Here is a 144179-nt window from a genome sequence, read left to right as displayed (position 1 = left end):
GAGAAGTAGTGAAATACTAGAGGGAAATTTATGGCAAAGCTGATCTAAGAGATTACTATGGGCTCATTCTCAGGAATCCAGCACATTAGTTGATAGACAGATGCAAAAACAGTTGTGTCCAGTTTAGGCATAAAACATGCAACAACACAATAGATAAATTGGAACCCAGCCTCAGACTGGAGAGGTAACGTGCAATTCCAATTGGGAATGGCTTTTAAGTTCAGGACAAAGTAAAGGAACATTTTACATACAGGTATATGCCCATGTAGAAACGGAATATAGTCATAGTACAGTAGTTACTACATTATGTATTAACCTTAACATAAAATAGTTGAATAAAAAACCTACATGGCCCAAATGTCTTTTTCTATTTTTATAACAATGAAAAATTGTCCCTCAAACTGTCCAAACCAATATAATTAGACATCACTCTAGGTATCATTTATGATGTGAAGACTCAAAAGAAGAATTGAAATGCCATCCTGGATCGAGGAACATAAGTCTACAGCTACAGGCCATTACTGAAACAATGTGCATCCTGTTGGTTTGGAAAATGCATCCTGGTGTCAATATTTATGTCTACATGCCTGTTTTACCGTTTCTTTGTATATTCAAGGTTTCTTATATTATATCACTGAAGGAATGCAGATATTATGGAGCGTTGATCATGAAGGCCAATACAGGAACAGTGGGTTACTGTATTGTAACAAGATTCCGAGTAACGCTACTACAGTACTGCAGCCATGGTGCTATTCTGACCCCTGAAGGATGTTTGCATGAGAAAAGCCTCTTACTGTCGTACACAAGAAGCAACACATTGCAGATAGAAAGGAATTACATTATAAAGGGATGGCGGGAAGCCACAGAAAAATCAAGAGAGACAGATAGATAGATAGATAGATAGATAGATAGATATGGGATAGATAGATATGGGATAGATAGATAGATAGATAGATAGATAGATAGATAGATAGATAGATGATAGATATGGGATAGATAGATAGATAGATAGATAGATAGATAGATAGATAAATAGTCAGACAGATAGATTAGAGCACAAATGCATTTTTTATTCTTATAGGTTAATACATAACTTTAACCTTCTCATCTAGGGTCTTAGTCTTAGCCTAGACTGCTATAAACTCTGTCCATTACATACCAGCACATGGCAAAGCATTCCATCAAGGCGAAAGAGTTAATGTGAAATGTGTGGATACAGAGAACTAAATAGTAAAGTGCAGTAAAGTCTCCTCTATCTGTATGGTGTCAGAGTACAGATTGCATTTTCGCCAGCACGAAGACCTAACAGTAAAATTGCAACATTTAGAAGCTTGTTCCTCTCACTTACGACACAGAAGCTGCCATGCTTTGTTATGTGCGCTGGTAGCACAGGTTAGCAGTGAAATGATCTCTTTAGGAGGTCCCCAGAACAATACAATTGTGCATTCCACATGCTGAATGGTGATAACATACTATCACTTAAGGACTTGTGGACCTATTCTAAGAACTTGCTTTGCTGGTATTTCTGAAATCTTGGAAATGCAATTAATCATGTATGGTTATCACTTGTACAATGGAAAATGAGACAAATGGCTTTTCTAACACATCCATCTTCCTGGCCTCAACATAATGACACCATGCTGCAAAGGATGCTAAACAACTTAGATCCTGCCTCCCCTCTTCACCCATGGACCTGGTTGCTCTTGGGTGGCTTATCCGGTAGAGATTGCCTGCCTTACTACATCCACAAACATTGTATATCTAATATTTGTAAATGATCAGAGGGTGAACATAACTTCCAATAATCTCTTTGTACAAAAGTTTAATAAATGTAGATATTCTGCTATTTTTCCTAGTATTAGCCATTTTAAGCAAGCGTTACAAGATGATTTCACTGAGTGTCATTTGAGATATGCTCTGTGCTATTTGCATCACCCTTAATCCCTGCCGACTTGGAAAAATGTCAATCAGTGTAATATCCATGCTGATGTATGAATCTAAACAAGTCCCTACATTAAACCAAATGGTGTAATGGCTAATAGCAGTCAATGGCAATGGCTGTGCAGTTTTTCTATTAGATTGCTCCAAACTTGTTCGACTTTGTCGGAGATGTGCACATGCCTAGTGGCTCATTTAGCCATGGATGGAGAAACACACAAGAAAACGAGTTGTATTCCAGTCCCGTGCAGTTGTTGCTATTCACATCTCCTTTCAGGACCTCCCTAACCCCACTTCATTGTTAGCAAACATGGCATGAAAGCCCTGGCCTCCACATTGACCTTGACTTAGACGGCGGGCCGATCTTGTCAATGGGACCATTGTTAACTGGTACACTTGCTACATTCTGGAGTTGGGATTAAGGTGGGGTAGCAATCCTAGCAGCTTTGATTAGCCATCCACTGACCCATGGAATACATCTACTGTGGGAAAGCCGGTGCCAACTGCATGGCAGACAATTTTAGAATTGCAGCAAAATCTCATCTCAAGATCCTCTCCTTCCTCCTTACTCCCACTCTCCCTGTCAATTTGTCTCTAGGTGACAGGAGAAGTTAGAGCAAGCTATTTATATAATCCTTTTGGGTGGGGTATTCAGTATTCCTCCGCATACCCGGCTTATTCAAGGGATCCCCTTAACTTACCACATGACATATGCCATATCACCTTTTCTGCATTACAGAATATGATGCAACAAGAATCCGAGTTCCCAGCACACAGAACTTTAGAGCTATGTCTCGTTTCTATCCCTATCAGACCTCATTTTAGCAGGCAGATTGTCTCCAATATAGAGATTTTTGGGGATCCCCTTATGTCAAAACTTTTCTTTTTTTTTTTTTTTATTTCTGCTACTTAAGTGTCCAAACCCATGCTTCGTCCCGGCTATGGAGCATCTACCAGAGCATGTCAGAATGAGTTATCTCCTATGCACTGACCTCAGTGCTAGCTGCCTATAGTATAGGAATCCTTTTGATGGGATCTAAGTGTTTTAATTGACAGCAATGCTGTAGTGACTGTGACAGACCAGGGATTGTGCTGCTCTATTTTTCCTCCAACAGCTTGCAGCGATATTATTCTCCTGCAGAATCTGCAGAAATAATTGCGTACCAATCCATACCAATACACTTAATGTTATTTAACCTCCTGCTGAAAAGAAGAAGAAGAAGAAGAAAAAATGGCACAGAAGGAGCAGCGGTGGAATAGTAGATGTATATGTAGGTAACCATGCAGGGTGCTGCTGCAGCTTGTGAGATCAATGCACCAGACACTACTGTCCTTATTCTGTACATTGTGGGGAAATATGCTTTTATCTGTGCTAATATCTGCATTTAGGTTGCCATTGCTTCTCAGCCATGCTGCATTAACCCTTCACCTGGATCCGGTCTAATACAGATGCATATGACAAATGGCAGAACAAGGCAGGGTGCCCTAATGGCACAACACACCACCAGCATAACTGTGATCTGCAGTTATAGATTTCCCTCTCATACCCAATCTGCAGGAATAGTCTGCAGCAGCCATCAAGGGAGTCCCCCTCAATTCAGCAGCACCCAAGTTTCAATAGTTAGACCACTGCATGCTTTCTGGAAAGGAAAATCATCTTACCCAGCACGATCTTCCAAAATATTCTGCTGTCGGAATCAGTCAGCAAGGTGATAGCTGGTCATCACAATGCTTAGTCAGCAGATCCACCACCTTTTTTTAATTTCCTTGATATGTGGATAGAAATGTAAAGATGTATTTTTCTTCTGCTAGCAAGCAGCAGCAAAAGAATCCCCATTCACAAGTGCCAAGTTCCCCACCATACAGGATAATTCCATGTAGCAGACCTTTTGCTTGCTCCTCCAGCTCTCAAAGTAGCCAGTTATGTTCAGTGCACAAGATCCAATCCAGGTGTGATTCAAAAGGCTAAACAAAAATAAGAACTGAAATTAAAAAAGAACCATAGAAGTCTGTTATCAACAGGGAGAATAAAAAAAACCTTCTCTGTGCCTGCAGCCTTTTCAAAGCAAAGCCCCACTATACATGTAAGATCTCTCCATATTCAAGATGCAGCCAGGGGGTGAAAAGAAGAAGAAGAAGAAGAAGCAGTGTATGTATATTTCACAAGTATCCTGCAATAACAGATCCAATGGGGTTTTCCTTGCCCTGTACCGCTATGTGAAAGAACTCCTACTGCTGGAAAGGGTTTCTCCTGGGTCCTAGCACTCCAAAATGAGGATGAAGAAGGAGGTAAAAGGAATCAAAAATCAGTTGTCTGCGAGCTCCCGAATGATGCTAATCTCCAATAAAGATGAACACCATGGAATAATGCAACTTGATGAGCAGCCACCATCCAGAAAGAGAGGAAGCAGGGAGAAGAGAAGGCGACAAGGAGAGGGAGGCAATAGAGAGACAGAGATAGACAGAAAAAGGGGGAGAAACTGCAATGCATAAATGAATCCAGTGTTTCAATAAGATCTCCTCATTTGATTGAATGCATTCTCCAGCCTGCTGCAACTGCAAGTCACAAAAACGATACTGTTACTGCCACCCAATGGATGTTCCAGTCCTAGCCAATCCTCAGCTACTGCTTACCACCCTCCAGTTTAGAAGGCTGAATTAAAACAGGAAAGCCTTACATGGAATCAAGAAGAAAAAAAAAAGTCTAATGGATGAGCTAGTGCTGTCTGTGATAACAAGTGCTTTCATTGTGCTCCCTGACTGCTGCATACTCCATAGTGTGTGTATGATGCCAGCAGCTTCTGCACCAGCATCACCCTATGCAGCACTGGCAGTGGCAGAGGGAAGCGGCTTTATTACTTCATTTACTTGCTCACTTCCATACTATACCGTTGCTATGGGATCTCTTCTTTGTTCCAAGTGTCTGAACTGTGTGGGAACATTTTATCTTCCCTCAGTTCTCTTGCTAAATATTCTGGATCTGCTACAGATCAAACTAACTGTATCACCAGAAGACACTATGGCTTTGTCTTGTTGTCACCTGTGCAGGCACACGGAGCGGCTGCAATGTGCGTCTCATTACAATGTCCGATGAGTTGTGAAAAAAAAAAAATTCAATAATTTGTTCATATTTACTTGGTGTCGCAGAAAAACAGGTTTTTCCAAGGCAGCTAGAAATCAGCGTATCCATGCTTTAAGTTACATTCCCTCGATGAGCTTTCAGTGTGTCTTTGACGCTGTGTATTTTCGCCGTGTCAAAAACGCAGCATCATACAGATCCGGCAGAGTGTGGATGGGATTTATAGAAATGTCATTTCCACTGTGTTTCACTATTACTCAGCGTAAACTGACTTGCAGTCCGTGTTTCAAATTCGCAGCATGTCAATTTCTCTTGGGGGTACAATGAGTTTTCTGTGCGGCTTTTTCCCTCAGTAGTGCATTAAAAAGGGAAAAACTGTAGGTAATAACCGCGCATGTGTTTTTAATGTTTTTCCACGGTGGAAACGGATTAAAAACGCATATGATCCGCATCTGATTGTACCAAAAAAGTTTTTGGAAAAGCCATGAAGTATCAAGAACAAAGCAGCTTTATTTAAAGCAATGCATACCAACAAGAGACAAAAAGTGCAGTGTCAAAAATGTGATAAAAAAGCATGTAAAAAGATGTACGCAAAAATACAATGAAAAAACGCAAGTAACCTAATTAACATAAAGTCATGTTCACATGCTGAGGATTTGGTGAGTTTTTTACATCAGTATTTGTAAGCCAATGCCAGGAATGGGTGATAAATACAGAAATGGTGACGTGTTTCTATTATACTTTTTCTCTGATTGTTCCACTCCTGGTTTTGGATCATAAATACTGAGGCAAAATACTGACCAAATACTGAATGTGAGAACGTCACCTTACAGATTCATTAGAAATGCTCACACCTTGTAAAGCAGTAAGGCCAGGTGCACACAGTCAGTAATTGGCAGCCCTTCAGAAGCAGCACGTGTCCGATCCATCCAAAGCGCTGCCGGCTTTTGAACGCAGGTGATTCTGCATGTGTCCATTGAACTGTGCGGAATCACCCCGTCGAATACATTGTATGGGTGAGATTTGTCTTGCCGAGACTTGCGTCTTTGCAAGATAAATAGACATGCTGTGATCTGGAAAGACGTGCCACATGTCCATCTCCGTTAATAAATCATGGGCGTCAGTGAACGCATAGTGGACATGGGATTTCTTGAAATCCCATCCAATATGCAGTAACATCTGCACGCTGCGGGCTGGATGCTGCAAAAGTACGCAGCGTCCAACTGATTGAGGGAACATACCCTAATGGGTCAATAGTAGCGATGGGCGAGCACTAAAATTCTCGGTTGCTCATTGCAAATTGGAATGCTTGGGTGCTCAACCTGAGCAACGAGTTCAATGTAAGTCTAAGGGAAACTAGAGCATTGCTCTGGTGCCCCCCTGGCAGTCTGCAGAGGGATTAGAAGTTGCAGAAATTTCTGGGAACAGTGCTCAATAGTGTTGAGCGATACCTTCCGATATCGGGAGATATCGGATTGGATCGGACCGATACCCCAAAAATATCGGATATCGCCGATTCCGATTCCGGAAACCAATGCAAGTCAAAGGGACACAAATATCGGAATGAAAATAAAGCCTTACTTTCCTTGCAGGTTTATTCTGCATGAAGGAAAACAACTAAGAATAATGTAGAATATATTGGGGGAGGTGGAGGAGACATTAAAGGCATAGAGGTTTAGCCCAATCAAATGGAATAGCAGGAATTATTTTTTTTTTAAGACGTTCAGAGTTACAAAGATATTGACTATGTTAAGCTTTTTTATATTTTGTCAGATATTTATGTTTCACTACTTCCATGCTCTTCACTTCTTTTTTACTTCTCCCACACTTTCTCCTTCATCATCCTCTTCAGGGTCATCTTCTTGGTCTTCTTCGGGGTGGTCTTCAGGGTCGTCGTCTCCAGGGTCGTCGTTTTCGGGGTCGTCGTCTTCTTCAGGGTGGTCATCAGGGTCGTCGTCAGGGAGATCCAGAGTGATTACCAAAAACCATTTCAAAAAGCTTGAACTTGGAAATGTAGCAGAAGGTACAAGAAGGCTGAGGAACTGCTGAGAACCAGCTGACGGTACTGGAACCTGGATGGGTAGCCGAAGGTACAAGAGCCAATGGAACTACCGAGGACCAGCTGATGGTACTGGAACCCAGTTACTAAGCATGAGGTACCAGTGCCAGAAAGCACTACCAAGGACCAGCAGATGTTGGTGGAACTCGGATACCGAGAAAGAGGCACCAAAGCCAAAGGCTCTGCCTGGAACCAGCTGACATTACTGGAACCCAGGGGGACATATTCAAGATTGACTTCCAAAGAACCAGCTAATGGTACTGGAACTCAGATAGGCAGCAGAAGGTACACATGAAAAAAAAAGTTGCAAGGCCGCGAGCCGGCCGGAGTTACCGAAACCCACAGTCCTACAGGGGGAGCTTGTCTTATTGGCACTACGGAACCAGCCTTCATTGCCAGATCCCACAGTCCACATAGGTAGCACCTAAACTGCAGGCACCATAGAGTCGGCTAACCAAACCGCAACACGGCAGGACAACGTATTGGTGCCAAAGTGACATTGACACTTCCCAGAAACAGCTGGCGTGCTGGAATCAGGCTGGGCAGGAGGGAATACCCGTGCCAAAGACACTTCTGAGCAGCAACTGGTGGTGTTGGAGCCCAGGGATTACAGTAGAAACAGTGTAGCCAGAGGCCTAATTGGAGCAAGTTTAATATCTGTACTAGTGTGAATGTGGACAGAGCAGGAGAAATTGCCAGACATATAGCAAGGGATCAGCTGACGTTACTGAACCCCAATAACACTGGAGCATGTGTTGACTGTGCAGACGGCACTTCTGAGCAGCAACTGGCGGTGTTGGAGCCCAGGGATTACAGTTCAGGTGGTAGAAACATGAACACAACAGGAGACCTGGATACTGTGGCCAACCAATTATTTAATCTGGAAGAGGACTGGCAAATTCCTGTGAGATCCAGACCTTGTTCATTTTCAGAAAAGTGAGCCGGTCAACGTTATCGGAGGATAGTCGCATGCGACGGTCTGTTAGTACACCACCTGCGGCACTAAAGACGCGTTCCGATAATACACTAGCAGCAGGGCAAGCCAGCACCTCCAATGCATACTGGCTAAGCTCTTGCCATGTATCCAGCTTAGAGACCCAAAACTTGAAGGGGGAAGAGCTGTGTGGGAGAACACTGAGAGGGCAAGACATGTAGTCTGTCACCATCTGACGGAAACGTTGCCTCCTGCTGACTGGAGCCATCTGTGATGGTGTAGACATTTGTGGTGGGGACACAAAACTTTGCCACATTTGGGCCATACTGGTCTTGCCTTGTACTGAGGCGCTGCTTCTGCTCCCTCTTCGTGCAGAGCTTCCTCCACTGCCTCGGCGCACTGAGCTGCTGTGTAAAGCACTAGCAGCACTGCTCTCGGGTGGAATGGAGAACATTATGGAATGCACCAGTGTGTCTTGGTACTCCCGCATTTTACGCTCCCGGTTCAACGGTGTTATGTGGCTTTGTAAGTTGTCCCGGTAGCAAGGATCTAGGAGGGTGTACACCCAATAATCATCTGTGTTGATAATGTGGGCGATGCGGCGGTCATTTCTCAGGCACTGCAGCATGAAATCAACCATGTGCTGCAGACTCACAACTGGCCAAGAAACGCAGTCCCCTGCTTGAGGTGTCATCTCTGCCTGCTCTTCATCACCCACCCTCGCTCTACATACTGACTACTAGAGCATTGTGTACCTCCCTCCTCTGGACAGATGTCTTCCTCCTCCATTGACTCCTCCTCATCCTCCTCACAATGTGTCCCCTGCCTAGGCCTTTGTGAGGAACCACATTGCGCAGACTGTGCAGAAGCAGATGGCATTTGTGACTCCTCATCCTCCACCTCTTCCACAACCTCCTCCCTTAGTGCTTGCAGTGTTTTTTCAAGCAGGCAGATAAGGGTGATAGTCTTGCTGTCTAGTGCATCTTCTGCACTTGCCATAAGCGTGGAATCATCGAAGGCATGCAAAACGAGGCAGATGTCCTTCATAGAGGCCCACTCAGTGGTGGTGAAGTGTGAGCGGTGCGCAGTGCGACTTGTTTGCACCTGATGCAGCTGGTACTCCATTACTGCTGCCTGCTGCTCACACCACCTCTCCAACATATGTAACATTGAATTCCACCTGGTGGGTAGGTCACATATGATGCGATGTTCCGAAAGGCAGAATTGGTGCTGCAGAGCTGCAATGCGCGATCTTGCCATGCTGGAACGCCGCAAGTGAGCGCACTCTACATTATGCAGACCTTGTGCAGCCGTGCATCAAGATCCTGATAGTCCCTCTAAAAACTGCACGACCAAATTGAGCACATGTGTCAGACATGGGATGTGAGTGAGGTTGCCTAGGCCCAGAGCTGCCACCAGATTTCGGCCATTGTCACACACTACCATGCCTGGCTGGAGATTCGCTGGCACAAACCACACGTCGCTCTCCAGCTTGATGGCATTCCAGAGCTCCTGCGCTATATGTGACTTCAATTCCCCAAAGAAATTAATTTCAATATGGCCTGTTGACGTTTGGCCACGGCTGTGCTCATATCGGTTGTAACAGGTAAGCGTTCACGGGTCCATGTGGAGGTAGACTGTGACGGCTCCTGAAGCGCTGATTCAGAGGAAGACTGGATTCCTGCAATCCTTGGAGTTGGCAGAACACGTACAGTGCCACTCTCAAGATCTGTACCCGGCTTCACAACATTTACCCAATGGGCAGTGAGGGAAAGATATCGTCCCTGTCCATGGTTACTGGTTCATGCATTGGTGGTCAGGTGGACCTTGCTACTGACGGCGTTTAGTAGTGCATGTTTAATTTTTCCCTCCACATGCTTTTGCAGGGCAGGGATGGCTTGCCTGCTGAAATAAAAGCGGCTGGGCACGTTGTATTGTGGGACTGCCAATGCCATGAAGTTACGGAAGGTGTCAGTCTCCACCAGCCTGGATGAGAGCATGACAAGGGACAGTAGTTTTGCAATGCCAGCATTCAGAGCCTGTGCTCGGGGGTGGTTTGCCGAGTATGGGCACCTTTTCTCCCATGCCTGTGCTACCGATGGCTGTAGACTGGCCTGGGAGTGTGAGGATGACAGGGAACGTGGTGCTGTGGGTGGAATGACACTGTGTCTCTGTACAACAGTGCAAGAGGTTCTTCCATGGCGATCCTGTGAGGAAGCTGAACCAGCTGTGTGTGAGCTAGAGGAAGAGGCTACAACATGAGCTGAAGAGGTGGTAGGTGGTGCTGTAGGTTGGCCTAGGTCTTCAATGTGTCTTTGTAACTCCACCACATGCTTGGTCCGCACATGTTTCCACATATTTGTGGTATTGAGGTTGCTGACACTTTTCCCTCTTTTCACTTTCTGATTACACAGCTTGCATTTGACAAAGCAAATGTCATCTGCAACTGTGCCAAAAAAGGACCAGGCACTGCAAGTCTTGGGAGCGCCCGTTTTGGGTTTTGGAAGAGGCATGCTCCTAATGGGTGCCGAAGTGGAGGCTACAGGCAACCGAGTCTGCCCCCTCCCTCTTTTTTTGGCCGTTCGGGGAATCTCTTCTTCAGAGCTGCTCCCACCACCTTCCTGTACCTCACGCCATGATGGGTCAAGGACCTCATCATCTACACTACCCTCTTCAAACGACTGCTTCTCCTGGGTAGTCTCGACAGCACAGTACACACCAGAAAGTGGCACCTGAGTCTCATCATCAGATGCGTACTGAGGTGTGCTGACCATAGGCACTGGCCCACCCGCCTCTTCAGATTCAGAGAGACAAAGATGTTGTGCATCACTGCATACTACCTCTTCTTCAAATTCTCGAATGCTGCTTGGCTGGCCCCTTCTTTCCAAACCAACAGATTCAGAGAACAGAAGTAGAGATGGCTCCTGTCCAGGGCTCTCTGACTGCCTGGGCAATTTGGCAGGTGGTGAAAAGACAGATGGTGCTCTTCAGTGCTCTGGACCTGAGAGGATCTGGAACTAATTAAAGACGATGCGTTAGCTGCCACCCGTCCGACAACGGCTTCAATTTGTTCGTCCCGCAGCAGTGGGGTATGGCGAGCTCCTACAAAGCAGCGCATAAAGGATTGTTCCCTGGGAAAACTGGGGGATGCTGAGTCACTGGTGCCCCACAGCAGGCACAGAATCCCCATGTCCTCTCCCTGCAGAAACTCCACGCCCACGACCATGTGCCTTACTCCCTGCTTTCTTCATCTTGGTAGACTGATAAAGATAGGCAGAAAAGTACTAAGGGCTTACTGTGCTTATCCCTGAACAGCTGCTAACAGGTATAAGAAACACTAATTTTATAAAGTGTGGACTAGACTTTAATATGAGCTAATGTGGCCTACTCAACTGTAAAGTGGAGTGTTTGGTGAACTTTATTAACTTTTATTTTTCACAAAAAGACACTGGATGTGCCCAAAGATGTAAAACTGATAGTACCACAAACTTTTTGTAGCTATAACAATGCAGGAAGGTAACCTACAATGCAATAGATGAGGCTCCAAAAAATAGGCTAATACTAATCTGGCTGGGGCTGCAGGGCACAAGCCAGCAGAAAGGCTCCTCTATCTACTCCTATATAGTGTTTGCAAATATTCTAGCTGGATACGGTGGAACCACACTAATAGGAGAAATCTGGAAAAATGAGCAGCACTAATGCAAAAAAGGACAATGTATGAGGCAGTACTAATGGAAAAAATAGGGCGCACCAACTGTGTAAATAAACCAGTATATAATTGGAGGGTATAGGTGCCGCAACAGTGGGAAGGACAATGAACAAGAAAAAAGGAAAGGCACCACTGCACCAAGCGCACACTAAACCTAATAGAAATTAATTTTTATTGATGCAAAAGGTTATACATTAAAAACATAATAAAACATGGTGAGCATCCCACAATGTATATAAGTCAAATATGGCATATACAACATATCAGACCTGGTATAATAACCTATATACAATCCACATGCAATTCAACCCTGCTTATAATAACCACAACCACCACCCTATAGCTAGGCTCATGGAGACCAGAGGCCCTAATGTTGCACAGTAATCACATGCAATCAATCAATGCAACAAGCCCTGCATACTACCTGATAATACCTGTATGCCACAAGTGGCCACAAAACCAGGTGACCCAAATAACAACCAATACTCAGTATGCCCCATCAAACAGTCTCAGAACCGCTAAGGGAAAAAAGGAGGCTGCAATAAGAATATAAGAAGTGGGTGCTGACCCAGGACCATACCCCACGCGTATCGCCACAACCCCCTGACGAAGCCACAGGGATATGGAGAAGGGCCTCATAAAAAAATGTTCCCATTAGAAAGAAGCGGGCCTCCTATACATATAATGCCATGCACTAAGTGTATGGGTTGACAAACATTTACCCCTGGGGGGTATACATGAACATACTATATAACCTTTTTTAACGGGCATCATAAACACCCTTTAAAAAAATTATGTGGGTGTTGCTTCATGGACCACGGTCATCCTGGTGATAAGGTGGTGGAGGATGAGGATGAAGAGAAGGAGGAGGACAACAGCAAATAGCCATAATCAGGAAGCATATACCCATGTGGTTGTAAAGAGGTGCATAGGAATAGACCTCCCAAAAAAAGACACCGGATTTCAGTTTATGTTACGTTGCTATCATTCGGTGGTTTTGAGAAGTATGGCCCAATCCAGCCATTGTTCATTTTTTATAAGAGTCAGCCTGTCAGCATTTTCAGTTGACAGGCAGATGCACTTATCAGTTATAATTCCACCAGCAGCACTAAAAAAACGCTCTGACAAAACGCTAGCGGCAGGGCAGGCTAGGACCTTCAAGGTGTAGAGAGCCAGTTCATTCCACGTGTCCAGCTTGGAAACCCAGTAATTATAAGGTACAGAGGAATCACGGAGGACGTTGGTACGGTCAGCAAAGGTACTCCGTCAGCATTTTCCCAAACTTTGCACTCCTTGTGAGAGTACCCCATGCCTCAGGGCCTGTGCGAAGGAGGTTCTGAGAAAACTCTCCCAGAACATTGACAGTGTTCCCCTGCCTCTGCTGGATTGGAGTTGTGTTTCTCTTGCCTGAGCTCCTTGGTTGTCCAACAAACTGTGACCTCTGCCACCAGCATTTTCAGATGGGAATTTTTTAATAATTCCGCAACAATGGCCTTCTGGTACTGCCCCATTTTAGTAGACCTGTCCGCCTTAGGAATAAGAGATAGAAAGTTTTCCTTGAAGCATGGGTCTAGAAGTGTCACCAACCAATAATGACTGTCACCCAAAATTTTGATAATGTGAGGGTCACGGGAAAGGCAGTTTAAGATAAACTCATCCATGCATGCCAGACTGCTAACAGGCAAGTCTTCCGTGTCTTTACCAAGAGGATGACTGTCCATGCTCTCCTCCTCCTCCCTGTCCTCAGGCCATCCATGCTGAACAGACGGTATGACTAGAGTTGAGCGAAACAGGTCGAAAAATTTCAAAAGTCGCCGACTTTTGTCAAAGTCGGGTTTCATGAAACAAAACCCGACCCTAGGATGAGGTCGACCACGAGGTCGGCGACGTACGCGCCAAAGTCGCGTTTCAAAAGTTTGTTTTGCCCTCTTTTACAGCCAATCAGAATCCACGGACACTGTGGGCAACGTGATGACATAGGCAGGGGTCACCACCATCTTTCAGAAGGGCATGCAAGGGATTGGCTTGCTTTGGTGGGCGTCACAGGGGGTATAAAAGGGCGTGCACGCCGACCGCCATCTTACTTCTGCCGATCTTAGTATAGGGAGAGGTTGCTGCTGATTCTGTAGGGAGAGCGTTAGGCAGGGAAGAAGACAAAAAAACTGCTTCTGCTGCTAGCGATTTGGCCTGCACAACACACAAGTCACTGTGTGTGCAGTGCAAGGGGAGGCTATATTGTGGTGTATCAGTGGTGTTGGTTGTTGGGCTGCCTTTTAAGGCTTCCTGACAGGCTGGCATTGCTGTTTACCCACTGCTCCGCAAACTGCTTTTTTAAAAGCAATATCAATTTTTTTTTTTGTCCTGCTGAGAAGAAAAAAAAACTGCTTCTGCTGCTAGCAATTTGGCCTGCACAACACACCAGTCACTGTGTGTGCAGTGCAAGGGGAGGCTATATAGTGGTGTATCAGTGGTGTTGGTTGTTGGGCTGCCTTTTAAGGCTTCCTGACAGGCTGGCATTGCTGTTTACCCACTGCTCCGCAAACTGCTTTTTTAAAAGCAATACAATCTCCCTTATCCTGTAGTCACTTTGGTCACAGCTGTGCCATCGAGCCTGTCACATAGCACTCAGATATTCATTGGGCCTCACACAATCCACAAGTGTCCAGTGTCCAAAAGTGTGTGCAGAGATTCAAAATCTCCCTTATCCTCTCGTCACTTTGGTCACAGCTGTGCCATCGAGCCTGTCACATAGCGCTCAGTAGAGTTGAGCGAAACGGGTCGAAAAAATTCAAAAGTCGCCGACTTTTGGCAAAGTCGGGTTTCATGAAACGAAACCCGACCCTAGGATGAGGTCGGCCACAAGGTCGGCGACTTACGCGCCAAAGTCGCGTTTCAAAAGTTTGTTTTGCGCTCTTTTTCAGCCAATCAGGATCCACGGACACTGTGGGCAACGTGATGACATAGGCACGGGTCACCACCATCTTTCAGAAGGGCATGCAAGTGATTGGCTTGCTTTGGTGGGCATCACAGGGGGTATAAAAGGGCGTGCACGCCGACCGCCATCTTACTTCTGCCGATCTTAGTATAGGGAGAGGTTGCTGCTGATTCTGTAGGGAGAGTGTTAGGCAGGGAAGAAGACAAAAAAGCTGCTTCTGCTGCTAGCGATTTGGCCTGCACAACACACCAGTCACTGTGTGTGCAGTGCAAGGGGAGGCTATATTGTGGTGTATCAGTGGTGTTGGTTGTTGGGCTGCCTTTTAAGGCTTCCTGACAGGCTGGCATTGCTGTTTACCCACTGCTCCACAAACTGCTTTTTTAAAAGCAATCCCAATTTTTTTTTTTGTCCTGCTGAGAAGAAAAAAAAACTGCTTCTGCTGCTAGCAATTTGGCCTGCACAACACACCAGTCACTGTGTGTGCAGTGCAAGGGGAGGCTATATAGTGGTGTATCAGTGGTGTTGGTTGTTGGGCTGCCTTCTAAGGCTTCCTGACAGGCTGGCATTGCTGTTTACCCACTGCTTCGCAAACTGCTTTTTTAAAAGCAATCCAATCTCCCTTATCCTCTAGTCACTTTTGTCACAGCTGTGCCATCGAGCCTGTCACATAGCGCTCAGATATTCATTGGGCCTCACACAATCCAAAAGTGTCCAGTGTCCAAAAGTGTGTGCAGAGATTCAAAATCTCCCATATCCTCTAGTCACTTAGGTCACAGCTGTGCCATCGAGCCTGTCACATAGCGCTCAGATATCAGTGGGCCTCACACAATCCAAAAGTGTCCACTGTCCACAAGTGTGTGCAGAAATTCAAAATCTCCCTTATCCTCTAGTCACTTTTGTCACAGCAGTGCCATCGAGCCTGTCACATAGCGCTCAGATATCAGTGGGCCTCACACAATCCAAAAGTGTCCAGTGTCCAAAAGTGTGTGCAGATATTCAAAATCTCCCTTATCCTCTAGTCACTTTTGTCACTGCAGTGCCATCGAGCCTGTCACATAGCGCTCAGATATCAGTGGGCCTCACACAATCCAAAAGTGTCCAGTGTCCAAAAGTGTGTGCAGATATTCAAAATCTCCCTTATCCTCTAGTCACTATTGTCACAGCAGTGCCATCGAGCCTGTCACATAGCGCTCAGATATCAGTGGGCCTCACACAATCCAAAAGTGTCCAGTGTCCAAAAGTGTGTGCAAATATTCAAAATCTCCCTTATCCTCTAGTCACTTTTGTCACAGCAGTGCCATCGAGCCTGTCACATAGCGCTCAGATATCAGTGGGCCTCACACAATCCAAAAGTGTCCAGTGTCCAAAAGTGTGTGCAGATATTCAAAATCTCCCTTATCCTCTAGTCACTTTTGTCACAGCAGTGCCATCGAGCCTGTCACATAGCGCTCAGATATCAGTGGGCCTCACACAATCCAAAAGTGTCCACTGTCCACAAGTGTGTGCAGAAATTCAAAATCTCCCTTATCCTCTAGTCACTTTTGTCACAGCAGTGCCATCGAGCCTGTCACATAGCGCTCAGATATCAGTGGGCCTCACACAATCCAAAAGTGTCCACTGTCCACAAGTGTGTGCAGAAATTCAAAATCTCCCCTGTCCTATAGACACCTTGTACCTTGTTTTACATTACTATATAGTTTGTTGGATTTTGTCTACATTTCTACCAAAAATGAGGAAGGCTGGTGGAAGAGGCCATGGAATTGGGCGGGGGTTGGCAGCTGGTAATGATGGTGTTGGTGGTGGATCTGATGGTAGTGGCAAGAGCAAAATAGGACCGAATGCAGGAGATGCTGATCCTGCGTCATCGTCTGGCTACATAAGGCCTTGAACGCTTAGTTTTCTAGGAGTTGGCAAACCGCTTTTAAAGCCAGAGCATCAGGAAAATGTTTTGTCTTACATTGCTGACTCAGCCTCCAGCTCTATCGCCTCCTCTTCTTCAGTTGTAAAAAGTAAAAGCACTGAGTCGTCATTGGAGGCTCATGTTCATGAACCCCACCTTTCCTTGTGTCCTTCACCCCAACCAAGATTGAAGGATGACGCAGGCCATACTACTGATTACTCCATGGAGCTGTTTTCACATACCATGCCTGGATTATCAAGTCAAATGGTGAATTACCCAGGCCAAGATGAATCTGACATGGAGTGCACTGATGCACAGCCGCTGATGGATGATTCTGCTGGTACATTCACTCAGAGCACTACATTGTCCTCGCAGTGTACAGAGCCAGATTCTGACCCTGATGAGACTCAGGTGCCCCTTCCCGCACACTATACCACCATACACGGTGACACAGAGGAAGGTGCACATGACCTAGAAGAGGAGGTGATGGATGACCCAGTTGTTGACCCAGATTGGCATCCATTGGGGGAAGAGGGTGCTGCTTCCAATAGCTCAGATGAGGAGCATCCACAGCAGACATCGACATCGCAACAGCTGTTATCTGGCAGGCCCGGAGCACTCCAAAGACAGGTTCCAAACATCAAAAGAGTTGCTGGACAGCTTGTCCAGAGGGTCAAAAGATCACAGCGTGCTAGGCCGCAAAATGTCTGCCAAAGTAGGAAGAGTGCAGTGTGGCACTTTTTTGAACAAAATCCTCATGATCAGGCCAAGGTTATCTGTAAGAAGTGCGCAAAGACCTTTAGCCGAGGGAAAAATCTGAAAAATTTGAATACCAGTTGCATGCTTAGACATTTAACCAGCATGCACTTGCAAGCGTGGACACAACACCAAACGTCAAGTGCCACATGTGCAACTGATCACAACGAAGGTAGTCAGCAACGCTACATTGTTTCCCCCACTGTAAGCCCACCGGTTAGCACAGCAGCAAATGTTGAGGTGTCGTTGCAAGACCACAGCAGTCAGGGAATCCCACTGTTATATCAACGAAAGACTGATTCTAGGCCATCAGAAAGAACACCAACTCCATCACCATCATCAACCCTCTCTCAGTCCGCCCTGTCCACCGCTACTTCCACCATATGCAGCTCTCAAGTCCAGCTCACCCTCCCAGACACTATGAGTAGATCAAGAAAGTACTCAGTCTCTCATCCGCGTACACTGGGTTTGAACGCCCACATTGCCAAACTAATCTCGTTTGAGATGATGCCCTTTCGGTTGGTGGAAAGCACAGCTTTCCGCGAACTCATGGCCTATTCAGTACCACGCTATGACCTACCCAGTCGCCACTTCTTCTCTCGCAAAGCCATCCCAGCCCTCCACCATCATGTGAAAGACCGCATTGTCCATGCACTCAAGCAGTCAGTGAGCGGAAAGGTGCACCTCACAACTGATGCATGGTCCAGTCGGCATGGCCAGGGCCGTTACGTGTCCATCACTGCGCACTGGGTTAATGTGGTTGATGCAGGGTCCACAGGGGACAGCGGTGGTGGGACAGTGCTGCCTAGCCCACGGTATAGGAAACAGTTGGCTGTAGGCGTTCGACCCTCCTCCTCCTCCACCTCCTCCAGAAGCAAAAGCTCGTCCACAGAGCGCAGTCGTACGAGCACTCCATCTGCAGCTGCCACTGTTGCACACGATGTGTCCCCCTATCGAGCAGCTAGTGGAAAGCGTCAGCAGGCTGTGTTGCAGATGATGTGTTTGGGCGACAGACACACCGCCGAGGTGCTGGCCGAGTACTTGAAGCGACAAACTGAGTCATGGCTGGGCAGTTTACATCTTGAGGCAGGCAAGGCAGTTAGTGATAACGGCCGTAATTTTGTGGCAGCCATAGCCCTTTCAAAACTCAGCCACATACCTTGCTTGGCTCACACCTTGAACCTGGTGGTGCAGTGCTTCCTCAAAAATTATCCGGAGTTAACAGCCCTGCTCCAGAAGGTGCGAAGACTGTGCGCGCACATCCGCCGGTCGCCTGTACACGCCGTTCGTATGCAGAAGCTGCAGCGATTGCTCCACCTTCCCAACCAACGCCTCATTATCGACATTGCAACAAGGTGGAACTCCACCCTGCACATGGTGGAGCGGCTGTGCGAGCAGAGGCAGGCCATAATGCATTTGTGGGAGGATACACGGCCAGGCACTTTGAGAGCAGACATGGAGTTGACAGGTGTGCAGTGGTCGAAGCTGAAAGACCTTTGTAAAGTCCTTCAGTGTTTTGAGGAATGCACACGGCTGGTAAGCGCAGATGACGCCATCCTAAGCATGAGTATCCCACTTATGCGTCTGCTCATGCAAACTTTGACGCACCTTAAGGAGCAGGCGTCTGCAGCCAATGTTGATGAGGAGGAAAAGGAGGAGGGAATCCTTGATGACATTCAGCCATTGTCTGCTCAGGGACCTCTCCTGGACGAGGTGGAGGAAGAAGAGGAGGAGGAGGATGATGATGGGGATGATTACTTAGGGGAGGAGGATGCATCTCGTGGGGCAAGTGAAAATGTTGGCGTGGCAAGGTCTGGTACAGGGTTTGTGCGTGACTGGAGGGATGTGGATTTGCCAGAAAGTGCTCCTCCACCCAGCACTCGCAGTGCATCATTGACACCGGGAACATTGGCCAACATGTCAGATTATGCCTTGCGGATCCTAAAAAGGGACCCCCGCATTGCCAAAATGATGAACGATGATGACTACTGGTTGGCCAGCATCCTGGATCCACGCTATAAAGGCAAATTACAAAACATCATGCCACAGGAGAACCTTGACCTAATATTGGCTAATAAACAAGCAACTCTGCTAAATCGGTTGCTTGAGGCATTCCCAGCACACAGCAGCGGTGATGGTTCTCACACGAGCCGTACGGGCCGGGGGCAGCTTGGCAGAGGTGTTCGTGGTGCACACAGCAGAAGTGGCGTTGAAGACAGGGGTTTCATGACAATGTTGTGGACTGATTTTTCAAATACCGCTCACACAACTGGTAATACTGCATCGATGGAAAGTGACAGGAGACAGCAGTTGTCAACTATGGTAACAAACTACTTTTCCTCCCATATCGATGTTCTCCCACACAGGTCATTCCCCTTTGACTATTGGGCAGCTAAACTGGACACCTGGCCTGAATTGGCCCAATATGCCTTACAGGAGCTCGCTTGCCCAGCTGCAAGTGTGCTATCGGAAAGAGTCTTCAGTGCAGCTGGATCAATCCTGACAGAAAAAAGGACCCGTCTGTCAACCCAAAATGTGGATGATCTAACCTTCATTAAAATGAACCACGCATGGGTTTCCAAGGATTTTGTCCCACCTTCCCCTGATGACACATAGGGTGACAGAAAAATGGCTTGCTTTGGTCCACCTCTTCCTGGTACTTCACCTATTTCGCCTTTTGAATCAGCTGAATGTCCAACATCAACATATGCCACTTTCTAAAACTGCCTAACTGTGCTGCCTCCCCCACCATGGCCGGAGTCACCACCTAGCGCACGACATCGTGCGAGTGCCGTTGCCCTGGACAGGTGGGTAGGCCGACTCTTGGGCGCGGGCACTGGCACAGGGTCCCTCATAGTGCAATCAAGTGTCTCTGACGGTCGTGGTGCACACCCGCCGTCAGACACACCGCTGTACTATGAGGGGCCCAGTGCCAGTACCGACACCCACGAGTGGGCCCCCCTTGCTTGGGCAGGGCCCCAGCATTTGCAATCTTTACCTCTCCCTGCTCCTCCGCTGTGTAATCTGGGCCGTCAAATCCATACTGTGCCTGACACCGTCTGAGCCTGCCTCCTGCTGTATAGACATATATTTTGAATGTGTACGCTATCCATACATGTTATCCAGGGATACGGTACCCTTTCTAACCTTTGTGCAATCACGTGGAATCCATACTGGGCCTAACACCGTCTGAGCCTGCCTCATGCTGTATAGACATATATTTTGAATGTGTACGCTATCCATACATGTTATCCGGGGATACAGTACCCTTTCTAACCTTTGTGCAATCACGTGCAATCCATACTGGGCCTAACACCGTCTGAGCCTGCCTCCTGAGACATATATTTTGAATGTGTACGCTATCCATACATGTTATCCAGGGATACGGTACCCTTTCTAACCTTTGTGCAATCACGTGCAATCCATACTGGGCCTAACACCATCTGAGCCTGCCTCATGCTGTATAGACATATATTTTGAATGTGTACGCTATCCATACATGTTATCCAGGGATACAGTACCCTTTCTAACCTTTGTGCAATCACGTGCAATCCATACTGGGCCTAACACCGTCTAAGCCTGCCTCATGCTGTATAGACATATATTTTGAATGTGTACGCAATCCATACATGTTATCCAGGGATACGGTACCCTTTCTAACCTTTGTGCAATCACGTGTAATCCATACTGGGCGTGAGAACGGCTGGCGAGCTGTTAAGCAAGCTACAGCACCTGTCCAGGCAAGTACAGGGATTCCCTAGCGAGGAGACTTATTTGATTGTTTTCAATGTTGGGACAGCAATTTTTGGGGAGCACTATACTCTGGAGAATGATAGATGGGGCCCACCATACACTGGAACATTCCAAAGGTGGACATCAGACACTGGAGCAGCATTTACAGGGCCCATTATACACTAGAGCATTAGAAATGGGGCCCATTATGTTTGGAGCATTATTTGGGCCCATAAGACAGTGGAGCTTCATCCATGGGGACCAACATATACTGTAGCATTATGTGGAGCTCATCATATACTGTTTCAAACATTATATGGGACCAATGATTCTGTATGGAGAAATAGATGGGCCTCGTCATGAGATGTAAAAAGTGAGGTATTTTTCATTGTACTATACCGCTATTTCTCTGCCGTATCGGAGCATGATGAGTTGTGGTATGAATCATAGAATCATAGAATCATAGAATCATAGAATCGTAGAGTTGGAAGGGACCTCCTGGGCCATCTGGTCCAACCCCCTGCTCAAAGCAGGATTCACTAAATCATCCCAGTCAGATGTCTGTCCAGCCTCTGCTTGAAGACTTCCATTGAAGGAGAACTCACCACTTCTCGTGGCAGCCTGTTCCACTCATTGATCACTCTAACTGTCAAAAAGTTTTTTCTAATATCTAATCTGTGTCTCCTCCCATTCAGTTTCATCCCATTGCTTCTAGTCTTTCCTTGTGCAAATGAGAATAAAGTTGATCCTTCTACAATGTGACAGCCCTTTAGATATTTGTAGACAGCTATTAAGTCTCCTCTCAGTCTTCTCTTTTGCAAACTAAACATTCCCAAATCCTGCAACCTTTCCTCATAAGACAGGGTTTGCAGACCGGTCACCATTCTGGTCGCTCTTTTCTGAACTTGCTCCAGTTTGTTGATGTCTTTTTTAAAATGTGGTGCCCAAAACTGGACACAATATTCCAGATGAGGTCTGACCAAAGAGGAGTAGAGGGAAATAATGACTTCACGTGATCTAGACTGTATGCTTCTGTTAATACATCCTAGAATTGCATTTGCCTTTTTTGCTGCTGCATCACACTGTTGACTCATATTCAGTCTGTGATCTATTAGTATACCCAAGTCTTTTTCACATGTGCTGTCACTTAGCCCTATTCCTCCCATTCTATATATGCTTTTTCCATTTTTATTGCCCAGATGTAGTATTTTGCATTTCTCCCTGTTAAAAACCATTCTGTTAGTTGCTGCCCACTTCTCCAGTTTATTTAAATCTTTTTGAATCCTCTCTCTCTCTTCTCTAGTATGAGCTATCCCTCCTAGCTTTGTGTCATCAGCAAATTTAATCAGTTTACCCTCAATTCCTTCATCTAAATCGTTGATAAAGATGTTGAACAATACAGGGCCCAGGACAGAGCCCTGTGGTACCCCACTTGAGACATTCTTCCAACTGGATGTGCAGCCATTTACGACCACTCTTTGGGTCCGATCACTAAGCCAGTTATGAATCCACCTAACAGTTGCCTTGTCCATTCCATACTTAATCATTTTTTCAATAAGGATTGTATGAGAGACTTTGTCAAATGCTTTGCTGAAGTCAAGATATACTATATCTACAGAATTTCCTTGATCCACCCAATCAGTGATACCGTCATAGAAGGAAATTAAGTTAGTCTGACATGACTTATTAGTTACAAACCCATGCTGACTCTGTTTAATCACTTCATTCTTATCCAGGTATTGACATACATGTTGTTTAATAATTTGTTCAAAGATCTTTCCTGGTATAGAAGTCAGACTCACCGGCCTATAGTTGCCTGGGTCCACCTTCTTCCCCTTTTTGAAGATAGGAACAACATTTGCTCTTGTGTTAAAGGGGCGCTCTTTCGCCCAGTGCACATGAAAACCTGGAGCCAGCCCTCCCCCCCCACAGTTTGTAGCCAAATAACCCCCATTTTTCAGTGCGTAACTTGTATTATGAAGTTAATTAAGGTTGACAAGCTTAAGAAAGAAGAATTGATGCTTTTGGCATTCAAATGGGCACTGTAGGTGTGTTTCCTGTCCTCCTCTCACTGCCGACTTTTATTCCCCATTGACTTACATTGGGTTTCGTGTTTCGGGACGACCCCGACTTTTCCCTATAATCGGACGATCTTGCTCGACCCGACTTTTGGAAAAGTCGGGTTTCACGAAACGAAACGCGACCCTAAAAAACCAAAAGTCGCTCAACTCTAGCGCTCAGATATTCATTGGGCCTCACACAATCCACAAGTGTCCAGTGTCCAAAAGTGTGTGCAGAGATTCAAAATCTCCCTTATCCTCTCGTCACTTTGGTTACAGCTGTGCCATCGAGCCTGTCACATAGCGCTCAGATATTCATTGGGCCTCACACAATCCACAAGTGTCCAGTGTCCAAAAGTGTGTGCAGAGATTCAAATTCTCCCTTATCCTCTCGTCACTTTGGTCACAGCTGTGCCATCGAGCCTGTCACATAGCGCTCAGATATTCATTGGGCCTCACACAATCCACAAGTGTCCAGTGTCCAAAAGTGTGTGCAGAGATTCAAAATCTCCCTTATCCTCTCGTCACTTTGGTCACAGCTGTGCCATCGAGCCTGTCACATAGCGCTCAGATATTCGTTGGGCCTCACACAATCCACAAGTGTCCAGTGTCCAAAAGTGTGTGCAGAGATTCAAAATCTCCCTTATCCTCTCGTCACTTTGGTCACAGCTGTGCCATCGAGCCTGTCACATAGCGCTCAGATATTCATTGGGCCTCACACAATCCACAAGTGTCCAGTGTCCAAAAGTGTGCGCAGAGATTCAAAATCTCCCTTATCCTCTCGTCACTTTGGTCACAGCTGTGCTATCGAGCCTGTCACATAGCGCTCAGATATTCATTGGGCCTCACACAATCCACAAGTGTCCAGTGTCCAAAAGTGTGTGCAGAGATTCAAAATCTCCCTTATCCTCTCGTCACTTTGGTCACAGCTGTGCCATCGAGCCTGTCACATAGCGCTCAGATATTCATTGGGCCTCACACAATCCACAAGTGTCCAGTGTCCAAAAGTGTGTGCAGAGATTCAAAATCTCCCTTATCCTCTCGTCACTTTGGTCACAGCTGTGCCATCGAGCCTGTCACATAGCGCTCAGATATTCATTGGGCCTCACACAATCCACAAGTGTCCAGTGTCCAAAAGTGTGCGCAGAGATTCAAAATCTCCCTTATCCTCTCGTCACTTTGGTCACAGCTGTGCCATCGAGCCTGTCACATAGCGCTCAGATATTCATTGGGCCTCACACAATCCACAAGTGTCCAGTGTCCAAAAGTGTGTGCAGAGATTCAAAATCTCCCTTATCCTCTCGTCACTTTGGTCACAGCTGTGCCATCGAGCCTGTCACATAGCGCTCAGATATTCATTGGGCCTCACACAATCCACAAGTGTCCAGTGTCCAAAAGTGTGCGCAGAGATTCAAAATCTCCCTTATCCTCTCGTCACTTTGGTCACAGCTGTGCCATCGAGCCTGTCACATAGCGCTCAGATATTCATTGGGCCTCACACAATCCACAAGTGTCCAGTGTCCAAAAGTGTGCGCAGAGATTCAAAATCTCCCTTATCCTCTCGTCACTTTGGTCACAGCTGTGCCATCGAGCCTGTCACATAGCGCTCAGATATTCATTGAGCCTCACACAATCCACAAGTGTCCAGTGTCCAAAAGTGTGTGCAGAGATTCAAAATCTCCCTTATCCTCTCGTCACTTTGGTCACAGCTGTGCCATCGAGCCTGTCACATAGCGCTCAGATATTCATTGGGCCTCACACAATCCACAAGTGTCCAGTGTTCAAAAGTGTGTGCAGAGATTCAAAATCTCCCTTATCCTCTTGTCACTTTGGTCACAGCTGTGCCATCGAGCCTGTCACATAGCGCTCAGATATTCATTGGGCATCACACAATCCACAAGTGTCCAGTGTCCAAAAGTGTGTGCAGAGATTCAAAATCTCCCTTATCCTCTCGTCACTTTGGTCACAGCTGTGCCATCGAGCCTGTCACATAGCGCTCAGATATTCATTGGGCCTCACACAATCCACAAGTGTCCAGTGTCCAAAAGTGTGTGCAGAGATTCAAAATCTCCCTTATCCTCTCGTCACTTTAGTCACAGCTGTGCCATCGAGCCTGTCACATAGCGCTCAGATATTCATTGGGCCTCACACAATCCAAAAGTGTCCAGTGTCCACAAGTGTCTGCAGAAATTCAAAATCTCCCCTGTCCTATAGACACCTTGTACCTTGTTTTACATTACTATATAGTTTGTTGGATTTTGTCTACATTTCTACCAAAAATGAGGAAGGCTGGTGGAAGAGGCTGTGGAATTGGGCGGGGGTTGACAGCTGGTAATGATGGTGTTGGTGGTGGATCTGATGGTAGTGGCAAGAGCAAAATAGGACCGAATGCAGGAGGTGTTGAGCCTGCGTCATCGTCTGGCTATATAAGGCCTCGAACGCTTAGTTTTCTAGGAGTTGGCAAACCGCTTTTAAAGCCAGAGCATCAGGAAAAAGTTTTGTCTTACATTGCTGACTCAGCCTCCAGCTCTATCGCCTCCTCTTCTTCAGTTGTAAAAAGTAAAAGCACTGAGTCGTCATTGGAGGCTCATGTTCATGAACCACACCTTTCCTTGTGTCCTTCACCCCAACCAAGATTGAAGGATGACGCAGGCCATACTACTGATTACTCCATGGAGCTGTTTTCACATACCATGCCTGGATTATCAAGTCAAATGGTGAATTACCCAGGCCAAGATGAATCTGACATGGAGTGCACTGATGCACAGCCGCTGATGGATGATTCTGCTGGTACATTCACTCAGAGCACTACATTGTCCTCGCAGTGTACAGAGCCAGATTCTGACCCTGATGAGACTCAGGTGCCCCTTCCCGCACACTATACCACCATACACGGTGACACAGAGGAAGGTGCACATGACCTAGAAGAGGAGGTGATGGATGACCCAGTTGTTGACCCAGATTGGCATCCATTGGGGGAAGAGGGTGCTGCTTCCAATAGCTCAGATGAGGAGCATCCGCAGCAGACATCGACATCGCAACAGCTGTTATCTGGCAGGCCCGGAGCACTCCAAAGACAGGTTCCAAACATCAAAAGAGTTGCTGGACAGCTTGTCCAGAGGGTCAAAAGATCACAGCGTGCTAGGCCGCAAAATGTCTGCCAAAGTAGGAAGAGTGCAGTGTGGCACTTTTTTGAACAAAATCCTCATGATCAGGCCAAGGTTATCTGTAAGAAGTGCGCAAAGACCTTTAGCCGAGGGAAAAATCTGAAAAATTTGAATACCAGTTGCATGCTTAGACATTTAACCAGCATGCACTTGCAAGCATGGACACAACACCAAACGTCAAGTGCCACATGTGCAACTGATCACAACGAAGGTAGTCAGCAACGCTACATTGTTTCCCCCACTGTAAGCCCACCGGTTAGCACAGCAGCAAATGTTGAGGTGTCGTTGCAAGGCCACAGCAGTCAGGGAATCCCACTGTTATATCAACGAAAGACTGATTCTAGGCCATCAGAAAGAACACCAACTCCATCACCATCATCAACCCTCTCTCAGTCCGCCCTGTCCACCGCTACTTCCACCATATGCAGCTCTCAAGTCCAGCTCACCCTCCCAGACACTATGAGTAGGTCAAGAAAGTACTCAGTCTCTCATCCGCGTACACTGGGTTTGTACGCCCACATTGCCAAACTAATCTCGTTTGAGATGATGCCCTTTCGGTTGGTGGAAAGCGCAGCTTTCCGCAAACTCATGGCCTATGCAGTACCACGCTATGACCTACCCAGTCGCCACTTCTTCTCTCGCAAAGCCATCCCAGCCCTCCACCATCATGTGAAAGACCGCATTGTCCATGCACTCAAGCAGTCAGTGAGCGGAAAGGTGCACCTCACAACTGATGCATGGTCCAGTCGGCATGGCCAGGGCCGTTACGTGTCCATCACTGCGCACTGGGTTAATGTGGTGGATGCAGGGTCCACAGGGGACAGCGGTGGTGGGACAGTGCTGCCTAGCCCATGGTATAGGAAACAGTTGGCTGTAGGCGTTCGACCCTCCTCCTCCTCCTCCTCCTCCAGAAGCGAAAGCTCGTCCACAGAGCGCAGTCGTACGAGCACTCCATCTGCAGCTGCCATTGTTGCACACGATGTGTCCCCCTATCGAGCAGCAAGTGGAAAGCGTCAGCAGGCTGTGTTGCAGATGATGTGTTTGGGCGACAGACACACCGCCGAGGTGCTGGCCGAGTACTTGAAGCGACAAACTGAGTCATGGCTGGGCAGTGTACATCTTGAGGCAGGCAAGGTAGTTAGTGATAACGGCCATAATTTTGTGGCAGCCATAGCCCTTTCAAAACTCAGCCACATACCTTGCTTGGCTCACACCTTGAACCTGGTGGTGCAGTGCTTCCTCAAAAATTATCCGGAGTTAACAGCCCTGCTCCAGAAGGTGCAAAGACTGTGCGCGCACATCCGCCGGTCGCCTGTACACTCCGTTCGTATGCAGAAGCTGCAGCGATTGCTCCACCTTCCCAACCACCGCCTCATTATCGACATTGCAACAAGGTGGAACTCCACCCTGCACATGGTGGAGCGGCTGTGCGAGCAGAGGCAGGCCATAATGCATTTGTGGGAGGACACACGGCCAGGCACTTTGAGAGCAGACATGGAGTTGACAGGTGTGCAGTGGTTGAAGCTGAAAGACCTCTGTAAAGTCCTTCAGTGTTTTGAGGAATGCACACGGCTGGTAAGCGCAGACGACGCCATCCTAAGCATGAGCATCCCACTTATGCGTCTGCTCATGCAAACTTTGACGCACCTTAAGGAGCAGGCGTCTGCAGCCAATGTTGATGAGGAGGAAGAGGAGGAGGGAATCCTTGATGACATTCAGCCATTGTCTGCTCAGGGACCTCTCCTGGACGAGGTGGAGGAAGAAGAGGAGGAGGAGGATGATGATGGGGATGATTACTTAGGGGAGGAGGATGCATCTCGTGGGGCAAGTGAAAATGTTGGCGTGGCAAGGTCTGGTACAGGGTTTGTGCGTGACTGGAGGGATGTGGATTTGCCAGAAAGTGTTCCTCCACCCAGCACTCGCAGTGCATCATTGACACCGGGAACATTGGCCCACATGTCAGATTATGCCTTGCAGATCCTAAAAAGGGACCCCCGCATTGCCAAAATGATGAACGATGACGACTACTGGTTGGCCAGCATCCTGGATCCACGCTATAAAGGCAAATTACAAAACATCATGCCACAGGAGAACCTTGACCTATTATTGGCTAATAAACAAGCAACTCTGGTAAATCGGTTGCTTGAGGCATTCCCAGCACACAGCAGCGGTGATGGTTCTCACACGAGCCGTACGGGCCGGGGGCAGCTTGGCAGAGGTGTTCGTGGCGCACACAGCAGAAGTGGCGTTGGAGACAGGGGTTTCATGACAATGTTGTGGACTGATTTTTCAAATACCGCTCACACAACTGGTAATACTGCATCGATGGAAAGTGACAGGAGACAGCAGTTGTCAACTATGGTAACAAACTACTTTTCCTCCCATATCGATGTTCTCCCACACAGGTCATTCCCCTTTGACTATTGGGCCGCTAAACTGGACACCTGGCCTGAATTGGCCCAATATGCCTTACAGGAGCTCGCTTGCCCAGCTGCAAGTGTGCTATCGGAAAGAGTCTTCAGTGCAGCTGGATCAATCCTGACAGTAAAAAGGACCCGTCTGTCAACCCAAAATGTGGATGATCTAACCTTCATTAAAATGAACCATGCATGGGTTTCCAAGGATTTTGTCCCACCTTCCCCTGATGACACATAGGGTGACAGAAAAATGGCTTGCTTTGGTCCACCTCTTCCTGGGACTTCACCTATTTCGCCTTTTGCATCAGCTGAATGTCCAACATCAACATATGCCACTTTCTAAAACTCCCTAACTGTGCTGCCTCCCCCCCCATGGCCGGGGTCACCACCTAGCGCACGACATCGTGCGAGTGCCGTTGCCCTGGACAGGTGGGTAGGCCGACTCTTGGGCGCGGGCACTGGCACAGGGTCCCTCATAGTGCAATCAAGTGTCTCTGACGGTGGTGGTGCACACCCGCCGTCAGACACACCGCTGTACTATGAGGGGCCCAGTGCCAGTACCGACGCCCACGAGTGGGCCCCCCTTGCTTGGGCAGGGCCCCAGCATTTGCAATCTTTACCTCTCCCTGCTCCTCCGCTGTGTAATCTGGGCCGTCAAATCCATACTGTGCCTGACACCGTCTGAGCCTGCCTCCTGAGACATATATTTTGAATGTGTACGCTATCCATACATGTTATCCGGGGAAACGGTACCCTTTCAAACCTTTGTGCAATCACGTGCAATCCATACTGGGCCTGACATCGTCTGAGCCTGCCTCCTGAGACATATATTTTGAATGTGTACGCTATCCATACATGTTATCTGGGGATACGGTACCCTTTCTAACCTTTGTGCAATCACGTGCAATCCATACTGGGCCTAACACCGTCTGAGCCTGCCTCCTGAGACATATATTTTGAATGTGTACGCTATCCATACATGTTATCTGGGGATACGGTACCCTTTCTAACCTTTGTGCAATCACGTGCAATCCATACTGGGCCTAACACCGTCTGAGCCTGCCTCCTGAAACATATATTTTGAATGTGTACGCTATCCATACATGTTATCTGGGGATACGGTACCCTTTCTAACCTTTGTGCAATCACGTGCAATCCATACTGGGCCTAACACTGTCTGAGCCTGCCTCCTGAGACATATATTTTGAATGTGTACGCTATCCATACATGTTATCTGAGGATACGGTACCCTTTCTAACCTTTGTGCAATCACGTGCAATCCATACTGGGCCTAACACCGTCTGAGCCTGCCTCCTGAGACATATATTTTGAATGTGTACGCTATCCATACATGTTCTCTGGGGATACGGTACCCTTTCTAACCTTTGTGCAATCACGTGCAATCCATACTGGGCCTGACACCGTCTTAGCCTGCCTCCTGAGACATATATTTTGAATGTGTACGCTATCCATACATGTTATCTGGGGATACGGTACCCTTTCTAACCTTTGTGCAATCACGTGCAATCCATACTGGGCCTAAAACCGTCTGAGACTGCCTCCTGAGACATATATTTTGAATGTGTACGCTATCCATACATGTTATCTGGGGATACGGTACCCTTTCTAACCTTTGTGCAATCACGTGCAATCCATACTGGGCCTAACACCGTCTGAGCCTGCCTCCTGAGACATATATTTTGAATGTGTACGCTATCCATACATGTTATCTGGGGATACGGTACCCTTTCTAACCTTTGTGCAATCACGTGCAATCCATACTGGGCCTAACACCGTCTGAGCCTGCCTCCTGAGACATATATTTTGAATGTGTACGCTATCCATACATGTTATCTGGGGATACGGTACCCTTTCTAACCTTTGTGCAATCACTTGCAATCCATACTGGGCCTAACACCGTCTGAGCCTGCCTCCTGAGACATATATTTTGAATGTGTACGCTATCCATACATGTTATCCGGGGATACGGTACCCTTTCTCACCTTTGTGCAATCACGTGTAATCCATACTGGGCGTGAGAATGGCTGGCGAGCTGTTAAGCAAGCTATAGCACCTGTGGTTTGCACACGTAAGTTTTTAATTTTTTCAGGAATGACGGTAAGGCCTAATTCCGGAACTGCGGTTGACCTGCACTTACTGGGAAATCATCGTTCGCGGGTATTAATTGTAATCAGTGATCCCCATCACTAACGTTGTTCAGCGGGTTATCTGCACCCGTAAGCGACAAACGCTGGCCTTTTCAGTGTAGCGCACATGCAGCCACGGACATGTAAGGGCATGACACACCAGTTATTGGCCAATCTCATGTGCCAGAGCCTCACGTGTCCCTCTTGTAAGCCGGACTCGGACCGCGGGGCATGACGGAGTCTCGTTCGTTAACGGAATTAAGCTTGCAATGTGTGCATCTGTTCTGTAGCTGGCATGGTTGAGGTTTCCCAGGTGGAGTCGAATTTAACCGTAGGCTCCACTCCTGGTGGTGCCCTTCTGGACATTCCTTTAAGGTTCAGCTTTGCAACCATACTGCCCACGTAAAACAAACACTTTGCCTTCATGAACGCTGTTTGGAGGGTCATGACTCGTGGGAATAACGCCGCCCAATCAGTTAACCTGCTAGAGAGATCCTTTGTTGCTCCCAAGCATGACATCACACTCCCTAGGAAGAAGGTAATGCCACTGTGGCGACCGTACTCCTGGAGGCGACACAAGTGCACTGATGCCCAGCCACTGCTCGATGAATCTGCTGGTACATTGACCCAGACCACTACATTCCCCTCGCACGCTACACGACCTGAATCTGACCCTGATGAAACTCAGGTTACCCTTCCCATATACAGTTCCATCTTACACGGTGACAAAGAGGAAGCTGCAGATGAAAGTGCAGGTTCGGCCCACCCGCCATCAGACACACCACCGTACTATCATGGGCCCTGTGCCAGTGCCGTCGCCAATGAGTGGGCCCCCCCCTGCTTGCCCAGGATCACAGCACTTGCAAAGTTGAAATACTGTGCAGTGAGATGGAAGATGGGGACGACGAGGAATCCAGAGAAGTACAGGGATTCCCTAGCAAGGAGACTTATTTGATTGTTTTCAATGTTGGGACAGCAATTTTTGGGTAGCACTATACTCTGGAGAATGATAGATGGGGCCCACCATACACTGGAACATTCCAAAGGTGGACATCAGACACTGGTGCAGCATTTACAGGGCCCATTATACACTAGAGCATTAGAAATGGGGCCCATTTTGTTTGGAGCATTATTTGGGCCCATAAGACAGTGGAGCTTCATCCATGGGGACCAACATATACTGTAGCATTATGTGGAGCTCATCATATACTGTTTCAAACATTATATGGGACCAATGATTCTGTATGGAGAAATAGATGGGCCTCGTCATGAGATGTAAAAAGTGAGGTATTTTTCATTGTACTATACCGCTATTTCTCTGCCGTATCGAAGCATGATGAGTTGTGGTATGTGTTAAAGGGGCGCTCTTTCGCCCAGGGCACATGAAAACCTGCAGCCAGCCCTCCCCCCTCACAACTTTAGCCAAATAACCCCCATTTTTCAGTGCGTAACTTGTATTATGAAGTTAATTAAGGTTGACAAGCTTAAGTAAGAAGAATTGATGCTTTTGGCATTCAAATGGGCACTGTAGGTGTGTTTCCTGTCCTCCTCTCACTGCCGACTTTTATTCCCCATTGACTTACATTGGGTTTCCTGTTTCGGGACGACCCCGACTTTTCCCTATAATCGGACGATCTTGCTTGACCCGACTTTTAGAAAAGTCGGGTTTCACGAAACGAAATGCGACCCTAAAAAACCAAAAGTCGCTCAACTCTAGGTATGACAGTTGTGCAGGAAGTACCGTCTATAGCGGATGAAACTAGCTCCTGTTCTTCCTCCTTTTCCTCCTCCTCTCCCTCATTGTCACCCAATCCACTTTGTGATGAAATGAGGCTGGGATTTGTATAATCACACTGTATGGTTCCTTGCTCCATCTCATCGTGCTCTGCCTGCAATGCATCCTCTTTGACTGTGAGCAGAGAGCATTTCAGAACACAGAGAAGTGGGATGGTGGTGCTAATTATGGCATCATCGCCACTCACCATCTTGGTGGAGTCCTCAAAGTTTTGGAGGATGGTACAAACTGTATGTCTGACATCCATGTCCACTCCTGAGGTCTTATGTGCAGAGTCTGAACTGAATACTGATGGCCTTGTTGATGCTGGTAGTTAACAACTGCCCTCTTCTGCTCACAAATCATTTCCAATATCTGCAGTGTAGAGTGACAAAGCATGGGGACATCACACACCAGTCAGTGAGCCATAAGCTGAAAACACTGCTGAAGCATGGCAAGAGCGGCGGAAGCTGTAGCTGACTTTCTAAAATGATCACACAGGCGGCTTAATTTGACAAGCAAATCTGGCAGCTCTGGGTAGGTTTTGAGAAACCACTGAACTACGAGGTTAAGCACATGGGCCAGGCATGGTACCTGTGTGAGCTAGCCTCGCCTCAGAGCAGCCACCAGGTTCAAGTCATTGTCACACGCAACCATGCCTGGCTATAGGTTCAGCGGTGTCAGCCACAGATCTGCCTGCTCTTTCAGAGCTGTTTACAACTTTTCAACATTGTGCGGTTTGTCATCTAAGCATATTAGCTTCAAAACAGCCTATTTCCGCTTGGCTGAAGCAGTACTGCAGTTCTTGCAGCTTGTGACTGATGTGGTCGTTTTGGAGATGGAGGCTGAAGAGGAGGAGGAGGATGAGGCGCAGGAGCTGTAAACTGTGGGGACAACCCTAATTGACCTAGGGCCCACAATCCTCGGTGTCGGGAGGACATGTTTCATCATAAGGTCCAACTGGGTCCCAGATTCCACTATGTTAATCCAGTGTACCGTCCCTGCCCACAAGCACTTGTCCTCGTGTCTGTGGTTAGGTGAACTTTCCCAGTAACTGCACTGTTGAGGGCATGGCTAATGTTGTGGGACATGTGCTTTTGTAATGTGGGGATGGCACACTATGAGAAATAGTGGCTGCTGGGGACTGTGTACTGAGGGTCGGCCTCCGCCATCAGGTTGCACAAAGCTTCCGTCTCCACGAGCCTAAAAGGTAACAATTCAAGCACAAGCAGTTGTAAAATGTGGGAATTTAGTAGTGTAGCCTATGGGGTGTTCGTTGCGTATTTGCACTTGCATTCCAAGGACTGGGGAATGGACAGCTGAACGCTGCACTCAAGCAAGGACCTGCTTGCTGATGGTGCTAGTTGAGTGTGTGCAAGGTGCAGTGCAAGAGGCATCTTCTCATGCACCATGGACAGGGGATTGGCTTGCATGTACAACAGCGGAAGAAACAGTGGTGTCACCAGCAGAAACTGTTCCTGGACCCTGGGGTTCGACCCACAAAGTCAGGTGCTTTGCTGTCATGTGCCTGATCATGCAGGTGGTGGTCAGGCTGGTAGCTTTGCTACCCCTGCTGATGCTGGCCAGGCAGGTGGTGCAAATGGCTTTAAAAAAACAACCAGATTGGGGAAGACCTAAGAGTTGTACTGCCAACTTCCGTCATGTTGGTGTTACGAGTAATGGTTGCCGACCTTCTGTCTGTGGCCCCCACAATGCTTCTTCCTGCCTGTTGGGGTTCTACGCCTCCCTCTGTGTGCTGCTGTCCTTGCTCTGCATGTCCTCCTGCCAGGTTGGGTCCATTACTATATCATCCACCACTCCATCTTCCACTTCTGCACCCTGGTCCTCCTCTTCCAGACTTTCTGGCAATTGTGTCACATCATTGTCCATCTCATGTGACACTGTCCCTTTCATGTGACCGTGGCTGCTCAAATATTTGGGCATTGCTACATATGATCTCCTCTTGTCCCGCTTGAAGTGTACCAGGTGAGAGGCCCGAATCTATAAATGGAAAAGTGAACAGCTCTTTGGAGTGTCCAAGTTTGGGATCAGTTGTCTCCGGGCACTCGGCATGGTGGGAGGAAGGAGGATCAGCGTGAGGAATATGCGGTCCAAACACAAGGCTACTCAGACTTGACCGTGTGGAAGATAGGGTGGTGGTGGCAAAGTGACTGGAAGTATTATTCAATATCCAACCAAAAACCTTTTGACACTGCTCTGGGTTCAATAGTGTTGTGCTTCTGTGCCCTAGTATTTGGGACAGGAAGGTCGGACAAGAAGATGTGGATGTTTGTTGTGGCACAATTTCAGCTTGCCCACGGCCTTGGCCTCTGCCTCTGCATGCACCATCACCATCACGTCCAGTTCCCTGTCCCTTGCCACATGCCTTGCCCATTTTAAATGGAGGACAAAATTTTCCACGTTCACTACAAATGGCTGAATTTGGAGCAAACTTATATGTGATCTGTGTGACGGACAAACCCCAATTTTAAATAACTGGCCTATAGGTTACTAATTTTAACAGCAAACAGGTTTCAATAACTTCACTAACACACTACAACAAAATTTAAATGAAGGCCAGAAATGGCAGAATTGTGAATTGTGTGACGGACAATCCACAGTTTTAAATAGATGGATTTTTAGTGCTGTTATATGGAAAGGATCTGGCTGTATTCTGCAGTGCCAACAAGCAAATGGAGCAGAAAAACGGTGTTCTCTGGATTGCTTTTTATGCAAATAATTCGGTCTAAGATCCAAAAAAAATATTCCTGGCCCCTGATACCTGGGGCTATGTCTAGAAATAGCTGTAAAAGCAGCAGCAGCACACAGAACTGGAATGGACCCTCTTGCTACTTTATATGCACTGCAGTCTGCCACATACACTGCCTGCCTGCCTGCCTAGTACTGATATCTATGCAGCTGGATTGGTCCTCAGAAGGACTGTCAGTTGAGATGGATATGTGTAGAATATATTGCGGTATACCTACACTAAGAAAGAAGCAAATCTTATCCTAGCTCAGCAGCAACTCTCCCTACATTGCTTGACTCCGGAGTAGACTCTGACGAGCATAGCGGTGCCAGGACTGATATAGACCTGATGGTGCTGTGCAGCCATCCAGTCACTGTAATGCCACAACCAATATGGCTGCGACATTATAGTGTGTGGCAGACAATCCCTGCATGTTCATTGGCTCTCTAAAGAGCGCCAAACATGCAGGGCGGTGACCCCAGCTCCTGCCGAGCAGTGAGATGCTTTGGTGAGTACCGAGTAGTTGCAAGCATGCTCGCTCATCACTAGTCAATGGCAATAACTGTGTTTAGCTATGTTCTGACATATCTGCAGTATTTCCTTAAAACATTAACCCCTTAACGTCCAATGACAGACACAGTCCGTCATTGGAATTCTCCCCCCAATTTGATGAGGGCTCCGGCGGTGAGCCTGCATCAAAGCCAGGACATGTCAGCTGTTTTGAACAGCTGACATGTGCCCGCAATATGCACAGGTGGAATCGCGATCCACCTGCACTTTTTAACTAGTTAAATGCCGCTGTCAAACGCTGACAGCGGCATTTAACCAGCGCTTCCAGCGGCTATGGTTGTTGATGCCTGATTGCTATGAATGCCACCCGGTGGTCAGCGCTCATAGCAGTGCTGTATTTCTGCTACATATAGGCGATCTGAGCATTGCCTATATGTCGCAGAGCTGATCATGTTATGAAAGCTTCTATGAAGCATGCCAAAAGTAAAAAAAGTTTTAAAAATTATGAAAAAAATAAAAAAACCTAAAAGTTTAAAATCACCCGCCCTTTTACTACATTCAAAATAAAACAATAAAAAATAATCACATATACACATATTAGGTATCGCCGTGTTCAGAATCACCTGATCTATCAATAAAAAAAAGGATTAACCCTATCACTAAGGGAGCAAGAGAAAAATCAAAACGCCAGAGTTATGAAAAATGGAGACGCTACAGGTCTCAGAAGATGGAGCAAATTTTTTTTCTTTAACAAACTTTGGATTTTTTTTCAACACTTAGATAAAAGAGAACCTAGACATGTTTGGTGTCTATGAAATCGTAATGACCTGGAGAATCATAATAGTGGGATACTTTTAGCCTTTAGTGAACCTAGCGAAAAAGCCAAGCAAAAAAACAGTGTGGGATTGCACTTTTTTGGCAATTTCACCGCACTTGGAATTTTTTCCCGTTTTGTAGTACATGACATGGTAAAATCAATGGTGTTATTCAAAAGTACAACTCGTCCCGCAAAGAAGAAGCCCTCACATGGCCATATTGACAGAAAAATAAAAAAGTTATGGCTCTGGGAAGAAGGGGAGGGAAAAATGAAAATGCAAAACCAATAATACCCCTGGTCGTTAAGGCGTTAAATATGAGCAATTTTTTTGTAAACAGTGATGGATTCCTGTGCTTTTATATTACTAACTCTTTAACTCCCACTTAATTTTTTATTTTTGCTCTTCTGTTTTTTTCCCCTCCCCTTTTCCAAATGAAAGAATTTTTAAAATGTTTCTGCTACAAAGTCATATGACGGATTTGTTCTTTGTAGTTTTTAATAAGGTCGGCGTCACACTAGAGAGGAATACGGACTAGTGAGAGGCGATAAAAAAACGCATTGCCCACGGACAAAGGATTCTCTATGGGGTAGCTCCCATCAGCCATATTTTTCTCGCGTATTTTCTACGGTCCGTGTCAATCGAAGCATGCTGCGATTGTCAGTGTATTACGACCGTAGAACGCCAATGTAAGTCTATGGGTGCGCAAAAAATCGCATTACACACGGACCACCCGTGTGACTTGTGAGAAATACGCAAGACTTTTCCTGGTGACAGGAAATGGGCCAATCCATCACTAGGAAGCTTAGACATGCAAATGAGCTCAAATAGCGCTCCAGACATCCAGGAAGTACACCTCCACGGAGTCCAGCAGCGTCATATCTGGCCACATTAATGTGTTGGTGTCCTAATTGTGTTAGTACAGGAAAGGCCCGAACTTTGGGACCAACGGGATGTCCATTATTTTGACCGGGGTTGCAAAGAGGCGGCATGGAGGCGCATCTGTGTGCACATGTTCCCAGACTATGCCCAACGGCCACGTGAGGAGCAACAACACATTCGTACGTAAATGTCATTTTTACCAATCAGCTTAAAGGCCAGAAGTGAGCTTTTTTAAATGTAGCCCCTACAATGCTAGACTGTGTATCTCTGTTTGCTAAAGAAAAATTTACATAAAAACCACCCCCTTACTAGGCCACGTGACTATGTGAAATGTTAGGAATATTGCTTGGCACAATTCCCAAAGGTTACAGTCCCTTTTCACTTCACATTGCAGTTGAGGATGTGATGAGACGCTGGCGCAGCATCCGCGACCAGTACCGGTGGGAAAGACAGCAGAGGGCCAGGAGTGTGGCAGCAGCACCGACCAAGCGGAAATACATCTATTTTGACAGCTTGGCATTTTTGGCACCCAGAATGGATCTCAGACCGTAAGTACAGACATCACACCACAGACATGACACATATGTTTTCTAGGGTCAGAGCTACATTTCATTTTTTGTACATTTCCTAACAGAACTCAGTCCAACCTCACAGAGAAGGAGACAGGGTCGGATACTGAGCCCATTATAGACTCAGATGGGGAATGTGAAGAGGTGGCTGGCCCATCTTCTTACCAGAGCTTTTGCAACCCCAAGCTCCAACAGCATCAGGCCCAGCATCAGGTTCTGCACCTGGTCCAGACCCAGCAGAGACACTAGCAGCCAGCAACTTAGAAGACCCTGCCAACAGCAGCAGCCCTACTGGCTGTGTTGAGGGGTCCCCCCAGCCTGCAGCCATAGGCCACAATGGGAGACGGAGAAGGGACAGCACTGCCTCTGATACCCGGAGGCATGTAGACACAGGTGTCCTAAATTACCTGTCCAGGGCTGCCCAGAATGAGGGTGAAGAGGCATATTCCCAAAGCCTGGCCTGGTTCCTTCATCCCCTACCCCGTGAGGTGAGGCTACGTGTGCGCGGATCCATTCAGATCCTATTTGATGCATGCACACACCCCAATGACCCATATGAGTTGTTTGAGTATCTTGAGAGGTGGCAGCTCTCAACTCATAACCATCTCCGCCTTGTCCGACAACCAGCTGTGCATGCTCAATTAGGATCTGAGTGTCCGCCTGGACGGGTGCCTACACCTCCACCCATTCCCACCCCAAACCAACCTTGGCCACAACAGGGCCAAATGGCAGCCTATAACCAACCTGCCCAATATAGCCACTTGTACAGTCCTGTATTGGAGGCTGGCCCCAACCTGGGTTTGGATGACATTGTCATATTGGGGGTATGATGGACATGGCTACAATCAACCACAGGATTATAATCAACAGTATCCTTATGGTCTCTTTGGTGCACAGCTGCAGGAACATGGCCACATCTTCCCACAGGGCCAAGATCATCCACCCCAACCCCCAACAAAGAGATGAAAGCCTCCCGCCATCACCTCCGCCAAGCTACCATCAGTTATAAAATAGCTAATCGTTTTGTAAATTATTTTTGTTGGTATTTATAATTTCTTGTTACCTCCTTGTATTTCAAAAAATGACAATGTTATATACAGAAAAGGCTAAATGGCCTGGGCAATATCTGCCATATGACAAAAATATGGTACACCGTATTGTAAGCTATTTTTTGCATTTATAAAACATTTGAAAATGCATCTTTGGCCTTCTTCCTGAATTATTGTAGGCATTCGAATAAATAAGTCAACTTTATCACATATAAACAGACAACACAAATTAGAGAAGACCAAACAAAAAAAATGATAGACACACACATAAGAACATCACAACATAGATACAGCCTGATCTTGCCAGGTAGTAGAACCATGAGGTGAAACAAAATACTGGGTGAACACATCACATACATTGAGTCCTGAGAGAGGATGCCGTACAGGGAGCACATGTGGCGTAGGCCTAGCCCCATTGTCCACCACACCTTCAGTCACATCAGATGAGGAGCAATCATGCAGTCTAGTGAAGTTATGGAGGACCACACAAGCTTTGATGACTTCATTGACGTTGGCTTCACTCAGCTGAATGGCAGACTGGAGGTCACGCCATTTGGCACAAAGAATGCCGAAGGCACACTCCACCAGTCTTCGGGCACATGAAAGGCGCACATTAAAAATCCTGCGCTGGTGGTCAAGGTTTCTGCGCGGGTATGGCCTCATGACATGCCTGGTCAATTGGAAGGCTTCATCCCCCACTAGGACATAAGGCACCGCTTCTTGATTTGAGCCTGGCAGCTGACGTGGTGGTGGTAGGTCCAACAGGTTATTGCGCAGCTGCTGACCCATAATGGAAGAAATGAAGACTCTAGAGTCTCCAGTTCTTCCATAAGCCCCAATGTCTACAATTATAAGCCTGTAGTTTCTGTCAACCAGAGCCAACAAAACTACAGAAAAATATTATTTATAATTATAGAATTGGGACCCTGAGTTCGGCGGCTTAAGTACACGGATGTGCTTCCCATCCAGGGCTCCAAGACAATTGGGGAATTGGCAGTGCAACTCAAATCCCCTGGCAATCCTCAACCAGTCTACCATCTTGGGCTCTGGCATGACCAGATGATGAACTCTGGACCAGATTTCCGAACATGTAGCACAAACGAAGCCGGATATTGTTGATCGCCCAATCAAAAACTCCAGATGGAGTGCTGCATAAGAAAGGCCAGTTGAGAGGAACCTACAATTAAACAGATGTAGAAAATATATACATTAAAATACATGCTCAAGGATGCACACATTACATATAGATCACCAGAACAGTGTGTACGTAAGAAGCTAGGCGAACAATACATATACAAATGTCCCACGGCTATGTAATGTGGAATAACACATCAAAGTTTTCTAAGTTTCAGAGCATATATTTGGTACCAATACCTAATGTTTCTTGGCCAAAAAGTGGTTACTGAATAAGAGAATTAGTTGAGAAAATAATCATCTACATACATTCTGTAGCTGAGAAATACATACCACAAAGTAAGGAGAAGGCGCTGCTCCGCAGAGATACATTTGTGCATCCGGGTGTCCTGGAAGGTAATCCCTGGGCGCATTGTCTCCAACAAAGCATCAAAAGTAGAAACGGTTATCCGACAATAGAGGAAAAACTTGTCAGGATGTGTCCTCAGAGCTGCATAAAGCCTGTGAAAATGGCCTTTATTGAGGCGTTGTCTCAAATGCGGATGCACCCACATGCGTCTCATCCTCCTCGGATCCACAATCACTGGGTATGGCTGGCCAAAGCGCCTGGACAAAACCCAGTTGAAGAGAACACGGTCAGTTGGGGTGAACTGAAGTGTGTCAGACATGTTTGCTAACAAACAGCAAGACACCCACACAAGCACAGCACCAAAATGGGCAGATTGGAGGAGGCTGCCACCTGATGTTGAGGCAATAATTAGGGTTGGTGCTGATGATTTAAATTATGTGCAGGCCTCAAAACCGTTAAATGTCCATTTTGCAAGGTTGCGAGAAAAAAACGGTATACAGATGCCATACGGATTACATACGAATGCTTACATGAGAAAAATTCGTGGCCACACCCTGACAACGGATGACATACAGAGCACTATTTAGGGACCATTTATGCGTATTACGGGCATAAAATGCGGCTCGTATTTTTCTACCTTGTGTGTGACTCCAGCCTAACACCATTTATCTTACCACACAATGTTCTGGTAATGAGGAACAAAATTCAGAGTGCAGTTAATGGAAAAAATACATGAAGTAAAAATGACCAGGTAACTATGAGCCATCAGTATGACAGTCCATTTATTACGGATACATAAAAATTCTGTATCATGGGAAAATGTTAATGGTCCTGTAAAATTAATAGCTGCTGAGTAAAAAACAGATTTAACATGGATAACACAAGGATGACAAGTGAGGAAACAAATCATCCCTCTTTTCTAGGTGAGAATGGGACCAATTTTATATACGCTCATTGACCGCAACTTCACCCGTTCTGTGAAAAAAATCACAGGATGCTGCGATTTCACTCTGAAATCAGAGGAGTGTGAGAAACAAATTGGATACCATAAAGAGCCACAATCCAGCATCCAATTTTGCCAGATACATTACAATTCTGCAGCATAGCAAATTGTAAGTTGATGTGTTAATAATTAATAACTGCTGAATAAAAATAATGGATTGCGCACGGACTGCACACAGATTATAAAAATCGTCCGATTTTCTAGATGAAAATTGAATCAATTTTTATTATGCTCATGTCACCCTAGCATAATGGTGAAAAAGCGGTATGATTCTATTGATGCAGAGATCAGTTGGACCATGCAGAGCAATAAACAATACAACTGTATTGCAGTATGTAGATAAAATGTTCTTCTATGAAGCTCAGCCACAAGCTGGACTTCACATGGTGAGAAAAATGCCAGCCATGGGGGGCTTCAGAAGGTCCTTGGTTGCCATGGCAAGCCATCATCCACTCGCAATAGTATCTTGCGGGGGCCTATGGGATCCTTTGTATGTGTACACCAATGATGGCAAAATTTAAATGCCAATGTCAGTGATTGACAACGGTTGTTTAGTAGAATGGAACATAGCAAAAAACAGTCTGTCTGTAATCACGGCCATAGACTCTGATTTGTTGTATTTTGATAAATCATAAAAAATCCAATTTATATATTTAAAAGTGAACATATGTACAGTATGTATGTGTGTGTGTATCGCCAATCACAAAGCATCTTTCATTTCACCAGAGCTGTTTAAAAGAAGCTGAGCTGTGATTGGTTGCTATGAGCAACAGTTTTCCTTGCAACCAATCACTAAGCAAAGAAGCTGAGCTGTGATTGATTGCTATGAGCAGTAGTTTTCTCACTCCACGACAATACCTCAGCAGACAGTGACATGGTGGGAGAAATCTAGAATCCCTGGGAACATGAGCTCCCAGCCATTGTCTGCCCCCAGAAAGGAGCAGAGAGCACATGACAGAAATGAATTCCCCCTCCTTCCCATATACCCATCACACATCCTCCATCCCATAGGCACATTTTCCCTCTTAAAGGGATCATTGGTATAGAAGTCAGAGCAAATCCATCCAGTCCTTTGGTTTTGACCCCAGGCCTCTCTTAAAGGGAACCCCAGTATGGAAGTTAGGATGTGGGATATTAGGGGCAGTAGTCCAGTGGCTCTGGCTGATGGGATGATATGGGATATTAGGGGTAGTAGTCCGATGGCTCTGGCTGATGGGATGATGTGGAATATTAGTGGTAGTTGTCTGGTGGCTCTGGCTGACGGGATGATGTGGGATATTAGGGGTAGTAGTCCAGTTGCTCTGGCTGACGAGATGATGTGGGATATTAGGGGGAGCAGTCCGGTGGCTCTGGCTGATGGGATGATGTGGGATATTAGGAGTAGTAGTCCAGTGGCTCTGGCTGACAGGATGATGTGGGATATTAGGGGTAGTAGTCCGGTGGCTCTGGCTGACGGAACGCTGTGGGATATTATAGTGAGTGTGGCTTTGCAGAGTGGGCGGGGCTATACTCTCTGCTTTATATATATAGATATAATCATTATAATTTGTTATAACTAACTATAGTTAGTAACTATGCCCGGGCATCGCCGGGTTCTTCAGCTAGTATATTATATTTACCGACACCAAACATAGCAACCTTTATAGTGCTTGCCATATGAATAATAGATATTGCTGTATGTAGGAGCATGTTTGCCATTCAGGAGACGTGAAAAGCTGAGTGACATACTCTAATGGAAGCTACAGAAGTTTAGATGTTTTAATTTGCCTGAAAGGAATTAATTCATTGGCTTTTAATGGAAAGTTATGAAAATAAATGTAGATGTGGCTGTCTTCATATAATGTAAGTGATCGGTAATGTTCTAGTGAAGAGGGCTTATTTATGATGAATTGCGCAAAGTAAAAGAAGTGTTCCCATAGCAACCAATCAGATCAATGCTGCAGGATAAGAACCAACTCTATGCAAGAAATGTGCATATGTTAAAGACATTAGTAAAACTGTTTTTTTTCATATTTGTAATATTTTTGGTTTAGTTTTGGCTATGGGCAAGTCAATTAGTAGATTGGATACATCGCCAGATTTTTATGGCATGCACGTTCATAAGGTCTCCTATTGCTTTTCGGAAGAATTTTCAGGAGCACTTAGAACCACTACACCTCAAACCTTTGGGTTCAGAAACACTACATCATCCCACTAATGCTATTATGTGGACATCTATATTATGGGCTTTTTCTTCATGTTCCTCCGTATGAAATTTGAGGCATGCAGAGTTCCCATAGGAGACCATAACCATCTTGTAGCAGAAGTGCTTGTCTGTGTAAAGTAGTGGAAAGCTGCGGGCACCACTTCTGAAGATTTCTTGCAGAATTTATATATTGACCTGTTATTGTTTGTTTTATTCATATGGGCTGGTATGTTTGGTTGCTTAGAGGTTAACAACTGGGCCAATCCATATGGAGGAAGAGTTACAAGGCAGCTAAGGCTGGTTTCACATTAGCGCTTTTTAAGTGCACGCACGGCCGGGGGTAGCTCCGCCCCCGAGCCGGCTCTCTGCCCGGCGTGCCCGCCCCTTGCTTGTAGCGCCGCCTCCTAGCGCACAGCGGCGCCTGCGATCGGCGCACCCTATCTTTAGCATAGGGTGCGCAGATCGTGCGCAGGCCGTGCGCTAGTTGCGCTTTGACCTGCGCTGCGCACTTTTGACGGTGCGCCGAGCACGCCGAAATCCGAAAAGTTTGATTTTGTCGCGCACGGCGCACCGTCAAAAGTGCGCAGCGCAGGTCAAAGCGCAACTAGCGCACGGCCTGCGCACGATCTGCGCACCCTATGCTAAAGATAGGGTGCGCCGATCGCAGGCGCCGCTGTGCGCTAGGAGGCGGCGCTACAAGCAAGGGGCGGGCATGCCGGGCAGAGAGCCGGCTCGGGGCGGAGCTACCCCCGGCCGTGCGTGCGCTTAAAAAGCGCTAATGTAAAACCAGCCTTAGGGAGCAGTTTTTGGCTTTTAGTCAGTTGAGTTTTGGAAAGAGAAAAAATAGGATACTATCAGAGACACCAGCAATCTGGGTTTGCAGAAGAGCAGATCGTACACAGTAGGTTTCAAGCAGGGACAGACTGGGAGTGAAATTTAGCCCTGGCATTTGGAAGCACATAGGTCCATGTTGTTCCTTCCCCTTGATGCTCCATCTCAATTTCAACCTGAGGACACTGGTACTTTTAACAGCATAGCTGAAAATGCAGCCCACAACTGGTCCAGCCCATCTAGCATTTGCCAAAATTGCCATATGGCCAATTCGGACCTCGTTGCAAGTCAGTAACAGTGGCAGAAATTCTCCATAGCATACAAGTTTGAGGTGACTATATAAAGAGACATATAATAGAAGAAAGTCTAGTATTTGTCAGAGTTGTAGGGTCCTTAGTGATTAAATACGGGACCTAATAGCCCAGGACACTTCATAGGTAGTCAAATTGAAACATATTGACCTGTGTGACCTTTATATGCACAGGAAGAAAGAAACAATATGTATACTGCAAAAGATGAAGCCTCCCCAGGTATTTAGCAGTTCCTTTGTAACATTATACACAAAGTGTTGTGCCTCTGCATGAAACCACAAAGTTTGTGCCTCTGTTCCTGCTACTGATTGTATATCAATCTAGTAAGCAACAGTTTATCTCATTAAAGCACCTCTACAGTGTTTTTTTTTATTTCAGTGCTGGAGTGTTGCTTCTAATCTAAGGTCATTGACTCTAGTCTTATATTCTCCCACTGCCATCTTCACCTTCTATCACCGCATTTCAATTGGACTCTGGCAATTTGTGACCTGCCATATTGCTGCAGTGTTTCTTGGAGCGTGCTGGAGGTCACTCTTCACGCAAGTCTGTGGGAGACGCTTTCTGGCTCTTATATACTTGTATTGAGAACTTGTGTTGTAGCTTCTTCCTTTCGGTCACAAGATGGCCCCACAAGACCCGTGTGGCTATCTTAAATAAACAGCTTTCTCCACTGAAGGTTATGGGAGTTGCGAAATGTTAGTCTATTATTATATTATTTATAATCTGATATTGAGAGCTTCTTTGGCATATATTGTGTCTTCCTCTCCCGAATGTTGGTTGCTGGAAAAGAAGATCCTCATTCTTCTGATAGATGGAAGATTTGAAAGTCAAACCTGCACCCAGCAGACATGCTTACCATATATTTTTTAAATGGAATTACCCCTATAAGATTTTTGCAGTCTTGGAGTGTAGTCCAATATGACAAAGTGGTCCTTGTACAAGGTTTAACCCCTTTTCGACATTGGGCATAATAGTACATCCATGTCAGACACCCTCCCTTTGATGTGGGCTCCGGCAGTGAGCCCACATCTTTCCTGAGACAAGTCAGTTGTTTTGAACACCTGACATGTGCTCAGAATAGATATGGGTGGAATCGTGATCCACTCGCGGCTATTGACCCGTTAAATACTGCTGTCAAACTCTGACAGCAGCATTTAACACACGCTTCCGGCCATACAATAGATTAAAGGCCCCTTTACATTTAGCGATGCACCAGCGATCCCCACCACGATACGACCTGGTCAGGATCACTGGTGCATCACTATATGGTCGCTAGTCAGCTGCCACACAGGCAGATCTCACAGTGATGCAGCAGCGATACAGCGGTCGTTACTTACCTTTCAGATGCGGTGATCCTGACGTCCACGCGTCGCTCGTCGGCGCCAGCAGGAAGCGCCCGACGAGAAATGGAGCTGCGTGATCTCGCGCGATCAGACAGTGGGGGAGCCGGTCGGAGGTAAGTATCACACATAGCGATATTGCTAGCAATATCGCTGCTGCGTCACCAAATCGGTGATGCTTTAGCGATATTGCTAGCGATATCGCTATGTGTAAAACCCCCTTAAGTTAGCTGGCTAAAAAGTCCCTAATGTCCTATTATTTCCTTGCTATGATGTATAGTGTTAAGTGGGCAATAAGTTGCCGTTTACACACCCAATTATATCGTTACCATTACAAAGTTTGAACTCTTGTATGAACAATGCTGTAGCTTTTGGTACTGTTGGTACTCTTTGGTAGGACTGTGATGGTAGTGCTTTGTTTTGCCATGTTATAACTAGTGATGAGCGAGTGTACTCGTTGCCCAGGTTTTCGCGAGCATGCTCGGGTGATCTCCAAGTATTTTGGCATGCTAGGAGATTTAGTGTTTTTCAACGCAGCTGCATGATTTGCGGCTGCTACACAGGCTGAATACATGTGGGGTTTGCCTGTTTGTTAGGAATTCCACACATGTATTCAGGCTGTCTAGCAGCCGCAAATCATGCAGCTGTGTTGACAAACACTAAATCTAAGAGCACGACAAAATACTCGGAGATCACCCAAGCATGCTCAGGAAAACACGAGTAACGAGTATACTCACTCATCACCAGTTATAACTTTACAGTAATTGACACTAGAATATGCAAACTAACATTTTCATAAGTTTTTGAACATGACTCCACAGTCTTTGTAGTGTTATAGCAATCATTTGGAAGTAAACTAATATTTTTATAAGTTTTTGGACATGGCTCTACATTCTCAGTAGTGCGATAGCATTGGTCTGGAATGACTATTTGGCTGTCACTTTGTTGCTATTATTATTGCCTGGTTCTCATTATTCTATTTATACTCTTGGAACAAAACCTGCTGTTTAGGGAATCGTTGCAATATCATGGAACTGAGTGACACCACAGAGACTCTGGGTTTACATGATGTTTCAAATCTTGTTAAAGGGTAAGTTATTGACTTTTCGAATAGCTAGCTACAATAACTTGAACTAAAGTACAGTTTTGTCCTTTTTGGGTATAAATTATTTGCATTCTATCATTAATAACACTGTTTTGTTGATAAATGAAGTCTCCTATCATAAATTATTCCATTTTAGCCACATTGGTGGATTTGATATAAAAAACCTTTAAGGGATTTGAAATTGTGAGATTCATAAGGCTAATCTAAATAGAAAAATCTGTACCTACTATTTTTGCCTTATGCCACTTTGTAAGTTGTCCAATCTTTTTCTAATTTTTGGATTCAAAAGCAAAACCTTTAGAATAGGTTAGAAGATCCTGTAGCTCTTTGATATATTTATTTGGTGAGTTTATCTATAAATGGATTAAAGCTCCCATCACACACAGCGATCTCGCTAGCGAGATCGCTGCTGAGTCACAAGTTTTGTGACGCAACAGCGATCTCACCAGCGAGATCACTTTGTCTGACACTTATCAGTGACCGGCCCCCCTGCCGGGTATCGCTGATCGTCCTCAAATTGCCAGGACATTTTTTTGATCGCTGGTCCCCGCTGGCCAGCACGCATCGCTGCGTGTGGCAGGCGGGAGACCAGCGATCAGCGAGCTGGTAACCAAGGTAAACATTGGGTTTTTAAGCGCCGCGCTTAGAAAACTGATGTGTACCTTGGTTACCAGCTCCGCGCACCAGCGCGCTGGTAACTAAGGTACACAGTGGATAACTAAGCGACGTGCGTCGCTTGTTACCCCGTGTGTCGCTGTCCTGATCGCTGGTGAAGCTGCCTGTTTGGCAGCTCACCAGCGATCATGTAGCGACACACCAGTGATCCTGACAAGTTCATATCGTTGTTGGGATCACTGGTGAGTCGCTATGTGTGATGGGGCCCTAAGGCTGTATTTATACAGCCTAATTGTGAGGGTTTATTGGCCATTGATTGGCTAAATTAAAGCCAATTGCCGTCTTCTAAAGAGGACACCAGGTCAAAAGTGTCCTATTTTGGTACTTATTTCGTTCCTGCTGCTTTCCTGAGTTATCTGCTTTTTTCTGTAATATTGTTCCAGAGATATGGGCATCTTTATTCATTCAAACTTTTAGGGGTTACACCGAACAATGTACTGCTGAGAATGAAGATTTTTAGCCCCTTCATTTATATGGACATTACTTTAAGTTCAGTTTTGGGGTTTACTTAGTGTAGAGGGAGCTCAGGATCTTAGCTTTTCCCCCATGCAGTAGATGCCAGCTATGTTTTATAGTTGGAATTTGTTTTTAATTGCATCAGCAGGGGCTGAACCCCAAATTCTGCTGTTATCTATTTAGCTACTGCTCTAAATCTCTGATAGGAGTATTTAAATGAAAACATAGCTGGTGCACACATGTACTGGCTCCTACCATTCCCCACAGACATGACTGCAGGGCACCAATGGATTGCCATGGCATTTGAAGGCCCCTGTTGCTGCCATCTTGGCATTCTTGTGTAGTTCAGCCACAGCCAGACTTTCATAGGAGACTGACGCTTACACTATATACTACATTGCCATGGTATTGCAGTATATAGTGTTAGTGGTTGGACAATCTCAGGTTTAAATCCTTTAATGTGAGTGAAATAAAAGAATACAAAAATTGTTTTGAAAAAGAAAAAAGGGAAAACATATAAAAATTGAATCTCCCCCATATTTACTACATTTAAAATAAAGAAATAAAAAGTAAACATATCTGGAATTCAGGCTTCTGAATAAGCTCGCACTAACAAAATATAAAATTAATTAACTTGTGCAATAATTTCCATAAAATAAAACTACATGAAACACCAAAATTGTGCTATTTTAGACAACTCATCTCCTTAAAAATAAAAAAGCTGTCAAAATGTTGTATATGCTCTGAAATTATATCAACTTATTGTCAGCTTGATACATACCCGCCCCCCAAAAAACCTATTTGATATTGTCAGAATTACAGAGAAGGGAATAAATATTTGATCCTTTGCTGATTTTGTAAGTTTCCCCACTGACAAAGACATGAACAGTCTATAATTTTAAGGGTAAGTTAATTTTAACATTGAGAGATAGAATATCAAAAATAAAATCCAGAAAATCACTTTGTATAAATGCTATAAATGTATTTGCATTTTGCAGTGAGAGCTAAGTATTTTATCCCCTACCAACCATTAAAAGATCTGGCTCCTACAGACCAGTTAGACTCTCCTAATCAACTCATTACCTGCATTAAAGACAGCTGTCTAAGGGCCCTGTCACACATAGCGACTCACCAGCAATCCCGACATCGATATCAACTTGTCAGGATCGCTGGTGAGTTGCTACATGATCGCTGGTGAGCTGTCAAACAGACAGCATCACCAGCGATGCCAAGCGCGTGGTGTCGCTGTGTATGTTTGTTACCAGCGCACTGATGCAGGGAGCTGGTAACTAAGGTACACATTGGGTTTATAAACGGTGTGCGTCACTTAGAAACCCAATGTGTACCTTGGTTACCAGCTCCCTGCATCAGCGCGCTGGTAACCAAGGTACACATCAGGTTTCTAAGCGCCGCGCGGTGCTTAGAAACCCTGCGTTTACCTTAGTTACCTGCACGCTTATCGCTGGTCTCCCGCCTGTCACACGCAGCGATGCGTGCTGGCCAGCGGGGGACCAGCGATCAAAAAAATGTCCTGGCTATTCCAGGACGATCAACGATAACCGGCAGGGGGGCCGGTCGCTGGTCAGTGTCACACACAGCGATCTCACTGGTGAGATCGCTGTTGCGTCACAAAACTTTTGACTCAGCAGCGATCTCACTAGCGAGATTGCTATGTGTGACGGGGGCTTTACAAAGTCACTTTTATGAAAGACTCCTGCCCACTCAGTTACTCAGTCAGACTGTCAGGGACAAGATTATAGACCTGCACAAAGCTGGAATGTGCTACAAAACCATAAGTAAGATGCTGGTTGAGAAGGTGACAACTGTTGGTGCAATAGTAAGAAAATGGAAGATATGCAAAATGACTGTCAATCGACATTGATCTGGGGCACCATGCAAAATCTCACCTCAAGGGGTATCCTTGATCATGAGGAAGGTGAGAGATCAGCCTAAAACTACATGGGGAAACTTCTTAATGATCTCAAGGCATCTAGGACCACAGTCACCAAGAATACCATTGGTAACACAATATGCTGTAAAGGTATAAAATCCTGCAGTGCTCGAAAGGTCCCCCTGCTCAAGAAAACACATGTGCAAGCCCTTCTGAAGTTTGCCAAGGAACACCCGGATGATTCTGTAAGTGATTGGGGGGATGTGCTGTGGTCAGATGAGACAGAAATTGAACTCTTTGGCATTAACTCAACACGCCATGTTTGGAGGAAGAAAAATGCTGCCTATGACCCCAAGAACACTGCCCCCACCTACAAGCATGGAGGTGGAAACATTATGTTTTGGGGATGTTTCTGCTAAGGGCACAGGACTACTTCACCACATCAATGGGAAAATGGATGGAGCCATTTACCATAAAATCCTGGGTGACAACCTTCTTCCCTCCGCCAGGACATTAAAATGGGTCGTGGCTGGGTCTTCCAGCAAGACAATGACCCAAAACATACAACCAAGGAGACCAAGGAGTGGTTCAAAAAGAAGCACATTAAGGTCACAGAGTGGCATATCCAGTCTTTAGACCTTAATCCCATAGAAAACTGATGGAGGGAGTTGAAGCTCCTAGTTGTCAAGCAACAGCCTCAAACTCTTAATGATTTAGAGATCATCTGCAAAGAGGAGTGGACCAAAATTTCTCCTGACATGGGTGCAAACCTCATTATCAACTACAAATAGTCTGACTTCTGTTCTTGCCAACAATGGTTTTACCACCAAGTATTAAGTTTTGTTTGCCGGAGAGATCAAATACTTATTTCTCATTGCGAAATGCAAATAAATTCATATAATTTATACAATGTGTTTTTCTGGATTTTATGTTTGATATTCTATCTCTCATTGTTAAAATTAACTTACCCTTAAAATTATAGACTGTTTATGTCTTTGTCTGTGGGCAAACTTACAAAATCAACAAGGGATCAAATTCTTATTCCCCCGCTGTATGTTGACCTGGAAAATCATAATTCCAGAAAATTTTTCGAACACAAAGAACATTGTTCAAACAAAACCCAAAATACAATGGCAGAATTAATTTTTTTTCTTTACAATTTATTTCCAATTGGAATTGTGTTGTCTTTTTTCAGGACATTTTATGTCAAAATTAACTATGTCATTCGAAACTACATTTCATCCAGCAAAGAAACAACCACATTAAAAAGTTATGGCTCTTAGAAGAACAGAAGGAAAAAATGAAAAATGCCTGGCCTTAATGGGGTTAAGCAAGGTTAAAAATTATTTTCCGCAATAAAAAGGTGTTTTGCTTATTCGTTGGATGATTACCAGTGTGTCTATAGAGACCAAACATGCCTTCCTAGGAATGCACGTTTCCCGATTTTTGACAGTCATAAGAGGGACCTTATAGTCACTGAAGTTGATTTCTCTACATGAGATTATAGTTATAAGTAGAGTTGAGCGAAACAGGTCGGCCAGATTCATAAGTCGCCGACTTATGGCAAAGTCGGGTTTCGCCGACCAAAACACAACCACAGCGTGAAGTCGGCCATGTGGTCGGCAAAATGAGCGCCAAAGTCGGATTTCCCAGAATGCTTGCACGTGACTTTTTTCAGCTACTGAGCAAGGACGTACACTTTGGGCAACGAGATGACATGTGCAGCATCCGGGGAGAGAGAGAGAGAGATATTTCGCCGAAGTTAAAAAAAGCGGTCCGGCATGTAGGTGTGTTTTCTGTCCTCCACTCCCTGCCGACTTTGCTTCCCCATTGACTTGCATTGGTTTTCGTGTTTCAGTCAGACCTTCAACTATTCCCGATAGTCAGCCGATTTCGTTCGACTCGACTTTTGAGAAAGTCTGGTTTCATGAAACCCAGCTCGACCCTAAAAAAGGCAAAGGCTCATCTCTAGTTATAAGTATGGTTTATAGTTTTTAGTTTAATAACTTAGCAATGATTTTCCAATTCTCAATATGGGTTCTGCAAAGATTTTGATGACTAGTTTCTGCTCATGTAAAGGCTAAACATATGTGGTAAGGAATGGTAATATTGAAAATTATACATGCTCAATTAGAGTCAACAGATTATTATTATTTTTTAGTTTTTACATTTAATTAAGAAAAAAGGAAGACATGTAAAATACACTATAAAAAATCTCATCAATGAACTAAGCCATTTCTTCTCTCCTTCTTACTGCCCTCTGTGTGGCTGTAAGACATCTGTCTGCAGCAGATCTCTCTCTGCAATGCCATGCCATGCCTCTAGGTCACTAAGGAAGATGGAACTTCAGTCGGCCACCTGTCAAAAATCAGGTGATTAAAACCATTTTTCTTATCCTTGGTTTCTTTAAGACTAAACATTTTTACAATCATGCAAATGCTGCAGACTAGAAAACAGTGAGGTCAGCTATATTGCTTGCTTTATATTAACATACAGTATATTAACATACTTTTTCGATTTAGTGTGCCTTTAACTAAACTTCTTATTTTTCTAACGTTTTATTATATGGTCAGATATATGCTTTTTCAATAAAGATTCCTAAAACCCCTTCTTAATATACTCAGTCTGCTTTTATCAATGTAAAGGTTCTGAAGGGATTCACTTGAGGGTAATAGCGTCAATATTAATCTGTCTCCACTGCAGACCTACTAGAAATGACCATAGGCTACTGGAATTTTTACATTTATCAAAGCAGGCAATGGATTTTGAGCAGGGAATCTGGAACTGATAAAAGAAAAGTTGAACTTCGAATTCTATGACTATATTTAGTGTCCATAAGGGTTAAGCGCTCTAGCCATTTGTGGTAAGAAGAAAGAACAAGTGACTGATAAAAACCTGTGTTCCTTTCTAATGGATACTGTGTCTTCCATATTGTCAGAATTGATGTAATCAGTATGATCTAAAACAACTAACATGTCAGCCACTATTAGTACCAGAATACATTGAATTTATCAGAGTTGTCAGGCAGGGGAGACCGGAGGCATATCTCTCCTATAGCTGCAAAAGAACATATAACCAATTTTGGAAACATTTAGTGATGTCTTAATTGTGATATCACAGATTGGGAACATAGATTGCCTCACTAAATTGGATTCCCTCTTTGGACATTTCTATAATTGCTGAGACCTACTGTGCAGAGATTACTCATTGGGGGTCCTAATTTTAAAATTGAGCTAATTAATTTAAACCTAATTTTCATTGTTTCCATGGACGTTGCAGTGATGGATACCCTCTAATTTAACAATTTACCCTAAGAGAAACAATAGCTTTAAGAATAGTTTGAAGTGACATACGCCAATCTCTTGGAATCTCTGGCAGCATCACTGTAAATGCAATTGACATGAATGACAAAGGTAATGGATTTATCATTTCATGTGCATAATTCAATTGTCATTCAAAAGTAGAGCAGAGGTTATTTTCCATGATAAGAGTAGGTCAAAATTCAGTTTCTACCAAAATGTTTTATTCTTTAAATTTATATAGTGTACGTTTATTTTTAGGCCACTTTGAAAAGAATCTGTCTCCCGATTTCACAATAGAAACTGCCTAGATCACATTGGTGTAATTACTCTATAAATCCATGTCAGTCTTTATAATGCTTTGTTAATTTTTTTCTCTCCTGAAAGCAAAATAAGCAATTTATTCTAACTAGATCTAAATAAAATGCTTTTTTCAAGAGGGGTTTTGTTAGTTTCAATGTTTTTAAAATTGACGGTAGATCTAAGACCATCAAATTCAACCTATCACTAACATGTTACTGCATAGGAAGGCGAAAAACGCCATGAGGCAGATGCTGATTACCCCATATTAGGGAAAAATATCTATTCTGACTCCACAAAGAGACTAGTTCCCTGGGTCAACGTTCCAACACAGAATCCAGTACCTATAACTTGTAATATCATATTTTTTTAAGAAAGGCATTCAGACCATCCTTGAAGTTTTTTTTAGTGAATCAACTATTATACCTTATTGCGACAGTGAGTTTCATAATCTTATTGTTCTAAAGAATTGCTGTTTGTGATCATGATTGAACCTTCCATCCTCTTAAAAGTAGAGAATGCCACTTTGTCACTTTCACAGACAAAGAAAATTAGAAAGATCTCTGTACTGTCTCCTCATATATTCGTATATTGTAGTAAGATCACCACTAAGCCTTTGCTTTTCCAAACTGAATAACCCCACAGTTATTACCTGTCTTGGTACTGCAGTTCACTCATTCCCTTAATAAAAATGATCATTCTTCTCTTCACCCGTTCTAGTCCAGATATGTCCTTATACAATAAAATCCAAAATGAAACAGAATAATCTCCTGTAAGTGTTGTTGCAATTGTGACTTGTATAGAAGTAACGCCGTGCTCTTATCGTGAGCATATATGCTCTTTTAATACATCACATCATAATATTTACCTTGACAGTAGCTGCCTGGCTTTAGCCCAGTCTCTTTCAATGACAATTTTACCTATTGTTTTTCTATTTAGCACATAATTATACATTTCATTTCCTCTTGTATTTATCTGCAGTAAACTTTAATTGTCATTTCTCAACTCAAGCCTCCTGCTTAAATAAATCCATAACTAGATTTAAATTATCCTGCCCCATGTTAATTACCTTGCAGAGTTTAGTATGATCTACAAGTATTAAATTTATAATGTATGCCCTCTACAATGTCATTAATAAATGTGGTAAAAGAAGGCCCAATACTGACCCCTGTAGTAATCCTATGTTAACTGTGACTCAATTAGGGTGTGTTGCATTTATTAAACACCCTTTGTTTCCTACAATTGAGCCAGTTCTTAACTCAAATACACAAATTTTTCTTTAGTCTTGTTGATTTCAGTTTATGTCCCAACCGTTCATCTGTCACTGTATCAAACACCTTTGAAAATTCCAGTAAAGGCCCCGTCTCACTAAGCAATCTCGGTAACGAGATCGCTGCTGATTCACAACTTTTGTGACGTAACAGCGATCTCACCAGCGAGATTGCTGTGTGTGACAGCGATCAGCGAGCGGCCCCCCTGCCGGTATCGCTGATCGCTGGAAGAAACCTCTGGACATTTCTTTGGTCGCTGGTCTCCCGCTGGCCAGCACGCATCGCTGTGTGTGACAGCGGGAGACCAGCGATCAGGTGTAAAAAAATAATAAAAAAAAATAAAAAATAAAAAATATAGTTATTCTCACCTTCCGATGTCCTGTTCAGCCATTCTGCCTCTCTCCACGCTACAGTCCCAGTGATCCTTTGCATGAATGACCACAAGACTTTGTTATCCCGCGTGACATCTCGCGGTCATTCGTGCAAAGGATCACTGGGACCGGAGCGTGGAGAGAGGCAGGATGGCTGAACGGGACGTCGGAAGGTGAGAATAACTATATTTTTTATTTTGATACTATTTTCTACAGCGATAGCCAGCGATGCCGGGCACTCGGCGTCGCTGTGCTGATCGCTGGTGAAGCTGTCTGTGTGACAGCTCACCAGCGATCACATAGCGACTTACCAGCGATCCTGACACCTTCATATCGGTGTTGGGATCGCTGGTGAGTCGCTTAGTGAGACGGGGCCTTAAGAGGACATAAAGGAATTACCCTGACCAGTCTTGAGCTTACCTCCCAATAAAAGCTGATCAGATTACTTTGACAGGACCAATTACTCAAAAACCCATGTTGACGTTGGATAATTGGGCTATTTTTATTGGGATAGTCCAGGATATCATCTCTTTGAAAACCCTCAAGTATTTTACCTACAGTAAAGGTTAAATGAGTGATGACATATGATGTAAAATGTTCTTGTGCTAAATATATGACAGCTATGTTTTGAACCTCTATTTGCAGGTAGGTTATAGAAAGCTGGTGATAACTTGTTCTGTGCAATCCAATGTCTTAAGATAAATCCACATTTCTATTAATATGAAAATGAGCTGTTAAGAAGATCTATGGACTGGACAAATATCTTCCTAAGAATCTACTTACAGAATTTATTTTAAATAAAAGGCAGCTCTCCAGCGTGAGACATGTTAATCAGACTAGCAGACTGTGAGCCATTACATGTCTCAGACTGGTAAACCCCCTTTCATTTAAAATAAGATACAGAGAAATTCTCAGGAAGATATATGTCTGGCCCACAGATTTCAACAGTGTGTTTACATAATGACAAAAATATGGATTTACCTGCACTAAGACGTTGGATCACAAAAATCAACTTTCTATAACCTGCATGCCTACAGTATATAGTTAGCATAGAAGAGTTGATCTGACTGAGTGATTTCCTCAAAGGTGACAATTAATAGAAAATCTGTGCAATACCTTATCATGTTATCTGTCATAGGATTTTCTTGTGTAAATATTGTGGTGGAGAAAAAAGTATTTCCTACATTAGTTTTTCCTTCATCTTCCCCCACCATTTCACCTTGATTACTTTTGAGGGGGGCAACGCTAATCACTTTTGAGTTTACTACTGGTTTTATAGCTAAATAATATTTTTGTATTATTTTTATGTTATTTCGCAATTAAAATCTTTATTTAATTATTTTTTGCTGCTCTGATTTGTTTTTTTTCTTTTCAAAATGTTTTTTTTTTACAATTATTTAATACCCTCTTGATGTAATTCCCTAAATGCTTTCTTTTTGTTATTTATTGTAACCCTTCCAGCTTTATTTCGCCATATTGGTTTTCTCCTATTTCTTACTTATATATTTGTATAAGATATATATATATACACTCACTGGCCACTTTATTAGGTACACCATGCTAGTAAGGGGTTGGACCCCCTTTTGCCTTCAGAACTGCCTCAATTCTTCGTGGCAGAGATTCAACAAGGTGCTGGAAGCATTCCTCAGAGATTTTGGACCATATTGACATGATGGCATCACACAGTTGGCGCAGATTTGTCGGCTGCACATCCCTGATGCGAATCTCCCGTTCCACCACATCCCAAAGATGCTCTATTGGATTGAGATCTGGTGACTGAGGAGGCCATTTGAGTACAGTAAACTCATTGTCATGTTCAAGAAACCAATCTGAGATGATTCGAGCTTTATGACATGGCGCATTATCCTGCTGAAAGTAGCCATCAGATGTTGGGTACATTGTGGTCATAAAGGGATGGACATGGTCAGCAACAATACTCAGGTAGGCTGTGGCGTTGCAACGATGCTCAATTGGTACCAAGGGGCCCAAAGAGTGCCCAGAAAAAATTCCCCACACCATGACACCACCACCACCAGCCTGAACCGTTGATACAAGGCAGGATGGATCCATGCTTTCATGTTGTTTACGCCAAATTCTGACCCTACCATCCGAATGTCGCAGCAGAAATCGAGACTCATCAGACCAGGCAACGTTTTTCCAATCTTCTACTGTCCAATTTCGATGAGCTTGTGCAAATTGTAGCCTCAGTTTCCTGTTCTTAGCTGAGAGGAGTGGTACCCAGTGTGGTCTTCTGCTGCTGTAGCCCATCTGCCTCAAAGTTCGACGCACTGTGCGTTCAGAGATGCTCTTCTGCCTACCTTGGTTGTAACGGGTGGCAATTTGAGTCACTGTTGCCTTTCTATCAGCTCGAACCAGTCTGCCCATTCTCCTCTGACCTCTGGCATCAACATGGCATTTCCGGCCACAGAACTGCCGCTCACTGGATTTTTTTTCTTTTTCGGACCATTCTCTGTAAACCCTAGAGATGGTTGTGCGTGAAAATCCCAGTAGATCAGCAGTTTCTGAAATTCTCAGACCAGCCCTTCTGGCACCAACAATCATGCCACGTTCAAAGGCACTCAAATCACCTTTCTTCCCCATACTGATGCTCGGTTTGAACTGCAGGAGATTGTCTTGACCATGTCTACATGCCTAAATGCACTGAGTTGCCGCCATGTGATTGGCTGATTAGAAATTAAGTCTTAACACACAGTTGGACAGGTGTACCTAATAAAGTGGCCAGTGAGTGTATATATATATATATTATGCATAGGATCAATTCAGGTTGTTTCTAAAAGGTACTCATTTGTTTTCTGTACTTCTATGCTCAAGAACATTGTCCCAGTATATGGCACAAAGATCATCTCTTAGCTATCTGAAATTAGCCTTCCTGAAATTTAGTGTCTTTGAAGCACTTTTAGGCCGGGATCACTCGTGCGAGTGCAATGTGAGAAACTTGCGCAAATCTCTCACCTCAATACCCGACACTGCCTCCAGCATTCGGGACCGGAGTGTGCGGCTGCATGTCTTTCTATGCAGCTGAACACTCCGGTCTGAATCGCCAGCGGCAGTGCGGGGTATGGAGGCAAGAGACTCGAATGAGTTTCTCGCATAGCACTTGCAAGTGTGACACCAACCTAATTAAGCATCTTATTAAAGAATACATGAACATTTATTATTTTGTGATCACTGTCACCCGAGTGACCCGCAACCTGTACATTTGATTATCTGTCTTACTTATTAGATGAAAATAGGTCTGTAAGTGCACCCCCATGTCTTGTTGGGTCCTGCACCAGCTGTGAAAGGTAATTGTCTTTTATTATTGTCAAAAATATGTTTTGTTTTGTTGGACGTGTAGGCTTCTTCTCTCCAATTTATATCGGGGCAGTTGAAGTCAACCAATAGTTATTGCTTCTTCTTTATTTTCTGCCTAATCTGTTTTATGCCTGAGTAGATTTTCTATTATTCTTGCTACCATCTTTTCAGTTAGCCATTAAAAGGTATCAACCACTAAGGACTTACAATTCCAAATATTTTTCTATCTAGTGGCTAACATGGTACAAAGATTTATGTCTTTCCTCTATTATCCTTGGACACTTAAAACAAATACCTAACAGTATGTAATATATTTTTCTCTCTCTCCTCATCTTTACCCATGGGAAAGCTGTGTTTTAATTTGCTTCATATACATTATCATATTAGGTCCAGAAATATTTTGACAGTGACTGAATCTTCAGGAATTGGGCTCTGCATGCCACAATTTTGATTTAACTCCTTTTTGACATTTGTATTAATAATAATACCTTGTATTAAATGACATTTGTATGAATAATAATACATCCCTGTGTACTCGGCCTATCTTACCAGGGATGTATTATTACTGCATGGAGATCACCCGCGCACCTGCAAACCATAACAGTAAAATCTGGTGCTTGCCTTCTGAGCTTTGCATGTGCCTAAAAAATATTTCCCGATTACATGTAGGGTATTGGCGCAGTCAGGAAAAAATGGACTTCGGTTTGCTGTAAAAAAAAAATCCTATTAGCACTTAGAAAAATTAAAAACTTGGGCTAAAACATTCTCTTCAACCCATACTGCAGTATGCCTAAAAAGTAGTATTCCCCCACATAGATAAGATAAGAAAAATAACTTTAATTATTCTTACTCGGGGGGGGCGATCTTGTCCAATGGGTGTCGCAGGTCCGGGTCCAGAACCTCCCATCTTCTTGTGATGCCGCCTTCCTGCTTGCTTCCCTGGCTCCCTGGCATAATGCTTCTGTGCAGGCGTATTTATCTGTTGAAGGCAGAGCAAAGTACTGCAGTGTGCAGTCGCTGGGCCTCTCTGACCTTTCCCAGCACCTGAGCACTGCAGTATTTTTTTCTGCCATCAACACGGCAAATAAGTATGCTTTCACAGGAGTGCGATGCTGGGGAGCCATGAAGCAAGCAGGAAGGTGGCGATCATAAGAAGATGGGAGGTGCTGGACCCAGACCTGTGACATCAATCGGACCACCCCCCGGGTGAGTATAATAAAACTTATTTTTCTTATCTTTCAGGTCAGATTGGGGGCTTATCTCAGCATTATAGAATGCTGTAGATAAGCCCCAAAAGGCGGTGTGGCCGTATCTTATATTGGAAAATCTGCTGACAAGTTCACTTTAAGAATGGGAAATGCATGCACAATGGAGTTGAGATTTGGTTATTGCCATTGCAAAATATTATACTTCTTTGCCTTAGAAAGTCATGGGGTGCTTTCACAGTATGTTTTGCATCTTTGTGCATCTCTACTGTAAAGCGTCATCCAGTCAAACTTGTTGCATTTGGTTGAATGTGAGCAGAAAGTATAGCAATCTACACTTCAGAATTTATCTGGCTGCTTCTGTCTTCAGTCAAATCATCAATAAACACTGGTGACCAAGTGCATTGGAAGCCATACATGTCCATGCCATCAGACTGCCTCCAGCATGTTTTATAAAGGATGTAGTGTACTTAGGATTATGAACAGTTCCAAGCCTTCTCCATACTTTCTTCATTCCATAATTCTGGTAGAGATCTGAGTTTCATCTGTCCAATTAATTCTCCAGAACTGGGCTGACTTATTTAAAAAAATGTTTTGTAATCTTTAATCTGTCCTTCCTATTTTTAAGGCTGATTAATGGTTTGCATCTTGTAAGCCTTCTGTATTTGCTCTAATGGAGTCTTCTTTTTATGGTACACTTAAGATACTGAAACACCTACTTCCCGGAGAATGTTCTTCATTTGGGTGGATGTTTTGAAAGGGTTTTTATTCACCATGGAAGAATAGTTCGCAGTATAGGTTAAACTTCAAATTGTGGATATGAAAGAAATCATGTTCTCTTTATAAAACAAGCAGATTCAGGTTCTCTCAGGAAAGCTGGAACACAGTTCTTTTCCAGGAAATGTGTTCACTGAGCTGGGAGGCTCATCACAGCGTTTTCTATGGTAGATGGTTTGTGAAGAAATTAACAAACTAACTTTAAAACACATATCTTGACCAGTAGACAGCAGCAAAGTACAAATTACAATACACAGTTATGAATCTTCAGTGTAGGGACATGCAATGTATTACATCTCCTATCTCACAGTGCCCCAAATGGTTCTGACATACTGGATCAAATACACTGCCACACGACAACTGTTTCACTCAGCAGCAGTAGACCAGTTACTGGGATACCACAATTATCCATATGTGAATGAAAGTTGGTACTGATTCACATTTGACTCATTTAGAAAAATGTAAGCTTTCCCATGCTTGTAGAGTATAACCTAGTATGCTTGAGGGTGACAAAGTTACCCGCCACACTAAATATGCTATATGATTAGCAATAGAATTTACTATTATTTAGTGCATAAGTGGGGCTGCTACCCAAACTCAAATAATATGACAAATAAGGTGTCAAGCCCTACTGAAAAATTAAATTTCCATCTCCAAAAAGCTTGACGGTAGATGGAAGCATGGAGTGCTCTAAAATTTCCTGGTAGATGGCTATGCTGACCTGAATCTTGATAAAACACAGTGGACCTATACCAGCAGATGAAATGGCTCCCAAAACCATCATTGATTGTGGAAACTTCACACAAGACATCAAACAGCTTGGATTGTGTGCCTCTCCACTCTTCCTCCAGAATCTGGGACCTTGATTTCCAAGGTCTAGTGTAAAGTATCCACAATCTATGATGGTTTCGAGAGCCATGGTGCAGGTCCACTGTGTTTTATCAAGACCACAGTCAATGAAGCCATCTCCCAGGAAATTTTAGAGCACCTTAGAATTTCCTCTGCCGACAAGCTTTTTGGAGATGGAAATTTAATTCTCCAACAGGACATGGCACCTGTCCACACAGCAAAAAGTACCAATATCTGGTTTAAAAACAACAGTATCACTGTGCTTGATTGACCTGCAAATTTACCTGACCTTAACCCCATGGAGAATCTATGGGGTATTGTCAAGAGGAAGATGAGAGACACCAGACCAAACAGTGCAGACAAGCTGAGTGCTGCTATCAAAGCAACCTGGGCTTCCATAACACCTTAGCAGTGCCACAGGCTGATCACCTCCATGCCACGCTGCATTGATACAGTCATTTATGTCAAAGAGCACCAACCAAGTATTGAGTGCATGTACTGAATATACATTTCGGTAGGCTAACAATTCGCATTTTAAAATCATTTTTTCAAGCTGGTGTTATAAAGTATTCTAATTTGCTGAGCTAATGACTTTTAGGTTTTCAATGGCTGTAAGCCATAATCATCAACATTAACAGAAATACACACTTGAAATGCATCACTCTGTTTGTAATGATTATCTAATATATGAGTTTTACTTTTTGTATTGAAGAACTGAAATAAATTATCTTTTTGATGATATTCTAATTTTGTGAGATGCATCTGAATGTATTATCAAGCCAGCACCCTCCACCTCTGATTACATCATCCCCTCATTACCCCTATCTGGATCCCATGTTCAATTCATCACAGAATTAACATCATCGTCTTGGATTGCGTCATACCTAGCGTCATACCTTGCAGACCGGACATTCAGCGTCTCCCATTCGCACACCGCCTCCTCACCGCGCACCCTATCCGTCGGAGTTCCGCAAGGTTCAGTCCTAGGGCCACTGCTCTTCTCCGTTTACACCTTCGGCCTCGGACAGCTCATAGAATCTCCTGGCTTTCAGTATCATCTCTATGCTGATGACACACAGATCTACATCTCTGGACCAGATATCACCTCCCTACTAAACAGAATCCCTCAATATAAATCCTACAAAAAACACGGAGATATATTCCAAAAAGTATACTAAAATATACACTTTATTGTTACAAATACATGAATAATTGTACAAGATACAGACAAGTGACAAAAATGCTCATACAAGGCTCACATGTGGTAACCGCTAACAACACCCTATATAGCAGATTGGGTAATATACATATGAAGCAATGAATCTCAATGCTGCCAATACATTCATATCATAAAGATAATGTATATGCATAGTGCATAGGCCACCATGTAGAGAAAAACAGAGCTATCACACTCAAAAAGATTGATATGATAAAACACAGTGAAAAAAAGTTAATAACATACCCATAAAGTAACTGCAGGTGAGCGCGGCAGTAGAAGGAGCAGCCCCGACACGCGTTTCGCGTGGGCTTCCTCGGGGGGCTGTGTCTGTGTGTTGAACATATGGGCATTTTATGTAGGGGATCCAGGTGTACACAATCCTCAGTGCCATTATCGGCGCATGCGCAGTGTTAAGCAAGACGCCACGAATCAACGCCCACAGCTGCCCATGTGACCGGAAGGCAGAGAGAAATCCCTCATGACGTCAATAGCCTCCCATGTCACCGCTAGCCGCCGGAGAGTTGAGTCATAGGAGCCGCCACACTGTGCATGTGCTCACACTGAAGCCGCCATCTTTCATAGGGGCAAACGAAATGGCATAGATATCGCAATATCTCATGTTAGTAAAAACAATAATAGAATCTCCTGGCTTTCAGTATCATCTCTATGCTGATGACACACAGATCTACATCTCTGGACCAGATATCACCTCCCTACTAAACAGAATCCCTCAATGTCTGTCTGCTATTTCATCCCTCTTCTCCGCTAGATTTCTAAAACTTAATATGGACAAAACAGAATTAATCATCTTTCGCCCATCTCACGTGACCTCCCCCAACAGACCTATCCATTAAAGTAAATGGCTGCACACTCTCTCCAGTCCCACAAGCTCGCTGCCTCGGGGTTATCCTTGACACTGATCTCTCCTTCAAACCACATATCCAAGCCCTTTCCGCTTCCTGCCGACTTCAACTCAAAAATATTTCACGGATCCGTACATCCCTCAACCAAGAATCTTCAAAAACCCTAGTCCATGCCCTCATCATCTCCCGCCTTGACTACTGCAACCTCCTGCTCTGTGGCCTCCCCTCTAACACTCTCGCACCCCTCCAATCTATTCTTCACTCTGCTGCCCGACTAATCCACCTGTCCCCCTGCTATTCCCCTGCCTCTCCCCTCTGTCAATCCCTGCACTGGCTCCCCATTACCCAAAGACTCCAGTTCAAAACCCTAACCATGACATACAAAGCCATCCACAATCTGAGTCCTCCGTACATCTGTGACCTAGTCTCCCGGTACTTACCTGCACGAAACCTCCGATCCTCACAAGATCTCCTTCTGTACTCCCCTCTTATCTCCTCTTCCCACAATCTCATACAAGATTTCTCCCGCACATCCCCTCTACTCTGGAACTCTCTCCCACAACATATCAGACTCTCGCCTACCATGTAAAGCTTCAAAAAGAACTTGAAGACCTTCCTCTTCTGACAAGCCTACAACTTGCAGTAACCACCGATCCACCAAACCGCTGCACGGCCAACTCTACCCTCGCCTACTGTATCCTCACCCATCCCTTTGTAGATTGTGAGCCCTCGCGGGCAGGGTCCTCTCATCCTGTACCAGTCGTGACTTGTATTGTTTAAGATTACTGTACTTGTATTTATTATGTATACCCCTACTCACATGTAAAGTGCCATGGAATAAATGGCGCTATAATAATAATAAATAATAATAATAATAATAATAATAATAATGGTTATCACTGATATGGCTGACACTGTGTGAGAAATGTGCTAGGCTCGCCCCCCCACACCAGATTCCCAACTAAAGGTTTGTGCTGATTATGAATGATATTATCATAGCCTTACCACCATTGCTACCACAGCTTACATAGATAGTAACTCAGCAAAGTATTTGAATCATGTTCCCCATCTCCTTTGGGTCTGTGACATTTAAGTACATAGGTTAAATATTCATCTCATACAGTAATACAACTGAAAAAAGTTGTTCTTGTCAAGTATATTCCTTAGCCCCCAGAATGTTGTAGGTTATGGGATTAGGGCGAAGAACAGACACAGGTGTAATTGACAGAATAGAAATTCCACTCTATACAACATTGGACACACACACATAAGTATAACATTTACAAAATCATTTACCACACTTATGCTACCCTGGAAAAGTATGGATTCATCCAGAAATTCTAGGTAGGGTACATGTGACAGCCTAAAATGCTAATGCAATAACAGCTTGCCTATAGTGTTGATGTGACATATACATGTACAATTTCACAACTTAAATAGGTGTGCTAAAATAGATCTGTACTGTTAAATGTCTCAACTTGTTAGTGTCTTGCAAGATGTTTGGGTTAAGCAGATTATTTAGTCCAAATACTTTTTACTCTTATATATATAATATTCTCCCCTAACCATTAAAAGTTATATTGTTACACTCATATATAAATGGTGTTGCAGTAATAGTCAGTAGTATTGTTGTTTTGTGTATGAATGTTAAATTAGACTAGAATAAAGTTGTGCACACTATTATGTTTTTAAGTTTTTGTTATATATATTTTTTTTAAACTCTCTCTCCTGTGACTTAAAATTATAACCTTGAAAAGCTACATTGCCAGAAGGAGCATACATAAAAATTATGGGGCCCCATATTAGAAAACCTAATTTCTCCTCCCTCCACCCAAAAATTAAGTGGGTCATGGCGCTAGTTCTAGACATAGTCATAGAAGTGTGTATCTCTCAACATTTAAGGACAGAGAGAGGGACAGATATTGCAGCATTTGGAAAGTTATTTTTACCTATAGATGCCCCTTAGTATTCTCACTCACTAGGGTAACCCTTTCATTATCCGCATAAATTATGATGCCAGCAATAATGCCCCAAAATGCCCAAATATACCCCTAGCTCCACAGTATTTCCTCCACAGCTATCCCTCCACAACCTCAGTATGAAGCCCCAACAGTACCTTCAATGTAAAGTATGATGGTCCCATAGAACACCACCTCACACAAAGCCAAACTAAGTAAGATACCTCCACAGTGCCCCAGCACAGTGATGTCCCAACACTTCCCCCACAAAATTTATCTTGCCCCAAGTGAAGTCAACACAATATTATGACCCTCACAGTCTCACAAAACAATATCATGTCAACCCTGGCCCCCAAAAGTATACAACACAGTATAATGGCCCACATAGTCCTGCAACTCAGTATAATGGCCACCATGATACCACAAAACAGTGTGATGGCCTCACAGTCCTACAACACAGTATATTGACTCACAGAGCCCTTAGCCCGGTATGGTGATCCACACAATCTTCCACTTAATATAATGACCACCACAGTATTATGGTCCCCACAAAAACAGCTACTCACCTCTCCCTATTCACTTGCAGCTCCAGTATCTAGAGTGTATGTTCTGAAGTTCTGAACAGCTGCTCTTAGTCTCACAACACTCAGAACACACATAAACAGAGTGAATGATGTAATAGGAAACTGATGGATTTTTGTTTCATCATTGTATTCAACTGTATCTGCACTCAGGATGCTGATATCATTGAAGGTGTGATGCCGGTGGCATGCTGATAGCACTGGCATTGGGCACCCCCAACTTATTGTACCCCATTGCAGCCTCACGGTCAGTTGCTATAGGGGAGATGCAACTGTTTGCTATGTAAGTACTAGTGTTGAGAATTCCGATACTGCAAATATTGGGTATCGGCCGATATTCGCGGTATCGGAATTCCGATACTGAGTTCCGATACTTTTAGCATATCGAATACCGGAATCGGAAGTTCCCAAAATGCTATGAGCCAGTTTGATTTGATTCAGCCAATGAGGAATCCTAAGAAGTGTGGGCACATCATGTTAGGCATGTAGGCATGTTAACTAATGGCATGGCTCTGATTGGCTGCTGAAATTATGTCATGATGCACTATAAAAGCCGCCGCCGCCATTTTGGGTTCACTCTGCTATGAATTCAGTTAGGGACAGGACGCTGCTCTTCTGACTCTGAGGGACAGTTAGAGATAGTGATTTGCTATATTGTGCTTTACCCAGGCTACATTAGCAACCCCTGTGTGAAGCTTTCTTTTGCCTTGCAGCGCTGTTCACAGCTGTCTGCAAGGTCTGTGTGTGTGAGTGCAGCTCACGGTGTAGTGTGTTCTGCAGCCACCTCTGGTTGTAGGCCGCTCAGCGTGCGTCACTGCCTCATACATATTTTTTTTTTATTGCTGCTCATCTTTACTGATTCTCCTATTAGTGTGCATCCATCCGTATCCATCTACATTGGTTGCAAACACTATATAGGAGTAGATAGTGGAGCCTTTCTGCAGCTTTTCAGTGCTAGTGCACAGTTCTCTGGACTGTTCACAGCTGTCTGTGAGGTCTCTGTGTGTGAGTGCAGCTCACACTGTAGTGTGTTCTGCAGCCACCTCTGGTTGTAGTCCGCTCAGCATGCGTCACTGCCTCATACATTGTCCTTTTTTGCTGTAGTGCTGCTTATTTTTCCTGAATTTCTCCTATTAGTGTGCTTCCATCCGTATCCAGCTAGATTGGTTGCAAACACTATATAGGAGTAGATAGAGGAGCCTTTTTGCTGGCTTGTGCCCTGCTGCCCCAGCCAGATTAGTATTAGCCTATTTTTTGGAGCCTCATCTATTGCATTGTAGGTTACCTTCCTGCATTGTAATAGCTCCAAAAAGTTTGTGATACTATCACTTTTGCATCTTTGGTCACATCCTTTTTGTTTTTTTTTTAAAAAAAACACGTAAATAAAGTTCACCAAACACTCCACTTTACAGTTGTGTAGGCCACATTAGCTCATATTAAAGTGTAGTCCACACATTTTATACAATTAGTGTTTCTTATACCTGTTAGCAGCTTAGTACTTTTCTGCCTCTCTTTATCAGTCTACCAAGATGAAGAAGGCAGGGAGAAAGGCACATGGTCGTGGAGTTTCAGCAGGGAGAGGACATGGGGATTCTGTGCCTGCTGCGGCACCAGTGACTCAGCATCCCCCAGTTTTAACAGGGAACAGTTCTTTATGCGCAGCTTTGTAGGAGCTCGCCGTACCCCACTGCTGCGGGAGGAACAAATTGAAGCCGTTGTTGGATGGATGGCAGCTAACGCATCGACTTCAATTACTTCCACATCCTCTCAGATCCAGAGCACTGAAGAGCAACCATCTGTCTCTTCGCCACCTGCCAAATTGCCCAGGCAGTCAGAGAGCCCTGGACAGGAGCCATCTCAGTCTCTACTTCTGTTCTCTGAATCTCTTGGCTTGGAAACAGGGGGCCAGCCAAGCAGTATTCTAGAATGTGAAGAAGAGGGAGTATGCAGTGATGCGCAACTGCTTTGTCTCTCAGCACACCTCAGTACGCATCTGATGATGAGACTCAGGTGCCACTTTCTGGTGCGTACTGTGCTGGTGAGACTACCCAGGAGAAGCAGGTGTTTGAAGAGGGTAGTGTAGATGATGAGGTCCTTGACCCATCATGGTGTGAGGAACAGGAAAGTGGTGGGAGCAGCTCTGAGGAATTGATTCCCCGAATGGCCAAGACAGGAGGGAGAGGGAGGGGGCAGACTTGGTTGCCTGTAGCCTCCACTTTGGCACCCATTAGGAGCATTCCTCTTCCAAAACCCATGTAAATACTTATGTCCCCCCCAAAAATTGAGAAAAGTATTCAAGATGTGATGCCTTTATTGGCTAACCAGAGAAATTATATTTGCAAGCAAGCTTTCAGGGCTCAAAAGGCCCCTTCATCAGGCTAGATTACAAGTGAATTACTGAGAAAAGATGGCAACATTTAAATAAGAATTACAACAGGACATGAGATGATGCTAGCTATGGACAGGCCAAGGAAATCAAATTAAGGTTTTTGTTACACATGCAGATGAGGACAAAGTGTTCTATTAGAGATCGGAAGACCTTCTTGTGGAGGTGTGAAATGTGTTCATGTAATGAGTCATGAACCCAGGTGTCAAATTCAGTCCTATTGTTAGCGATTGGAACATATTTATAAATTTAAACTCCCAAATCTTCCAAAACCCAAAACGGGCACTCCCAGAACTTGCAGTGCGTGGTCCACCAGGTGGAATTCAACGTTACATATGTTGGAGCGGTTGTGTGAGTAGCAGGCAGCAGCAATGGAGTACCAGCTGCATCAGGCGCAAACAAGTCGCACTGCTCGCCGTTCACACTTCACCACCACTGAGTGGGCCTCTATGAAGGACATCTGCCACGTTTTGTGTGCCTTCGATGATTCCATGCGGATGGCGAGTGCAGATGATGCACTAGTCAGCATGACTGTCCCCCTTATCTGCCTGCTTTAAAAAACACTGCAAGCACTAAGGGAGGAGGTTTGGGAAGAAGTGGAGGATGAGGAGTCACAAATGCCATCTGCTTCTGGACAGTCTGCGCAACGCGGTTCCTCACAATTGCCTAGGCAGGGGACACTTTGTGAGGAGGATGAGGAGGAGTCAATGGAGGAGAAAGACATCTCTTCAGAGGAGAGAGGTACACAATGCTCTAGTATTCAGTATGTAGAGCGAGGGTGGGGTGATGCAGAGCAGGCAGAGATGACGCCTCAAGCAGGGGACAGCGTTTCTTGGCCAGTTGGGAGTCTGCAGCACATGGTTCATTTCATGCTCCAGTGCCTGAGAAACAACCGCCGCATCGCCCACATTCTCCACACGGCTGATTATTGGGTGTACAGCCTCCTAGATCCTCGATACCGGGAAAACTTACAAAGCCTCATAACACCGTTGAACCGGGAGCGTAAAATGCGGGAGTACCAAGAGACACTGGTGCAGTCCATCATGTTCTCCATTCCACCCGAGAGCAGTGCTGCTAGTGCTTTACAAAGCAGCTCAGTGCGTTGAGGCAGTGGAGGAAGCTCTGCACAAAGAGAGAGCAGAGGCAGCGCCTCCGGACAAGGCAAGGCCAGTATGGCCCAAATGTGGCAAAGTTTTGTGTGCCCGCCACAAATGTCTACACCATCACAGACGGCTTCAGTCAGCAGGAGGCAACGTTTCCGTCAAATGGTGACAGACTACATGTCTTGCCCTGTTAGTGTACTCCCAGATGGCTCTTCTACCCTCAAGTTTTGGGTCACTAAGCTGGATACATGGCCAGAGTTTAGCCAGTATACATTGGAGGTGCTGGCTTGCCCTGCTGCTAGTGTATTATCGGAATGCGTCTTTAGTGCTGCAGGTGTTGTACTAACAGACCGTCGCATGTGACTATCCTCCGATAACGTTGACCGGCTTGCTTTTCTGAAAATGGACAAGGCCTGGATCTCGCCGGAATTTGCCAGTCCTCTTCCAGATTAAATAATTGGTTGGCAACAGTATCCAGGTCTCCTGTTGTGTTCATGTTTCTACCACCTGAACTGTCATCCCTGGGCTCCAACACCGCCAGTTGCTGCTCAGAAGTGCCGTCTGCACAGAGAATAACACTAGCTCCTGTGTTAGTGGGGTTCAGTAACATCAGCTGCTCCCCTGCTGTGTGTCTGGCAATATCTCCTGCTCCCTCCACATTCATCCCAACATCAGATATTAAACTTGCTCCAATTAGGCCTTAGCCTACACCATGATTGACCCTGTGCTACAACACCGCCAGTTGCTGCTCAGAAGTGCCGTCTGCACAGAGAAAAACACTAGCAACTGTGTTAGTGGGGTTCAGTAACGTCAGCTGCTCCCCTGCTGTGTGTCCGGCAATATCTCCTGCTCCCTCCACATTCATCCCAACATCAGATATTAAACCTGCTCCAATTATGCCTTAGCCTACTCCATGATTGACCCTGGGCTCCAACACCGCCAGTTGCTGCTCAGAAGTGCCGTCTGCACAGAGAAAAACACTAGCTCCTGTGTTAGTGGGGTTCAGTAATGTCAGCTGCTCCCCTGCTGTGTGTCTGGCAATATCTCCTGCTCCCTCCACATTCATCCCAACATCAGATATTAAACTTGCTCCAAATAGGCCTTAGCCTAGTCCATGATTGACTCTGGGCTCCAACACCGCCAGTTGCTGCTCAGAAGTGCCGTCTGGTATGAATGGGTAACCGAAGAGGAGAAACAAAGCAAGCTAAGTCCCAGAAAAAACAGAGAGGTTGGTAACTATGCAGATTGCAGATCCCTGATCCTAACCACACAACTAGCAGCAGCCGTAGAGTGTTCCTACGATGATCCTAGAAAACTCGTCACACTGCCGCCGGAGGACTAAATAAGCCTAAAGCAGGAAAGGGGAAAACTAACTGCCCCAGAGCAGACCCCAAAGGAAAGACAGCCCCCACACATGTATTGACGGTGAAACAAGATGAAAACACAAACACAGGCAGGAAAATAGGCTGAGCAAACGATGGGGCCCAAACTAACTAGAAAGGAGAGGAAAGGAAAGACACCGTCGGCAATCTGCCAAAAACCCTACAAAAATAATCTCCAACACTTCTGATAACAAAATTAACCCTGAAGTCACTAGACTTCTCCCACTATATCAGCACTCTGAAATATTCTCAGACAGAGCACAAAGAGGCCAATCTAATAGGGGACAAAAAGCAAATTGGCAAATACAGATAAATAAGAGTGGAAATTCAGCACAGCCCCAGCCGGGGCTGGCTGACCACACAAAAAACTGAATAGACCAACAAAATCAAGTGTGAACATTAGCAGAAAAACTTAGCTTGAAGTGACTGTAACAGAGCTGAACACTAAGAGCTGAAAAGCCAGAAGGAATCATCAGCACCAGAATAGGGTGTCGGCTGACTTTAATCCAGTCTGAAATTCCTGAGGTCCAATCGTCATCCTCATTATCAGGTGGCAGATCTCTACTGATTAAATCAGCCGCACTACCTCCTGTTACCTCCAGAGGGAGCCTGGAAGGAGAACTCACAACTAGTAGACCAGAAAATCAACTCACAACAGTACCCCCCACACCACCAGGCTGATCAGGATGGGCCAGGTGAAAAGCACGAACCAATCTATTGGCATGAATATCAGAGGCAGAGACCCACAAAAAAAACCCCAGCACCTAAAGGTGACGAGGATGGTCTAATATGACCCTTCTCCAATGACTCCTTAATATAGGAACACATAGCATCATGTTCGGGTACTGATAAGTTGAAAAGCCGACCCTTGGGAAATTTACACCCAGGCATCAACTCAATTGCACAGTCATAACTCCTATGAGGAGGCAAAGATGCAGACTTACTCTCACTAAATACATCAGAAAAATCAGTCAGATAATCAGGAATATCATGAGACTGAGGAGAGGTGGAGAAAACAGGAGCATCCCTAAGAACACACTGACAACCCCAACTCACCACAGACCCAGGTTTCCAATCAAAAACTGGATTATGAGTTTGCAACCAAGGAAAACCCAGAACAATAGTATCATGCAAATTATGCAGCACCAAAAATTTACAATTTTCTTGGTGGTCTGGGGTAACTCGCATTATCACCTGGGTCCAAAACAGGGGTTTATTCTCCGCCAAAGGAGTAGCATCAATACTCCTCAAAGGAATAGGCATCCGCAGAGGCGTCATGGAAAAACCACAATGTTTAGCAAAGTCCAAATCCGTCAGATTCAACGCTGCTCCTGAATCAACAAAAGCCTTAGTGGAAAACTTGGATAAGGAGCAGATCAGAGTGATTGCCAAAAGGAACTTAGGTTGTACACCGCCCACAGCAAATGTGTGTGCAAAACGTTTCTCTCGTTTAGGGCAGACAGAAATAATATGAGAGATGTCTCCACAGAAAAACACAGCTTATTACGCCTTCTAAACTCCTGATGTTGCGCCCTAGACAAAACCCCATCACATTGCATAGGTTCAGATGTTTGTTCAAAAGGTGGCAGCGCCTCCCGTGTAGTTTTACGTTCACGTAAGCGCCGATCAACTTGAATGGCTAATGACATAGAATCATCCAGACCAGAAGGAACAGGAAATCCCACCATAACATTTTTTACGGTCTCTGATAAACCCTTCCGAAAGAGAGCTGCCATTCCATGTAGTAAGGACCGCCCACTTTTGGAATTTTTGACAGTATAACTCTGCAGAATCCTGACCCTGGTTTAATGCCAACAGGGTTCTCTCAGCTTTATCAACAGCATTAGGGTCATCATACAACAACCCCAAGGCTTGAAAAAATGCATCCACATTACACTGCGTTCCAAATTATTATGCAAATTGGATTTAAGTGTCATAAAGATGTAATTTTTTGTTTTTCAAATAAACTCATAGATGGTATTGTGTATCAGGGCTCTTTGGATCACTGAAATCAATCTCAAATTCCTGTGATAATTAGTTTACCAGGTGAGCCCAATTAAAGGAAAACTACTTAAAAATGATGTTCCACATTATTAAGCAGGGCACAGGTTTCAAGGAATTTAGGAAAGAAAAAGGACCTCTCTGCTGCTGAAAAGCATCAAATAGTGCAATGCCTTGGTCAAGAGATGAAAACATTAGATATTTCCCAAAAATTTAAACGTGACCATCGTACTGTTAAGAGATTTGTGGTTGATTCTGAGCACAGACATGTTTGTGCTGATAAAGGCAGAATGAGGAAGGTTTCTGCCAGGCAAGTTCATCGGATTAAGAGAGCAGCTGCTAAAAAGCCATTACAAACCAGCAAACAGATATTTAAAGCTGCTGGTGCCTCTGGAGTCCCTCGAACCTCATGGTGTAGGATCCTTCAAAGGCTTGCTGTGGTGCATAAACCTACTATTCGGCCACCCCTAAAAGGTTTTCACAAGCAGAAATTGTAGCAGTGGGTCCAGACATACATGAAGACAATTTTTCATACAGTCTTGTTTACTGATGAGTGTCGAGCAACCCTGGATGGTCCAGATGGATGGTTGGTGGATGGCCACTATGTCCCAACAAGGCTGCGACTTCAGCATGGAGGAGGAGGAGTCATGTTTTGGGCTGGAATCATGGGGAAACAGCTGGTAGGGCTCTTTAAGGTTCCTGAAGGTGTGAAAATGACCTCTGCAAAGTACTGTATATAGAGTTTCTGACTGACAGCTGTCTTCCATGGTATAAAAAGCAGAAATGTGCCTTCAGGAGCAAAATACTCTTCATGCATGACAATGCACCATCTCATGCTGCAAAGAATACCTCTGAGTAGAGTTGAGCGACTTTTGGTTTTTTAGGGTCGCGTTTCGTTTCGTGAAACCCGACTTTTCCAAAAGTCGGGTCGAGCAAGATCGTCCGATTATAGGGAAAAGTCGGGGTCGTCCCGAAACACGAAACCCAATGTAAGTCAATGGGGAATAAAAGTCGGCAGTGAGAGGAGGACAGGAAACACACCTACAGTGCCCATTTGAATGCCAAAAGCATCAATTCTTCTTTCTTAAGCTTGTCAACCTTAATTAACTTCATAATACAAGTTACGCACTGAAAAATGGGGGTTATTTGGCTACAAACTGTGGGGGGGGGAGGGCTGGCTCCAGGTTTTCATGTGCCCTGGGCGAAAGAGCGCCCCTTTAACACATACCACAACTCATCATGCTCCGATACGGCAGAGAAATAGCGGTATAGTACAATGAAAAATACCTCACTTTTTACATCTCATGACGAGGCCCATCTATTTCTCCATACAGAATCATTGGTCCCATATAATGTTTGAAACAGTATATGATGAGCTCCACATAATGCTACAGTATATGTTGGTCCCCATGGATGAAGCTCCACTGTCTTATGGGCCCAAATAATGCTCCAAACATAATGGGCCCCATTTCTAATGCTCTAGTGTATAATGGGCCCTGTAAATGCTGCTCCAGTGTCTGATGTCCACCTTTGGAATGTTCCAGTGTATGGTGGGCCCCATCTATCATTCTCCAGAGTATAGTGCTCCCCAAAAATTGCTGTCCCAACATTGAAAACAATCAAATAAGTCTCCTCGCTAGGGAATCCCTGTACTTGTCTGGACAGGTGCTGTAGCTTGCTTAACAGCTCGCCAGCCGTTCTCATGCCCAGTATGGATTACACGTGATTGCACAAAGGTGAGAAAGGGTACCGTATCCCCAGATAACATGTATGGATAGCGTACACATTCAAAATATATGTCTCAGGAGGCAGGCTCAGACGGTGTTAGGCCCAGTATGGAATGCACGTGATTGCACAAAGGTTAGAAAGGGTACCGTATCCCCGGATAACATGTATGGATAGCGTACACATTCAAAATATATGTCTATACAGCATGAGGCAGGCTCAGACGGTGTTAGGCCCAGTATGGATTGCACGTGATTGCACAAAGGTTAGAAAGGGTACCGTATCCCTGGATAACATGTATGGATAGCGTACACATTCAAAATATATGTCTATACAGCATGAGGCAGGCTCAGACGGTGTTAGGCCCAGTATGGATTGCACGTGATTGCACAAAGGTTAGAAAGGGTACCGTATCCCTGGATAACATGTATGGATAGCGTACACATTCAAAATATATGTCTCAGGAGGCAGGCTCAGACGGTGTTAGGCCCAGTATGGATTGCACGTGATTGCACAAAGGTTAGAAAGGGTACCGTATCCCTGGATAACATGTATGGATAGCGTACACATTCAAAATATATGTCTCAGGAGGCAGGCTCAGACGGTGTTAGGCCCAGTATGGATTGCACGTGATTGCACAAAGGTTAGAAAGGGTACCGTATCCCCAGATAACATGTATGGATAGCGTACACATTCAAAATATATGTCTCAGGAGGCAGGCTCAGACGGTGTTAGGCCCAGTATGGATTGCACGTGATTGCACAAAGGTTAGAAAGGGTACCGTATCCCCGGATAACATGTATGGATAGCGTACACATTCAAAATATATGTCTATACAGCATGAGGCAGGCTCAGACGGTGTTAGGCCCAGTATGGATTGCACGTGATTGCACAAAGGTTAGAAAGGGTACCGTATCCCTGGATAACATGTATGGATAGAGTACACATTCAAAATATATGTCTATACAGCATGAGGCAGGCTCAGACGGTGTTAGGCCCAGTATGGATTGCACGTGATTGCACAAAGGTTAGAAAGGGTACCGTATCCCTGGATAACATGTATGGATAGCGTACACATTCAAAATATATGTCTCAGGAGGCAGGCTCAGATGGTGTTAGGCCCAGTATGGATTGCACGTGATTGCACAAAGGTTAGAAAGGGTACCGTATCCCCGGATAACATGTATGGATAGCGTACACATTCAAAATATATGTCTATACAGCATGAGGCAGGCTCAGACGGTGTTAGGCCCAGTATGGATGGCACGTGATTTCACAAAGGTTAGAAAGGGTACCGTATCCCTGGATAACATGTATGGATAGCGTACACATTCAAAATATATGTCTATACAGCATGAGGCAGGCTCAGACGGTGTTAGGCCCAGTATGGATTGCACGTGATTGCACAAAGGTTAGAAAGGGTACCGTATCCCTGGATAACATGTATGGATAGCGTACACATTCAAAATATATGTCTCAGGAGGCAGGCTCAGACGGTGTTAGGCCCAGTATGGATTGCACGTGATTGCACAAAGGTTAGAAAGGGTACCGTATCCCCGGATAACATGTATGGATAGCGTACACATTCAAAATATATGTCTCAGGAGGCAGGCTCAGACGGTGTTAGGCCCAGTATGGATTGCACGTGATTGCACAAAGGTTAGAAAGGGTACCGTATCCCTGGATAACATGTATGGATAGCGTACACATTCAAAATATATGTCTCAGGAGGCAGGCTCAGACGGTGGCAGGCACAGTATGGATTTGACGGCCCAGATTACACAGCGGAGGAGCAGGGAGAGGTAAAGATTGCAAATGCTGGGGACCTGCCCAAGCAAGGGGGGCCCACTCGTGGGCGTCGGTACTGGCACTGGGCCCCTCATAGTACAGCGGTGTGTCTGACGGCGGGTGTGCACCACCACCGTCAGAGACACTTGATTGCACTATGAGGGACCCTGTGCCAGTGCCCGCGCCCAAGAGTCGGCCTACCCACCTGTCCAGGGCAACGGCACTCGCACGGTGTCATGCGGTAGGTGGTGACCCCGGCCATGGGGGGGGAGGCAGCACAGTTAGGGAGTTTTAGAAAGTGGCATATGTTGATGTTGGACATTCAGCTGATGCAAAAGGCGAAATAGGTGAAGTACCAGGAAGAGGTGGACCAAAGCAAGCCATTTTTCTGTCACCCTATGTGTCATCAGGGGAAGGTGGGACAAAATCCTTGGAAAACCATGCGTGGTTCATTTTAATGAAGGTTAGATCATCCACATTTTGGGTTGACAGACGGGTCCTTTTTTCTGTCAGGATTGATCCAGCTGCACTGAAGACTCTTTCCGATAGCACACTTGCAGCTGGGCAAGCGAGCTCCTGTAAGGCATATTGGGCCAATTCAGGCCAGGTGTCCAGTTTAGCGGCCCAATAGTCAAAGGGGAATGACCTGTGTGGGAGAACATCGATATGGGAGGAAAAGTAATTTGTTACCATAGTTGACAACTGCTGTCTCCTGTCACTTTCCATCGATGCAGTATTACCAGTTGTGTGAGCGGTATTTGCAAAATCAGTCCACAACATTGTCATGAAACCCCTGTCTCCAACGCCACTTCTGCTGTGTGCACCACGAACACCTCTGTCAAGCTGCCCCCGGCCCGTACGGCTCGTGTGAGAACCATCACCGCTGCTGTGTGCTGGGAATGCCTCAAGCAACCGATTTACCAGAGTTGCTTGTTTATTAGCCAATATTAGGTCAAGGTTCTCCTGTGGCATGATGTCTTGTAATTTGCCTTTATAGCGTGGATCCAGGATGCTGGCCAACCAGTAGTTGTCATCGTTCATCATTTTGGCAATGCGGGGGTCCCTTTTTAGGATCCGCAAGGCATAATCTGACATGTGGGCCAATGTTCCCGGTGTCAATGATGCACTGCGAGTGCTGGGTGGAGGAGCACTTTCTGGCAAATCCACATCCCTCCAGTCACGCACAAACCCTGTACCAGACCTTGCCATGCCAACATTTTCATTTGCCCCACGAGATGCATCCTCCTCCCCTAAGTAATCATCCCCATCATCCTCCTCCTCCTCCTCTTCTTCCTCCACCTCGTCCAGGAGAGGTCCCTGAGCAGACAATGGCTGAATGTCATCAAGGATTCCCTCCTCCTCTTCCTCCTCATCAACATTGGCTGCAGACGCCTGCTCCTTAAGGTGCGTCAAAGTTTGCATGAGCAGACGCATAAGTGGGATGCTCATGCTTAGGATGGCGTCGTCTGCGCTTACCAGCCGTGTGCATTCCTCAAAACACTGAAGGACTTTAGAAAGGTCTTTCAGCTTCGACCACTGCACACCTGTCAACTCCATGTCTGCTCTCAAAGTGCCTGGCCGTGTATCCTCCCACAAATGCATTATGGCCTGCCTCTGCTCGCACAGCCGCTCCACCATGTGCAGGGTGGAGTTCCACCTTGTTGCAATGTCGATAATGAGGCGGTGGTTGGGAAGGTGGAGCAATCGCTACAGCTTCCGCATATGAACGGAGTGTACAGGCGACCGGCGGATGTGCGCGCACAGTCTTCGCACCTTCTGGAGCAGAGCTGTTAACTCCGGATAATTTTTGAGGAAGCACTGCACCACCAGGTTCAAGGTGTGAGCCAAGCAAGGTATGTGGCTGAGTTTTGAAAGGGCTATGGCTGCCACAAAATTACAGCCGTTATCACTAACTACCTTGCCTGCCTCAAGATGTACACTGCCCAGCCATGACTCAGTTTGTCGCTTCAAGTACTCGGCCAGCACCTCGGCGGTGTGTCTGTCGCCCAAACACATCATCTGCAACACAGCCTGCTGACGCTTTCCACTAGCTGCTCGATAGGGGGACACATCGTGTGCAACAGTGGCAGCTGCAGATGGAGTGCTCGTACGACTGCGCTCTGTGGACGAGCTTTCGCTTCTGGAGGAGGTGGAGGAGGAGGATGGTCGAACGCCTACAGCCAACTGTTTCCTATACCGTGGGCTAGGCAGCACTGTCCCACCACCGCTGTCCCCTGTGGACCCTGCATCCACCACATTAACCCAGTGCGCAGTGATGGACACGTAACGGCCCTGGCCATGTCGACTGGACCATGCATCAGTTGTGAGGTGCACCTTTCCGCTCACTGACTGCTTGAGTGCATTGACAATGCGGTCTTTCACATGATGGTGGAGGGCTGGGATGGCTTTGCGAGAGAAGAAGTGGCGACTGGGTAGGTCATAGCGTGGTACTGCATAGGCCATGAGTTCGCGGAAAGCTGTGCTTTCCACCAACCGAAAGGGCATCATCTCAAACGAGATTAGTTTGGCAATGTGGGCGTTCAAACCCAGTGTACGCGGATGAGAGACTGAGTACTTTCTTGACCTACTCATAGTGTCTGGGAGGGTGAGCTGGACTTGAGAGCTGCATATGGTGGAAGTAGCGGTGGACAGGGCGGACTGAGAGAGGGTTGATGATGGTGATGGAGTTGGTGTTCTTTTTGATGGCTTAGAATCAGTATTTCATTGATATAACAGTGGGATTCCCTGACTGCTGTGGTCTTGCAACGACACCTCAACATTTGCTGCTGTGCTAACCGGTGGGCTTACAGTGGGGGAAACAATGTAGCGTTGCTGACTACCTTCGTTGTGATCAGTTGCACATGTGGCACTTGAGGTTTGGTGTTGTGTCCACGCTTGCAAGTGCATGCTGGTTAAATGTCTAAGCATGCAACTGGTATTCAAATTTTTCAGATTTTTCCCTCGGCTAAAGGTCTTTGCGCACTTCTTACAGATAACCTTGGCCTGATCATGAGGATTTTGTTCAAAAAAGTGCCACACTGCACTCTTCCTACTTTGGCAGACATTTTGCGGCCTAGCACGCTGTGATCTTTTGACCCTCTGGACAAGCTGTCCAGCAACTCTTTTGATGTTTGGAACCTGTCTTTGGAGTGCTCCGGGCCTGCCAGATAACAGCTGTTGCAATGTCGATGTCTGCTGTGGATGCTCCTCATCTGAGCTATTGGATGCAGCACCCTCTTCCCCCAATGGATGCCAATCTGCGTCAACAACTGGGTCATCCATCACCTCCTCTTATATGTCATGTGCACCTTCCTCTGTGTCACCGTGTATGGTGGTATAGTGTGCGGGAAGGGGCACCTGAGTCTCATCAGGGTCAGAATCTGGCTCTGTACACTGCGAGGACAATGTAGTGCTCTGAGTGAATGTACCAGCAGAATCATCCATCAGCGGCTGTGCATCAGTGCACTCCATGTCAGATTCATCTTGGCCTGGGTAATTCACCATTTGACTTGATAATCCAGGCATGGTATGTGAAAACAGCTCCATGGAGTAATCAGTAGTATGGCCTGCATCATCCTTCAATCTTGGTTGGGGTGAAGGACACAAGGAAAGGTGTGGTTCATGAACATGAGCCTCCAATGACGACTCAGTGCTTTTACTTTTTACAACTGAAGAAGAGGAGGCGATAGCGCTGGAGGCTGAGTCAGCAATGTAAGACAAAACTTTTTCCTGATGCTCTGGCTTTAAAAGCGGTTTGCCAACTCCTAGAAAACTAAGCGTTCGAGGCCTTATGTAGCCAGACGATGACGCAGGGTCAGCACCTCCTGCATTAGGTCCTATTTTGCTCTTGCCACTACCATCAGATCCACCACCAACACCATCATTACCAGCTGCCAACCCCCGCCCAATTCCACGGCCTCTTCCACCAGCCTTCCTCATTTTTGGTAGAAATGTAGACAAAATCCAACAAACTATATAGTAATGTAAAACAAGGTACAAGGTGTCTATAGGACAGGGGAGATTTTGAATTTCTGCAGACACTTGTGGACAGTGGACACTTTTGGATTGTGTGAGGCCCACTGATATCTGAGCGCTATGTGACAGGCTCGATGGCACTGCTGTGACAAAAGTGACTAGAGGATAAGGGAGATTTTGAATATCTGCACACACTTTTGGACACTGGACACTTTTGGATTGTGTGAGGCCCACTGATATCTGAGCGCTATGTGACAGGCTCGATGGCACTGCTGTGACAAAAGTGACTAGAGAATAAGGGAGATTTTGAATTTCTGCACACACTTGTGGACAGTGGACACTTTTGGATTGTGTGAGGCCCACTGATATCTGAGCGCTATGTGACAGGCTCGATGGCACTGCTGTGACAAAAGTGACTAGAGAATAAGGGAGATTTTGAATTTCTGCACACACTTGTGGACAGTGGACACTTTTGGATTGTGTGAGGCCCACTGATATCTGAGCGCTATGTGACAGGCTCGATGGCACATCTGTGACAAAAGTGACTAGAGGATAAGGGAGATTTTGAATTTCTGCACACACTTTTGGACACTGGACACTTTTGGATTGTGTGAGGCCCACTGATATCTGAGCGCTATGTGACAGGCTCGATGGCACTGCTGTGACAAAAGTGACTAGAGGATAAGGGAGATTTTGAATATCTGCACACACTTTTGGACAGTGGACACTTTTGGATTGTGTGAGGCCCACTGATATCTGTGCGCTATGTGACAGGCTCGATGGCACTGCTGTGACAAAAGTGACTAGAGGATAAGGGAGATTTTGAATATCTGCACACACTTTTGGACACTGGACACTTTTGGATTGTGTGAGGCCCACTGATATCTGAGCACTATGTGACAGGCTCGATGGCACAGCTGTGACAAAAGTGACTAGAGGATAAGGGAGATTTTGAATTTCTGCACACACTTGTGGACAGTGGACACTTTTGGATTGTGTGAGGCCCACTGATATCTGAGCGCTATGTGACAGGCTCGATGGCACAGCTGTGACAAAAGTGACTAGAGGATAAGGGAGATTTTGAATATCTGCACACACTTTTGGACACTGGACACTTTTGGATTGTGTGAGGCCCACTGATATCTGAGCGCTATGTGACAGGCTCGATGGCACTGCTGTGACAAAAGTGACTAGAGGATAAGGGAGATTTTGAATATCTGCACACACTTTTGGACACTGGACACTTTTGGATTGTGTGAGGCCCACTGATATCTGAGTGCTATGTGACAGGCTCGATGGCACAGCTGTGACAAAAGTGACTAGAGAATAAGGGAGATTTTGAATTTCTGCACACACTTGTGGACAGTGGACACTTTTGGATTGTGTGAGGCCCACTGATATCTGAGCGCTATGTGACAGGCTCGATGGCACTGCTGTGACAAAAGTGACTAGAGGATAAGGGAGATTTTGAATATCTGCACACACTTTTGGACACTGGACACTTTTGGATTGTGTGAGGCCCACTGATATCTGAGCGCTATGTGACAGGCTCGATGGCACTGCTGTGACAAAAGTGACTAGAGGATAAGGGAGATTTTGAATTTCTGCACACACTTGTGGACAGTGGACACTTTTGGATTGTGTGAGGCCCACTGATATCTGAGCGCTATGTGACAGGCTCGATGGCACAGCTGTGACAAAAGTGACTAGAGGATAAGGGAGATTTTGAATTTCTGCACATACTTGTGGACAGTGGACACTTTTGGATTGTGTGAGGCCCACTGATATCTGAGCGCTATGTGACAGGCTCGATGGCACTGCTGTGACAAAAGTGACTAGAGGATAAGGGAGATTTTGAATTTATGCACACACTTGTGGACAGTGGACACTTTTGGATTGTGTGAGGCCCACTGATATCTGAGCGCTATGTGACAGGCTCGATGGCACTGCTGTGACAAAAGTGACTAGAGGATAAGGGAGATTTTGAATTTCTGCATACACTTGTGGACAGTGGACACTTTTGGATTGTGTGAGGCCCACTGATATCTGAGCGCTATGTGACAGGCTCGATGGCACAGCTGTGACAAAAGTGACTAGAGGATAAGGGAGATTTTGAATTTCTGCACACACTTGTGGACAGTGGACACTTTTGGATTGTGTGAGGCCCACTGATATCTGAGCGCTATGTGACAGGCTCGATGGCACAGCTGTGACAAAAGTGACTAGAGGATAAGGGAGATTTTGAATTTCTGCACACACTTGTGGACAGTGGACACTTTTGGATTGTGTGAGGCCCACTGATATCTGAGCGCTATGTGACAGGCTCGATGGCACATCTGTGACAAAAGTGACTAGAGGATAAGGGAGATTTTGAATTTCTACACACACTTGTGGACAGTGGACACTTTTGGATTGTGTGAGGCCCACTGATATCTGAGCGCTATGTGACAGGCTCGATGGCACAGCTGTGACCAAAGTGACTAGAGGATAAGGGAGATTTTGAATCTCTGCACACACTTTTGGACACTGGACACTTTTGGATTGTGTGAGGCCCAATGAATATCTGAGCGCTATGTGACAGGCTCGATGGCACAGCTGTGACAAAAGTGACTAGAGGATAAGGGAGATTGCATTGCTTTTAAAAAAGCAGTTTGCGGAGCAGTGGGTAAACAGCAATGCCAGCCTGTCAGGAAGCCTTAGAAGGCAGCCCAACAACCAACACCACTGATACACCACTATATAGCCTCCCCTTGCACTGCACACACAGTGACTGGTGTGTTGTGCAGGCCAAATTGCTAGCAGCAGAAGCAGTTTTTTTTTCTTCTCAGCAGGACAAAAAAAAAAAATTGGGATTGCTTTTAAAAAAGCAGTTTGCGGAGCAGTGGGTAAACAGCAATGCCAGCCTGTCAGGAAGCCTTAAAAGGCAGCCCAACAACCAACACCACTGATACACCACTATATAGCCTCCCCTTGCAGTGCACACACAGTGACTGGTGTGTTGTGCAGGCCAAATCGCTAGCAGCAGAAGCAGTTTTTTTGTCTTCTTCCCTGCCTAACGCTCTCCCTACAGAATCAGCAGCAACCTCTCCCTATACTAAGATCGGCAGAAGTAAGATGGCGGTCGGCGTGCACGCCCTTTTATACCCCCTGTGACGCCCACCAAAGCAAGCCAATCACTTGCATGCCCTTCTGAAAGATGGTGGTGACCCGTGCCTATGTCATCACGTTGCCCACAGTGTCCGTGGATCCTGATTGGCTGAAAAAGAGCGCAAAACAAACTTTTGAAATGCGACTTTGGCGCGTAAGTCGCCGACCTCGTGGCCGACCTCATCCTAGGGTCGGGTTTCGTTTCATTAAACCCGACTTTGCCAAAAGTCGGTGACTTTTGAATTTTTTCGACCCGTTTCGCTCAACTCTACCTCTGAGTCATTGACTGCTATAGGCATAAAAGTAGATAAACTCATGGTGTGGCCACCATCTTCCCCTGACCTCAACCCTGTTGAGAACCTTTGGAGTATCATCAAGCAAAAGATCTATGAGGGAGGCAGTTCACATCAAAACAGCAACTCTGGGAGGCTATTCCGACTTCATGCAAAGAAATCCAAGCAGAAACTCTCCAAAAACTCACAAGTTCAATGGATGCAAGAATTGTGAAGGTGATGTCACAGAAGGGTTCCTATGATAGCATGTAACTTGGCCTGTTAGGATGTTTTGGAGTTAAATAGCTTTTTTGTTCAGTGAATGTGACCTCCTAATGCGGCAAATTCCACAAATGAACATTTTCAGTTCTTTAAAACAGATCAAATGTTTAGAAATTCTACTGTGCCTAATAATTTGGAACAGTGCAATTTGAGTTTTTATTCATTTTGGAGATTATACTGTTATCATTGGGAGGTTTCTTCAATAAAATTTGATGTATACTCTAACGGGTGATGACTTTTATTAGACTGACTGTCATTTGTACTGACTATTTAGGAAAATCATAGAAAAATATCATTTGCATAATAATTTGGAACACAGTGTAGTCAGAATAGGATTTTCAGGTGTCAGAGAAAAAGCCCAATCCTGGGGATCGCCGCGCAGCAAGGAGTTGACAATTTTAACCTGCTGCACAGAGCTCACCGATGAGTTAGGCTTCAAGGCAAGAAAAAATTTACAATTATTCTTAAAATTCAGAAATTTAGACCGATCCCCAGAAAACACATCAGGAGTAGGGATCTTAGGTTCAGCAGCATGTGACTGAATGAGGTAGGTGGAAATTCCCTGCACTTCAGCAGCAAGTTGTTCCACACGATCAGACAATTGCTTAATCTCCATTAGGGAAAAAAAATCCTCCTACGGCCCCAGAGAAAAAAGGACAAAATACATTAAAAAAAAAAATTCTGACACTTTTTTTTTTAACAACTTTTTCCTGCTTTTGAGTACCCTAGAATCTGTGGTAAGGCTGGTGATTCTGTTATGAATGGGTCACTGAGGAGGAAAAAACAAAACAAGCTAAGTCCCAGAAAAACCAGAGAGGTTGGTAACTATGCAGAATGCAGATCCCTGATCCTAACCACACAACTAGCAGCAACCATGGAGTGTTCCTATGATGATCGTAGATGCCTCGTCACCGCCACCGGAGGACTGAATAAGCCTAAAGCAAGAAAGGGGAAAACTAACTGCCCCAGAGCAGACCCCAAAGGAAAGACAGCCCCCACACATGTATTGACGGTGAAACAAGATGAAAACACAAACACAGGCAGGAAAATAGGCTGAGCAAACGATGGGGCCCAAACTAACTAGAAAGGACAGGAAAGACACTGTCGGCAATCTGCCAAAAAACCCTACAAAAATAATGTCCAACACTTCTGATAACAAAATTAACCCTGAAGTCACTAGACTTCTCCTACTATATCAGCACTCTGAAATATTCTAAGACAGAGCAAAAAGAGGCCAATCTAATAGGGGACAAAAAGCAAATTGGCAAATACAGATAAATAAGATTGGAAATTCAGCACAGCCCCAGCCGGGGCTGGCTGACCACACAAAAAACTGAATAGACCAACAAAATCAAGTGTGAACATTAGCAGAAAAACTTAGCTTGAAATGACTGCAACAGAGCTGAACACCAAGAGCTGAAAAGCCAGAAGGAATCACCAGCACCAGAATAGGGCGTCGGCTGACTTAAATCCAGTCTGAAATTCCTGAGGTCCAATCATCATCCTCATTATCAGGTGGCAGATCTTTACTGATTAAATCAGCCTCACTACCTCCTGTTACCACCAGAGGGAGCCTGGAAGGAGAACTCACAACTGGTAGACCAGAAAATGAACTCACAACAGCCGTCTGCACAGAGAAAAACACTAGCTCCTGTGTTAGTGGGGTTCAGTAACGCCAGCTGCTCCCCTGCTGTGTGTCCGGCAATATCTCCTGCTCCATCCAAATTCATCCCAACATCAGATATTAAACTTGCTCCAATTAGGCCTCAGCCTACTCCATGATTGACCCTGGGCTCCAACACCGCCAGTTGCTGCTCAGAAGTGCTGTCTGCACAGAGAAAAATACTAGCTCCTGTGTTAGTGGGGTTCAGTAACGTCAGCTGCTCCCCTGCTGTGTGTCCAGCAATATCTCCTGCTCCCTCCAAATTCATCCCAACATCAGTTATTAAACTTGCTCCAATTAGGCCTTAGCCTACTCCATGATTGACCCTGTGCTCCAACACCGCCAGTTGTTGCTCAGAAGTGCCGTCTGCACTGAGAAAAACACTAGCTCCTGTGTTAGTGGGGTTCAGTAACGTCAGCTGCTCCCCTGCTGTGTGTCCAGCAATATCTCCTGCTCCCTCCACATTCATCCCAACATCAGATATTAAACTTGCTCCAATTAGGCCTCAGCCTACTCCGTGATTGAACCTGGGCTCCAACACCGCCAGTTGCTGCTCTGAAGTGCCGTCTGCACAGAGAAAAACACTAGCTCCTGTGTTAGTGGGGTTCAGTAACGTCAGCTGCTCCCCTGCTGTGTGTCCGGCAATATCTCCTGCTCCCTCCACATTCATCCCAACATCAGATATTAAACTTGCTCCAATTAGGCCTCAGCCTACTCCATGATTGACCCTGGGCACCAACACCGCCAGTTGCTGCTCAGAAGTGCCTTCTGCACAGAGAAAAACACTAGCTCCTGTGTTTTTGGGGTTCAGTAACGTCAGCTGCTCCCCTGCTGTGTGTCTGGCAATTTTGCCTGCTCTGTCCACATTCACTCTACTCCAGATTTTAAACTTGCTCCAATTAGGCCTCTGGCTACACTCTGTTTCTACTGTAATCCCTGGGCTCCAACACCACCAGTTGCTGCTCAGAAGAGTCTTTGCCCAGCCTGGTTCCAGCATGCCAGCTGTTTCTGGGAAGTGTCAACGTCACTTTGGCACAAATACGTTGTCCTGTCGTGTTGCGGTCGGGTTAGCCGACTCTATGGTGCCTGCAGTTTAGGTGCTTCTTATGTGGGCTGCGGGAAAAGTTCAATGTAATACTTTGCATTGATGGTGGAACCCTTTTGAACATAGTCCACTAGCAGCATGCCCTGCTTATCCCAGAACAGAGATGCCATTACCTTAGTGGCTGATTTTTGCACCCTGAATTTCTTTGAACGAGGAGAACCACTTTGCCTCAACTCTTTTGACTGCTCCTTGGTTTTAGGGTCATACAAATAAATTCAGGTCTCGTCCATAGTGATCAGTTGATCCAGGAAATTCTTATCAGTCTGGAAATGCTGACAAATGGACCAGAAAGTTTTCACTCGCATGCTTTTCTGATCTATTGCCAAACATTTGGGAACCCACTTTGCAGATAGCTTCTTCAAGTCCAAATGTTCATGGATAATTACACACATTCATGGGAAATCCCCTTGATGTCTGCTTTTGCTTTAGCTGAAATTCGCTGATTCTCCAGTATGAGGTTGTGCACAGCATCGACTATCTCCGGAACAACAACTCTCAGTCATGCAGGATGTTTCTCATAGTTGATGCTGAAGTGGCCCATTTTAAATTTGGCAAACCAGTTCTTAACTGTAGAATATGAAGGGCATTGATCCCCCAATGTTTGCAACATATCACCATGAATATCCTTCGTGGACCTTCCTTGCAGAAACAAGAATTTTAAAATTCCTCTGCTGTCATTAGCTGTGAATATCACATTAGACTATTTTGTTTTCCCGTGTGCATAGAAAACGTTTACCAGAAGCTAAAAACACAAAATTTTGAAAACATATATTAAACACATAAGGCTTTCATGTGATGTAACATTTGTTACCATAGAAATTAAAAAGATCACAAAGTCAAAGACTTATCAGAAGCCCCTCGTAAAACACTAAAATGGCCACTGATTTCCTTGCCCTCACATTTTATAGTGTCTGTGATAGTCCCTCCTAACTGGCTGCATAAGACCATACTATGCGATAGCTAGAAGGCATTTTGGTGAAGCCATGCCTGATATCATATGAGCCAGTTTTCTTCCTGGTACAATGCACAGCAATGTGTGAAATAGTGCCAGGCACTTTTTTGTTTGTGATCGCTTTGAATCAATAGTTTGAATTTGCCAAATCCTGTGAATTTCCTGAAATTCGAGACAAAGTAATTTCATAGTAGATCAATTCAATCATGTCTACCAAGTAGTCAACTTAAAAAAAGTACAAATTCAATAATGAATAAAGTTCAAATAAAAAGTTACTTTTAGAATCATTTTAACTCCAGAACAAAGGAGTAAAAGTAATGATGAGTCAACCCCTTTGTGTTTCTGTGTCTTGGCTGTGAGTGTTAGCTGCTTATTCTGATCCTTCTGGGGAATATTATTTTAAGTGTTATGTGAAGAGAAAAGCTTGTAACCCAATCTCTGAAGAACAACAGGTTCAAATATTTATGGTAACTGTGTATCAGCTGTCTTTATTGGTTTATTGGTCTTTATCAGATTTCTTTCATTGTATCAAGAGATGCTCTAGAGCCAATTTGTGCATTTTTTTCAAAAAATGTTATTCCCCAATCTCTTTAATTTTTACTGGTGCTACTACTTAACTTCTTAAAACACAAGATAATTTTACATTATGTAAATGCAATGTTTCTTTTTTGAATTTTTTATATGGCCAAATTATCAAATTAAGCAGATTTTCAAAGTTGTCTCATTCCTAGTTAGACCTATACTGTACAATTAGTGTATTTTTTCTTTGTTAATATTGAATTTATTTTCACAAGTCTCTAGATATAGACAAGACAAAGGTTTGATAAACATATTTTGACAAATAAATGGAGTCAAGATGTTAATACTGTAAAGAGATCTTAACCAGCTACCAAATCTGTATTGGGATTGATAGCTATCATTAATCCCAGCCGTTGTCAACTATAAGGTTATGATGAGCTGCAGGGGATGCTGCTGACAAATGCTTATCAGTAAAATGTTTGAACAGTGAGATGAGCTGCTTATGAGAAGAATTCAACTTACAGATTCTTGAAGTTAAATCTTTACTTGGAAGAGCCACTAAACTTTTAACATGCGGTACAGAATATTATTCAAATTGCTTCATAAATAGTAAAAAACTTATTGTATTGTTAAAGGGAAGTGCCCCAAAATATATATATATATATATATATATATATATATATATGTATGTATATGTATTTTAAAAAAATATTATTTCTGTGGAATACATGTGGGCAGGATTATCTATCTATCTATCTATCTATCTATCTATCTATCTATATATAGATATATAATCCTGCCCGCCCACATGTATTCCACATAAATAATGCCGCCCTAGTGTCCAAAAATATAGGTGGTGGGCCAAGGATTTCAGATAGATAGATGCATATGTATGTACAGAATATATATACAGCTCTGGCAAAAATTAAGAGACCACTGCACAGTTTTTAAAAAATCAGCTTCTCTACATGTCTGACAACCATTCCAGTACCAGTTGAATTCCAACCAGAGTACACCTCATTCTACTTAACGTGCTTCTGATTAGGTGATCACCTGAACCAAATCTTATTTAATGAAGGAAAGTATAAAAAAAACCTGCTGTGCTGCTCACAATCCTCTTGCAATAGGACAAGCTGGATGGCAAAACAAGTGCCAGTAATATCCCAAAAGTAATAGGAATGAAAAAAATAACTTTTAACCATGACAGAGGAGTTGAAAAGTAAAGTCTTGAGTTAGGAAAAGAAGGGCTCAATTCTGGCTTTACTAGCAGAGCGATACAGTGAGCGTCATGTTGCCTCCAGCCTTAAAATTTCTAAGATGGCAGTCCATTGCAACAAGGTCAAGCAACAGACATTGGGGACAACAAAGCTACAGACCAGCAGAGGGCAAAAACGACTCTCCACTGACCGGGAAGATCATCATCTTATTCTTATGTCACTCAGCAACCGCAGGATGACATCAAGTGACCTACAAAAGGAATGGCAAATGGTAGCTGGGGTGAAGTGCCTGGCAAGAGCAGTTTGTAATAGGCTGCCCAACACCTGGTCATCTAATGGTTAGACGGAGACCTGGAGAGTCATACAAGCCACAGTGTCGTGCACCCACTGTGAAATTTGGTGGAGGATCAGTGATGTTCTGGGAATGCTTCGACAAGTCTGGAATTGGGCAGGTTAATCTTTGCGGAGGATGTATGAATCAAGTCGCATACAAGGTTATCCTGGAAAAACAGTTGATTCCTTCTGCTCAGGCAATGTTCTCCAACTCTGAGGACTGCTTTTTCCAGCAGGACAATGCGCCATGCCACACAGCTAGGTCAATCAATGTGTGGATGAAATCTCTGTCATGGCCAACCCAATTTCCAGACCTGAACTCCATTCAAAACTTCTGGAATGTAATCAAGAGGAAGATGAATAGTCACAAGCCTACAAACAAAGAAGAATTGCTTAAATTTTTGTACCAGGAGTGGCATAAGATCACCCAAAAGCAGTGTGAAAGACTGGTGGAAAGCATGCCAAGATGCATGAAAGCTGTGATTAAAAATCATGGTTATTCCACAAAATATTGATTTCTGAACTCTCCCTGAGTTAAAGCTTAAGTATTGTTGCTTCTAAATGAATATGAACTTATTTTCTTAGCATTAGTTGATTTCTGCAAGCATTGCATTTTTTGTTGTTTTTAACATTTCTCATTTTCTGAAAATAAATACAACATTTAGTGTCAGTAGTTTATAGAATAAAAGAGCAATTTACATTTTACTCCAAAATCTATATATATAAAACTGAGTGTATGTATGTGTGTGTATCAAGCCACGCCCACTCGGAATAACAACCAATCGCTAAGCATCTTTCATTTCAGCAGAGCTGTTTAAAAGATGAAAGTTGAGCTGTGAATGGCTGCTATGAGCAACAGTTTTCCTTGCAACCAATCACTAAGCATCTTTCATTTCACCAGAGCTGTTTAAAAGATGAAAGACTAGCTGTGATTGGTTGCTGTGAGCAACAGTTTTCCTTGTAGACAGTTGTGGTATCTGAGGCCTATTATTCTTACCATTTCTATGGAGTTATCATCCTTCTGTAAATCTGGAAATAACACAATTTATTACCGTTCTGACACAGACCACCCTCTGACACAGACTGCAGGGGGAGCCCAGTATCACACAGGATAGGATTAGGGTACCGTCACAGTTAGCGATGCACCAGCGATCCCGACAACGATATCACCCGGTAAGGATCGCTGGTGCAACGCTAAATGGTCGCTAGTGAGCTGCCAAACAGGCAGATCTCACCAGCGACGTAGCAGCGGTCGACGGTCGTTACTTTCCTGTCAGACGCGGCGATGAAAACGTCCTGCCGCCCGCGTCCACGTGTTGCTCGTTGGCGCCAGCAGGAAGCTGCTGCCAGGACGTTTTCGCGCGATCAGCTATAAGCCGGGGAGCCAGTTGGAGGTAAGTATCACACATAGCAATATCGCTGTTGCGTCACAAAATCGGTGACGCTTAAGTGACATTGCTAGCAATTTCGCTTAGTGTGACGGGGCCTTTAGACACACAGCTCAGCAGACAGTATAAAACTGGATAGGATTAGATAAACAGCTCAGCAGACAGTATCACACAGGATAGGATTAGATGCACAGCTCAGCAGACAGTATTACATAGGAGAGGATTAGATATACGGCTCAGCAGACAGTATCACACAGGGTAGGATTAGATACAAGGCTAAGCAGTCAGTATCACACAGGAAAGGATTAGATACACAGCTCAGCAGACAGTATCTCACAGGAGAGGATTAGATAGATAGCTCAGCATACAGTAGAACACAGGATAGGATTAGATACACAGCTCAGCAGTCAGTGTCACACAGGATAGGATTAGATACACGGCTAAGCAGTCAGTATCACACAGGAAAGGATTAGACACACGGCTCAGCAGACAGAATCACACAGGAGAGGGTTAGATACACAACTCAGCAGTCAGTATCACACAGGATAAGATTAGATACACGGCTCAGCAGACAGTATCACACAGGATAGAATTTAATGCACGGCTCAGCACACAGTATCACACAGGAGAGGATTAGCTACACGGTTCAGCAGTCAGTATTAGCGATGAGCGAACGTGCTCACCATTACTCGTTACTCGCCTGAGTATCACGGTACTCGGTGTACTCGGCGAGCACCGAGCATTTTTGGGATTACTCGGCAGGAACTCGGGTCTCCACCCAGCATTTTTGGTGGACATTAGAGATCCAATTACGCTGCAGAGATTGTCTTCCAGGCTATGAAACGCCGCAGCCATCTTTGTTGTGGTCATGCAGTGATTGGCTGGCCGCACAGCATCATCAGGGGTATAAGAGACCGGACGCCGCCCTGCTCGGTGCATTCATCTCTGGATTGAGAGAGAGTAGGGAGAGTAGCTGCCTTGATAGGGTCAGAATTGGAGATTTATAAGTTAGTGTGGGGTCTACCATCCTAAATACTCACATCCAGCTAAACCATCAGTCCTTCTATGGACTAATTTCGGAGTATATAGGTTCCAGTGTTAGGCAGGCAGGGTAGTGTACGTTACTCTATACATATCAGTGCAAGGCCTGTAGGCACTGTATGTGTGTAAATAGATCATTGCATACATCAAGAGGGTCCATTCCCTTCCCGTGTTCTGTTGCTGCTGCTACCTGTTGGATATAATAGCTATATATAGCTAGCTCCAGGTGTAATTGTAATACAGGCCACACATATTTGGTGTGTTATCTCCATGGCAGCTCATATCTGCTGTGCGTGCTCAAAGTTTGTCCAGTTTACAACTGTTTTCTTTTTTGCCTGGCTGTCACTTTTGGTTAATTACAGCAGTATTTAGCCAAAAAACAAAATACAGGCCACACCTTTGTCATAGTGGTATCTCTGTGGCAGATCATATCTGTGCATGCTCAAAGTTTGGCCAGTTTATGGCTGTTTTCTTTTTTCTGCCTGGCAGTCACTTTTGGTTAAATACAGCAGTATTTAGCAAAAAAAAAAATACAGGCCACACATTTCTACTCATAATTTTGTGTTTTCAAAAGTGAACACAAAATCTAAAATGAATTAAGACAGTCTGTTATCTCAGGCTGAGGCCTGCTGTATCTGTGGTGGAAAAATCTTTGCTTCGTAGGCATATGTTGCATAGATCTGACTGCTAGCCTTGTTCTACTCATAATTTTTGGGTTTTCAAAAGTGAACACAAAACCTGAAAAAAAATTAGTACAGTCTATTATGTCAGGCTGAGGCCTGGTGTATCTGTGGTGGAAAAATCTTTGCTTCGCAGGCATACGTTGCATAGTTCTGTCTGCTAGCCTTGTTTAACTCATAATTTTTTGGTTTTTCAAAAGTGAACACAAAACCTGAAAAAAAATTACTACAGTCTGTTATCTCAGGCTGAGGCCTGGTGTATCTGTGGTGGGAAAAATCTTCGTTTTGCAGGCATACTTATAGCATAATTTTTCTCCCAATAAATCCATTTGTATTGAGCTTTTAAAATATTTCAGTAGTCCATTTAAAATAAGCAAGGTAAGGGGCAAGGGACGGGGAAGTGGACATGATGCTGATGGTGCATGCAGAGGACGAGGCCGTGGCCAAGCTGAAAGCGGGCCACAGCAAAGACCCACATCTTCGCGCTTGACCTTCTGGTCCCTGTTTCTAGGGGACCGCACCACACCACTGTTGAAGCCAGAGCAATCTGAAACAGTTGTTGGTTGGATAGCAGAAAATGCTTCCAGTCACTTAGCCACCACCACCAATATGTCTTCCACACGGTCAAGTCTGAGTAGCCATGAGTGTGGACCAGATATTACTGATGATGAGACACAATTTCTGGAAAGTCAGGAGGAGGAGCAGGGTGCGGATGTGGAAGACGAGGTGGTGGATGACATAGTGACTGACCCAACCTGGCAGGAGGACATGCAGAGTGAGGACAGCAGCACACATGGGCAAGTAGGCATATCACCCAAGCAGGCAGGAAGAAGCAGTGTAGTGGTTGCAGACAGACGGCGTGCATCCGTTCCCCGTAACACCAACAGGATGGAAGTTTCCATTCCAACTGTTAGATCTTCCAGAGTCTGGTTATTTTTTAAAGACTCTGCTGATAACCCCAAACAGGCCATTTGCAGCACTTGCCATGCCCACATCAGCAGGGGTAGCAAAACTACCAGCCTGACGACCACCAGCATGATTAGGCATATGCCAGCAAAGCACCTGACTTTGTGGGCCGAACCCCAGGCTCCAGGAACATTGTCTGCAGGTGACAACACTGCTTCTTCCACTGTTTTGCATACAAGCCAATCCCCACTTCACTGTGCCTGTGAAGATGCCTCGGGTCCTGCACCTGTTGTTGCCCAAAGTCAACCAGCACCATCATCAAGCCTGTCCACGTCCTTGTTCCAGCCCAGTCTTCAGTGGTCAATACCCCAGTCATTGGAATGCAAGCAGAAATACGCAGCCAATGCCCCACAGGTCACAGTACTTAATTTGCACATTTCTCGCCTGCTTGTGCTCGAAATGTTGCCTTATAAGTTCATTGAGACGGAAGCTTTCTGCAACCTGATGGTGGAGGCCTTCCCAAGGTACTCGGTCCCCAGTCGCCACTATTTCTCCCGTTGTGCCTTACCTGCACTACACCAGCATGTGTCCCACAACATTAACCATGCCCTCAACAATGCTGTTATTGTGAAAGTCCACCTAACCACGGACATGTGGACAAGTGCTTGTGCGCAGGGACGGTACATCTCACTGACGGCACACTGGGTTAACATAGTGGAAGCCGGAACCCAGTCAGACCTTGGGATGGAACACATCCTCCCCACACCGAGGATTGTGGGCCATATGTCAATCAGGGTTGCACCCACAGTCTACAGCTCATGCACCTCCTCCTCTTCAGCCTCCATCTCTGAAATGAACACAATAGTCAGAAGCTGGAAGCACTGCCTCAGCCAAGTGGCAACAGGCTGTGCTGAAGCTAATCTGCATATGTGACAAACCGCACTGTTAGGCGTCGGATTTCTGTCGCTGCACAGCGAGAATCCCGAGCCTTGGCTCCGACGGTCTCCCATTCCTCTCCAGCCGCAGAGGAGGTTGCTCAGCAAACTCGTCGGTTCCGGCGCTCTACCCAGACCAACTCCGTGGGTTTGCTTGCTGCTGTCACCTCTGGCACAGCTATGGAAATGCATGCTGCTCAGCAGCGAGATTCTCCAGGGACTAAGTCCTCATGTCGGGCCACTGAGCATGCCCGTGGAGTGATCTCCCATTGGAGATTGAAGGTCACGTGCTCAGGTCCTGCTCATGTTCGGATTGGCCTATCCGAGAAGCAAGGAAGGTCCCGGACGCTCGCGTCTATAAAAGGTTTGCCTGGCCGCTCGGCCATGCGCTAGGATAGATTGTAATTTCAGACTATGAGGAGTGAGTGGTGTATGCACGTATGAATGTCTCTGGTGACTGACTCATTAAGAAACCCCTACCCTTGGTACGCATGTGTTGTGCAGCCTAGCCTGCTAGCACCCAGGCTTATGTGTAGGTAGGTCAGAGTTGGAGTCAGGCTTTAGTCCACACCAGTGACTCGGCACGCCTCAGTGTGAGTGCTCCACACTCCATAGCCAGTGTCTTTAGCGGCGCTCGTGGCAGCGACACCACGCGCTCAGTGTGCCTAGAGGGACTCTAACCCCGTGTCCTTGGTGTAGAGTTCTGTGGCCATTCACTGTACGCTCTTTTGGCTGGACTCTGTGAGCTAAACAGGCTCCGGCATTTACGTTCAGCGGTGGTGCGGCTCTGTGAGTTAACAGAGTTCGCTACTGTTCACATTGGGTGACGTAAACCACATGTGACTGTTTTCACACCGCTTAAGTCTCCCGCCATTATCTAGCAGCAGCGTACCACCTCTGCACGGTGGACCCCGGGCTGCGAATGCACCTACTACTATTTTATAAGTTGGTGCGTTCCACCAGCCATAACACGCACAATGCAGACCAGTTGTGGACAGCGCTGAAAGAGCAGTCAGATATTTGGATGACACAACTGAACCTATAGCCAGTCATGGTCATGTGTGACAATGGCCAGAACCTGGTGGCAGCTCTGAGGCAAGGTGAGCTCACACCCGTACCTTGCCTGGCCCATGTGCTTAACCTCATGGTACAATGTTTTCTCAAAAGCTACCCGGAGCTGCTGGAGCTGCTAGTGAAAGTACACCATCTGTCTGCCCATTTTAGAAAGTCAGCTACAGCTTCAGCCGCCCTTGCCGTGCTTTAGCAGTGTTTGCAGCTTCCGGCTCACCGACTGGTGTGTGATGTCCCCACGCATTGGAACTCTACACTGCAAATTTTGGAAAGGATTTGTGAGCAGAAGAGGGCAGTTGTTGACTACCAGCATCAACAAGGCCATCGATGTTCAGTTCAGTCTCCACACATAAGACCTAAGAAGTGGACATGGATGTCAGACATATGTACCATCCTCCAGAACTTTGAGGAGTGCACCAAGACGGTGAGTGGCGATGATGCCATAATTAGCGTCGCCATCCTGCTTCTCAGCATTCTGAAAAATTCTCAGCTCACAATTAAAGAGTATGCATTGCAGGCAGAGCACGAGGACATGGAACAAGGAACCATACAGTGTGATTACACTCAGCCCAGGCTCATGTCGTCGAAACGTGGATTGGTAGACAATGAGGAGGAGGAGGAGGAAGATCATGAGCTACTTTCATACACTATAGATGGTACTACAAGCACATCTGTCATGCCGTCTGTTCAGTAGGGATGGCCTGAGGACAGGGAGGATGATGAGGAGGAGGACAGCATGGTCAGTTGTCCTCTTGGTGAGGACAAGGAAGTTTTGCCTGTTAGCACTCTGGCAAGCATAGCTGACTTTATGTTGCGCTGGGTTACCTGTGACCCTCGCATTATAAAAATTTTTAGTGACACTCATTACTGGTTGGTAACACTTCTAGACCCATGCTACAAGGAGAACTTTGAATCTCTTCTTCCAGAGGCAGAGAGGTGTACAAAAATGTTGCTGTACCAAAGGGCTCTTGTAGTGGAATTACAGAAAAAATTCCCATGTGAGAATGCTGGCAGCAAACGTCAGAGTTTGCTGTACAACCAAGGAGTCCAAGCGAGAGACAGAAGTACAATCCAGCTCAGGCAGGGGAACAATGGCAAAGTTCTGGGACAGTTTTCTCAGACCCTCCCATCGTGGCGCCACAGAGGCAAGGGGTGCTGTCGCACGAAGTGCAATGTTTGGGAAGATGGTGAGGGAGTACCTTGCAGATCGTACAAATGTCCTCCTGGATTCCCCTGTGCCTTTTAATTATTGAGTATCCAAGCTGGACATGTGGCATGAACTGACTCTAAACTCCTTAGAGGTCCTGGCCTGCCCTGCTGCTAGCGTTCAGTCAGAGTGGGTTTTTAGTGACGCTGGTGGAATTATAACAGATAAGCGCATCCGCCTGTCAACTGACAATGCTGACAGACTAACTCTTATAAAAATGAACAAGGGGTGGATTGGGCAAGACTTTTGTACACCACCGAATGAAAACAGCTAAACATAACCTCAAATACATTGTCTTTTTTGTGGAGGTGTATTCTCATGCACCTCTTCACAACCACACATGGCTATCCACTTCCTGATTTGGTCTTTTTGGTGTTATTCTCCTCCTTATCCTCATCCTCATCATCCACAACCAGTAGAACTCCAGGGTGAACGTATTCTGTGATGCAAAAGTCACTCAATTTTTGTGCAAGGGTGTTTTTATGATGCCCAATACTAATTAAAACTAAAACAAATGTTGCTCCCCCAGTGAGAACTGTCATAAAACTGAGATGTACGTATATTCCTCCCATTTATTCTTATATTTACCATTTTTCCTATCTGTGAAACATCCTTTTATGACCTAGAGTTTACCTCTCCAATATAAAAATAGTGAAATCCTGTTATATTATATTTTCATTTATATCCCTGTCTCTGAGCTGTTTCTTGGGACAAACATATCACGTTGAACACATTCTGGCTTCATATCTATTAACTTGTGTTCGCCCCTCTCTTTTGTTATTTTCTTTCATAGGTGGATTCACATTTTTTATTTATATGTTTGATTTCAGTATGATTTATCATTTTGTCTCCTCATTCTCCGCCACTAGATGACCAGGGTAAGCGTGTTCTTTCCTGCTACAGGCAGTCCAATTTTTGGCAAGGGTGTCTATGATGCCCATAGTATATTTTTAAAAAAGGTACCCCCATGGGGAAATGTTTGTCAGCCCATGCACTGCGTGTATGGGCATTACAAGTCTAGGAGACCCGCTCTTTTACATTGGGCCTAGCTTGTACTGAGGCCTTCATCAAAGTCTTCTCATTCTCTTCCACTAGATGACCAGGGTTAATGTGTTCTGTGCTACTACAATCAGTCCAATTTTTGGCAAGGGTGTCCATGATGCCCATAGTAGAATTTTAGAAAATATACACCACGTGGGGAAATGTTTGTCAGCCCATCACTGCGTGTATGGGCATTACAAGTGTAGGAGACCCGCTCCTTTACACTGGGCCTAGTTTTTAATGAGGCCTTCATCAATGTCTCCTCATTCTCTTCCACTAGTTGACCAGGGTTAACGTGTTCTATGCTGCTCCAGGCAGTCCAATTTTTAGCAAGGGAGTCTATGATGCCCATAGTATATTTTCTAAAAATGTACACCCCATGGGGAAATCTTTGTCAGCCCATGCACTGCGTGTATGGGCATTACAAGTCTAGAGGACCAGCTCCTTTACATTGGGCCTAGTTTTTAATGAGGCCTTCATCAATGTCTCCTCATTCTCCGCCACAAGAGCACCAGGGTTAACATGTTCTGTGCTGCTACAGCCAGTCCAATTTTTGGCAAGGTTGTTTTTATGATGCCCATTACTAATTTGAAACCAAAACAAATATTCCTCAATCAGGGGGAAATGTCATAAAAATGAGATGTACGTATATTCCTCCCATTTATTCTTATATTTTACATTTTTCCTATCTGTGGAACATCCTCTTATGACCTAGTGTATACCTCTCCAATATAAAAATAGTGAAATCCTATTATATTATATTTTTATTTATATCCCTGTCTCTGAGCTGTTGCTAGGGACAAACATATCTCATTGAACACATTCTGGCTTCATATCTATTAACCTGTGTTCGCCCCTTCCTTTTGTTATTTTCTTTCATAGGTGGATTCACATTTTTATTTATTTGTTTGATTTCAGTATGATTTATCATTATGTCTTCTCATTCTCCACCACTAGATCACCAGGGTTAGCGGGTTCTGTGCTGCTACAGGCAGTCCAATTTTTGGCAAGGGTGTCTATGATGCCCATAAAATATTTTTAACAATTTTACTCCCCCAGGGGGAAATATTTGTCAGCCAATGCTCTTAGTGTATGGGAATTCCAAGTCTAGGAAACCCGCTCCTTTAAATTGGGGATAGTTTTTTAGCAGGCCTTCCTCCATGTCTCATCATCCACTGCCGCTAGATCCGTGCTGCTACAGCCATTGCCAAAATCCTAACAAGGGTGGGTGTTTTTGCTGGGCATTAAATACTTGTTATGGAAAAGGTTGAGGTGTACCCCACAGGGGAACATGTTTGCCAGCCAATACACTTAGTGTATTGGCATTACAATTCTAAGAGACCCGCTCCTTTCTAATGGGACTTTTTTTAAGAGGCCCGCCTTCATGTTTCTTCCAAAAGGGGATTGGGGTTATTGGGGTGCATATGACTTGGTAGTAGGGCAGGCTTTGCAGTCAATGCATAAGAAAACAGAATGGGAGTAAAAAATGAATAATGTGAAGTGGATTTTCCTTTTCCCATCCAGTATGTGGGTTCCAAGACTTATTGGGTGCATATGACTTGGTAGCAAGGCAGTTCTTTCAGTCAATCCATAAGAAAACAGAATGGGAGTACAAAATGAATAATGTGAAGTAGATTTTCCTGTGCCCATCCACTCTGTGGGTTCAAAAGCTTATTGGGGTGCATATGACTTGGTAGCAGGGCAGGTCTTGCATTCAATACAACATTTTTAATGGAAGCCATCCTGGACATCTCATGAGAGGGGTATTCTGGTGCATCGTAATTCTTGGCAGCCCATCCACTCACTGCATAGGCTAAAACAGTTTAGGAGATCCACTGTTTAATAATGGCCCTTTAAGCAGATTAATGCCGCCTGATGTCCGTGTAAAAATAGGCTCTGTGACTTTAAGAGTCCCTCCATAAATGATTCAAGATATGTCTGCTTATGTGTCACACACCACATGGCCAGTTAGGTATGATAAATGTTACAATGACATTTCCCAGTGAATGCATTTGTTTTGATTGAAAGTAATGTTAAAGTTGAAAAATGCTTCAAAAACGCTGCGCCTGAACATAGCCTAAGTGGTGGAGGAACATTTTGGTCTGGGGTTATTTATTTTGCCTTATATACAAGTCATTAACCTGGAAAGGATGTACCTTAACATATTTCCCAGCAAAATCTGTTTTGGTTTCATGTTGGTATGTTTTTTGGCGCACCGCTAAAAATGGCATGAAACTCTGACAACATTGGTTAAAGCTGTGAACTAGGAGTCAGGAATGCTTGCAGGGGCGATCTCCATGATGTCACCATGTCATTTGAGCAGTGTTCCCATCATTTTCAGTGATTTTTAGACCTTAAAAGGACCCCCGGGGGGATCACAGTAAAAATGCTTGGGTCTCCCTTAAGGTACTGTCACACTTAGCGATGTACCAGCGATCCCAACCAGCGATATGATGCAGTCAGGATCGCTGGTACATCGCTAAGTGGTCGCTAGTGAGCTGCCACACAGGCAGATCTCACCAGCGACATAGCTGGGGACAGGGGTCGCTACTTACCTGTCACACCAGGCGATCCTGCGTCCTCCCGCCCAGCTCCACGCTCGTCGCTCGTCGCAGGAAGCGCCGCAGGAAGCTGACGACGAGAAACAGTCCTGCACATTCTCGCGCGATCAGCGATAACCAGTGGGGGAGCTGGTCGGAGGTAAGTATCAGACACAGCGATATCGTTCGCAATATTGCTATAACGTCACAAGTTATAGCGATATAGCTAGCGTTATCGCTTAGTGTGAGATGCCCTTTAGACTTACAGTGGCTCGTTGTTCTGTCCGAGTACCCGAGTATTACAATTTGCTCGACACGAACAACGAGCACCTGGGCATTTTACTGCTTGCCCATCACTAGTTAGTATCAAAAGGATAGGAGTAGAAACAGGTCAGCAGACAGTAACACACAGGATAGGATTAGATACACGGCTGAGCAGTCAGTATCACACAGGAAAGGATTAGATGCATGGCTCAGCACACAGCATCACACAGGATAGTATTAGATACACAGTTCAGCAGACAGTAACATACAGGATAGTATTAGATATACAACTCAGCAGACAGTATCTCACAGGAGAGGATTAGATACACAGCTCAGCAGACAGTATCACACAGGATAGGATTATATACATTGCTTAGCAGTCAGTATCACACAGGATAGAATTAGATACACGGCTCAGCAGACAGTATCACACAGAATAGGATTAGATACACAGCTCAGCAGACAGTAACACACAGAATAGGATTAGATACACAGCTCAGCAGACAGTACCACACAGGATATGATTAGATACATTGCTCAGCAATCAGTATCACACAGGATATAATTAGATACATGGCTCAGCAGTCAGTATCACACAGGAGAGGCTTAGTTACACGGCTCAGCAGACAGTATCACACAGGATAGGATTAGATACACAGCTCAGCAGACAGTATCACACAGAATAGGATTAGATACACAGCTCAGCAGACAGTATCACACAGGATAGGATTAGATACATTGCTTAGAAGGCAGTATCACACAGGATAGAATTAGATACACGGCTCAGCAGACAGTATCACACAGAATAGGATTAGATACACAGCTCAGCAGACAGTATCACACAGAATAGGATTAGATACACAGCTCAGCAGACAGTATCACACAGGATAGGATTAGATACATTGCTCAGCAGTCAGTATCACACAGGATAGAATTAGATACACGGCTCAGCAGACAGTATCACACAGGATAAGATTACATGCACAGCTCAGCAGATGGTATCACACAGGAGAGATTAGATACACAGCTCAGCAGTCAGTATCACACAGGATAGGATAAGATACACGGCTTAGCACACAGTATCACACAGGATATGAAGAGACGCTCGGAACAGCAGACAGTATCACACAGGATAAGATTAGCTACATGGTTCAGCAGTTAATTTCACAAAGATAGGATTAGGAACAGGTCAGCAGACAGTATCACACTGGATAGGATTAGATACACAGCTCAGAAGACAGTATCACAAAGGGTAGGATTACATACACAGCTCAGCAGACAGTATCACACAGGAGAGGATTAGATACACAGCTCAGCAGACTGTATAACACAGGAGAGGATTAGATACACAGCTCAGCAGACTGTATCACACAGGATAGTATTAGATACACTGCTCAGCAGACAGTACCACACAGGAGAGGATTAGATACACAACTGAGCAGACAGTATCACACAGGAGAGGATTAGATGCACAGTTCAGCAGACAGCGTCACACAGGAGAAGATTAGATACACAGCTCAGCAGACTGTATTATACAGGATAGGATTAGATACACGGCTCAGCAGCCAGTATCACACAGAATGGATTAGATGCACGGCTCAACAGACAGTATCACACAGGATAGGATTAGATACATGGCTCATCAGACTGTATCACACAGGATAGGATTAGATACATGGCTCAGCAGACATTTTCACATAGGATAGGATTAGATACACAGCTCAGCAGACAGTATCACACAGGAGAGGACTAGATACACAGCTCAGCAGTCAGTTTCACAGAGGATGGGATTTGATACACGGCTCAGCAGCCAATATCACACAGAATGGATTAGATGCACGGCTCAGCAGACTGTTTCACACAAGAAAGGATAAGATACACGGCTCAGCAGACAGTATCACACAGGAGAGGATTAGATACATGGCTCAGCTGACTGTATCACACATGACAGGCTTAGATACATGGCTCAGCAGACTGTAACACAGGATAGGATTAGATACACAGCTCAGCAGACAGTATCACACAGGATAGGATTAGATACATGGCTCAGCAGACAGTATCACACAGAATAGGATTAGATACACAGCTCAACAGACAGTATCACACAGAATAGGATTAGATACACAGTTCATTAGATGGTATCACACAGGAAAGGATTAGATCCACAGCTAAGCAACAGGACATTTTCATTCCAAGAATTCCACTGAATTCCTCTAATTTGCCTTTTGATTTTAATAGCCTCCAGTTTCCAGTTCAACTGCTATTTGCAATGTCCATTAACAATGTTCAGGGACAGTCCTTGAAAGTAGTAGGGATTAATTTGCAATCTCCATGCTTTTCCCATGGTCAACTTTACTGGCCTTTTCAAGTCTTGGAACTGCTAAAAATCTGTTCATCTTTGCACCGAAAGGAAAAAACAAATACTTAGGTAATCATTTAGTTAATCATTTAGTTAATTTGTCTTGCAAATCTGTAGTGTTGAATATATGATGTGAAATGTTTTCATGTACAATATAATCATTATAATTTGCTATAACTACCTACAGTTATTTACTATGCCTGGGCATTGCCGGGCTCTTCAGCTAGTATACCTATAAAGAGAAAAATTTGCTCTTCTCCATCTACACCTTTGGCTTTGGACCGCTCATAGAATCTCATGGTTTTAAGTATCACCTCTATGCTAATGACACATAGATCTACATCTTTAGACCAGATATCACCTCCCTACTAACCAGAATCCCACAATATCTGTCTACTATTTCATCCTTCTTTTCCGATAGATTTCTAAAACTTAATATGGACAAAACAGAATTCATCATCTTTCCCCATCTCATTCAACTCCCCCAACAGATGTATCCATTAAAGTAAATGGCTGCTCACTCTCCCCAGTCCCACAAGCTTGCTGTCTCGGGTTAATCCTTGAGAGAAAGCAAGGTAGCGGTCTACAGAGAGCGCTGAGGATCGGCCAGAAACATAGATTAGGCGATGGAACGGGTGGATCCGCTGCAGCTCCAGCTGTGTGCCCTCAGATAAGGAAAAATAATATGTGAAGCAAAGTGTACATGGTCAAATGGGGTATGTCGGTACTGTAGGAACATTATACTGTGTGTGGGGGATGGAGGTACTGTGAGAACATTATACTGTGTGTGTGGGTATGGTGGTACTATGAGAAGATTATACTCTGTGTGGTGGGCTGAAGGTTCTGTAAGAAGATTATATGGTGTGTGGGGGTATGGTGGTCCTACCGCCTCAACACATTAACCTAACTATCCCTGTGTGGCACAGTTAAAAGTTTTACCATAACCAGGTTCCCCGCATCAAGTTCCCACATGCTTTATGCATCTATCACTCTTGAACCCCTCCAATCTATTAAAAAATCTGCTGCCCAACTAATCCACCTGTCCCCCCCTGCCATTCCCCGGCCTCTCCCCCTGTCAATCCATGCACTGGTTCCCCATTACCGAAAGATTCCAGTTCAAAACCCTAACCATGACATACAAAGCCATCCACAACCTGTGTCCTCCATACATCTGTGACCTCATCTCCCAGTGCTTACACAGTCTCCGATCCTCACAAGGGCCAGCTGCCGAGCGGGGGAATACCGCGTCCCACCTGTGTATGCCACCTCCATATCTTAACAAGGTACGCTTTTACAGCAGAGTCCCTTTTCTACTTAATTACAGGGCTTGGTAGAGGCTTTTTTATTGCTGAGCATACATGTTTTTTTTTTTTTTTCCTTTTGTGCCTCAGCTTCATATGGACCTATTTACCTCCTGGACTATACAGCACTAGTTTCAAACAGATTAAGCGTCCATGATACCTCCAAGGAGATTTATACATTTCTCTATGTATGGTTATATATTCCTTTTTGCAAGGTATAAAATCTGACTATTTCCACTCATTTTTACTCATCCTTGTAAGATAAAAATAAATTTTTGCACAATTTTTTCATTTTTTTTTTTCTCATTCTGTTTTTTATTTTTCATTTCTCAGGCATTTAAATCAGTATATCCACTCTTATAATAATAGGAGATGCCATTTAGATCAACATGACATTCTGAAGTAGGTATGACCACAACATTCACCTATTGATATCACCATCAGTAGATATTTCACCACCATAACCATTCACCTGATTCACCATAGATCTCCATAGGAATCCTTACTTGGGTACCGGATTAGTATTTCGCGATAGCAGTCGGGTATGTCCCCTCTCTCTTCTATTTCAATTTTATTTCAACTTTATTTTTCCTTTTCACCTGGTTCTCCTCTCTCAATATTGTGATATATATATTGTGATATATATTTCTCTGTATACAATACGGATACCACTATATGATTATATCACCTGTGATTTACATCAAGATTATTCATCAATATGTTTGTACAACATTGTATATTGTTTTTATGAGGACCCATTATGATTTTCTTCTGTATATATTTTGTACCTTTATATAGCAGACTGAGGAAGGCCGATAATAGGCCGAAACGTTTCCAGGACTGCAATAAATTATAAAATAATTCTAATTTGCAAAGGATTATTCAGTTGAGTGCCAAGTTACTTTATTATCCGATCCTCACAAGATCTCCTTCTATACTCACCTCTTATCTCCTCTTCCCACAATTGTGCCGTTACTTAAAGGTACAGTACCAGCACAATGTTAATACCAATATTTTTCCATTTTCCAGCCTTCTATTATCTTCCTTACTTTATATTGATTCACTCTTTAGGAGTTTCTCTCCTCTGAACCTAGCCCCTGCATATTCTCTGCCAGTTGATTCCACACTTTAGGGCTGGCACATTTGTATATTTTTTGGAATAAGATATATGCATTGTGATTTCATTATTTACCTCTATTCACAGGAATTAATTTCTTCACAATATTTTCTCATGTGTTCAGTATTTATATATATACCACTTGTAGATTTCATATTTTTCAGTAATGGCTTACTTATATAAAATGCAAGTAATCTGATAATATTCTATATACTTTTTGGCCTACATATGTATTACATTTAGTGTTCCTCCTTGCATAAAAGCGGAGGTAGCGGTCCTGCTGGGTTGTTGCCCTCCTACAGCCCCCTCCATGTCTCCTGGTGTACTGGCCTGTCTCCTGGTAGTGCCTCCAGTCTCTGGACACTACGCTGACAGACACAGCAAACCTTCTTGCCACAGCTCGCATTGATGTGCCATTCTGGATGAGCTGCACTACCTGAGCCACTTGTGTGGGTTGTAGAGTCTGCCTCATGCTACCACAAGTGTGAAAGCACAACCAACATTCAAAAGTGACCAAAACATCAGCCAGAAAGCATTGGTACTGAGATGTGGTCTGTGGTCCCCACCTGCAGAACCACTCCTTTATTGAGTGTGTCTTGATAATTGCCTATAATTTCCATCTGTTGTCTATTCCATTTGCACAAAAGCATGTGAAACTGATTGTCAATGAGTGTTGCTTCCTAAGTGGACAGTTTGATTTCACAGAAGTTTGATTTAGTTGGAGTTATATTCTGTCGTTTAAGTGTTCCCTTTATTATTTGAGCAGCATATACAGTCATATGATAAAGTTTGGGCACCCCTATTAATGTTAGCCTTTTTTCTTTATATCAATTTTGTTTTTTGCAACAGCTATTTCAGTTTCATATATCTAATAACTGATGGACTCAGTTATATTTCTGGATTCAAATAAGGTTTATTGAACTAACAGAAAATGTGCAATCTGCATTTAAACAAAATTTGACCTGTGCAAAAGTATGGACACCTCAACATAAAAGTGACATTAATATTTCATAGATCCTCCTTTTGCAAAAATAACAGCCTCTAGTCGCTTCCTGTAGCTATTAATGAGTTCCTGGATCCTGGATGAAGGTATTTGTGACCATTCCTGTTTACAAAACAATTCCAGTTCAGTTAAGTTTGATGGTCGCCGAGCATGGACAGCCCGTTTCAAATCATCCCACAGATGTTCACTGATATTCAGGTCTGGGGACTGGGATGGCCATTCCAGAACATTGTAATTGTTCCTCTGCATGAATGCCTGAGTAGATTTGGAGCGGTCTTTTGGATCATTGTCTTGCTGAAACATCCATCCCCTGGGTAACTTCAACTTCGTCACTGATTCTTGCACATTATTGTCAAGAATCTGCTGATACTGAGTTGAATTCATGTGACCCTCAACTTTAACAAGACTCCTGGTGCCGGCATTGGCCACACAGCCCCAAAGCATGATGAAACCTCCACCAAATTTTACTGTGGGTAGCAAGTGTTTTTCTTGGAATGCTGTGTTTTTTAGCCTCCATGCATAACGCCTTTTTGTATTACCAAACAACTCAATCTTTGTTTCATCAGTCCACAGGACCTTCTTCCAAAATGTAACTGGCTTGTCCAAATGTGCTTTTGCATACCTCAGGCGACTCTGTTTGTGGCGTGCTTGCAGAAACGGCTTCTTTCGCATCACTCTCCCATACAGCTTCTCCTTGTGCAAAGTGCGCTGTATTGTTGACCGATGCACAGTGACACCATCTGCAGCAAGATGATGCTGCAGGTCTTTGGAGGTGGTCTGTGGATTGTCCTTGACTGTTCTCACCATTCTTCTTCTCTGTCTTTCTGATATTTTTCTTGGCCTGCCACTTCTGGGCTTAAAAAGAACTGTACCTGTGTTCTTCCATTTCCTTACTATGTTCCTCACAGTGGAAACTGACAGGTTAAATCTCTGAGACAACTTTTTGTATCCTTCCCCTGAAAAGCTATGTTGAATAATCTTTGTTTTCAGATCATTTGAGAGTTGTTTTGAGGAGCCCATGATGGAGAATCAATGGCTCCTCAAAACAAATAGGAGAACTACTTGCAAGTGGCCACCTTAAATACCTTTTCTCAAGATTTGATACACCTGGCTATGAAGTTCAAAGCTCAATGAGGTTACAAAACCAATTTAGTGCTTCAGGAAGTCAGTAAAAAGTAGTTAGGAGTGTTCAAATCAAGAAAATGATAAGGGTGCCCATACTTTTGCACCGGTCAAATTTTGTTTAAATGCAGATTGCACATTTTCTGTTAGTACAATAAACCTCATTTGAATCCAGAAATATAACTGAGTCCATCAGTTATTAGATTTATGAAACTGAAATAGCTGTTGCAAAAACCAAAATTGTTATAAAGAAAAAAGGTTAACATTAATTGGGGTGCCCAAACTTTAACATATGACTGTATATATATATATATATATATATATATATATGCGTCACATAGTGGAAGAGCCCGGCATTGCCTGGGCATAGTAACCAACTATTACAAATTATAGTGATTATATTGCACATAAAAACATTTCACATCATATATTCAACAATACAGATTTGCAACAAAAATTACCAAAACGATTACCCAAGTATTGATAGTATTTTATTTTCAACTCATTCAAGAGCCTTTTGATAAACAACAGGTGTATCTGTGTATCTAACCCTATCCTGTGTGATAAAGTCTGCTGAGCTGTGTATCTAATCCTCTCCTGTGTGATACTGACTGCTGAGCTGTGTATCTAACCCTATCCTGTGTGATAAAGTCTGCTGAGCTGTGTATCTAATCCTCTCCTGTGTGATATTTTCTGCTGAGCTGGGTATCTAATCCTATCATGTGTTACTGACTGCTGAGCCGTGTATCTAATCCTATCCTGTGTGATACTGACTGCTGAGCAGTGGATCTAATCATATCCTGTGTGATATGCTGAGCCGTGTATCTAACCCTATCCTGTGTGATACTGACTGCTGAGCCATGTAACTAATCCTATCATGTGTGTTACTGACTGCAGAGCCGTGTATCTAATCCTATTCTGTGTGATACTGTCTGCTGAGCCGTGTATCTAATCTTATCCTGTGTGATACTGTCTGCTGAGCCATGTATCTAATCATATCCTGTGTGATACTGACAGCTGAGCCGTGTATCTAATCCTATCCTGTGTGACACTGACTGCTGAGCCGCGTATCTAATCCTATCCTGTGTGATACTGACTGCAGAGCCATGTATCTAATCCTATTCTGTGTGATACTGTCTGCTGAGTCGTGTATCTAATACTATTCTGTGTGATACTGTGTGCTGAGCCGTGTATCTATATCCTGTGTGATAATGTCTGCTGAGCCGTGTATCTATATCCTGTGTGATACTGACTGCTGAGCCGTGTGTCTAATCCTCTCCTGTGTGATACTGACTGCTGAGCTGTGTATCTAATCTGATCCTGTGTGATACTGACTGCTGAGCCGTGTATCTAATCCTATCCTGTGTGATACTAACTGCTGAACAGTGTATCTAATCCTATCCTGTGTGATACCATCTGCTGAGCCATGTATCTAACCCTATCCTGTGTGATACTGACTGCTGAGCCGTGTATCTCTTCCTATCCTGTGTGATACTGTCTGCTGAGCCGTGTATCTATTCCTATCCTGTGTGATACTGACTGCTGAGCTGTGTATCTAATCCTATCCTCTGTGATACTGACTGCTGAGCCATGTGTCTAATCCTATCCTGTGTGATACTGACTGCTGAGCCGTGTATATACTCCTATTCTGTGTGATTTTGTCTGCTGAGCCGTGTATTTAATACTATTCTGTGTGATACCATGTGCTGAGCTGTGTATCTAATCCTATCCTGTATGAAACTGTCTGCTGAGCCGTGTATCTATTCCTATCCTGTGTGATACTGACTGCTGAGCTGTGTATCTAATCCTTTCCTGTGTGATACTGACTGCTGAGCCATGTGTCTAATCCTCTCCTGTGTGATACTGGGCTCCCCCTGCAGTCTGTGTCAGAGGGTGGTCTGTGTTGGCACGGTAATATATTGTGTTATTTCCAGCTTTACAGAAGGACGATAACACCATAGGAATGATAAGAATAGTAGGCAAAATTGTTTGGTGAATTGGAAGGTGCGGGGTTAAAATTTCACCTCACAACATAGCCTATGTTGTTCTCGGGGTCCAGACGTGTGACTGTGCAAAATTTTGTGGCTGTAGCTGCGACGGTGCAGATGCCAATCCCGGACATACAGACATACACTTTTTGCTCATTATGTACATAGGGGCAAAATTGTTTGGTGAATTGGAACACACGGGGTTAAAATTTCGCCTCACAACATAGCCTATGACGCTCTCGGGGTCCAGACATGTGACTGTGCAAAATTTTGTGGCTGTAGCTGTAACGGTGCGAAGGTGTAGATGCCAATCCCGGACATACACACACACATTGAGCTTTGTATATTATATATATATATATATTATCTTTGAACCCGTTCTACGCCCGGGTAGCGAGCATTTTTATTGGTATATGGTCTCCTATCCTGCTATGTGCTGCCACCCTCCTATCCTGGTACGCATGGCACCCCTCATTCCTGTCCTGGTATGCATGGTACCCTCACCCCCCCAATCCTGGTATGCATGGCACCCCATTCTTCATCCTGGTATGCATGATCCCCTCACCCCCCAATCCTGGTATGCATTAAAATCAAATTCTGATCAGAGTTTGATCAGAGTGACAGCATATTGTGATCACATTGTGATGCTGTGAAGAGAAGACTCTTTTGTTAGCCTGAAGTGAAACTTAGGAGACTTCAAACCCCTAGTCACAAAGTTTAAACTATTCAAAAAAAAATTCCAGTGGAAATAATTCTAAAGGGCCTGTCACACTAAGTGATATCGCTAGCAATATCGCTATAACATCACTGGTTTTTGTGACGTTATAGCGATATTGCTAGCGATATCGCTATGTCTGATACTACCTCCGACTGCTCCCCCGCTGAATATCGCTGATCGCGCGAAAACGTCCTGGACAGTTTCTCGTCATCAGCTTCCTGTGGCGCCGACGAGCGACGTGGGCGGAGAGGACGTCAGGATCGCCTCGCCTGACAGGTAAGCAACGACCCCTGACCGCTGCTATGTCGCTGGTGAGATCTGCCTGTGTGGCAGCTCACTAGCGACCACTTAGCAATGCACCAGCGATCCTGACCGCGTCATATCGCTGGTCGGGATCGCTGGTGCATCGCTAAGTGGTCGCTAGTGAGCTGCCACACAGGCAGATCTCACCAGCGACATCGCTGGGGTAGGGGGTCGCTACTTACCTGTCAGATGCGGCGATCGTTGGAGCCACAGGAAGCCCAGCAGGAAGCGCCCGACGAGAAATGATCCAGGAGCTTCTCACGCGACCAACGATGAGCAGCGGGGGAGCCGGTCGGAGGTAAGTATCGCATGCAGCAATATCGCTAGCAATATCGCTGCAACGTCACAAAATCGGTGACTTTACAGCGATATTGCTAGCAATATCGCAGTGTGTAACGGGGGCTTAAGAGCAAAGGCTAGATTTCCAAGCAGAGACTGCTAATCCCTTAGTAAAACTTTGCGAATCCTAATAAGATTAACAATGAAAATCAAAATCTTGTAAATTTTTGCATGGGAAGCCTTAACTCCATAAACAATAATTTTTTTGTCCACTTAAAGAAATCTAAAGAATTCAGCACCGGAAAATACATTTTGTAATAAACCTAAACAAATCTCAGAATCTGGAGGGCAGATGACCAAAAAAAAACACATAAATAGTGGACCAAGCAACCATCAGTCATTACATGCAGTCTTCTCAAAATGATTTGGATTTTTTAGCCAGGCTATGCAGCAGCTCATTCAATATTCAGTTCTTTGTTTAAACTCACAGGGCGACTTGGAGTCCAGGTGATTAAGTAAAGATAATAACCCACCAACAAACAGCATCCTGAGAGAGAAAGAAAAAGCAAATATCCAACCAATGAAGTCTCAATGTATTCAGAATGGTGACAAAGAGGTATTTATTATTTAAATCAGGTGATAAACTTGAACAACAGACCAAAGCATATTAAAAACACAGTATAAAAACATGGGGCGGACATCCAAATTAGATAAACAGGTGTTCAAAAAGAAATCGTAATGAATAAAGGGTCATAAATTGTGACACTAAAGGCCCTTTTACATTTAGCGATGCACCAGCGATCCGACCAGCGATACGACCCGGTCAGGATCGCTGGTGCATTGCTAAATGATCGCTAGTGTGCTGCCAAACAGGCAGATCTCACAGCGATGCAGCAGCGACGCAGCGCACGATTCTCACCTTTCACACACAGCGATCCTGGTGTCCTCCCGCCCGCGTCCAGCGTCGCTCGTCTCACACAGCAGGAAGCCCAGCAGGAAGCAGACGATGAGAAATGGAGCCACCCGATCTCGCGCGATCGGCGATGGACAGCGGGGGAGCCGGTCGGAGGTAAGTATCACACATAGCGATATCGCTAGCAATATCGCTATAACGTCACAAATTCAGTGATGTTTTAGCGATATTGCTAGCGATATCGCTATGTGTAAAACCCCCTTAAGAGGCTGTATAACATAAATATTAAATGATCAGGCGTAGCCCAAGAATCTGTCATAAGGTAGAAGAAATATGGTGCAAGTGCATAGAGGTATACAGATGGCTCAGATATGGTAGTGCATAATGGTAGTTACCGTATATACTCTTGCATAAGCCGAGATTTTCAGCACTTTTTTTGTGCTGAAAACACCCCTTCTTGGCTTATACATGAGACATGAGTCATTGCCAGTGGGGAGGGGGGATGGGGAAGCAGAAGACATCACACTCACCCTCTGGCATCATCACTGCATTTCAGTCCCTCATTGCATCTCAGTGTGGACGCCAGAAACTCTCTTCCTGTCTTCCTTCCAGTGCTGAGCGGTCACGTGGTACTGCTCATTAAAGTAATGAATATACACGTGTCTTTACTCCCATAGGCGTGGAGTTCATATTCTTTACTTTAATGAGCGGTACCACGTGACTGCTCAGCACTAGAAGGAAGACAGGAAGAGAGATGCCGGCGCCCGTCCCAGACTGAGATGTAGCAGCGCCAGGAGGATGAGTAGGACTGAGGGAGGGTGAGTCATGTGATATTCACCTGGTCCCATTCTACCGCCGGACGTGTCTTCCACGTCCTCTGGCTGTGATGTTCAGGTCAGAGGGCGTGATGACTTGTTTAGTGAGCACCCTCTGCCTGAACAGTCACTGCAGAAACCCAGAAGACACAGCAGTGCGCGGTGGTGGAACTGGGAAAGGTGAATATCGCAAGTGCCGGGGACCTGAGCCAGATGCGACATTGGCACCTTGCCCCCAGCAATGAAAGGTGAGTATGTCATTTTTTTAATTGCAGCATATGGGGCATATTTTAATATGGACTATCTTATGGGGCCATCATTAACCTTTGTGCAGCATTATATGGGGCATATTTTTGTTTGGAGCATCTTATGGGGCCCATCATGAACTTTACGGAGCATCTTATGGGGCCAATCATGAACTTTATGGAGCATTATATGGGGTGTATTTTGTATGGAGCATATTATGGGGCAATCATGAACTGTATGGAGCATTATATGGGGCTCCTGATTCAATATGGATATTCAAAACAATTTAACCTTCTGATGTCTCAATTAATTTTACTTTTATTGGTATCTATTTTTATTCTTGAAATTTACCAGTAGCTGCTGCATTTCCCATCCTAGGGTTATACTCGAGTCAATAAGTTTTCCCAGTTTTTTGTGGCAAAATTAGGGGTCTCGGCTTATACTTGGGTCAGCTTATACTTGAGTATGTACGGTACATTATGTCCATGCCCATATAGAATGCAATATACAAAAAGGGTAGTGAAAGATAGTGTATAAGTCATATGGGACAATACAGCAAAAATCATGTCACCTAGAGTTATATTCAATGTCCCATTACATTAAACCACTATGGAATGTAACTGACCGGTTGCAAAATTCATATACAGAAAAAAGGGGGGGATGAATTCAAAAAGACAACCAATGGTCATGGTATAAAATTGCTTTATTATATGGTAAGGCAAAGAACAAAATACAATAAAACATGCACCAGTGCTAGTTAGTCATTACAAAAAATAAGGACACGGTGAACCATGTTGCCAGAAATATAAGAGTATTGCCATAAGTGACATAAGAAAAAATCACTAATCAGGATCAAGACAGCAAAGAAAATAACGCAATCCAGATGCCTAAAAGGCCATCTCCAATTGCAAGCTAATAAATGACACATTTAATAAGAATCAAATGGATTATACTCATTGCAAGTTACCTGAAAAAATGCAAGTGCAGATAAACCAAGGGTCCCCGTGCCCGCCCCAACGCGCGTTTTGGAAGCACCTTCGTCAGGGATGTATTAGATGTGTCATTTATTAGCTTGCAATTGGAGATGGCCTTTTAGGCATCTGGATTGCATTATTTTCTTTGCTGTCTTGATCCTGATTAGTGATTTTTTCTTATGTCACTTATGGCAATACTCTTATATTTCTGGCAACATGGTTCACCGTGTCCTTATTTTTTGTAATGACTAGCACTGGTGCATGTTTTATTGTATTTTGTTCTTTGCCTTACCACATAATAAAGCAATTTTATACCATGACCATTGGTTGTCTTTTTGGATTTGTCCCCCCCTTTTTTCATATAGAATGTAAGTGCAATGAAAACAGAGCAAAGGACATAAAGTTAAAATGTGTCAGAGCCTGAGTGATAATCCTGCAACACTGATGGTGCTGTAGTAAGTGGTGCAAACTTACAGTTAGTTATTACTGTATCTGGGTGGCATCCACCCCGACACATGTCTTGGCTTCCGCCTTCGTCTGTATATATACATTGTTCCCAACTCATGCTTCTGGAGACATGAACCCTGTAAATTAAGTGGGCTATTATTAGAGTTGAGCAAAACGGGTCGAAAAAATTCAAAAGTCGCCGACTTTTGGCAAAGTCGGGTTTCATGAAACGAAACCCGACCCTAGGATGAGGTCGGCCACGAGGTCGGCGACTTACGCGCCAAAGTCGCGTTTCAAAAGTTTGTTTTGCGCTCTTTTTCAGCCAATCAGGATCCACGGACACTGTGGGCAACGTGATGACATAGGCACGGGTCACCACCATCTTTCAGAAGGGCATGCAAGTGATTGGCTTGCTTTGGTGGGCGTCACAGGGGGTATAAAAGGGCGTGCACGCCGACCGCCATCTTACTTCTGCCGATCTTAGTATAGGGAGAGGTTGCTGCTGATTCTGTAGGGAGAGCGTTAGGCAGGGAAGAAGACAAAAAAACTGCTTCTGCTGCTAGCGATTTGGCCTGCACAACACACCAGTCACTGTGTGTGCAGTGCAAGGGGAGGCTATATAGTGGTGTATCAGTGGTGTTGGTTGTTGGGCTGCCTTTTAAGGCTTCCTGACAGGCTGGCATTGCTGTTTACCCACTGCTCCGCAAACTGCTTTTTTAAAAGCAATCCCAATTTTTTTTTTTTGTCCTGCTGTAGAAGAAAAAAAAACTGCTTCTGCTGCTAGCAATTTGGCCTGCACAACACACCAGTCACTGTGTGTGCAGTGCAAGGGGAGGCTATATAGTGGTGTATCAGTGGTGTTGGTTGTTGGGCTGCCTTTTAAGGCTTCCTGACAGGCTGGCATTGCTGTTTACCCACTGCTCCGCAAACTGCTTTTTTAAAAGCAATCCAATCTCCCTTATCCTCTAGTCACTTTTGTCACAGCTGTGCCATCGAGCCTGTCACATAGCGCTCAGATATTCATTGGGCCTCACACAATCCACAAGTGTCCAGTGTCCAAAAGTGTATGCAGAGATTCAAAATCTCCCTTATCCTCTCGTCACTTTTGTCACAGCTGTGCCATCGAGCCTGTCACATAGCGCTCAGATATCAGTGGGCCTCACACAATCCAAAAGTGTCCACTGTCCACAAGTGTGTGCAGAAATTCAAAATCTCCCTTATCCTCTAGTCACTTTTGTCACAGCAGTGCCATCGAGCCTGTCACATAGCGCTCAGATATTCATTGGGCCTCACACAATCCACAAGTGTCCAGTGTCCAAAAGTGTGCGCAGAGATTCAAAATCTCCCTTATCCTCTCGTCACTTTGGTCACAGCTGTGCCATCGAGCCTGTCACATAGCGCTCAGATATTCATTGGGCCTCACACAATCCACAAGTGTCCAGTGTCCAAAAGTGTGCGCAGAGATTCAAAATCTCCCTTATCCTCTCGTCACTTTGGTCACAGCTGTGCCATCGAGCTTGTCACATAGCGCTCAGATATCAGTGGGCCTCACACAATCCAAAAGTGTCCACTGTCCACAAGTGTGTGCAGAAATTCAAAATCTCCCTTATCCTCTAGTCACTTTTGTCACAGCTGTGCCATCGAGCCTGTCACATAGCGCTCAGATATCAGTGGGCCTCACACAATCCAAAAGTGTCCACTGTCCACAAGTGTCTGCAGAAATTCAAAATCTCCCCTGTCCTATAGACACCTTGTACCTTGTTTTACATTACTATATAGTTTGTTAGATTTTGTCTACATTTCTACCAAAAATGAGGAAGGCTGGTGGAAGAGGCCGTGGAATTGGGTGGGGGTTGGCAGCTGGTAATGATGGTGTTGGTGGTGGATCTGATGGTAGTGGCAAGAGCAAAATAGGACCGAATGCAGGAGGTGCTGACCCTGCGTCATCGTCTGGCTACATAAGGCCTCGAACGCTTAGTTTTCTAGGAGTTGGCAAACCGCTTTTAAAGCCAGAGCATCAGGAAAAAGTTTTGTCTTACATTGCTGACTCAGCCTCCAGCTCTATCGCCTCCTCTTCTTCAGTTGTAAAAAGTAAAAGCACTGAGTCGTCATTGGAGGCTCATGTTCATGAACCACACCTTTCCTTGTGTCCTTCACCCCAACCAAGATTGAAGGATGACGCAGGCCATACTACTGATTACTCCATGGAGCTGTTTTCACATACCATGCCTGGATTATCAAGTCAAATGGTGAATTACCCAGGCCAAGATGAATCTGACATGGAGTGCACTGATGCACAGCCGCTGATGGATGATTCTGCTGGTACATTCACTCAGAGCACTACATTGTCCTCGCAGTGTACAGAGCCAGATTCTGACCCTGATGAGACTCAGGTGCCCCTTCCCTGCACATGACATAGAAGAGGAGGTGATGGATGACCCAGTTGTTGACCCAGATTGGCATCCATTGGGGGAAGAGGGTGCTGCTTCCAATAGCTCAGATGAGGAGCATCCACAGCAGACATCAACATCGCAACAGCTGTTATCTGGCAGGCCCGGAGCACTCCAAAGACAGGTTCCAAACATCAAAAGAGTTGCTGGACAGCTTGTCCAGAGGGTCAAAAGATCACAGCGTGCTAGGCCGCAAAATGTCTGCCAAAGTAGGAAGAGTGCAGTGTGGCACTTTTTTGAACAAAATCCTCATGATCAGGCCAAGGTTATCTGTAAGAAGTGCGCAAATACCTTTAGCCGAGGGAAAAATTTGAATACCAGTTGCATGCTTAGACATTTAACCAGCATGCACTTGCAAGCGTGGACACAACACCAAACCTCAAGTGCCACATGTGCAACTGATCACAACGAAGGTAGTCAGCAACGCTACATTGTTTCCCCCACTGTAAGCCCACCGGTTAGCACAGCAGCAAATGTTGAGGTGTCGTTGCAAGACCACAGCAGTCAGGGAATCCCACTGTTATATCAACGAAAGACTGATTCTAGGCCATCAGAAAGAACACCAACTCCATCACCATCATCAACCCTCTCTCAGTCCGCCCTGTCCACCGCTACTTCCACCATATGCAGCTCTCAAGTCCAGCTCACCCTCCCAGACACTATGAGTAGGTCAAGAAAGTACTCAGTCTCTCATCCGCGTACACTGGGTTTGAACGCCCACATTGCCAAACTAATCTCGTTTGAGATGATGCCCTTTCGGTTGGTGGAAAGCACAGATTTCCGCGAACTCATGGCCTATGCAGTACCACGCTATGACCTACCCAGTCGCCACTTCTTCTCTCGCAAAGCCATCCCAGCCCTCCACCATCATGTGAAAGACCGCATTGTCCATGCACTCAAGCAGTCAGTGAGCGGAAAGGTGCACCTCACAACTGATGCATGGTCCAGTCGGCATGGCCAGGGCCGTTACGTGTCCATCACTGCGCACAGTGGAAACAGTTGGCTGTAGGCGTTCGACCCTCCTCCTCCTCCTCCAGAAGCGAAAGCTCGTCCACAGAGCGCAGTCGTACGAGCACTCCATCTGCAGCTGCCACTGTTGCACACGATGTGTCCCCCTATCGAGCAGCTAGTGGAAAGCGTCAGCAGGCTGTGTTGCAGATGATGTGTTTGGGCGACAGACACACCGCCGAGGTGCTGGCCGAGTACTTGAAGCGACAAACTGAGTCATGGCTGGGCAGTGTACATCTTGAAGCAGGCAAGGTAGTTAGTGATAACGGCCGTAATTTTGTGGCAGCCATAGCCCTTTCAAAACTCAGCCACATACCTTGCTTGGCTCACACCTTGAACCTGGTGGTGCAGTGCTTCCTCAAAAATTATCCGGAGTTAACAGCCCTACTCCAGAAGGTGCGAAGACTGTGCGCGCACATCCGCCGGTCGCCTGTACACTCCGTTCGTATGCAGAAGCTGCAGCGATTGCTCCACCTTCCCAACCACCGCCTCATTATCGACATTGCAACAAGGTGGAACTCCACCCTGCACATGGTGGAGCGGCTGTGCGAGCAGAGGCAGGCCATAATGCATTTGTGGGAGGATACACGGCCAGGCACTTTGAGAGCAGACATGGAGTTGACAGGTGTGCAGTGGTCGAAGCTGAAAGACCTTTGTAAAGTCCTTCAGTGTTTTGAGGAATGCACACGGCTGGTAAGCGCAGACGACGCCATCCTAAGCATGAGCATCCCACTTATGCGTCTGCTCATGCAAACTTTGACGCACCTTAAGGAGCAGGCGTCTGCAGCCAATGTTGATGAGGAGGAAGAGGAGGAGGGAATCCTTGATGACATTCAGCCATTGTCTGCTCAGGAACCTCTCCTGGACGAGGTGGAGGAAGAAGAGGAGGAGGAGGAGGATGATGGGGATGATTACTTAGGGGAGGAGGATGCATCTCGTGGGGCAAGTGAAAATGTTGGCGTGGCAAGGTCTGGTACAGGGTTTGTGCGTGACTGGAGGGATGTGGATTTGCCAGAATGTGCTCCTCCACCCAGCACTCGCAGTGCATCATTGACACCGGGAACATTGGCCCACATGTCAGATTATGCCTTGCGGATCCTAAAAAGGGACCCCCGCATTGCCAAAATGATGAACGATGATGACTACTGGTTGGCCAGCATCCTGGATCCACGCTATAAAGGCAAATTACAAAACATCATGCCACAGGAGAACCTTGACCTAATATTGGCTAATAAACAAGCAACTCTGGTAAATCGGTTGCTTGAGGCATTCCCAGCACACAGCAGCGGTGATGGTTCTCACACAAGCCGTACGGGCCGGGGGCAGCTTGGCAGAGGTGTTCGTGGTGCACACAGCAGAAGTGGCGTTGGAGACAGGGGTTTCATGACAATGTTGTGGACTGATTTTTCAAATACCGCTCACACAACTGGTAATACTGCATCGATGGAAAGTGACAGGAGACAGCAGTTGTCAACTATGGTAACAAACTACTTTTCCTCCCATATCGATGTTCTCCCACACAGGTCATTCCCCTTTGACTATTGGGCCGCTAAACTGGACACCTGGCCTGAATTGGCCCAATATGCCTTACAGGAGCTCGCTTGCCCAGCTGCAAGTGTGCTATCGGAAAGAGTCTTCAGTGCAGCTGGATCAATCCTGACAGAAAAAAGGACCCGTCTGTCAACCCAAAATGTGGATGATCTAACCTTCATTAAAATGAACCACGCATGGGTTTCCAAGGATTTTGTCCCACTTTCCCCTGATGACACATAGGGTGACAGAAAAATGGCTTGCTTTGGTCCACCTCTTCCTGGTACTTCACCTATTTCGCCTTTTGCATCAGCTGAATGTCCAACATCAACATATGCCACTTTCTAAAACTCCCTAACTGTGCTGCCTCCCCCCCCATGGCCGGGGTCATCACCTACCGCACGACACCGTGCGAGTGCCGTTGCCCTGGACAGGTGGGTAGGCCGACTCTTGGGCGCGGGCACTGGCACAGGGTCCCTCATAGTGCAATCAAGTGTCTCTGACGGTGGTGGTGCACACCTGCCGTCAGACACACCGCTGTACTATGAGGGACCCAGTGCCAGTACCGACGCCCACGAGTGGGCCCCCCTTGCTTGGGCAGGGCCCCAGCATTTGCAATCTTTACCTCTCCCTGCTCCTCCGCTGTGTAATCTGGGCCGTCAAATCCATACTGTGCCTGACACCGTCTGAGCCTGCCTCCTGAGACATATATTTTGAATGTGTACGCTATCCATACATGTTATCCAGGGATACGGTACCCTTTCTAACCTTTGTGCAATCACGTGCAATCCATACTGGGCCTAACACCGTCTGAGCCTGCCTCCTGAGACATATATTTTGAATGTGTACGCTATCCATACATGTTATCCGGGGATACGGTACCCTTTCTAACCTTTGTGCAATCACGTGCAATCCATACTGGGCCTAACACCATCTGAGGCTGCCTCCTGAGACATATATTTTGAATGTGTACGCTATCCATACATGTTATCCAGGGATACGGTACCCTTTCTAACCTTTGTGCAATCACGTGCAATCCATACTGGGCCTAACACCGTCTGAGCCTGCCTCCTGAGACATATATTTTGAATGTGTACGCTATCCATACATGTTATCCGGGGATACGGTACCCTTTCTAACCTTTGTGCAATCACGTGCAATCCATACTGGGCCTAACACCGTCTGAGCCTGCCTCCTGAGACATATATTTTGAATGTGTACGCTATTCATACATGTTATCCAGGGATATGGTACCCTTTCTAACCTTTGTGCAATCACGTGCAATCCATACTGGGCCTAACACCGTCTGAGCCTGCCTCCTGAGACATATATTTTGAATGTGTACGCTATCCATACATGTTATCTGGGGATACGGTACCCTTTCTCACCTTTGTGCAATCACGTGTAATCCATACTGGGCGTGAGAACGGCTGGCGAGCTGTTAAGCAAGCTACAGCACCTGTCCAGACAAGTACAGGGATTCCCTAGCGAGGAGACTTATTTGATTGTTTTCAATGTTGGGACAGCAATTTTTGGGGAGCACTATACTCTGGAGAATGATAGATGGGGCCCACCATACACTGGAACATTCCAAAGGTGGACATCAGACACTGGAGCAGCATTTACAGGGCCCATTATACACTAGAGCATTAGAAATGGGGCCCATTATGTTTGGAGCATTATTTGGGCCCATAAGACAGTGGAGCTTCATCCATGGGGACCAACATATACTGTAGCATTATTTGGAGCTCATCATATACTGTTTCAAACATTATATGGGACCAATGATTCTGTATGGAGAAATAGATGGGGCTCGTCATGAGATGTAAAAAGTGAAGTATTTTTCATTGTACTATACCGCTATTTCTCTGCCGTATCGGAGCATGATGAGTTGTGGTATGTGTTAAAGGGGCGCTCTTTCGCCCAGGGCACATGAAAACCTGGAGCCAGCCCTCTCCCCCCACAGTTTGTAGCCAAATAACCCCCATTTTTCAGTGCGTAACTTGTATTATGAAGTTAATTAAGGTTGACAAGCTTAAGAAAGAAGAATTGATGCTTTTGGCATTCAAATGGGCACTGTAGGTGTGTTTCCTGTCCTCCTCTCACTGCCGATTTTTATTCCCCATTGACTTACATTGGGTTTCGTGTTTCGGGACGACCCCGACTTTTCCCTATAATCGGACGATCTTGCTCGACCCGACTTTTGGAAAAGTCGGGTTTCACGAAACGAAACGCGACCCTAAAAAACCAAAAGTCGCTCAACTCTAGCTATTATCACTACAAAAATGCCAAATGTGCATGCAAACTGTGGTTTATTCACACTGTGGGGCTCAAAAGTTAGGGTGACATTTGGATTTGTGAGTGCAGAATTTGGTAGATTTCTTTTTGCAGGTAAGAGTCCATAGTATTTTTCCAGAACCTCTGTGCTACCAGCAATGTGGAAGCCACATATATTTCCCTTGATAGAAAGTAAGCCTGAGATACTTGCATTTTTTGTGGATTGAGTTGAAGCTTTAATTGGGAACATTTTACATAACATTTTGGATCACATTTAACCTGCGCTCTGCGCTGAGCACTTATATTGAGATTTCCATCTAAATCTCAGAATGACATGATTCAGATGATAGCTCCGAGGGATCCATTCACTATAATGAGGCAGCAGAGTTACTCTGTACTCCACCTGGCCTCTGGTGAGCAGTGTCCTTCTTTTCAGAAGTGCACAAAATGGTGGTTGACCATGCTTTTATGCAACCTTTAAAAGACGGATCATAGGTCAGACGGCATCCACAGTGCCTCCATCTGTCTTGTTATAAGGAATCTCCCGCCTGGGGTTCCACCTGAATCAAGTATTTCAGAGATTTACACTGCAAATTGCTTCTTCAGAGAGAAAGAGGACTTGAACTCTATAGAGCCATCTGTTGGAAGTAGCGATCCTACAAGTCAAAATCGACCCTTTAACGAGTCTTGCAATATCACTTAGGATTAAAGCCTAGCCAAATCAGTTCTCATACTTTGCACTGACGAGGCCCGAAACACTGTGTCTGCAAATTGAGATTCTGATTTGGCTTTAAACCTAAGTCAGTTTTCAGTAATACAATTGTAATTTACTTTTGACTTGTTGATCATGTTTTATTCCATTTTTTGTTCTATAGTATGATGAAAAAGCATATTTTTTTGCCATTTTCTTTACAGTGTTCACTGAAGAGGTTACCTAGTGTGAAAATTGTATAGGTCAGGTCTTTCCAGATGCAGTAATACCAAACGTGTACTTTGTTTATTTTTTCATAAATATACAGTATGTATTTATTGTATTTTTTTTTTATTTTTCTTTTTGTTCTTTATTTTGTGATTTTTTTTTAAAATTAATTTAGCAATTTTTAAAAAACATTTTTTTCTTATTTACCTTGTATCATGATGGGAAATCAATTTTCCCTTCTCCGATCGCTATTCTAATTTTCTAATGCCCTGCAATGCTTTTGTATTGCACGGTACAAGATCAGTACATAGCACACAAAGACCACGCATGTCAGCTGCTTCTCTAAGAGCTTACAGGTCACTGTACCTGGGTGACCCTGTGGCCCAGAGTGTTGTGCCGTTCAGAGAAGAGAGGGAGCTCCCTTCCTCTTTTTTGCTGATCTATGTCGCTGTCACTATTGGCATCAGAGTGATTAAATGCTTTTCCTATCATGGGCACTGATCGTGGGTGTTGCTGTATAGTATCAGCTCTCATATAGGACTGACACCCACTTTAAATCGCATCGGCGCTCAGAGTAAACCCACGAGATCATCACAATTTGCAGCAATGCACCTCCCACAATAATGTGGATGTCATGAAGGGGTTAATTACAGATGAGTAGAAATCACTGGATTGCTCTGTGGAGAAGCGCATCCTATTCAAATTTCCTGAAACTTGTGGTTTCATGCAAATTTGAACATTTTGAAATTCTCTTTGCAGTTCACAAAAAATGAAAGCCTGACAATCTCCATTTACCATTAAAACTGAAGCATCAGAAAGCAGGCTAATTTAATTTTGCATTGTCACATAGGTCTCTCCTAGGGATGGGCGAATCCTGAAATATTCGGAATCGCTAGGCTGTAACGAGTCCGACTTGGAAACTCGCTATTCGTTGCAAGTCTAGCGAGTCCAATGTTAATGAATGGGGATGCGAGTTTTGCAGCGATTCCTGTGCTTGGGAGGAGGAGAATGGGGATGCAGATTTTTTTTTTTTTGCAGAGTTTCTTAGCGATTTTGTGTCAGCAGCTGGACACAAAATCGCTAAGAAACTAGGATTGCTTGTATTAAACTGTTAAAAAACTAGCTAGGAGTTCTCTCTCTCTTTTTTGCAGCGATTCCTGTGCTGGGGAGGAGGAGAATGGGGATGCGAGGAGAGAGAGAGAGAGAGAGAGAGAGAGAGAGAACGAACTCCTAGCTAGTTTTTTCACAGTTTAATACAAGCAATCCTAGTTTCTTAGCGATTTTGTTTCCAGCTAGGACACACAAAACTAGCTAGGAGTTCTCTCTCTCTCTCTCCCCTCCAGCACAGGAATCGCTGCAAACTCGCATCCCCATTCTCCTCCTCCCCAGCACAGGAATCCTCCAGCACAGGAATCGCTGCAAAACAGAGAGAGAGAACTCCTAGCTAGTTTTTTCACAGTTTAATACAGGCAATCCTAGTTTCTTAGCGATTTTGTGTCCAGCTGCTGACACAAAATCGCTAAGAAACTCTGCAAAAACTAGGATTGCCATTCATTTGCATTGGACTCGTTACTGTGCGAGTAATCGCTTGGAAACTCGTAGAGTACCGACTCCTGCGAGTCCCCTACTACTCGCAGAGTAACGAGTCCTAACGAGTAGATTCGCCCATCCCTAGTCTCTCCATAATGTCATGCAGCTAACATTTCTTGCAGAGTATGATACCTTGTATAGGGGGATGAATACTTAGATCATCACTAATCAGCAGTTTCCAGCAAAGCACAGTTCATACAGCAGTCATTATCCATCTCCAGAGTTACTGGTTAAGTCTAAAACCCCCGTTACACACTGCGATATCGCTAGCGATATCGCTGTAAAGTCACCGATTTTGTGACGTTGCAGCGATATTGCTAGCGATATCGCTGCATGTGATACTTACCTCCGACCCGCTCCCCCGCTGGTAATCGCTGATCGCGCGAGAAGCTCCTGGATCATTTCTCGTCGGCCACATCCTGCGGCGCTTCCTGCTGTGACGACGAGCAGCGCATGGAGCTGGGCGGGAGGACGCAGGATCGCCGTGTCTGACAGGTAAGTAGCGATCCCCGTCCCCAGCGATGTCGCTAGTGAGATCTGCCTGAGTAGCAGCTCACTAGCGACCACCTAGCGATGCACCAGCGATCCTGACCGCGTCATATCGCTGGTCGGGATCGCTGGTGCATCGCTAGGTGTAACGGTACCCTAAGGTAGTGTGCAAGCTCTTATGATTAGTAGGATCCTCTTTCTCTGCTGTAGAGTGTAAGCTCTTAAGGTCAACAAGGTCTTTTCATGCTCTCTTTATCTTTCATGTAAAGTGTAAGCTCCTTTTCTCAGTGGAGATCTCTTCTTCAGAGTGTAAACTCTTAGGCCGGAGTCACACTAGCGATTAAATCGGACGAATGCAATGCGATAAAAAATCGCATTGCATTCGTCCCAATGTTATTCTATGGTACTGCTCCCATCATCCGATTTTTTTTTTTTTTCTGAATGTTTCCTCGGACCGAGACAATCGCAGCATGCTGTGATTGTCACTGATTTTCGGATCGGACTCGCCAATGCAAGTCTATGGGGGCGATAAAAAATCGGATTACAAACGGACCAGATATGTGAGTTGCGATAAAATCGCACCCGGTGTCCTTTACAAAAAGCCGGCAATTCATTTAGCAATACAGTAAAATCACACTGAGCGGTTAAATAAAAAAACAAAAGAATAGATATTAACACATAGAGTATATATATATATATTGTGGCAGGGCTAAGGGTCGTGTAGTCGATGGGAGATATGTGCCTCATAAATGGCTTGTCTCTATAATGTAAGGCATAAGTAAAGCGTACCAGATATTATTATTGTTGTTGTTTGAAGGACCTGTGGTGAGGTCACAGTCAGGTGACCAGTCAGCTGCTGAGTTCGTGGGTGTGGCTACAGCCTTATAATGTGGCCTGCTCCTGAACCAGGGAGTTGTGTGTGGGGAGGACTAAGCCTCCCATGTGTGCTGAGACTCCTGCTCTGAGTCTACAACTACGGACATTTTGTGTTATTTTGCCTGAGCTAAAGGCTACTTTTTGGTGTTACGTTGCCTTGTGCGTTTATGACGTGAATAAACCGCAAGCACTGTTGAAGAACCTGTCTCATATTTGTCTCCCGCTGCACCTAAGCGAGCCACATCCCCACAATTGGTGGTACACGTGCGGGCAGCGGTCCCAGCAGAGACTTGAGACAGTTGCTGCATGTCCTGGGTGAAGTTTGCAGCGGGGCAACAAGCACTGCCTGGAATCATGGAGGACCTGCTGAAACACCTGGTCCAGTCCCAGGCTCTGCAGCAGGAAACCAACAAGCTGTTGTTACAGCAGATCCAGCAAAGCCAGCAAGAGCAGCGGCAGCAGTTCCAGCAGAGCCAGCAGGAACAACGGCAGCAGATGCAGCTTCTGGCAACCGCCATCCAGGAGGGCAGGACGAGCGCCCCAACCCCAGGTCGGGCTGATGCCACAGACGTCGAGAAGGCGGTAAGACGCGCATTACAAAAAATGACCCATGAGGATGATGTTGAGGCCTTCCTGACGGTGTTTGAAAGGGTGGCTGAGAGGGAAAAACTTCAGCCAGAGCGGTGGGCGGAGGTACTGGCCCCATACCTAACGGGAGAGCTTCAGAAGGCGTACTTTGACCTGACGGTACAAGATGCCAGAGAGTATCCCAAATTAAAAGCGGAAATTCTCGCCCGCTTGGGGGTAACAATGACTACCAGGGCACAGCGAGTTCATCGTTGGGCCTATCACCGGGACAAACCCCTGCGCTCCCAAATGTTTGACCTATTGCACCTGGTCCAGAAATGGCTGCAGCCAGAGTTGGCTTCCCCGGCACAGATGGTAGAGCGAGTTGTGATGGATCGGTTTGTGAATTCTCTGCCGAGACCTCTACAGACTTGGGTTGCCCAGGGTGATCCCCAAAATGCGGATGAACTGGTTGGGCTGGTCGAGAGATACCAGGGGATGGAAGGTTCCTTGGGGAAGCAGCCCATTCCGTATTGGGGGTCCCAGCAGGGGGCGGAGTCACAAAAAGGGGTGGTGCGTCCAAGGTCAAAAGGGGCGGGGGAGGCGGTGCCCAAGATCCCCTCGGGTGTTATTTGCTGGAAGTGTCATGGGCCAGGACAAATAGCGGCCCGTTGTCCCCAGACCACCGAGCAGATGGACTGCAGCATGGGACGCCGTAGTTCATTACTACGCATATCCAGCCTGCAGTGTGAACTCGCTACCTAACAAGGGGCCACAAGCGTGTCCCGTGAAGGTGAACGGTCGAGCAGTAATGGCGCTTCTGGACTCCGGGAGCTTGGTGACCCTTGTGAGGGCCAGTTTTCCGCTAAACATACTCCCAGGTAAAAAGATTGGTGTTCGGTGCATACATGGCGATGCAAAGGACTACCCTATGGCTAGGGTGAATATTGAAACGGCGCATGGCACCGAGTCGCATGAAGTTGGCGTTGTTCGAGACCTGTTGCATTCTATAATTATTGGCCGGGATTTCTGTCTGTTTTGGGATCTGTGGGGGGTGGGTTCTGAGTGTGCTAGCCAGAGCAAGGAACCAATCCACCCCACTGAGGTATCGCCACCACCAGACGCAGACGAGTTTCCTTTATGTGTCCTTGTTGGGGATGAAGAGGAAGGGTCCCCTGTACCTGACATCCCGGAGTTAGGGGTGGCCGGGGAGAATTTTGGGACTGCCCAACATAGGGACCCCACACTAAGGGAAGCCTTTAATAATGTCACCGTCATTAATGGGGTTGCACAAGAGCCGGGAGCAGACACAAGGTTTCCCCATTTTATGTTGAGTGGGGAATTGTTGTACCGGGTCACGAAAATAAGGGAGGAGGTAGCAGAGCAGTTAATCGTACCAGGCCCCTATAGACGAAAAGTGTTGGACATGGCCCATTCACACATCTTGGGGGGACACCTGGGGGTGGAAAAAACCCAGGAACAGATTGTACAGAGGTTCTATTGGCCTGGGTGTCACCGGGAAATAGTAAACTATTGCAGGTCCTGCCCAACATGTCAGTTAACTGCCCCCACATCTCATTTTCGGAACCCTCTTGTGCCACTGCCCATTATTGAGGTGCCATTTGAGAGAATTGCCATGGACTTGGTCGGTCCCTTAGTTAAATCAGCTCGGGGCCATCAGTATATATTAGTCATCCTGGACTATGCCACACGCTATCCTGAGGCCATTCCCCTGAGAAACTCCTCCGCGAAGAGTATAGCCCGTGAGCTGGTCCATGTGTTTTCCCGGACGGGTTTGCCGAAGGAGATCCTGACCGACCAGGGGACACCTTTTATGAGCAAGGTGATGAGAGAATTGTGCAGAGTCTTGCAAATTTCCCAGTTGAGGACTTCAGTGTACCATCCACAGTCAGATGGCCTTGTTGAGAGGTTTAACAAGACCCTGAAGAGCATGCTGAGAAAATTCATAGAGGAAGATGGTAGAGACTGGGATTGTCTCTTACCATATTTACTATTTTCTATCCGTGAAGTTCCCCAGGCCTCCACGGGGTTCTCCCCCCTTCGAGCTTCTGTACGGCCGGCATCCGCGAGGTCTCCTAGATATAGCCAAGGAAACCTGGGAAGCCGAAGTCACGCCCCACAGAAGTGTTATTGAGCATGTGGCACTGATGCAGCAGAGGGTTGCGAAGGTGATGCCCATTGTTAAAGAACATCTCCGCCAGGCACAAGAGGCTTAGGCCAGGGTCTACAACCGGTCAGCCAGAGTGAGGCAGTTCAATCCGGGAGACCGAGTTCTCGTGCTAATCCCGACGGTGGAAAGTAAGTTCTTGGCCAAGTGGCAAGGGCCATATGAGGTGGTGGAGAAGCTGGGAGACGTAAACTACAAGATCCACCAACCCGGAAGACGGAAGCCATACCAGGTTTACCATGTTAACCTTATCAAGCCATGGCAAGATAGAGAGCCAGCGATAACTCCGTGTTTGCTGGGCAACCTAGAAGGGGAGGTTGGAGCAGTTACCATAGCAGAGACTCTATCGAAGGCCCAGAAACAGCAGTGCCGGGAGTTACTCCAGAAAAACAGCGACCTGTTCTCGGAGTTGCCGGGGTGCACGAAGGTGGTGGAGCACGAAATTCTGACCGAGCCACATGTGCGGGTGAACATGAAACCCTATCGTATTCCTGAGGCCCAGCGAGAGGTAATCTCCAAGGAGGTGCAGCGTATGTTGAAGCTCGGGGTCATTGAGGAATCCAAGAGCGGCTGGTCGAGCCCGATTGTCCTGGTCCCAAAACCTGATGGTGAATGGAGGTTCTGCAACGATTACCGAAAGTTGAATGAGGTCTCCAAGTTCGACGCTTATCCCATGCCATGCGTTGATGAGCTCATCGAGAGACTTGGACCGGCCAGGTACATAACCACTTTGGATCTGACAAAGGGATATTGGCAGATTCCCATGGCACAGGAAGCCAAAGAGAAGACGGCATTCTCCACACAGACGGGTGCTTCCAGTATGTCCGGATGCCGTTTGGCCTACAGGGAGCTCCGGCAACCTTCCAGAGGGCGATGGATAGTATCCTTGCGCCTCATAAGCTATATGCTGCCACATATCTGGATGATATCGTCATCTTTACCCCAGACTGGGAGACTCACCTGGAAAAGGTCCAAGCAGTGTATCACGCTCTAAGAGAGGCGGGGTTTACAATAAACCCGAAGAAGTGTGCCTTGGGGAGAGAAGCCAAGTACCTTGGATATGTAGTGGGGCGTGGCGAGATCAAACCCCAAATCAATAAAGTGGAGGCAATTCAAACATGGCCGAGACCTCTGTCAAAGAAGCAAGTTAAAGCCTTCCTGGGGATTGTGGGATATTACAGGAGGTTCATCCCAAACTTCGCCACAATGGCTGCCCCTCTAACTGATCTGCTTAAGGGGACAAAGTCAGTGATGGTCAGCTGGTCCAAAGAAGCAGAGTCAGCCTTCCAAGAAATGAAGGGAGCTCTTTGCAAGCAACCCATTTTGGTGGCCCCAGACTTTAAACGTGAATTTGTCCTCCAGACAGATGCTTCAGATGTCGGGATAGGAGCAGTCCTCTCCCAAGAAATACGTGGGGAGGAGCATCCTGTTCTCTACTTGAGTAGGAAGTTGACTTCTTGTGAGAGAAATTACTCAGTTGTAGAGAAGGAGTGTTTGGCCATAAAATGGGCAGTGGACACATTACGGTACTACCTGGTGGGACGGAAGTTTAGGTTAATATCCGACCATGCCCCACTCAGGTGGATGAGGGAAACAAAGGGCAAGAATGCTAGGGTCACCCGCTGGTTCTTAGCCCTACAAGACTTCAGCTTCCATGTAGAGCATAGGGCCGGGAAGCTACATGGGAATGCCGATGCCCTCTCCAGAATCCCTTGCCTGGTAGGTGAAAGTGCCAAGCCCCATGGCTTTAGGCAGAGGGGGGAGGTATGTGGCAGGGCTAAGGGTCGTGTAGTCGATGGGAGATATGTGCCTCATAAATGGCTTGTCTCTATAATGTAAGGCATAAGTAAAGCGTACCAGATATTATTATTGTTGTTGTTTGAAGGACCTGTGGTGAGGTCACAGTCAGGTGACCAGTCAGCTGCTGAGTTCGTGGGTGTGGCTACAGCCTTATAATGTGGCCTGCTCCTGAACCAGGGAGTTGTGTGTGGGGAGGACTAAGCCTCCCATGTGTGCTGAGACTCCTTCTCTGAGTCTACAACTATGGACATTTTGTGTTATTTTGCCTGAGCTAAAGGCTACTTTTTGGTGTTACGTTGCCTTGTGCGTTTATGACGTGAATAAACCGCAAGCACTGTTGAAGAACCTGTCTCATATTTGTCTCCCGCTGCACCTAAGCGAGCCACATCCCCACAATATATAATATTCATGCAGCTCTTCATAGCAGAATAGCCACTGTAACATTTGCCGGCTCCTGTAAATTCATTCCCCTACCCGACATTAAATGACACATGGTTTACATATAGTTAACCATTTAATTTCATGTTTTTTTTTTACATGTCTATCACTAGAAATTAGATGAGGGTTTTTGTGTAAAATTTTGGAGTTGTAGGTGTTAATTTAAGGGGTTAATTCGTTGTAAAAAATTGCAGGGAATTCCGCTGACGTCACTGAGGCTGCAGGGAGTCCCCGCAATTTTTTACAATGAATTAACCCCTTAAATTAACACCTACAACTCCAAAATTTTACACAAAAACCCTCATCTGCAGTAATCACTATTGATGGACATAAAAAAAAAAAACATGAAATGGTTAACTGTATGTAAACCATGTATCATTTCATGTCGGGTAGGGGAATGAATTTACAGAAGCCGGCAAATGTTACAGTGGCTATTCTGCTATGAAGAATTGCATGAATTATATATATATATATATATATATATATATATATATATATACACTCACTGGCCACTTTATTAGGTACACCTGTCCAACTGTGTGTTAAGACTTAATTTCTAATCAGCCAATCACATGGCGGCAACTCAGTGCATTTAGGCATGTAGACATGGTCAAGACAATCTCCTGCAGTTCAAACCGAGCATCAGTATGGGGAAGAAAGGTGATTTGAGTGCCTTTGAACGTGGCATGATTGTTGGTGCCAGAAGGGCTGGTCTGAGTATTTCAGAAACTGCTGATCTACTGGGATTTTCACGCACAACCATCTCTAGGGTTTACAGAGAATGGTCCGAAAAAGAAAAAAAATCCAGTGATCGGCAGTTCTGTGGCTGGAAATGCCTTGTTGATGCCAGAGGTCAGAGGAGAATGGGCAGACTGGTTCGAGCTGATAGAAAGGCAACAGTGACTCAAATTGCCACCCGTTACAACCAAGGTAGGCAGAAGAGCATCTCTGAACGCACAGTGCGTCGAACTTTGAGGCAGATGGGCTACAGCAGCAGAAGACCACACTGGGTACCACTCCTCTCAGCTAAGAACAGGAAACTGAGGCTACAATTTGCACAAGCTCATCGAAATTGGACAGTAGAAGATTGGAAAAACGTTGCCTGGTCTGATGAGTCTCGATTTCTGCTGCGACATTCGGATGGTAGGGTCAGAATTTGGCGTAAACAACATGAAAGCATGGATCCATCCTGCCTTGTATCAACGGTTCAGGCTGGTGGTGGTGGTGTCATGGTGTGGGGAATTTTTTCTTGGCACTCTTTGGGCCCCTTGGTACCAATTGAGCATCGTTGCAACGCCACAGCCTACCTGAGTATTGTTGCTGACCATGTCCATCCCTTTATGACCACAATGTACCCAACATCTGATGGCTACTTTCAGCAGGATAATGCGCCATGTCATAAAGCTCGAATCATCTCAGATTGGTTTCTTGAACATGACAATGAGTTCACTGTACTCAAATGGCCTCCTCAGTCACCAGATCTCAATCCAATAGAGCATCTTTGGGATGTGGTGGAACGGGAGATTCGCATCAGGGATGTGCAGCCGACAAATCTGCGCCAAATGTGTGATGCCATCAAGTCAATATGGTCCAAAATCTCTGAGGAATGCTTCCAGCACCTTGTTGAATCTCTGCCACGAAGAATTGAGGCAGTTCTGAAGGCAAAAGGGGGTCCAACCCCTTACTAGCATGGTGTACCTAATAAAGTGGCCAGTGAGTGTATATATATATATCTCTTCTTTCCTTTGTATTTGAAAACCTGTTATACGGCTCCATTAGATGTCCATTTTGCAAGTCTGCGAGAAAATCTCAGCAGATGGATGTCAAAGGCCGGAGTCACACTAGCGATTAAATCGGACGAATGCAATGCGATAAAAAATCGCATTGCATTCGCCCCAATGTTATTCTATGGGGCAGCTCCCATCATGCGTTTTTTTTTATCGGATCCGATCGTCGGACCAAGACAATCGCAGCATGCTGCGATTGTCACCGATTTTCGGATCAGATTCAACAATGCAAGTCTATGGATGCGATTAAAAATCGCATTGAAAACGCACCACACGTGTGACTTGCGATTAAATCGCAAGACTTCTCCTGGGCAACAGGAAAGAGCAGGAAGCTTGTGTATGCAAATTTCTCTTGCAGCATAAAAAAAAACAGGAAGAACGCCTCCACGGAGTCCTCCATCATGTCCACGCCAGTCAATGTGGAAATGCTGATAGTTCTGGTCCAGGAGACGCCAGAACTATGGGACCAGAGAGATCCCCACTATGCTGACCGCAGACGCAGGGAGGCAGCGTGGACAAGAATCTGTGGCCAGATGTTCCCTGGATATGCGGCAAGACCTCGTGAGGAGCGTGACCAAATTAGTACGTGAAAGAATGTGTACACATAATCAAATCGCCAAATCTAATCTGCACAATGTAAGGCCCAATAAGTGTCGTCATTGCTCAGATATCAGTAATTAATTACTTTGCCTTTTTTTTTTTGCCCATATTTACAACATCTACATTCCAACTCCCTGACTGGTGGCAGCATGAAGATTTAAATTATTTAGCTAATTGTTCTGCCACCAAATGCAGTGATCTTCTTTTTTTAGGGCCCGTATCTTAGCCACTATATAACTAGTGTTTTTGTAAGAAAAACATCATAGATGTTCACATTAATACCACAGGATTTTTTTACATTTTTTTAGCAATTATGTTGTTTCGAAGGTCCTTTGTAGTAGGCCTCAACCTTTTTTTTATTTTGGATTGGTGTGGAGTCAACAGGAATATAAATCATATCATTTGTAAAATGTGTGCCTAAGCATAGGTTAACCCTTGATACCATAGCCATATGTGTGTAGTAACTAAATCCTGTGTTTTTGTTAACATTGTAGTGAATGATGTGACAAGGAGTTGGCGCAGCTGCAGGGACACATATAGGAGGGAGAGACAGCTGAGGTCCCATAGTGGAGCGGCCGGAACCACCAAGAGGAAATACCTCTATTACGACCGCCTACATTTCCTGGCTCCTGTGATGGAGCTGAGACTGTAAGTACATGGTCTAATGTAGTACTTTGTATATTCTGTATGCACAATTTACTTTATGTTATTTTTACCATTGTAGCACCGAGTCAAACCTCACAGAGAGGGAGACGGGTTCCGACTCTGAGGTGCTGAATGATCGTGAGTCGGATGTTGCTGCAGGCTCCGGCCCATCTGCAGGACTTCCCAGAGCAACACCACCACCACCAGAATCAGTTTGCCAGCCAGCACAGCCTGATGACCAGGGCAACAGTGGCAGCCCCACCATGCCACTGGAGACCTCGCCACAGCCTTCTGAACCACCACCACAAGGCAGGCGCAGGAGAGAAGGAGCAGCTTCGGGAACAAGGATGCAGGTTGACTGAGGTGTATTGGACTACTTGTCCACAGCTGCTCATGATGATGGGGAGGAGGCTTATGGGCGCAGTCTCGCACAGTATTTGAGGGCAATTCCCCGTGGGTACAGGCTGTGTACGAGAGGGGCTCTCCAAATTGTTTTGGATGCCAGCACACCACCCAATAATCCCCGCAGTGTCTTTCAGTTTCTTGAAAGGTGGCAGCTGTCAGATGAGAATCAGAGTGATAGGCTGGTTGGACTTGATGTGACAAGTCAACCATCCTTGGAACCTGTTCCTCCTCCTCCTCCACGGGTGCCAACAACTCCGCCTCAGCCTGCACACATCCCCAATGTGGCTCCACAGGTCCAATATATGGGCCAGGGCGCACATGCCCAATATGGCCACTTTAACTTACCCAATGTTGGTGGTTGGCCCCAACATGGGTATGTTAGACATGACATATTGGGGGATATGGGCAATTTGGGCAGCCCTACCAGGACTACCCGCAACAATATCCAAATTAGCCCTACCAAAACCAAGAAAATGATCCTGGCAGGATGCAACAGATGCCACAGCCAGCTGCCAGTGCACAGGGGGACAGAGATGTGGGCCAGCAACCAAGGCCAAATGTACAAACAGGCCCCCCACCTTCACCACCCCCAACCTACTATGACTTGTAGGTGTTCCTTTTTACCTTGTTGGTAGGTTTTGTGTATTCTACATGATGTTTAATTTTTTGATTGTAATGTTTAATACTAATGTGCCGACAACATTAGGCCATAGGCCAGTACTATGGTTATTTGGTATGGCAATAAGCCAAAAAAAAGCAAGTAATAAACTTGGTTATATTCACAATGTGTGTCTGTTCATGTACGTACATGTTCTGTAATGTGTTAGATAGATATAGTAACAAGTATTGGTTAAAAAATATTAACAAAAAGGTGAAGCAAACAATCTTTATGAGAACACAACACTACCAAACCACTACATAGATAAGGCATCATCTTGCCATGGAGTTGCACCCTGAGGTGTTATGAAATAATTTGTAAACACATCACGTACTTTGAGTCCGGAAATTGGACGACGGGGTGGGTTTACATGTGTCCTAGGCCTAGACACATTAGCAGAATCCACTTGAGCATCATCATATGAGGGCCAGTCATGAATTCTTGTGAAGTTATGTAGGACAACACAGGCTTTAATAACTTCATTGACATTAGCTTCACTCAGCTGAATTGCAGACTGTAGGACCCTCCATTTGGCCGTAAGAATACCAAAGGCACACTCCACCAGTCACCAAGCACATGATAGATGATAGCTAAATATTCTCTGCCGGTGGTCAAGGGTTCGTCTTGGATATGGCCTCATGACATGTCTGCTCAATTGAAACGCCTCATCTGCTACAATAACATAAGGCACCGGTTCCAGATTTGAGTTGGGAAGTTGACGTGGTGATGGTAGATCAAGCTCATTATTACGCAGCCGCCAACCCATAATGGAAGAATTGAAGACTCTGGAGTCTCCAGTTCTTCCATAGGCCCCAATATCTACAATTATAAACCTGTAGTGAGTGTCAACCAAAGCCAACAATACTACTGAAAAATATTGTTTATAATTATGGAATTGGGACCCTGAGTTGGGCGGCTTACGCACATGGATGTGCTTTCCATCTAGGGCTCCAATACATTGTGGAAACTGGCACGTGTCCTCAAATCCACGGGAGATACGCAACCAGTCAGGCATTTTGGGCTCTGGCATTACCACATGATGGAGTCTGGTCCAGATTTCGGAGCATGTAGACCGTACAATGCCAGAGATTGTTGATTTCCCAATTAAAAATTTGAAATGCAGACCAGCATATGAAAGGCCAGTTGAAAGGAACCTAAAAAAAATGGAAAATAAAAACCATTAAGTACACAGCCCAACCAACAACAGATACAGTTTCAAAAACATTTAAAGTCGAGGAAGTCTAAAGTAGGCATGATGAAAATTACATTAAATGCCATGGCTTGGTTACGTAAGCCACAAGCATACAAATTTTTTTGGTAAATGATTTCTACATCATTTAAGATAATAGGGCAATGCGAAATAAGATTCAAGGTGTGTTAAATAAATATGCAGCTTCACACATCATCAACATATTAGTTTGAGACATACCGTAAGGTGAGGAGTAGACGCTCCTCTGCAGAAATAGCTTTGTGCATCCTTGTGTCCTGAAACGTGATCCCAGGGCGCACAATCTCCAGCAAAATATCAAAGGTAGCAAGGCTCATCCGACCATATTGATAGAACTTCTCCGGATGGCTACGCAGAGATGTATAGAGATGGTGGAAATGGCCTTTAGATATCCTTCGGAGCAAAAGGGGATGGACCCACATTCGCCTATGCCTCCTCGGATCCACAATCACAGGGTATTGCTCCCCAAAACGTCGGGATAAAACCCAATAGAAAAGAACACGCTCAGTGGTGTTAAAAGTGAGCCTGTCTGTCATGTTTAGCGCAAAGCAGAGCTAACCAAATCCAAGCAGTGACTGTATTTCAAAGGAAGCAGCCTCACACCTGTAGGAGAGGCCATAAATATAGGGTGCGATGATTTTTTTAAATGAGTTTCAGGCCTAAAAACCGTTATTTGACAATTTTGGAATGGTCAGATAAAAAATCGGCAGACAGATGTGAAACGGATCCTTACATGCGATTAAAATCGCATCAATGAACAAAAGTCACATAAAAAACGGATCACAGGTTAAGATACCTTTCTGCGATTTCGGACAATTAAAATCGGACCTTTTTTTCATCGCTGTGTGTGACTCCAGCCAAACGGATGCTTACATGCGAATAAAATCGGTTCTACGCTGGAAAATCGGATCACAGATGGAGCCATGGTGAAGAAACCATTGTGCGATTTTGGACCGTTAAAATCGGACCGATTTTTTTTTTTTTTTTTTTTTTTTATCGTTGTGTGTGACTCCAGCCTAATACTCAGTTGGTCTTCTCTCTCTGTCTCCTATGGAATATAAGCTTTTGTGGTCAGCAGAACTCTCTCTCTCTTCTCCCCATGTGTATTTTCCGAGCAATTACAAACTTTCAGGTATTGAAATTTTCCCAAGTTTATTCTGCGCAAATCAATTTTTTTGAAAAAATTTGACACAGTTGGAGAATTTGGGAATCAAAAGATCTGTTATTTTGAAGAAGTGGCAGGCACAGCTGAAAAACAATAAATCTAGAGTGCTAGCCAGTGTGTAAAAAAAAAAAAAAAAACTAGACAAAATAAAGAGGAAAAATTGTTTTTGCATCCAATTTTTTGTCTCTTCCTTAAACTAAACCCTTCACCCCGAAACCTGATTTAACCTTCCTGACCAGGCCAATTTTTTCCATTCTGACTCTTGTGATTTTATGAGGTAATAACTCTGGAACACTTAAATGGATTCCACTGATTTTGATACTGTCTTTTAATGACATATTTTACTTCTTGACAGTAAAAATTTCTTTGATATGACTTGCATTATTTGTGAAAAAATTGGCAATTTGGCAAAAAATTTTCAATTTGCAATTTTTGAATTTTTACGCCCCTAAGTCATGTGCACCCTGCTGCACTCAGAGCTCATTGGTCTAAAGTTTAAATGATGAACTATCTAAGGCTACATTACCATGATGAGCATTTAGTGAGTTTGCATTGTTGCAGATGTTGTGCAGCATTTCTGGGCCAGTTAATTAAACTAGATTACCTTTATTTTTTCATTGCTTTTTGAGTGTGTTTTTTTCATTTATGTTTTTATCTAATTTTTTATGTTGTACTGTAGGTATTTTTTCAAATTATGCTACTTTGTTTTGAAATTACTTGGTGCTTTGGTTTAATAAAATTTTATTGATACAGTCATGTGTGATTAAATGTGTTTTTCGTTTTTTTTCCTAATGTAAATGCACTAAAAGCATATATTCATTTATTACCTGTGGATTTTATGCATCAAATGCAATTTTGTGAAGAAAATATGCAACTTAACTTTCCATCAAACAAAATTGATATATTTTATTGTATATTTCAAACATGCACCACAGGTCAGTGTCACGCTCACGCCTAGGCTGATTGGTGCGAGTCGGGGGGTTGTGGCCCCACTGTGCCTCAAACCAGACTACCCAGGAAGGGGCGTGACTATGACAGCTACCTTGGTCTTCGCTGGAACCTCTGATGGTGAGGACAGGCTTGTGTGGCAGGTAGCTGCCGGGTGCCACTCCAGGGTGGTGTCTGGCTGCGGCTGCTGATCCCACTCGGGGACAAGTCACTTGGACAGGTGTGACTGACAGGCAGGCTGAGAGACAGGGCAAGCATGTATGGCTGAGACACAGGGCAGGCAGGCATGCCTTGAGACACAGGGCAGGCAGGCATGGCTTGAGACACAGGGCAGGTGGTCACAGCTTGAGACACAGGGCAGGCGGGCACAGCTTGAGACACAGGGCAGGCAGGCACGGCTTGAGACACTGGGCATGCGGGCACGGCTTGAGACACAGGGCAGGTGGGCATGACTTGAGACACTGGGCATGTGGGCACGGCTTGAGACACAGGGCAGGCGGGCATGGCTTGAGACACAGGGCAGGCAGGCACAGCTTGAGAAACAGGGCAGGCAGGTGTGTATGAAGGGACATGTAGGGACCTGTTCACACAGCAGGAATGGGTACTGATACAGGCAGGAAGGAGTGGAATATAAAGGAACAGGTTAGGACCTGTTCACACAGCAGGAACGGGTACTGATACAGGCAGGAAGCAGTGGAATATGAAGGAACAGGTTTGGACCTGTTCATACAGCGGGTACAGGTACGGATATAGGTAGGAAGGAGTGGTGTTGTGAGTTAACTTTCCCCTTCGTCACTGAGGTCTGGTGAACTCCCTATTCTGGTGAAGGAAGGTAATGAGCCTGATTATCAGGCAACTGAACCTGATGAGGATGGCTGGCTGAGTGGAGTCACGGACTGGATATAAGGCTGCTGATGCCCTTCTGCCCTGCGGGTGATTTCTCTGTGGACTTCTAGGACACCAGTCTGATTCCTGCTCCTCTAAGCTAAGTTTTTCTGCTTTGCCTGTTTGCATTAGTGTTTTGTTTTTGTTTTCCTTGCTTTTCTGAATTCTGCCATTCCCTGCTGGGGTGAGCTGAATCTCCTTTTGCCTGTAGCTCTGTCTTCAGAATATTCCTGAGTACTGACATAGCTTTTTTGAAGCCTAGCTTCTTCAGGGCCTTTTTCACTGTCAGTCTGTTGGCTCTTATTTTCATAGGGTTTTTCACGGATTGCAGACAGCAGCCTTCCTGTCCTTTTTCTATCTAGCTAGATTGGGCCCCGTCTTTGCTCAGTCTATCTTTCTGCCTGTGTTAGTGTTTTCATATGTTGGGGGCTGCCTATTGCTTTGGGGGCTGCTCTGGGGCAGTTTAGTTTTCCCCTTTCTTTCTTTAGGCCTAGCTATTTCTCCGGCTGTGATCGAGGGGTCTAGGGCATCGTAGGAACCCCTCACGGCTACTGCTAGTTGTGTTGATAGGTTCAGGGGTCTGCAATCCGATAGCTGCCAACTTCTCTGGTTTTCTGGACTTAGCTAGCATTTCTGTTTTTGCCTCCTACGGTGACTCAATCATGACAGAATCACCCGCTGTACCGCAGATCCTAGGGTACTCAATAGCAGGAAAGAATTGTGTTTAAAAAAAAAAAAAAAAAGGTGTGCGTATATTCTTTCCTCTATATCTCTGCAAGGCTGCAGAGGTACAGACAGAGCTGCATGGCTGCAGAGGCACAGACAGCTGTAAGGCTGCAGAGGAACAGACAGAGCTGCAAGGCTGCTGAGGCAAAGACAAAGCTGCAAGGCTGCAGAGGTACAGACAGAGCTGCATGGCTGCAGAGGCACAGACAGAGCTGCATGGCTGCAGAGGCACAGACAGAGCTGCATGGCTGCAGAGGCACAGACAGAGCTGCACGGCTGCAGAGGCACAGACAGAGCTGCACGGCTGCAGAGGCACAGACAGAGCTGCACGGCTGCAGAGGCACAGACAGAGCTGCAAGGCTGCAGAGGCACAGACAGAGCTGCAAGGCTGCAGAGGCACAGACAGAGCTGCAAGGCTGCAGAGGCACAGACAGAGCTGCAAGGCTGCAGAGGCACAGACAGAGCTGCAAGGCTGCAGAGGCACAGACAGAGCTGCAAGGCTGCAGAGGCACAGACAGAACTGCAAGGCTGCAGAGGCACAGACAGAGCTGCAAGGCTGCAGAGGCACAGACAGCTGCAAGGCTGCAGATGCACAGAGAGGGAGGACACAAGGAAAGACACAGCAGGGAAGGAAGCCAAAGGCAAGGAGGCAGGGGTAGGACAGAGTTCAGACAAGGTACAGGGACAAAGACTCAAGGTCCAGGATATTCAGCCTCCTGGCAGGCAGTCCAGGTACTAGGCAAGACAAGGAGTATTCCTCCAGAGAAGGAGGAGAAACACAGGAGAGGACCTGGCAGGCTCAGTAGCAAGATGCTAACTAGTGATGTGTCGTTCACGAATGATCCAACACAAAGAGCCGGCTCCCTGCTGTGAATGATGGGAGCCGGCACCCCAGTGAGGTCCACTAAAATCCTTGAATGGCTCTCACTGGGAGTAAAATCCCGGTGTTCGGCAGACGTAACCCCGCCCACCAGAACGAAACCCCGCCCACTCAGCAATCTAATTGGTTCCTAGCAAGTGGGCGGAGTTTCAGACGCCCGAACACATATGCAATAGGGATCTATTTAGGATCCAAAAAGAGCCGGCTCTTTTTGGTGAGCGGAGCCATGAGAGCTGGATCACCAAAAAGAGCCGGACTGCCCATCACTAATGCTAACTGAGTTTAGACATTGCACAGGCAATGTTCCAGTGGGTGTGGTGGAACTAAATAGTCAAGGGCTCTAGGTAATTGGTCAGGGACAGATTAGACAGGTGCCCCCTGACTGCATAAGAACCAGAAAGTTCCGGCGCCGCCCCCCTATACACAGCCAGGAACCATGCAGGAGAGCAGAGGCACAGAGCACAGGACTGGCAGCAAACAGAATTCACAGCATGACTCGGAGCAGTGAGTAAGTTGATGTACGGGGGATGGGAGGCCATGCAGTGATGCCAGCAGGGTTGTTACAGTCAGTTTATTCTGTAAAAAAAGTAAAGTGGGCGTGAAATTTCTATAAATTCCATTTATTTTGCTGGACCTGTGCAGCGAATATATGCAGTGTCAAAAACTTAGTAAAATCGCATTGCTGGAACTTAACTTAAAACTTGAAAATTAAATTGTACATGCAATGTAAGGATTTAATCAACATGAAGACCCATTCACATGATTATATTTTTGATCCGAGTGCAGTCCGTAAAAAAATCAAACAGAACTTGGACTAAAGTTATTTAGAAATGCAATGCAGATGAACCCTTGTTTTTCACCGACTGAACCTGTATGTGAAAAAAATTGCAACATGCATTTGTTTCTTCCCTAAGTCAGATTAGACTTTTCCATTCAAGTCTATGGGTGCATATATAAAAATGGATGCCCAATGACAGGTTATCTTTAAGGGATTAATCATAATTGCTTTGCCAAGAAATGTGTAGAAATGTTTTATGGGATAATATAATTAGAGATGAGCGAACCTTTCAATATTCGCCTCGGATCGACAATGGGCCCATTGTGTTAGGATTGGCGGAATGCACCAAATAAGAAATTATAATATGGTGCGTTCGCAACCCAGGGTCCACCATGCGGTGATGGAGAAACTGCAGCTAGCACAATAGTGGAGCAAGGCTGTGAGAAAACACTTAAAGCACACTGAGTTAAATGTCACTCAGTGTGCACAGAGCGCAAAGTAACAAGCTCTGTTACAACACAGAGTGGTACTAAGAAGCAACACAAAAAGGACTCTACCCTGTTAAATTGCACAGGTGTATAGAAAAACTAATTGGGGTCCCTATAACTTAATCCCCCAGGGAAGAATAAGCTGGTGGTTGACCCTGCTCTGACACATGATGTGCTTTAGCACGTGCACCTGAGGACGCCTGGGGAGGATGCTACGTTGAAGCACGAGTTCCCAGCCTACACTGCCTGTTTAGACAAACACTCGCAGTGCTATTAGCAGCACATGTGCACACAGTGGGGTACAGTAGCCACCAACACACATGATACTAGCGCACAGGTGTGCACCATTGAGAGCTTTTTATACTTTGCTCAAGTCTAGACAGACAGGACCTTGCCTGTGGACCAATCTGAAGCTGCCACATCACCAGAGCATCTGACGTCCGAGAACCAATGGGAAGGCACCATATCATAGACATTCTCAGTAGGGTGAAATCTGGACTTAGGCTTCAGAACACAGCACTGCACGTGTTATCTAGTAGGCACCATAGGCTTAGCTGGAGGGCCAGCAGTAACTACACATGCAGCACGAGCCTGGGCAAGGCACTGGGACCGAAGTCTGTGCTGAACAGTCATCACCGTGGCTGAGCCTGAATGGGAGACCACAGCACCAGACAAGGCTTGAGATCCATCCTGTGCAGTGGGAGAACCCCAGCACCTAACACAATGTTCAGTGAAAATGTTTGACAAACATACGCTAACCCCATTGACTTCAATGAGAGGCAAAGCCAAATGAATAGATAACAGGTAGTCCAGAAAGCTGCTAAAATTAGGGGTTGACACCAGGAAAAGTGGTATCAATTTACCCAAACCATACTCTCATCATCACCCATTCTACTGAAGTCATAGTCTCCTGCAATAAAACAAAAAAAACAACCAAATCCCTCAAATGTCAGTAATTCTCCCCCACACCAAAATGCATGTACCGGGATAATCAGTTTAAAATCTGGATGGTGCCAAGATGCGACCATCCAGGCTAAGAACCACTGAGCTATGTGCTGCTGTGAGTGAAGCATCAGTGACTAGCAATGAAGTCATCAAAGCTTCTGACGGTCACTGAGGCTGCATTCCCTGGACTGTGGTGACCTTGGTGAGATCACTGCTAGCACAATCAGAAAAAATCTTACAGTGGAGCGATGCTTTCACCAAGGTCATCGCAGTTCAGGGGCCTGTGACATCAGTCAGGTCATAGCAGGTCACCGTGAAACACTGAGCAGCAGTAGCACATGCTTTTCAGTGTATCTGCTAGATGGCAGGCTGTATAGTCGCATTATGCAACAATGCAGCCTGCCATCTAGATGTGGCAGAGCTAGACCCATTGTGGGACAGGTAAGGAATTTTGTGGATTATTATTTTATTTCTGTTAGTATGGTTTAATTTAGAATCCTTAAAGGAGTCTGCATCATTCTTTCAATTAAAGGACTTTATTCTGGGTGTTTTTTTATTTACAATATGACTATAGGATTAGTAATGGAGAGGCATCTTATAGATGCCTCTCAATTACTAAGCCTTGGGATTGATGTCACCGGACAATACAAAGGTGACATCAACCACACAAATATGAACCCCACTTCCCAAATGGGAAAATTGTCTTTTCTGGAGGAGCTGCAGGCTTGGTTGGTTTTCAAAATTGGGGGACCCCACACCATTTAAATTATTTATTTAAATAATTAAAAAATACGGTGTATGGACCCCTCTATTTTTGCTAGCCAGCCTTGCTGAAGCTGACAGCTGATGATTTTTAGGAAAAAAAGCTTGAACTCACAACAGTACAGTATGTACTGTATAGGGCTGTGGAATATGATTGTGCTATATCAGCA

General features: G+C 45.1%; 1 protein-coding gene across 1 annotated transcript in view; it reads right to left on the bottom strand.

Moving 5' to 3' along the window:
- The window catches only part of IL1RAPL1 (interleukin 1 receptor accessory protein like 1), a 2193655-nt gene extending 2188943 nt beyond the window's left edge, over positions 1-4712 (bottom strand). The window contains exon 1 of the mRNA XM_073565918.1: positions 3601-4712. The gene's annotated coding sequence lies outside the window, so the exon portion shown is untranslated. The remainder of the gene's footprint in view (positions 1-3600) is intronic.
- Between the last annotated feature and the right edge of the window lie 139467 nt (positions 4713-144179).

This window comes from Dendrobates tinctorius, unplaced genomic scaffold, assembly GCF_039654945.1.
Source record: "Dendrobates tinctorius isolate UK_male_01 unplaced genomic scaffold, ASM3965494v1 ptg000016l, whole genome shotgun sequence".
NCBI classification, from domain to species: domain Eukaryota; kingdom Metazoa; phylum Chordata; class Amphibia; order Anura; family Dendrobatidae; genus Dendrobates; species Dendrobates tinctorius.
Note: the sequence above shows the minus strand (reverse complement) of the source record. Positions and strands in the feature narration are given on the sequence as shown.